The 144,179-nt window shown below is 47.3% G+C and overlaps 1 protein-coding gene across 1 annotated transcript; it reads right to left on the bottom strand.

Annotated features, from left to right (window-relative positions):
- Positions 1-25,542: 25,542 nt before the first annotated feature.
- LOC138299836 (hatching enzyme 1.2-like) lies at positions 25,543-68,115 on the bottom strand. The gene is made up of 9 exons (XM_069238434.1): positions 67,963-68,115; positions 60,026-60,089; positions 59,823-59,909; positions 50,616-50,768; positions 45,898-46,015; positions 44,713-44,891; positions 29,459-29,540; positions 28,220-28,341; positions 25,543-25,718 (listed from the first exon to the last, which is right to left on the bottom strand). Exons 1-9 carry the CDS (start codon positions 68,044-68,046, stop codon positions 25,687-25,689), a joined length of 921 nt encoding a protein of 306 aa, XP_069094535.1. The 5' UTR covers positions 68,047-68,115; the 3' UTR covers positions 25,543-25,686.
- Between the last annotated feature and the right edge of the window lie 76,064 nt (positions 68,116-144,179).

The following is a 144,179-nucleotide window of genomic DNA, read 5'->3' as shown; positions in this document are numbered from 1 at the left end:
TCTGCTACCTTTTTTTAGAAAGATTGGGGGTATTTTGATTCCATTTAATAACTGCTAGTATGTGTATGATCACAAAATGGACTGAATATTACCTGGGAGGGGAGAAGTGCCCAGTCACATGGTATATTCCCCTAAATGTATAGCTAGCGCAACTGAAATTGTGCAATTAGACGACCATGGTGGTTTTCGCATAATTATGGATTTTTCGCATGTGCCACATAATCCATAATCTGCTACATAATCTACAGATTTCAACCAAAAAGAATGTTTCTAGCACAAATATTCCAAAAGTTACTTAAAATGCAGCAATACAAGTTGCCATGCAGTAAAATGTCCTTTTGAAAGGTTCACTGGTCACCAATTGGTTGCTTATTGCTATATGTGGTTGTTAAATTGTTACTTATGGGGGCAACATATGCACAGTCAGTGTCAACAAGTGTACAAAACAGAAAATAATGAAGTAATACTATCGCAAAATATGCCACACTATGCTGCATAATTTGCCTTTTCTTACCGCATAATTTAGTTAACCGTGATGTAAAATTTGGCTGTCCCCTACTGCACAATTGCAGTGCCCTGTGTATAGCCTTTCTACCAAGTACACGTGCACTGCAATCTTGGTTCTTCTAATTTAATCAACTGTTTGGTCCTGGGCAAATAATAATCTCACTGTGCCTCCTTCACTAATTTTACGAAAAGACCGGAGGCTCCTATTATGCTATTCTTTTCTTGTTTATTTAAATAGCAGCTGCAGTCAAGACAAAACTACAACTCCCATCAGGCAAACGAAAGTGGTCAATGGGAAACAAGTAGTCTGGTATAATGCACCAATCACCATCGGGCTGCCCATATGATACTTATCTTGACTGAGAACAGCTCTCTTTTCTTGCTGCTCACAGTCAAGATAAGTATTTTTATCAATTTCATATATTGGTAACATGCACAATTTATTGTATTAATGCTTTAATTAACATTGTTTGCTCGTGCGCATGCTTATCGCGCTGCTGTTTCTCTGCTCAGTTGGCTTGTAGCTGCACGTCTTCCCCACGGCGCGTGCTCCTACCTTGCTTGTCCGTTTTTCCCTTCATAGCGTGACCACCATTTTCAACCAACGGCTGCAGGGAACAAACGGCAAGTGGTTTATCGCGCTCCACAACTTCAGTCCTCTTTTTTTTTCTTAACTAACATTTCGGCGGACCTTCTGACAGTTTTTCCCCCGAGGCATACCTCAGCCTAAGACCGCTCCCTTTGCTTTTTCCCGCCCATAGGTGGAGCCCACTCAGATTGCATCAGCTCTTGTGAGGAAATTAACCCTTTCCTCACTGTTTTTGCCTGTCATTCCCCAGAGCTTGTACTTTTTCATCAAAATGGACAGATCCACCGTTTCTCATGCTGCTATTGAGGAGGAGGAGGTTATTAAAGAGAATTTTAATGATTTTATACAAAAAATACAGTCACTGCTTCACTGGAAAAATTGTCCAAAAATCTTGAAACTTCTGTGGTAAAATTAGTTTCCAAGACGATTTTGGCACAGTCTGCAGGGGATAGCAGAAAGCGTCCTTGTGCTGCAAAAAATACCAAAGCGACGCTACTGATTGGTGAGGGTTCCTCACGCAGGACAGAGGACGTGGTTCCTCAAAGGCTTCCCTTAAGGGAGGGGATAGCCTCTAACAAATCATCTAAAAAATGTGTATCTAAATCCAAACATATTTCTTCTCCTACTATAAGATTGAAAATTCTGGACACTGATGATAAATTGCATGACCATAACCCTGATTCGGATACTTCCAACATTGATAATGGAGATTCTTTCTCCCCTCCTCCTCCCAAAAAAGCCAAACTGGAGCCCCAGGAGCTTTCCAAGTCCTGCAAAGTCACAGATGCCGATGGGGAACCTATGTTCAACCCTAATGACATTCAGCATCCGCTTTCCACTTGTACAGGTCCGCCATATCTTCTTCACACACTTACATCAATGGTAAACCAGTGGGAGAACATCTGTTAGTTTACCATCTTTTAAAGGGAGTAACATTTTCTAATCTTCCTACACCTAAATGCAGTTCTTTGTGGGATGTAAATTCAATTTTTCATCTTTTTATTTCCTGGCCAGACAATACATTGCTTACTTTGAAAAAATTATCTGCCAATCTTACCATACTTTTATTCCTTGTTTCTTTTAAACGGCTCTCTGATGTTAAAGCTTTGAATGTTACCGCTCATGTTTACTCCAACAGGTGTTCTTTTTAATGTTCATGGACGCACAGTTTTGTCAGTTTTTTATCTCTATTTCCCTAACCTAAGTTATCTGTGGGCCAATGTTTGAAAGTTTATGAACAACAGACAGCCAATTTGAGAGTTTCCTCAGCATCCCAACTCCTCATTTCTTTCAGAAAACCTTTCAAACCTGTTTCCTCCCCTACTTTAGCTCGTTGGGTCAAATAGATTATTTCCTTAGCGGGCATCGATACTTCTGCCTTTGGGCCCATTCAGCCAGAGGAGCTATGGCTTCTAAGGCTTTTTGGGCCGGTTCCCGACTGGAGGACATTCCAAGATTGGCTGACTGGTCTAATGATAATGTATTTGTTAGACCTGACAGCCTTAGGGTGGTCACCCCAACTTTTTGCCTGCCTCCCTCCACTTTTTGGACACTGTTTTTGCTGGCTTTTAGACTCTGCGCACTTTACCACTGCTAACCACTGCTAAAGTGCATATGCTCTCTCCCTTTAAACATGGTAATCTTGGATCATACCTGATTGGACTATTTAATTTACCTATAAGTCCCTAGTAATGTGCACTATATGTGCCTAGGGCCGGTAGATTAAATGCTACTAGTGGGCCTGCAGCACTGGTTGTGCCACCCACTTAAGTAGCCCCTTTTCCTTGTCTCAGGCCTGCCATTGCATGGCCTGTGTGTGCAGTTTCACTGACACCTCGACTTGGCATTTAAAAGTACTTGCCAAGCCTAAACCTCCCCTTTCTCCACATATAAGTCACCTCTAATGTGTGCCTTAGGTAACCCCTTGAGCAGGGTGCTGTGTGGGGTAAAGGCAGGACATGTACCTGTGTAGTTTACATGCCCTGGTAGTGTAAAACTCCTAAATTCATTTTGCACTACTGTGAGGCCTGCTCCCTTCATAGGCTAACATTGGGGCTGCCCTCATACAGTATTGAAGTGGTAGCTGCTGATCTGAAAGGAGTAGGAAGGTCATATTTAGTGTGGCCAGAATGGTAATACCAAATCCTGCTGACTGGTGAAGTTGGATTTAATATTACTATTCTAGAAATGCCACTTTTAGAAAGTGAGCATTTCTTTGCACTTAAATCTTTCTGTGCCTTACAGTCCACGTCTGGCTGGGCTTGGTTGACAGCTCCTTGTGCATTCACTCAGACACACCCCAAACACAGGGTACTCAGCCTCACTTGCATACATCTGCATTTTGAATGGGTCTTCCTGGGCTGTGAGGGTGGAGGGCCTGCTCTCACACAAAGGACTGCCACACCCCCTACTGGTACCCTGGCAGACAGGATTGAACTGAAAGGGGACCTGGTGCACTTCTTAGCCACTCTTTGAAGTCTCCCCCACTTCAAAGGCACATTTGGGTATAAAACAGGGCCTCTGCCCTACCTCATCAGACACTTGCTGGAGAAGAAACCTGAACCAGAACCTGCATCCTGCCAAGAAGAACTTCCTGGCTGCCTAAAGGACTCACCTGACTGCTTTCTACAAAGGACTGCTGCCTTGCTGTTGCCCTGCTTCCTTGCTGTACTCTTGTCTGGCTGTGAAAGTGCTCTCCAAGGGCTTGGATAGAGCTTGCCTCCTGTTCCCTGAAGTGTCAGGACCAAAAAGACTTCTCTTTTTCATTTGGACTCTACGTGCGCCAAACTTTTTGACGCACAGCTTGTTCCGCGGCAAGAAAAACGCCGCACACCGACGCTGATCGACGCGACGCCTTCGGGGCGACCGGAACTGCGACGCACGGCCTCGCAAGGACAACACCACCCGACTTCAGAGGAGAAATCAACGCGACGTCTGCCGTGAGAGCAAAACTTCGACGCACAGCCCCGCGGAACAACGCGCAGCCCGAAAACAAGCAGGAGAATCCACACACAGACCCGGGACATCTGGTAATCCCCACGACCCATAGAAAGAGACTGTCCGCGTGCCGGAAAACGACGCACGACTTCCCCGCATGAAAAATAACGACGCATGTCCATGTGTGCTGGGGAGAAATTGACGCACACACCATTTTTCCATGTATCTCTTTTTCTGCGGCCCTTTGCGGAGATTTTCCACTCCAAACCAGGTACTTTGTGCTTGAAAGAGACTTTGATTGATTTTTAAAGACTTAAGACACTTGATATAACTTTCCAGTGATATCCCTACAATTTCACATTGCATCTTTATTCGTTTTGACCTACAATTATCCTGATAAATATTATATATTTTTCTAATCACTGTGTGGTGTATTTTTGTGGGGCTATATTGTGTTATTGTATCATTTATTGCACAAATACTTTACACATTGCCTTCTAAGTTAAGCCTGACTGCTCGTGCCAAGCTACCAGAGGGTGGGCACAGGATAATCTTGGATTGTGTGTGACTTACCCTGACTAGAGTGAGGGTTCTTGCTTGGACAGAGGGTAACCTGACTGCCAACCAAAAACCCAATTTCTAACATTGGTGATCAGCGGTGAGGATAGGACTTGTATTTGTGCAGTGACATACAGTAGCTAAGTATTTCACTACCTACCCATAGTTGAAGGTCAACTTGATTTTTATCTCTTTTTGCAAATTCGTTTTCCTGACAATTTTCAAAAACTAAGGGGCATATTTATACTCCGTTTGCGCCGAATTTGCGTCGTTTTTTTTTATGTAAATTCGGCGCAAAACTAACGCCATATTTATACTTTGGCGTTAGACGCGTCTAGCGCCAAAGTATGAGGAATGAGCGTCATTTTTTTGCGTGAACGCCTTCCTTGCGTTAATGAGATGCAAGGTAGGCGTTCCCGTCTAAAAAAATGACTGCGATGCAAATGCGTCGTATTTATACTCCCGGGCAAAAATCACGCCCGGGAGTGGGCGGGGCAAAAAACCCTGCATTTGCGCCTCTTTTTAACGCCTGGGTCAGATCAGGCGTTAAGGGACCTGTGGGCTCAAAATGAGCCCACAGCTGCCCTCCCATGCCCCCAGGGACCCCCCCAGCCACCCGTGCCCACCCCAGGAGGACACCCAAGGATGGAGGGACCCATCCCAGGGACATTCAGGTAAGTTCAGGTAAGTATAATTTTGTTTTTTTTAAATAATTGTTTTTGGCATAGGGGGGCCTGATTTGTGCCCCCCCACATGCCACAATGCCCAATGACCATGCCCAGGGGACATACGTCCCCTGGGCATGGCCATTGGGCAAGGGGGCATGACTCCTGTCTTTACTAAGACAGGAGTCATGTAAATGGTGTCTGGGCGTCGTTAAAAATGGCGCAAATCGGGTGGAGGCGATTTTTTTGCCTCAACCTGACTTGCCCCATTTTAAGACGCCCTAACGCCATTTTCCCCAACGCCGGCGCTGCCTGGTGTACGTGTTTTTTTTCCACGCACACCAGGTAGCGCCGGTCTGCTAGCGCCGGCTAACGCCATTCAATAAATACGGCGCTCGCATGGCGCTTCAGAATGGCGTTAGCCGGCGCTACACTTTTTGACGCTAAACTGCGTTAGCGCAGTTTAGCGTCAAAAAGTATAAATACGGGCCTAAATCCTCACTCAACATGTCTCTGACTGGGTCTCAAATGGGAGACTTTGACCTAGTCCTGTTGGATACATATACGGTCAAACAGCTAAAGGGGTTCTGCAGGGCAATGAGGGTACCCACCGAAGGGGCCTCCAAAAAGGAGGACTTTCAAGTGGCGCTGAGGGCCTGGGCAGAAGCCCATTTGGAAGAGGATGATGAGGAAGAGGAGCCAGAAAATGGCCCCTCAGAGGATTTGTTGCTATCTGTGAATGATGGTACCACTGCGATTGTGCCCCCTTCCAGACCAGGGAGCAGTGTATCTGTGCAAAGCCTGACCGCAGAGGAAAGGAGAGAGGAAAGGGAGTTCCAATTACAAATGGCAAAACTGACAATTGAGGCTCAACAGGAGGAAAGAAGGGCAGAGAGAGAAACCAAGCAAGCTGAGGCTGAAAGAGCAGCCAAACAGATTGAAGCTGAAAGAGCAGCCAAACAGATTGAAGCTGAAGCTGAAAGGGCAGCCAAACAAGCTGAAGCTGAAAGAGCAGCAAAATAGGTGGAAGCTGAAAGAGCTTTGGCTGTAAAGAAACTATTGTTGGCTCATGAACTGAGTCTCAAGGAGCTGGAGATCAAGGCGAGACAGTCTGAATCCAGCGATAATGGTGGCAGCATACTGACAGGACCTGCTGGAGAAAAGAAGGTTCGTATACCCAAAAATGTGGTGCTCAGTTTTGTGGTGGGAGATGCCATAGATAAATGGTTAGCTGCTTATGAAGTTGCACTAAGGGCTCATGAGGTTCCTGAAGGGCAATGGGGGGTAGCTATGTGGGGTTATGTGCCGCCATTGGGGAGAGACACACTTCTCACATTGGATCAACCTGATCAAAACACATACCCACTTCAGAAAGCCACTTTACTTGCCAAGTTTGGGCTGACCCCTGAGGGATACCGTCAAAGGTTCAGGGACAGCACCAAACAAACCACACAAACATGGGTAGATTTATTTGACTTTTCCAGTAAGGCACTGAATGGATGGGTGCGGGGCAACAAAGTAGATAATTATAAAGGGCTATATGACTTGATTCTGAGAGAGCATATACTCAATGTTACCTATACAGAGTTGTACCAGCACTTGGTAGATAGTAAGTTGACTGATCCCAGGACGCTTGCTGAGGAGGCGGACCTCTGGGTTAGCACCAGAGTGTCCAAAAAGGTACCTGGGGGGGACACCCACAAAGGTGGTCAGGGTTCCCAACAGAAGAAAGAGGGGGGAGATAAACTTACAGATAAGGAACTCTCAAAAGGCCCCCAAAAGAATTCCCAGGGAGGGGGTGGCAACCATTCCTTTTCCAGATTTGGGAAAAAGCCAGGGACATATGATAGGTCAGGGAAATCCAACCCCAAATGCATGGAGTGTTACCAGTATGGTCAATATAAAGGTGACCCCCAGTGCTCCAAGAGGGCACCGTCCACTACCGGACAGACACCTGGGTTGACAAGTGTAGCGTTTGGAGGGGAGATGGACCCAGATAGCTTTGGGGAGCAGGTAGAGATTTCCCTAGTGTCCCTGGGAGAAGGAGAAATGGTGCCCAAAGCCCACCTGCTCCAAAATACTTCCAAGTACAGGGAGTGGGTCACCATTGATGGGCAGAAGGTGGAGGCTCTGAGTGACACAGGAGCCAGTATGACTACTATCAAGAGTCAGCTGGTGTCAACAGAGCAGATAGTCCCTAATACATTCCACCAGGTCATAGTCGCTGACAATCGTCAGAGTCACCTACCAGTGGCTCTGGTTCACTTTGAGTGTGGGGGGGTCTCTGGTATTCTGAAAGTAGCTGTGAGTCCTGCCATGCCTGTAGATTGTCTGTTAGGCAATGATCTTGAGCATACTGCTTGGAAAGAAGTAGAGCTCAGATCTCACCTGGAGATGTTAGGGTTTCCTGAGTGGGTCTGCATGATCACACGGTCCATGGCTGACCGAGAGGGAAGTCAAGGGCGTCTGGAGCCTGGAAAAATGGCCCAGAGAACTGCCAAGAGGAGGGACACGAGGCGCGGGAAACCGGTCCCAGAAGTTCCCGCAGTGGTTGACGGGGCTCCTGAGGCGGAAGCTCCCGAGCCAACTGGGGAAGACATTGCCACCCTAGGTGACCTACCTGAGCTTGCTGGCTGGCAAGTTGAGGGTGGACCCACCAAGGAGGAATTCTGAAAGGCGCAGAAAGAATGTCCCACTCTAGTGGGTCTGAGGAAACAAGCCTCAGACTAGGCGGCAGGTGAAGCCTCTGGCGATCACCACATATAATGGGAGAATGATCTCCTCTACAGTGAGCCTAAGGTTCCGGCCATTGGGGCAGCGCGTGCGCTGGTGGTCCCCCAGTGTTACCGAACCTTCCTACTGGGTCTGGCTCACGACATTCCCCTGGCAGGACATTTGGGGCAAGGCAAGACCTTTGAGAGGCTTGTCACCCACTTTTATTGGCCCAGAATGAGGACAAACTCAGATAAGTTCTGTAGATCTTGTCCTACCTGCCAGGCCAGTGGTAAAGCAGGAAAAATGGTTAAAACCCCCCTGATTCCACTTCCTGTCATTGGCACCCCCTTTGAAAGGGTGGGCATCGACATTGTTGGTCCATTGGACCACAAAACTGCCCTAGGCAACAGGTTCATCCTGGTTTTGGTGGACCATGCCACCCGTTACCCAGAGGCAATCCCTCTGAGGACCGTAACTGCACCGGTGGTGACCAGAACTCTGATAGGGATATTTACCCTTGTGGAATTCCCAAAGGAGATAGTGTCTGACAGAGGCACTAACTTCATGTCTGCATACATGAAGTCTCTGTGGGATGCGTGTGGTGTAACCTACAAGTTCACCACACCCTATCACCCCCAATCTAATGGTCACGTGGAGAGATTCAACAAGACCTTGAAAGGCATGATTGGTGGCCTCCCTGAGGCCATGAGGCGTAAGTGGGACGTCCTCTTACCATGCCTTCTCTTTGCTTACAGAGAGGTCCCCCAGATGGGGGTGGGGTTCAGTCCCTTTGAGCTTCTCTATGGGTACCCTGTCAGGGGACCCTTAAGCTTTGTCAAGGAGGGGTTGGAGAAAGCTCCAAAGGTGCCCCCTCAGGATGTGGTCAGCTACATGTTGGCCCTCCGCAACCAGATGAACATCTTCTGGAAAGAGGCCCAAAGTAATCTTGAGGCCAGTCAAGAGGTAATGACACGCTGGTATGACCAGAAGGCCACCCTGGTAGAGTTTCAACCTGGAGACAAAGTGCGGGTAATGGAGCCAGTAGAGCCTAGAGCTCTCCAGGACCACTGGTCTGGCCCATTTGAAGTAAAGGAGCGGAAAGGGGAGGCCACTTACCTAGCGGACCTCCAAACCCCTAGGAACCCCCTAAGAGTGCTCTATGTCAACCGACTAAAGGCTCATTTTGAGAGGTCTGAGGTCAACATGCTTCTGGTCACAGATGAAGGAATGGAAGAGGAGAGTGAACCTCTCACCGACCTCCTATCTGCCCAAGAAGGTGATGGGTCAGTGAAAGGGGTCATTCTCTCTGACTCCCTGACTCTAAACCAGAAAGGAGACTGCTATGAGCTGTTGGAGCAGTTCTCCCCCCTGTTCTCCCTTACTCCTGGACTGACCCGCCTCTGTGTTCATGACATTGACACAGGTGACAGTCTCCCTGTGAAGAACAAAATGTACAGGTTATCTGATAAGGTGAAGGCCAGCATCAAGGAGGAGGTCTCCAAGATGTTAGCTTTAGGGGTTATTGAGAAATCCAGTAGTCCCTGGGCCAGCCCGGTGGTGTTGGTCTCTAATGCTACAGCCCTAGGTGCGAAGCCAGAACTCCGGTTCTGTGTAGACTACCAGGGTCTCAACTCAGTCACACGGACTGATGCTCACCCCATCCCCCGAGCTGATGAGCTCGTTGACAGACTGGGCGCTGCCAAGTTCCTGAGTACGTTTGATCTTACTTCAGGGTACTGGCAGATCGCCCTGACTGAGGGGGCTAAAGAGAGATCCGCATTTTCAACCCCTGATGGCTATTACCAGTTCCGGGTGATGCCATTTGGGTTGAAAAATGCCCCCGCTACCTTCCAACGGTTGGTTAACGGGGTCCTAGCTGGCAAGGATGCCTTCTGTGCAGCCTACCTGGATGACATAGCTGTCTACAGTTCCAGCTGGGAGGAACACCTGCTCCACCTCAAGGAGGTGCTTCAGGCCCTGCAACAGGCAGGCCTGACCATCAAGGCTAGTAAGTGCCAGATTGGGCAGGGTTCCGTGGTGTACTTGGGACACCTAGTGGGTGGTGGCAAGGTGCAGCCACTCCAGGCCAAGATTGAAACTATCAAGGCCTGGCAACCACCTAGAACACAGACTGAGTTGAGAGCCTTTTTAGGCCTCACAGGATACTACCGCAGATTTGTCAAGGGCTATGGCACCATTGTGTCACCCTTGACAGAACTCACTTCCAAGAAACAACCTAGGTTGGTGAATTGGACAAAGGCTTGTCAGAAAGCCTTTGACTCTCTGAAGGAAGCCATGTGCACGGCCCCGTGCTCAAGGTCCCTGACTACTCCCATGAATTTATTGTGAAGACAGATGCTTCAGAGCATGGCATAGGGGCGGTCCTAGCACAGCTAAATGAGGAGGGCCTAGACCAACCAGTAGTCTTTATTAGCAGAAGGCTATTACCACGGGAACAGAGGTGGAGTGCTATTAAGAGAGAGAAGCTTTTGCTGTGGTCTGGGCACTGAAGAAGCTAAGACCCTACCTGTTTGGGACTCACTTCCGGGTTCAGACAGACCACAGGCCCCTCAGTTGGCTCATGCAGATGAGGGGTGAGAATCCAAAACTCTTGAGGTGGTCCATTTCCCTACAGGGGATGGACTTTACGGTGGAGCATTGCCCAGGGGTTGACCACACCAGTGCTGATGGTCTCTCCAGATACTTCCGCCTTAGCGATGAGAGCTCCCAGGAGGTCGGGTAGCTCTCCCCACTTTCAGCTGGGGCGACACATGTTAGACCTGACAGCCTTAGGGTGGTCACCCCTAACTTTTTGCCTGCCTCCCTCCACTTTTTGGACTCTGTTTTTGCTGGCTTTTAGACTCTGCGCACTTTACCAGTGCTAAAGTGCATATGCTCTCTCACTTTAAACATGGTAATCTTGGATCATACCTGACTGGACTAATTAATTTACTTATAAGTCCCTAGTAATGTGCACTATATGTGCCTAGGGCCGGTAGATTAAATGCTACTAGTGGGCCTGCAGCACTGGTTGTGCCACCCACTTAAGTAGCCCCTTTTCCTTGTCTCAGGCCTGCCATTGCATGGCCTGTGTGTGCAGTTTCACTGACACCTCGACTTGGCATTTAAAAGTACTTGCCAAGCCTAAACCTCCCCTTTCTCCACATATAAGTCACCTCTAATGTGTGCCCTAGGTAACACCTGGAGCAGCGTGATGTGTGGGGGAAAGGCAGGACATGTACCTGTGTAGTTTACATGTCCTGGTAGTGTAAAACTCCTAAATTCATTTTGCACTACTGTGCGGCCTGCTCCCTTCGTAGGCTAACATTGGGGCTGCCCTCATACAGTATTGAAGTGGTAGCTGCTGATCTGAAAGGAGTAGGAAGGTCATAGTTAGTATGGCCAGAATGGTAATACCAAATCCTGCTGACTGGTGATGTTGGATTTAATATTAATATTCTAGAAATGCCACTTTTAGAAAGTGAGCATTTCTTTGCACTTAAATCTTTCTGTGCCTTACAATCCACGTCTGGCTGGGCTTGGTTGACAGCTCCTTGTGCATTCACTCAGACACACCCCAAACACAGGGTACTCAGCCTCACTTGCATACATCTGCATTTTGAATGGGTCTTCCTGGGCTGGGAGGGTGGAGGGCCTGCTCTCACACAAAGGACTGCAACACCCCCTACGGGGACCCTGGCAGACAGGATTGAACTGAAAGGGGACCTGGTGCACTTCTTAGCCACTCTTTGAAGTCTCTCCCACTTCAAAGGCACATTTGGGTATAAAACAGGGCCTCTGCCCTACCTCATCAGACACTTGCGGGAGAAGAAACCTGAACCAGAACCTGCATCCTGCCAAGAAGAACTGCCTGGCTGCCTAAAGGTCTGACCTGACTGCTTTCTACAAAGGACTGCTGCCTTGCTGTTGCCCTGCTGCCTTGCTGTACTCTTGTCTGGCTGTGAAAGTGCTCTCCAAGGGCTTGGATAGAGCTTCCCTCCTGTTCCCTGAAGTCTCAGGACCAAAAAGACTTCTCGTTTTCATATGGACTCTTCGCGCATCGAAATTTTCGACGCACAGCTTGTTCCGCGGCGAGAAAAACGCCGCACACCGATGCTGATCGACGCGATGCCTTCGGGGCGACCGGAACTTCGACGCACGGCCTCGCAAGGACAACGCTGCCCGACTTCAGAGGAGAAATCGACGCGACGCCTGCCGTGAGAGCGAAACTGCAAAGCACAGCCCCGAGGATCGACGCGCAGCCGGAAAACAAGCAGAAGAATCCACGCACAGACCCGGGACATCTGGTAATCCCCGCAACCCATAGAAAGAGACTGTCCACGTGCCGGAAAACGATGCACGACTTCCCCGCGTGAAAAATAACGACGCAAGTCCGTGTGTGCTGGGGAGAAATCGACACACACACCATTTTTCCACGTATCTCTTCTTCTGCGGCCCTTTGCGGAGATTTTCCACTCCAAACCAGGTCCTTTTGCTTGAAAGAGACTTTGATTGATTTTTAAAGACTTAAAACACTTGATATCACTTCCCAGTGATATCCCTACAATTTCACATTGCATCTTCATTCGTTTTGACCTACAATTATCCTGCTAAATATTATATATTTTTCTAATCACTGTGTGGTGTATTTTTGTGGGGCTATATTGTGTTATTGTATGATTTATTGCTCAAATACTTTACACATTGCCTTCTAAGTTAAGCCGGACTGCTCGTGCCAAGCTACCAGAGGGTGGGCACAGGATAATCTTGGATTGTGTGTGACTTACCCTGACTAGAGTGAGGGTTCTTGCTTGGACAGAGGGTAACCTGACTGCCAACCAAAAACCCCATTTTTAACAGTATTCAAAGTGTTTTATTGTAAATCAGTTCAACATGCTTCATTAAATGTGATTGATTTGCTTTAAACTAGCATAATTATAGCCTCCAGTCTTGTCATAAAATGTAGATTTTCCTAGTAGTTTCTGAAGGGAAGTCTTAATTTTATTAAAGACATGGAGGCGAGTATTATCCCACCTCTACATATTCTTATCTTTGTTTATTCCTTCTTTAACAGCATCTTCAACGACTCCACAGGCTTCCTTCTAAGAGCTGCTTCGCTCAACTACATCTTACAGGAGCCTCCTCATCAACTGCGTTTCAAATCAACCATCTTCAGTCAGACGTTTGGACCATTCCAAGTTCTGTTTCTTGACTGCTAATTGTTCTACAGGAACTTTTGTCCATTTTCATGGCAATATACATATGTTGTTCTATTATTCCATTATTTGTTACTTTTTAATCTCGCACAAGAAAAGAGGGCTGTTCTCAGTCAAGATAAGTATTATAGGGGCAGCCCGTTGGTGACTGGTGCATTATACTAGACTACTTGTGGTTTTCCATTGGTCACTTTCGTTTGCCTAATGGGAGTTGTAGTTTTGTCTTGACTGCAGCTGCTATCTAAATAAACAAGAAAAGAATAGCATAATACTCGCCTCTGTGTCTTTAATAAAATTAAGACTTTCCTTCATAAACTACTAGGAAAATCTACATTTAACATTGTTACAGCTCTTTGGAACAGCCGTACAGGGTAAACTCCCAGGACAGGTCCTGAGTATAGATTTTATTCACTCATTTAGTTAAGGCTGGTTGCATCCCAGTAGCTGAAAGGTGCTACTGAAGCTGCTTTGAGCAGGACCCCTTGTGTCCTGTAATGTCTCCCTTCTAGCTGCCCAAAAAACATCCCTTTCACAGCTCATCAGGGGCTTGAAAGAGAGTTGCTTGTTATTTTAAAGGGTTAAAAGTGCGGGACAGTGGGTGTTCTGCAGTGTTTTTGTGTCGGCAGCCCGAAACTGGACCCCGATTATAGGGCGTCTTTAACCAGGGAGAAGCCCTTTGTTCCCTGACCATGCACTTATGGTGTATAAGCTCCAAGGTCCAGGAGATGGAATGTCACTTCCCTGTGTCTCACAGACATGGCACAGTGAGGCGAGGCCCAGGGAAGTGGGCCCCTTCCCTTATGCTTCCAGAACTACACTACTTAGTCCTCGAAGCACTACACCACAGCTGCTGGGCCCAGAGTAGGGGGCCTCTCAGGTGCTGGCCCATTGTTGGTCAGCTGGGTGCGTGGCGCTTGGCAGCTCCCCCAAGCCCAATACCGGCCCTAGTTGGAGAATCAGAGTGATTAACAGACAGATAACTCTATTTGTGAGATATTGAATGCAATTCAATAATGTTGTGGTATTGAAAAACGAAAATCTTCAAATATGGAAAATATAGACAGATTAGGCCATTTGTGTATTTCTTTTGACTACTCTGATGTATTCAGGTTTACATTCCCCATCAAAAAACAAAGGGTGGAGCCGGGCACAGTGTCTGCAGCAGGAGCTTCATTGGACAGGGCCATACTACTGGGATGCGCCAACCAACCCTGATCCCTTCCTCTTCTCTCTCGCTCTCCGCTCTCTTTCTTGAAGTCCCTCTGCCCCTCCTGCCTGCCTGCTGTAGTTTTCTGGGGATGCTGGAAAGGCCAACAGCAGCCCCATGCCTTCATAAACATTGTCAAAGCCAAAAGGCCTTGCCTACGAGAAAAATGTATGCTCATCATGTTGTACAGTAGCCGCTTGACTGAAGGTAAAAAAATGCAGGTATAACACAGCCAGCCCTGGCCACATCATAGCGCTTTTATATTGCTGATGGGGTGAAAGGTAGATCAGGAGGGCACAACGGACAATGGAAGGGTGGGGAAAAATTTCTATGGTGTGGCAGCACTGGCTGTGTTTGTGATCAGAGCACACCTCAAATTTAGTTCCCCACAGAAATTGTTTGAATTTCTTTATAGCCCAAAAAATTGCCAAAGCCTCTTTTTCAATGATAGAATATTTATACTCTGCTCCACGTAAACTCCTTGACGCAAAAGCAATGGTTTTGTTCTATGGTTAAATTGCGCAAGTCCACACACAATATTATGTCTCCATTGGCCTTAGAGGCAACCACAATGGGTGCAATCCATTCCGCAGCCTCTACTTCTTCAATGATACTTTCTGATTCTAATCTCTGAAGTTCCTTTCTAACATTGTCCCTTACACTAAAGCGTATACTTCTAACTTTGCACATTACAGGTATTGCTCCTTTCTTAAGTACAATGCGATGCTTGTAGCCCTTAACACACCCAATTTTGTTGGAAAATACCTCAGGAAATTCATTCTTGAGATCTTCACCCTCCGTACATACCTTCTGCACTTGAACTTGAGGGTTAGCATTAGGATTCAATATAATATTAAGTAATTTTTGATGAGGCCATCCCAAAATCGTGTCACCCACAACAGGAATATATATTTTGTCCTTCAATTACGTTTCCCTTGAACGTGATCTTAGCCTCAAAGTACCCTCTTAAGTCAATAGGTTTCCCACCATAACTAAACGGCATAACATCCGGAGGGAGAAGAGTCACATTGTTGACAAAGTTTTTCAAATAATCTGACCCTCGAAATCAGGGTTAACTTTGCACCTGAATCCATCATCATGGAAACCTTGATCCTATTTACATCAACCTCATCAATGGGATAATCACAATTTACCCTGGCAATACAATTTACATCATTAACAACCTGTAACACAAACGACTTCTCTTCCTCTTCATCACTGCAAGCATACTCAATTTCAATCACTTTCACCACTTTCTTTTCACTAGACTTGCAACATCCAGCAAAATGCCCTCTTTTACCACATTTTTTACACAACATGTTAATTGCTGGACAATCCTTGCTATTGGCTAAGTGTGATGAAGAATTACACCTATAGCATAACAGTTTAGATTTGAGTGATCCAGTCGGTTTCTTTGTTGCCACCTTGGTTTCAACTAACTGGATATCCCTCAAGGCATTTTTTGAGTTTCTAAAGTTTTCCATGCAAAGTTCAGAATGTTCAATTTGTTTTGCCACCATTATAACTTCATCCAAATTTGGATCACCTTTGGACCACAAGGCTTCTCTAATCTTGTCGCTCTTACATTCCAACATAAATTGGTCCCTAATGCGCTCCTTCAAAGTGTCACCAAATTTACATTGGGCAGCCAATTTACGCAAAGCAGTCACAAACTCCTCGAATGTCTCAGTTTCACTTTGCTTACATTTACCAAAGTAGTACCTTTGTAAGATAATGGACACTTTAGGGAGATAATGTCTATCCAACCTGAGCAAAGTTAATTTAAACTCATTCAATTTTGTGTCGCCTTCCGCTCCATCTGGTGAATCAATTACTGGTAAATTCTCCAAAATCTCCTGACCTTCTGCACCCAGACAATGTTGGAGAATGGAAGTTTTCCGGTCTGAAGATAAATTGCTGCCACAAACTCGAATGTATGTAAGAAAAACCTTTTTCCATTTACTCCATGGTATAGGTGGATCACCAGGTAAAGACAAGAAAAAGGGGGGCGGTGTTATATTCTGCATTCTCTCAGATATACTCTTACTTAAATGCAACACTTTGAAATGTAAAACTGCCTTAAATGTTAATAATCATGTGTAACAAAGCAGAGCATATCAAAAGAATACATAGTTGAAAACAAACAGGAAAAAAAAAACAGAGTCTTACAGCACTTGCTAGTGAGGTTGCTAAAGCTTGTGCGTTGCCTAGCAACAGAACCTTAATGCTGAGATAGAAGCATTGGTCCAAAGCCAAGATAAATACCCAACCTTTCTTAAACACAATGAAGCAAGGTAATTATCAAGTTCAGCTGAACACTTCAAGACTCATGTTGGCAGGCATCCAAAGTAAATACCAAGCTCCAAATTGAAATGACAATCTCCTTAGATGCACAGCAGCTCTAATAACTGTGAAATGTAAACATTGGCTGGGAGCCAAAACAACATCACACCCCTTAAATCCTTTCTTCTGATAGTTTCAGTTGAACACTCTTTTGTTGGCAGGCAGCCAAAATCACTACTGATGAGCTAATTCTGCTTGTGTTGACACAGTGTTGACACAGTTTGAAGCAGGGATAGCACAAAGCACTTTAAGCTTCAAAGTAAATATTGGCAGGCGGCCAAGATGAAATGAAACTCATACAAATTCCTTCTCCTGCTCTAGGGCAAAGACCAGTCTGCCTAAAGTGAACACAGATCCTTCAGTTCCAACAGCCTTACAAGAGGAAATCCTTCAGCTTCAGCCGTTGCCTAGGAAACCAGCAATGTCAACTGCATGAATAGCTCTGGGTTTAAAAGCTCAAATGAGAGCAGGTCCTGGGGTCAAAAAGTCCCTCCGCCAAAATGAAGTAAATCCATAAGAAAAATACTAATTCAAAAAGTAAAATACTTGTTTATTTATTCAAGTCTGGAAGAATGAAAGACCCCAGCCGCTCCTGCTCAGCTCCTTCTTTAACTGCCTCCAATCCCCACATTCCAGGCAGTACCGTTCTAAGAGCAGGGAGAGCAGGAAGATACCATTTCACATAACATAAATAAAAGAAGGGTAAAGGGACAAGATATAATTACCTGAACCTTGAATTACAATTTGCATACATAAATTTTTCCCCAACAAACAGAATACCACAGGGTGTTTTAGGCTGGTAGCTGCCTGCTTTGTATTGCAGCATTCCATTCCTTCCACCTCTTCCCATGTCGCTGACATTTGTTTTGGCTTTGTTCCAGTGCTGTCCTTGTTTACCTCTGGCTCCTAAAATAAGCTTATTTTACAAAAGAAACAGCCGGTCGTTTTGCACCACCATGTAAAAGTTGGCAGAGACAGGGCACTGGGGGCCCCATGGGGCCCCTGCACTGCCCATGCACTTGGCAGTGCAGAGGCCCCCATGGACAGCTCAGCGTGACGGGTGCTGCTGCACTCGACGCACCACAACATTGCCACTGGCTCTATTATGAGCTGGCGTCAATGTTGTTGGATGTTTCCCGCTGGGCCGGCAGGTGGAAACTCTGTTTCCGCCCACCAACCCAGCGGGAAACTCATAATAGCCCTCATGGTCAGGTCACTCCACTGGCGGTTTTCTGACCGCACGGCTTCCGCAGACGGAAAAGTCATAATGAGGGCCTTACTTTTTCTTTTAATGTTGTTGGTGGTCTGCTGCACTCCCTGCATCCCGACAACAATATATAAATGTTTGGTGGTGCTCTGCCCCTTTTAGGGACATCTCCAACCTGAAAGAAATGTAAATAGGCCTTGCAGAGCATTATGGGATGCTCCCTTCTAAAACAAAAATATATTGTTGTGGTTGCCCCAGTGTTGTTGGGGAATTGGGGGAAGCCCCAGGCCCGAAGTCCCCAGCCAGCACCCTTTTTGTTGTGTCATATTGATCAGGTGAGAGCCCTGGTGCAAACCTGTAGTACCCACACTGCAGGGTTCATTCAGGGCCACAAGGGAAGGCATAGGGCCCCCATAACCAAAGCCAGCTCCCCTTGTGGGAGCTGGCTTTTTTAACGTTTTGGTGTGTGCCCCGGTGTCCACCAGTGCATTCACGCTGTAAAGGTTGTTGGGAGCTGTGAGAGGAGTCTCAAGGCCCCTGTGGCCCCAGCTAGTACCGTATTAGGTGTGGCGAGAACTGGAACCTTTCCTTTGCTCCCAGCTGGACAGGTGCATCATTTTTTACTGCTCTCACCAGGCGTAAGCAAAGTTGAGGTGCATGCCTGAGAAAGTGCAACCAGGGTATGCCTGCACTCTCCCGGTCAGGGAACCACAGTGTGGGTTCCCCCGGACACTGTACATAATCAGGCCCTGGAAGGATGGGATCCCTGGGGCTGATACCAGCTTGGGGAGGAGGGTGTGCAACCCCACTCCCCTTTAACTAAAAATGAGGCCCAAGGATTGGGGTCCCTGAACATACTGAGGCTCAGGGAGGGGGCTGTGGATACCCCTACCTTAATTTTTGTTATCAGCCCCTGGAGATGGAGTCCCCAGTGCTTCGAGTTCCCGGGGCCTACTGAGGCTCAGGGAGGGGGCTGTGTTCCCTTTCCCCTAGGTATTTAATTGTGCTACCCATGAGACCCTGAGGGTTCTTTATTTTTGTAGCACAGGAGCCTGCCCTTCTTTTTTTTTTAAGTTGTTGCAGATTTGTGGATCCTCCATGCATTTGTGGAAACATTAAAAAAATATATGTTTTTAGCCCAAGGGGGGGTCCCTCTGAGACCCCACCACCAGGTCTAGAGGAGCAGGGTTTCCCTACCCTGCCGTCTTATATCTTTTTTTTCCCCCTTTTTTCAGGACTCGTGTCCTAAGACAGCTGCCACTATATCATTGTGGATGTGGCAGCCAATCAGACATCCTCTGGAGATCTGTCGGCTCTGCGGAGCCTCCTCAGTGTGAAATATACAAAGTTTTTGAGACTTACCTGGTCAAAGACTACTGGACAGATTTACACCAAATCACAAAAAGCATGCTTTCTTGACGAAGATTTAGTTTTCTGACAAATTTGGTGTAAATCTGTTCAGCAGTTGTTGGGAAAACATGTCTTGGCAACCCCCATTTTCTCTGCTCTCACTTGACAGATCACCCCGAAGCTTTCCAGGAAGGTGCTGAGGTGAATGACACAAAATTTAGCAGAAAGATAGCCCTTGGTCCCGAATAGTGCTTGTTATTATTTGATGTAAATCCATTCAGTAGCTTTGGTGATATTAAAAGAAAAAGAAATATAGCTACCGAGAGGCATGAAGGATGTGCGAATAATAACAAGCTTGGGCAGGGAAATGCAGAGCTCTGATTGGCTGCCAACACTTCAGCAAGCAAGTGTAGGCAGCCATCTTGGGACTGGGCTTCAGTCGAGTCCCACAAAACAAAACAAAAGGGGCCACGGTATGGGCACCCTAATCCCTTAGCTCTGGTGCTATTTACAACTGCATTTCCCATTTACAACAATAATTTATTAAAATGTTCTTTATTTGTCTAATTTGCTTTGGGATTTTTATTGTGTTGTGTTTTCACTGTATTGCTGTTTGTGTACTGCATAAATACTTAACACATTGCCTCTAAATTCACCCTGACTGTTTTTTGTGCCAATCTGCCCAAGGTTAAGCGCAGATTAAATTAGTGACTTTTTGTGATTCACCCTGCAAGGGATTGTGGCTGTTGCTTGACCAGGGATCACACCCCAGTCAACCAACACCCTAATTTCCCACAAATGTTAATACCTCCAAGCAATGGCTCAGGTTGTTAATGAGATACAAGAGGATCTTTGCCTGACAAGGAAAAACCTTTTGTTAAGTAAAATAAGAAAATTGGGTGAAGTTAAAGAAGCTCTAGGAACTAGTGCTTCCAGTATAGCTTTGGTTTCAGAAAGTCCCATGCAATCCAGCGATACTTTTGCTACTCAACATAGGAACTGATATACCTAATATATGGACAGGAATGGCTCCTCTTGAGAAGCATGGCAGAGCCAACAACTGTTTCAAGTATGTATAGCTCAATGTCACCAACAACTCTTGAACAAGCCACAGTCAGCCCGATTTTATCCAGCATACGTGGCACACATTCTCTCAAATGTAACTGCAGAAATCTTTATGCAGGCCAAATCTTTGATTAATGGAAATAGTCTCACACTGTCCAATTTACAGAGCTTTTTCAATAAGATTTCGGATAAATGTCAGGCTACACTATCAGCTCATTTAGGCCTGCTCACAATAAGGTAAGGGAAAAGAGACATTCTTAATAATATCATTCATTTCCAACAGTCCCAAGCTGAAGATAACGGAATGAATGGGCATGCAATTACGTCATTTTATAATGGTCTGTTATAACAGTTAAAAGGTGCCTGGCACTGGTGGTGAATCACCCCACTGATTGAGAGCCAAACCAGCATGCCTCTCAATAAAGAGCAATACCCGGACTAAACTCTGCCGTCATAAGCAGCTAAATTTCACATCCAGATTTCCTATACTACACTGCAGGGACTTTAAGGACTACTGCACTGGTGGATTGCCGAGCATCCGTTTGTTTCCTTGATAAAGATTTCTGTAAAAAGCAAGAATTTCTGCTTATAAAAAAGGGCCTAGCCGAAACTATTCTTGTGGGAAACTTGACTCTTGCTTGCAATGGAAAATGGGTATTTAGAATCTTTAACTTTCTACTTTAGAGCCTCTCCAATGTTTCGATTAGTTCTTTGAACCACCTGGCTATGAATGTACCATCTTGACATCAACTGGAAAGAGGAATACATGATTATGGGAACTGAGTGCTGCAGACAGAGTTGTTGGCTAACACCAGAGGTACATTTCAAATAGCCACTGTTATGTTTTGACAATTCATGGTTATGGGAAATAACTTGCTTATAGGTACGTCCGAGACATATTTAGCAAGAAGAGAGTAAATCAATTCCCTCCCCATCTGATATATGAAATTGCTATTGATCTTCAGTCATGTTCTCAAATTCCGCATGGAAGAAGCTACCCATTCACCATTAGGTTTCTCTGGCAGATTGCTGCTGTATTTTTAATACCAAAACCAGATGGTGAATTTCAGTAAGGTATAGATTACAGAGTCAAATGGGATTATCATTCACAATCAACATCCTCTCCGCCTCATTTCAGTCCTTTTAGATCCAGTCAAAAAGGCCAAGGTCTTTTCCAAATTAGATCTCAATGGAGCCTACACCTTGGTCCATGGAAGAGAAGAGGATAAAAGGAAGACTGCTTTCAACAGTAGGTATGGGAATTATGAATATATGTGAATCCGCCACTGTTGTCCAGCATTTTGTAAACAATGTATTTCAAGACATTCTACAGAAATTTGTTGGTAATCTGTTTTGATTTATCTAGATATATTTTGGTATTTTTCACAAACTTAGCAAGACCTTAGAAGATATCTCAAGGAAGTTGTAAATACCAAAATAATTCCTTATATGCTAAGTTGGAAATTTGCATGTTTGAAACCAACAGTGTTCTGTTTCTGTGCTTTCTCATTTTGATAATGGAATTCAGATGAATCCAGACAAAGTACTGGCCAGCTCCGAAGAATCAAAGAACTAAACAGGTATAGAAATTTCCAGGATTTGCTAACTTAGATAACGCAGATGAAAAAAACTAAAATGATGGTACACAAGCGTATTTGTAGGCACAGTTTCACAAAAAATATCCACAATATGCCAGGAATTTACGTTATTATGTCAAAAGTACACCTCATCAAGCCAGAGATGGTTCAAGGTTAACTGTCACCTACCTCAATATTCCATAGGTCATTGATGGAGTGCTAAAGAGACTGGGATAAGGGGAATTATACGGATAAAGAGGATGACAGGGATGCGGGTGTGAGAGGGATGGGTAGGGAAGGGTGGCAGGGATGGGGCTGTGAGATAGACAGAGAGGGTGAAAGTGATTTGGAGTGCGACAGGCAAGGGGTGGGTGATAGGGACTGGAAATATGATAAGAGTGGGGAGGGTGATAAGAACTGGGAGTGAGACAGGCATGCCAGGGTATTACATATGGGAAGAGTCAAATGAATATAAAGGATGATAGAGATAGTTAAGCTGAAACTGCAATGTGATCATGGCATTTATTGGGAGCGTCAGGGAAGATGGGGTAACAGGGAAGAGGAAGGTGCAGGTGACAAGGACGGGAAGGGTGGCGGCGAGAGAGGAAATGACATGGTGAAAAGGAGGGTAAAGTGGCATGTTGGGAGTGTGGCACTGACTGGAATGGTGAAAGGGACTGTGAAGGTCAGAGGGATGGGAACAATTGCAGGGAATGGAAGAGTGATCAGACTGGAAATGAGACATTGATAAGGAGGGTGAGAGTGATAGTGAGGATATCAGCCTGTCACTACCCGGGGTTAAAGGGTGGCTGTGTTAGAGAGGGTGAGAAAGATGAGGAGAGTGACAGGAATGGGAAGGGTGGTAGGAAATAGGAGTGTGGCATTATCTGGACAGTGACACAGAGGGCAAGGGTGACTGGAAGGAACTGGAATTGTGCAGAGATGGGAGTGTGACACTCACTGGCAAGGTGACAGGGACTGGTAAAGTGATAGAGACTCAGATGACAACATGGACGGTATGGGTAACAGGGAATGTGACCGCGGGAGGGACTAAAAGTCTAACATGGATAAGGAAGGTGACAGAGACTAGGAGTGTGAGAGACACAAGAGTGGAGACAGGGATAAGCAGGGTGACAGGGATTGGGAGTGTGTGAGATGGGGAGGGTGTCAGTGATGTGATTGGGATAGGGTTGCTTGGGAGTGTGGTTGGAATTGGGATGACAAAATGTGTCGGTAAAGTTATAAAGTAAAATTAAAAGGGTTACAGGGATTGCAAGAGTGGCAGGGACTGGGGATGTTTCAGACAAATACAGAAGAGGGGGGATGACACAATTTGGGGTAAGGTGGGGCTGGGACTCTGAAAGACAGTGAAGGTGATAACGGTAGGGAGAGTGGTAGGAACTGTGTGTACAGATGGGGAAGAGTGGCAGGGATCGGTGTGAAAGTGATTGGGATTGCAAGGTGACTGGGAGGGTGACAGGGATGTCGAGAGTGACAGGGATGAGGAGGGTAAGAAGACCCTGTAAGGTGATAAGGAGGGTAAGAAGGAATGAGAGCATAGAAATGGGGATGGTGACAGGGATGTGACTGTGATAGGCTTTGGGAGTGTGACAGCTATTGTGATGGTGACAGGGGACTGGGAGTGAGATGGGTCTCAGGGAGATGAGAGGGACTGGGAGGATAACAGGGACTGGGTTAAGAAAGTGACAAGCGAGGCAACAGGGACTGCAAGAGGGGAAGGGACTGTGATTGTCACTAAGACAGGTAAATGGACAGAGAGGGTGACAGGGAGGGTAAAATGGGTTATGGTGAGACTCAGTGTGTGAGAGAGACAGAAAGGTTGATAATCATAGCTCAAGAGATAGGTTTTGAGATTAAATAGGGATGGGAGTGGCAGGGATGTGAAGTGTGGCAGGGTTGGTCAGTATGGCAGTGATCGGAATGGTGTCAGGGATTGAAAAGTGACTGGCACTGGAAGAGGGTAGATTACTGTTACTTTCTGTTGTTCAATGCCAGTTTTCTCCATTTGCTGAAAGTCGCAGCAGCTCTGAGAAGAAAATCTTGAGCGCTGCCTCCGGTGACAGAAAGCCACGCAGAAGCTGCCTGTAGCCCATGAATGCTAAATATGATCACTTTGTCTCTGGGCACTCACCCCACAACTCTTTGCCACCTCATCCACTGCTCACCTCCTATGCACCTCGCCCCGCCTGATGCAGCCAACACCTGCTCCCACTGTAGATTTATCAACCAGGCTAGCCACATGCCCGCTAAGGCCCTCCCCTACTTATTAGCCAAAGCTCATCTTCACCCACCTCCAATCACTACCCAGCTGCCCCCACCTCCGTCATTACCCTCCCCACACACCCCATCCCACCCAGGAGTGCCCTTCTGGCTAATGCACAACTATCCACACTCCAGAAACAACTCACTCTCTGCCCACACCTCATTCACTAACCACCAGATTCTACACCCAAGGCTTTACTTTAGTCACTCACCTACCTCACCCCATAACCCACTTGCTTCCACATCCACTACCAGCCTTACCGCTACACCCTACCTCACCTCAGTCGCAATCCACCGACTCACCTCAGTCACTACTCACCTGTACCAAAATATATTCCTAGCCCCCTCTTTCTAGGTGGCTGGCTGCCACAACTCTATCCCCATATCAGTCACTAGCCTGTTGTCCCCACACCCTTTGCGGCCACCTCAGTCACAACCCGCCTGCTTCAATATTCCTGCCCACACCTCAGACACTGCCCACTCCAAGCCTCTACCCTAAACTCCGACCTCAGCAGCATAACTACCCTACCCCACCTTACCCAGTACACTCCTGCCCCCACCAGGGATACAATATTGCTGCCCCCACAAAGATTACAAAATCAAAGAGAGAAAATCATCCCAGCCCTGCCAGCCCCAGAGACACTATCGTGCAGCACGGGCTATACTTGTCACTGACTGCTTCCCTGTGCCCCCAATATCCCCAGATGTCACCCCTTTTCCACTCTTCTGGAGCCCCTCTACCCTAGAGGCCCCCAGATCACTGAACATCCAGCACTGCCCCATGCACCCTGGCCAGCCTGCTGTAACGTACACCAAAGGATATTTGCCTGACCCGTTTCCTAGGCGTCTCTTTTTGACTGGCAGCAACACCCTAGCCCAGGAGACACTACACCTGCTGCTCTGTCGTCTGCTCCCTGACACTACTTCTCAGTCCGCTGGCAGATCATGACGCCGCGTGCACCCTGCACCTGCTGTGGAATCCCAAAAAGACGAAATAAGGAATTGCTCAGCGTTTCCTTTAATGTACCAGCACTTAGTTTGCAAAATTTAACTCACAAACATAAGAACTGGGTCTACTTTTGGAAGCAAATTGCTTTCCTTTTAATCCAACGTGTAATATATTTTGTTTGAATGTACTCTTCAATGCAAACTTCCCACCAGCCCATAGGCAGCGCGGACCGGGAGACACCAGAACAAAATATAAGCCAGGGATTTGGCGAGAGGGTGGGGTATCTATCATCGCAACAGACGTTATACTAAAAGCAGTACTCGCATTGATATGTAGAGTATGCCTAAAACACGGGGAAGAAGACACAGACAACCTTTCCACGAGCCTGAAGACAGCTGTCCACAGAATTGTTTTTATTTAGAAATGTTGAGTTTGTGCGGAACAACAAAGGCAGCGTGTCAGCAGAAGCACAGCTCACTTCTTCGAAGCGCTTCTCCGTCTTTGGACATCAGCAGGCTTTAGAGCAGAGGTCTCGAATGCGTGCCTCGCGCTGGAAGAGGGAAGAACAGGCGGGTGAAAACGTTTACCACTCGCATCCTTTTGGCTTTTGTATAGTGAAAATATTTTTCTAAGCTTCAAGTCACAGCATAGACAGCAGCAGGACAACGTTCCCTCACATGCATAGACAGTATGGCACAGCACCAGCACTGCAGAGTTCCCCCGCACATACATCAGGTGTACGACAGGTGCCTTCCTCCTGCGCTCTGCATAGTAACAGCACAAGAGCAGCAGGGCACCACCCCTTTACACAGGGGAGAGGCCTGCTACATCCAGGAGTGATGCACACGCGGACGGAGAGGACCTAAATGATGTGCAGTAGCCGTTCAAGCACCCATCACAGTCACAGAAGAGTCACAGTACAAGCAGCAGCTGCAGACAGAAAGAAGAGTGAGAGCGCACGCAACAGTGCTCGCTTCCCTTGTGCACAATAGAACAGTCACAGTAGAAGCAGCAGCTGTAGACAGACAGAAGAGTGAGAGCGCAGGCAACAGTGCTCGCTTCCCTTGCGCACAATAGAACAGTCACAGTAGAAGCAGCAGGTGTAGACAGACAGATGAGTGAGAGTATAGGCAACAGTGCTCACTCATTCTGCTCATACAGAACAGTCACAGTACAAGCAGCAGCTGTGCACGCTTCTGTTAGACAGAATGGTGAGAGCACAGGCTACAATGCTGCCTTCCCTTATGCTCACACAGAACAGTCACAGTACAAGCAGCAGCAGCTGTGCAAGCTTCTATTACACAGACAGAACATTGAGAACACAGGCAACAGTGCTAGCTTCTCATGGGCTCACACAAAACACTCACCGTACACAGTACAAGCAGCAGATGTGCAAGCGTCTGTTGGACAGAAGAGTGGGAGAACAGGCAACAGTGCTCACATCCCCTGCGCACACACAGAGCAGTCACAGCACAAGCAGCAGCTGTACAAGCGTCTGATAGACAGAACAGTGAGAGCACAGGCAACAGTGCTCGCTTCCCTTGCGCACACACAAAACTGATACTGGCGAGTCAGATTTATACGTCTTCATAAGATGCTGTGCGGTGTCTGGAGACAGATTATGGAGCTGACTCAGTAGGTGAGTGGGAGTTAGTTATAGTAGCTAAGCATAAATGTATTAACTTGAAAGGAGGTGAGAATTTGGATAATTTTGATGATATAGTGGTTGACTAAGCTGTGTTGAGTAGAAGGGAACTGTAGAACCAAACTGTAGATGTTTGAGAGTTCTTTAATTATTTAGAATTTGTATTTTTGCCTATTGCTACTAATGGGTAGGCGGTTGGTGTAGTAATCCTTGTGTGCAGTGTCAATGGCGTTCTTTTGTAGAAAAGAGATCTCCTTTTATGGTGTAATTTGAGATCAAGGGAACCGTGTGGATGCAAATTGAGTTCTTTCTGTCTGACCTAAGTTTCAGGTTATGTAGTGGCTGAGTAACCCGTGGTGAGCATTTGTCTTTACCTCTGTCATTGCAATGGTCCAATGGATATGATTGGACTAGCTGAAGTTTGTACAATAAAAGATAGGTGGAGCAGGGAAGGATATTACTAATCTTGTGCCAGCATCGATAGGAGATCCACTGTGTACAGTGTGAGGCACAGTTGGCAAGTTGTGAACAACCCCTGAAGGAATACTTGAAACTCAAACACCCCCAGGGAACCCCCAGGGAACCATGTCGGTAATGAGACAATCTGTGACCGCGTGTGGGACTCACAAGACTAAGGTGTTTCTTTTGAGAAGGATTCATAGCTTCTTCATTTTAGAACTGAACACCAGGGTGTGTATCATATAAATAGTTTTAGGTCTAGGCAAGGGGTGAGGCCGTGCAATGCTCCCTAGATGTGACTGTTTGAAGCATCACTGCCCATAGCATACTCCAGGAAGTCCTTGCCTCAGAAGAACGACAGTGGAAACAACTGTTTAGCTCTTGTGCTCGGGAATTAAGTTGCTTCAGTTTAAAACTAGCAGTTAGCATAAAAGAGGACCCACTGCTCTAACCATAAACGTACGTGCACTTCAACGCAAATACAAAACAAAAGAAATGCTCCTCAACACAGCAAGCATATGTGAAACCTTCCCTAGATTCCTGCCTTGCTGTAATCCCAAATCAATATTTTTACAAACTACCACTGCAGGAAGAGGCGATTACAAACAAAGATTTCCGTACTTTAACAAGATCATTTGGAATCATGTTCCAAATGCAGGGGGAAGCAGAGTATAAATTCAAGGAAGACACAGCATTAGGTTAGTTCAGAGCTGAAAGGTCATGCAAAATGTGAACATTGCTCTATAAATAAAACATAAGGCAACATAACGTATGTTATTAGCACCAGGTGACAATGCTGGAGCACTGATATTATAATACTGAGGTATGAAGAGGTCACACTCCCTGGCTGCCACCAGGTATTACAGTAGTCCCCACACCTTCCCATAAATTACAACGCAACATACACTACTTGTAGTGACTCACTCATGACGCACTTGTTTACTTACAGCAATATAACATGTTGATCTTTGTGATGTCGGTTTCGGTAAACTGGCGAGACTGCCCAATAGGAACATTAGGATCGGGCTTGGGCAGAATGGTGGGACTCCCATTGCGCGAGAAGGCATTCCTGTAATGAAACACAAGTGTGAGCAGATGCAGGGTAATCTTCTGCTATTGTGCATAGTTAGCACACAGACAATGTCCCTCTGTGAAACCTCAAAGTGAGAAGTCAGTGTCGTCCTGCACGAACAGTATTTGACAAAAGGCCGCACGTTGAGGGCAGCCTGTGAGCTACAGTCAAATGTTAGTTTCCATTAACCATTAAAAACAAAGTGTTAAATCTTAGGAGCTAAATACATCTCCATAGCCTAGAGCGAGATCTTCACACTGATTTCAAGACGGGGCACAACCTTCTACATCCAGTAGGAGGGTGTCCACACAACCTGATCGCAAATATGACTATCTTTAGACAAAACTTGGTTTCTCTTCAGCAAAGCATAATATTGGCCACTCTTTTTAGCAGGCTTTATATTGATTTCGTCTTTGATTTACCTGAGATTGTACTTCCCGTGACACTGTCTGTGTCGTTTTTTGTAACAATGCAATGGTTTGTGCCTGAATTGTCAAAAGTCAGAAATTTATGTCGCTATCTATCTGGTGACAACCTGAGGTCAAACAAAGTCAAGGTTTTAAGAAAATGAAAATGTGAAGACAGAATGTGTTTATATCCCTGAGAGAGAGACCGGTTTTCTCAGTGTCCTTAGTCCTCAGGGACTATAAGATTAATGTTTCCAGTGTTCTTTCTTGTCCTCAGGAGCTGTGGGCTACGCTGGGGATGTGGAATGATACATGACACTGGGCTCATTTATTCATTGTTTACTCGTATACAAGCTTAGTATATTGCAGGTGCACCAAAGCAAAAGTGACTTTTTACGGCATAAACCCCAAGCCCTCTTTTTTGTAAAACCCAGTTGTGACATTTAACAAGCCTGCGTTACACTTCATTACCACACTTTATCTGTGCGGCCTGGGAATGTCAGAATGGCAGTGAATAATAGGAGCATTGGTGTAGTTGTACTGGTCAAGCAAGGCGTATGCAAGTGATAACGAGAGTAGCCATCAGATGTCATATCTAACCCAACAGTCCCAAGATCTGATCAATCATTTAGGCAGTATTTCATGAAGCACGAACTGCTGTTCTCTGTTAAGCAAAGGCATCTCAAATTTTGTTTCACAAAACGTACCTTGAGTAGTGCATAATTGAAGCATAGTCATAACGTGTACCAAGGTTATTGGTGTTCACCTTCCGAAAATTATGTTCCATGCCTAGGAAAAATAATTATAAGCAATTATTGTCCATCTTCTTAAAATACAGGACAGGTTGATCAAGTCTCCGGTTCCGTTTCCCATAAAACCATGACAAATAATACATGAAGGTACTAATAAGAACTGATTCCACACTGCATGTACTGAGGAATGGGACAAGGAACGCCGGGTGAGGAGGTCTCTCGTTCTCAAGACAACTGAAGTCTCCTCTGAAACAACTGAAGGTCCTGTGCAAATAGAAGTCACCCGTGGTCCCCTTAATGTGGAAGAACGTGGGAGAAACAGACAGAACAAGGGCTCTCTTTGTATTGTGGGTACCATCTTTCTGTGAACACCTTAATAATCTTTCTGCCAGGTGCTGTTTTATATTTTGGCATCCTGACCAGTGCTTCGTTTCTGTTCATCAAGAAATTCTGGAGAACAATAGTGTGGTGTCTGAAGAGGGTCGCCCTAATCACCCTTCCAGCTTAAAAAGGAATGAACACTCCTGGATCTGGAAGAATTTCTGAAGGAAGGAAGTAAGGAAACTAAGGGGCATATTTCTAAGAAAGTGGTGCATCGCTAGGAAGTGGACCCGATCCGCCACTTTTCTTGCATAGCCCAATATAAAAGAAATTGTATATTTACATATTTACAATACGGCACACCATGGCAGTCGTTAGGACAATAGCATCAACATTTTTTACGCTACTGTAGAGCTTTGCTGCACTAGCATCAAAAGTTTTGATGCATGTGCAGCAAAGCACAGGGAGGCCCATTCGTTAAAATTGGTGTGTCATTTTAACGCCTGCTCTGAGCAGGCATTAAAAATTATGGAAAAAAGGGTGCAGGAAAATGTTGTAAATTTCACTGTGCCATTTTTTTGGGCCTCCCTGCGTGGGAATGCCCACCTTGCATACATTATGCCTGGGGCAAGAATAATATTGTGCAAGGGCTTACAAAGTGGGGCAATGTAAGCATTGCGCCACTTTGTAAATACGATACAAGAAAAAGGCCTCCTTAGCGTAAAAGAAAATTACGCTAGGGAGGCGCAAGGTGGCGCTAGGGGCTTGTAAATATGCCCCAAAGAGTATTCTGACTGAAGCCCAACTCAGCAAGAATAGTGACTGAGACCCTGGTCCTGAAAATGACAGTGTCTCTCCGTAGCAAGTAAAAACCAAAACAAGAAAAAGAAGTTTGCAATACAGATCAATGTTGATAGTCTATCAGCAAGCTTCATAGATTTGAATACAGAAAACCCTGATTTCTTGAGACATCCTACCAATCAGGAACTTTAGACTTCATTGCCCACAAGCCCCAGCTCAGGCGGAGGAGAGGCAGCTGGGCCACACAGCATCATGATGTATAAAGCGCTCTGTTTTCCCCGTGGTGTAGGATGCACCAAACAGGAGCTTTGGACTTCATTGCCCACAAGCCCCAGCCCAGGAGAAGGAGGGGTTGCTGGGCCACACAGCAGCAAGCTAAAAAGCGCTCTGGTTTCCCTTAGCGTGGAATGCAACCGGCCAAGAGTGGGCCCGTCGGCACCCATCTACGCCCGGCCAAGGCCTGGGCTGGTACCAACGCTCCCATCCCGGTGGCCTTAGGATTCCTGACTTACTTCCCCAATAAAAACATTTAAGAACCCCTTCCTTGCATATACAATCAGAGGTCCAGTGGGGTGCTTCTATTTCTTGTTTGACTGATTAGGGACTCATTTTGGTGTTTATTTCCTGCTCTCTTCATTTTTGTCACTCTGCCTAGAGATCTGTTTGACTACAGTAGGTATCATGGGGAAGCAGAATGTCCTCAGCTCAAAGGCGAGTATAGAACCACATGTCAACACTATGGATACTTTTTGGGCCGTGCAGTGGGTTTTTATCAGAAATGGACCTAGTTGAAAGGCGCCATTCCTTGGATAGAGGATACTTGACTCTTTCTCTGATTTCTGACATCTGTTGTATCAATTTCCCAAGACTGGCAGGTAGCTTGGGTGAGTGAGTCTAACGCCATCACCGAGGTAGTGACCACTGCGCCGGCACGATCTAGCTAAAAAAGGGTGCACATTAGCACTCTAGCTGCCAAGCATAAAAGGAAAACGAAGTATGTATCTTCTCATTGTGAGGTTATTCCCTGTAGTAGCAATGTACCTATTTTGGTGGCGCCAACATGATTCTTAGAAAATACAGGTAATCAAAATACAAAAAATTGGCATCCTTTACTTCAGAAACTCAACGCTATTTTCAATAAGTGTCTCAGCCCCTTAGTGGATAGAATTGTGTCTCTGGAATCAGAGATTTGTACGTTTTCCAAACCTGGTCCAACTATGGAGACTCTCAATTCACCTGATGGTTTGTCGTCAGCATCAAGGATTCCGAAAAATAGGCCAATTATGTGCCCTGGCTGTGCTTCAGATTCCCTTGCTTTGCCACCAAATGCCACCCCAATAGTTTCGTTATGGAACCATCCACCATTTTGTAACTCCATCGCAGCATTGTGTGCACCTAACCATCTTAATCATGTTTCCTCTGGCACTACCGGCCAAGACAACTCTGCTAATTTTTCCTGCGTGAACCTTCCCCCTGAAAGCTGTCCATTTGTTGTGGTTCTGACAAATGTTCCGAAATTAGCTGCCACAACAGTTTAATCCAATTTTCAGTTAAAATGCAAAGCATGCCACTGTCTTACCTGGCACACTAATTTTAATGTCCGGGATGATGACAATGTCTTACCTGTGCACAGAGCTGATTGGATTGGGTTATCTACAAAGTCATATTGTGGCAACTGAGTTATTATCAATTTCAGATACCCCAACTTAACTAGATCAGTACTCTCGTCAAATCTGTCTTGGGCTCCTGAGGAAGAGAACATAGCTATTATACCTCTTGGCTTTTTTATAAACATTTAATACCCAAGCAAGCTGCTACTAATCAGTGTCATAAACTACTTGTTCTACTCAAGGAGAGACCAGTATTTCTTGTAACCAATATAAAGCACTAACAGAGTGTAGGAACATGGATTGACATCCAAGGTCATCATGAACCGCATCTAAAGCTTTTTGTCCAGTTTGTCAATTGAGCATTCAAGCTAAAATCCTGCCTCTGAGCAGTGTTTCAACAGATACTCATGCCACCCTGTCTTTACCCCAATGTGAGCTCCAACCAGCCTTTAAAGCATCTGTTGCTCCTGCTCCATCTAGTTTGTCCATGGTTAGTTTTTGGCTTCCTTTAAAGCTGACCAGTTAGAAAATTGCAGGCTTTAAGGCTAAAATGGGATTGGCTTATCTACATGCACAAGTTCAATTTTATTATGCCTCAAGAAACCTGGCTAATGGACATATTTACTTCAGATTGCTTTCAAAGCTTCTTTGTTCCTGCAATTATATCGAAAAGGGCAGAGCTTGGGGTGGCTTATTAACCTTTGTCTGTAAATTTATGGACGATCTAATTATCCCAACTAACCATACTTTTTTTTAACACTTTTGTTTTATTGATATTTCAAAAGTTACTGCATAACATACAGTGTGACCAATCGAGGACATCATATGGGAATAGGCAGTCAGATTTTAAAGCTGGATTCATACTACATGCATTTTGTTACATCGTACTGGGTAGGGTCTCCCTGACCAACACATCGTACTTTTTGATTAACATCACGGAGTAGTCCCATTAACTGAAAAACGGGCACGCTAGGGCCGTCAACAGGGTTGGGGCGTTGGGGCCTCCCATTGCCATTCAATACTGTATACCAAAAGGAGAAATAAACAAGTGTGCTAAAGTTTCTTAACATCAACCATTAACCAGCTGAAAGCCCTGCCCAAATATATGCCTCCTGCGAGTGCAGGGAGGGCCTATGCCCACTGACTGGGCCACGGATCCCCCATAGTGGTGATCCCCTGCCCGGGGGGCGTTGTCAGGAGGGGAGAACTAGGGGGGGGGGGGGACAGAGCGTCATGCCTCTGCAACCGTGCGTGTCACACTTGGATTTACATGTGTCCCTCTAGTGTCACATTATGGAGATGTGGGATCATTCTGTGTATCCCCAATGGACGTTACGACTAGGTCAGCTGCGACCACGTCTAGTGTCTCCCATGTCTCAATCACTTCTGTTCATGGGGGTGCTATGGGTCTAGGTCTGATTCCTCTCAATTCTTCTCTCCGCAGTGCCCTCTCCTCGGCCCGTGTACAATTTGTGACATCTGCCACCCATGATTCCAGCAGAGGTCCGAGTTTGTGCTTCCAGGCCACTGCCACCCTTCCCCGTGCCAGAACCAGGGCTAAATCTATGAACCTGTTGCCCACTTTCTTAGGAGTCCGTCTGTCAAAGATGCCCAGCAGACATAGCGCTAGTGTATTCTCCAGTTGTCTGTTTAGGCTACCATTAATCCTGTAAACTGTCTTGTCACAACAGTGTTGCAGGTTGGGGCACCTCCATGTCATGTGGCAGAAGTTTGCGTCAAGCAACTGGCAGCGGAGGCAGGCCCCGACATCACCCCACCCCCATATATGAGGTTAATTCTATGTGTGGTGAGATAGGTCCTGTGGGTTTAATTGTATTGTATGTATTTCAGGCGGGTGTTGCGCAATATCTTATGTGTGTAGGCGAGGACCCTTGACCATTCAAGGTCTGACAGCCCCCTCTCTAGGTCTAGTTCCCAATTATGTCATAGGTTTCCCAGTGACCAGTCCATCATCTCATTCAGTGCCCGGTATATCCAAGGGACCAAGTGTGATCCCGCACCAACATGGTCTGGAGGACAACAGTCCTGTGGGGTTCCTACACGCCGATGTGTCAGAGTTCCCGTACGGTCCACACCACAGATACATACCTCAAATATTGCCCTGGTGGCAATCCCATCCGGCCCATCAGGTCATCAAATGGTGCCAATACACCTTCCTGGTAACAGTCACCCAGGGTCAGAAAGCCCGCATCTGTCCAGGGTTCCATTTTCCCAGCTGTAAAGCAGGAATAAGGATCCCCATGAGGTAGGCCAATTAACGGTATTGTCGGGGAATATGCTGTGGTTATGTGTGTTTTCTTAAGGGCCACGCGGTGTCACTCCCCATCCCACAGTAGCTCCCGCAGGAGCACATCCAATGCCTTGAACCAGAATCCCGGTAGGACCACTAGCAGATTAGTAGAATAATACAAAAGCTTAGGGAGAATTGCCGTCTTGTATAGGGATATTTGTGCTATAATGGGGATCTTTAGGGAGCACCAGAAAGCCACCGCCATCTTCAGCCAGTGCATGCCGCCCCCAGGTTGCCCGCTTGGAGTTCCTCCAGGCCATGGTATATTTGGATACCTAGGTAACAGAATGTGCGCAAAGCCCAAGACAGGTTGTCAGGACATGAAAGAAAACGGGAAATGCCTTCCACCTTCGGGAAGACACAGGTTTTTTGCTGGTTCACGCAGAGTCAGGAGTATCTCCCAAATTCCTCCAATAGTTGGAACACCGGGGGCAACATGGCCTCTCCGTCTCTCAGGTAGACAAGGAGGTCATCTCTATACAGGGAGATGACGTGTGGTGTCCCTCCTTTCAGCACCCCCCATGCTTGACCTTGTGCTTTGAACTTCGCCACCAGTGGTTCTATGGTTATGGTGAACAATAAGGGAGATAGTGGGTAACCCTGTCTACTTCCAGAGTAGATTTCATAGCTGTCCGAGACTGTTCGACCGGTTTTCACTCTAGTCATAGGGTGGGTGTACAGCAGATTGATCCATCTTACCCTCCGGTGACCGAGCCCCATCTGCAGCAATGTGGCCTTCAAATAATCCCAATGGACCGTGTAGAAGGGCTTTTGTAGGTCTACTGACACTGTGCATGTCATCGTATAGCAGGGAGTATAGTCTCTGCAAATTTTGAGATGTGCTGCGGGAGGGTATGAACCCATTCTGGTAGTCATGGATTAGCGTTTGCATGTGCAGCACCAATCTAGTGGCCAGGGTCTTACTGAGCCCTTTAAAGTCAGTGTTCAGCATAGAAAGCGGCCTGAAGTCAGAGACCATCGCATCGAGGCTCTTGCCCTCAAAAAGAGGCACCACCAGGGCCTCCCTGGTCGAAGGAGGCAACACTCCATTCTTAAATGCCTCAGAAATACATTTCTGTAAGCTTGGGTGACAATTCTCCCAGGAACCATTTATAAAATTCTAGTGGAAGTCCATCTGTTCCTGGTGTCTTCCCAGATGCCTGGGACTTGACAGCAGCCTTAACCTCCTGGACAGCTATCGGGTCACCTAGGGTCTCCTGTTCTGTTCCTGCCATTGTCGACCGTGGTAGAGCCTCCAGGAAATCGCCCAGTACTGTCCAGAAGCCCCTTCGGGGGAGGGCTGTACAGGGTCATGTAATAGGATTGAATCTCTTCATTAATTCATGTGGGTGAGAAGAGAGTTACTCCCTCTTGGGTTGTCAGATGGGTGATGGGTGTGCCCCTGCCTTCAGGGCAAATCAGCAGGCCAGGAGTTTACCTGCTCTGCGCTCTTCCTCATGTGCCCTGGATGTATATATCTTATAATAATGGCAGCTGAGGTTTTCCATTGCCTCGTTGTGGAGGTCACAGGTTTCTAACAGATGTTTTTGGGCATCCGTTTCTGTGCCAGGGCAATACCCCATTAATGTAGATCAGCTTCAAGGTGTGCAAGGCCTAACACTAGATCTCTTCTAATCCCTACCGTTTGTCCTAGGCAATGTCCCCTCACCACTACCTTGAGGGATTCCCACTCAATTCCCCTAATTGAGTCCGTTTCTTGGTTGGAGGCGAGATACTCCGTTACCCTAGATGCCAAGATGTCCAGGAAGACCTCGTCCTTCATCATCACAGAGTATAAATGCCATGTTGGGATGGGAGGGTGTTTTTCAGCTGTTTGCAGCATCACGTTTAGCGGGCTGTGGTCGGACACAGTACGTCCCAGATATTCTGAGTGTGTGAGCGAACTGCTGAGGGACACAGAGCATACAACACAATCTATTCTGGTATGCACTTGATAAAGGTGAGAGTAAAAGGAATAATCCGTACTAAGTGGGTGCTGGGTATGCCAGATGTCCTCCATATCCCACTGTGATAGCCATGTTGGTAGTCCTACCTCAACACTAACGGTTGCCGCACCCCACAGAGGTGGGAGCAAGTGGTCCATCTCTGGGTCAAGTACACCATTAAAGGCCCCATCTGGAAAGTGAGCCAGTTGCATTGATAGGGAATGGAGGAATGGGAGTTGTTCCTGGTTCGGGATATAAATGCTCTCCAGCACTACAGTCCTGCCGCTAAGCCACCCCTCCACCAACACATATCGTCCATCCTTGTCCACTTTCACCGCAGAGGCCTCGAAGGGCACTCCCGCTCTCTCCCATACCCGTGTGTAGGCAGAGTATGTTGTAGCATACACTTGTCCTCGCCAGCATCTGCAGACACTATCCTCTTCAGATTTTAAAAGGTGGGATTCCTGCAACATAGAGATTTTAACCCTTGTCTCTTAATGAATTGTAGGATTTTGTTGCGTTTAGATGGTGAGCCCAACCCTCGGACTTTCCAGGTCATCAACGTAAGGGCTCCATATGTGCCTGTCATGGATTCTCAGTGGAACCCCCATCCAGGCGCCCGCCACCACCCCACCCACCCCAGCAGCACAGAAGCATTGCATCATCGTACCAAATACAGACCTGGGCATCAGCAACAATAACACAAGTAATACAAGTAAGCCCCAGCTCCCCTTCCCCAGGACAGCACAGCAATGCCTGGCCACCCAAACCATCAAAAGGAATAGTTGTGAGTTCAGTACTAACACCTCTCCAGCCAGCCCGGTAGATGATTGGTGGGGTAGGTTCTCCGTGTATCTACTGTACACCAATCAGAGTCATCCAGACCGGCCTGGACATGTTGCCAATCAGCATCTTCAAGCACAAAATCAGACTAGTGGCGCAGGAGTGGTGGTAGTTATTTAAGATCACTCGCCATTTGGGGCGTCACATATGGTGCACCCTCCTGGGCGCTAACCACGAAATCTAGGTTGGACATGTTGTCAGATTCAGGGAAATCTGTGGTGTCGCCTTCCTCCTTGCTGGAATGGCTGGATTCTGGGAAGGACACCGCAGCCGGGAGAGCCGCCCTCTTTTCCTGGTTCACTTGTTGAGGTGTGGGTTTTGTCATTCCCTCTTCCCGGTCCCTCGAGCGTCTTCTTTTCCTGCAGCGTTGGGGCGCCTGAGGCCAGTTGAACCTTGGTCTATCAGTCCCGGATGTGTGTGATTCCAGCCAGGTCCAGGCTTCCTCAGGGGTCTGGCAGAAGTGCGTATGACCATCAAGCATGATTTTAAGTTTTGAAGGAAACAATATTGAGTATCGAATCCACTCTGCATGCAACGCCTTCTTCACCTCCATGTAAGATGCCCTCTTAGCCTGCACTGCCACCGTAAAATCAGGGAACATGTTGACCTTCCCGTTTTCCACCATGAAGGGGCCTGCCTCTCTCTCTCTGCAATAACGTGTCCCAGTTGAGGTGGTGCAGGAGCCTGGCCACCACTGGCCTAGGTTGCCTCCCGGGCGCCGGCCCGGGACCCTGTGCGCCCTCTCCAGGGCAAAGAATTGTGTGCAGAGAACACTCAACGCACTGTAAGGGTCCCGAGGGTGGGATGGAGCGCTACCCCACAGGGGTGTTAAAGTCCCAACAACAGTCCAATGTCCACTCTCTCTGATAGGGGGGAGAGGGGTCCCCCACAACTTGCAGGCACAGCACTGAGTAAGGCAGGTCCACAGAGTCAGCAGGCGCAGTGCGGCACGGGGGGACAAGCACAAGGACTTCCAGGCCTGCCCAGTCTCACCCGCACCGTGGCCATTCCTCATCTCATAGCGCAGTCCCTCGTACAGGAGCTCTCGGCCACCAAGCAGCCAGCCAGGGCCCACTCCGCTCCTCTGGCCACTCCGGCCACTGTTTCCACGTCGCGCCTCTTAACCTGCACTGCCATCGTAAAATCAGGGAACATGCTGACCTTTCCGTTTTCCACCACGAAGGGGCCTGCCTCTCACGCTCTCTGCAATACCGTGTAATAAGGTGGCCTCCCAGGTACCAGATTCCGGGCCGGGACCCTGTGCGCCCTCTCCAGGGCAAAGAATTGTGAGAGTCAGCGGGGTCACTCCACGCCGCTCCCAGGGCAGCACCACGCCCTCCGCAATACGAGCTCCCAGCACCTGGTTGTGTCGCTTTGCTCGTTTTGCCCAGGATAAGTGTGGGCCGGTCAGGAGCTGCAGTATCACTCTGCTGCCATTTTCGACGGCTAGCTACAGCCCTCCCCCAACTAACCATACTTAATTAATCATACTAATATTCAAATCTTATCGGTGTTTTGTTCTGCTAAGTTTAACTTTTTATTGTGAATTTCTATAATGCTGTTTCCACAATTGATAAAGGTCTGTAACATTGATAACTTGCTTTCTGTTTACAGTGTCTACAAGATAGGGAGTTTCCTCTGTTAGGGGGCCTAAATGGTATTCTTGGTGGTGACTTAAATGCTAAAATTAGGCCATAGCATAAGATTGCCTTCACCCTTTGATGTATCCCAGGTGGGACCCCTGATTTCCAAAGCTGATCATAGGGATCAGCAACTTATCTTTTCTGAATAAAGTTGACTTAGTCACTGCCATTGAACTCATTGGTGACAACCATAAACAGCTTCCCACCTTAACTGGATGGGGCAGAGGATCAATCATTGATTATTTCTTTGTCTCCCCCTCCATAGGTGAGTTTAAGCATTCTGTTACTGTCTCGCTAAGCTCGTATAGCGTATTGCCAGCCCCCTCCGTAGTACCAGTAAACCTGTTACTGTTGACAACCCGAGACACCTAACTGTGATCAGCAGAGGGCTATGGTTAAGATGGCACAAGGTGAACATTGCTGCACTACTGGTTACGTTTTTTTTTCTTTAATTACCTTCTATCATAACATCAGCCTAGCAAGATGGCAGTGGATGCCTTTGTGCCACTGAACACCACAATTTAAAACTTGTCTCTTGTGTCCAGCAAAAGTGTATACACAATCAAATCCTGGATAGTTCACAGATTATTCTATGGTGGCCCACAAGAGGCTTCAGGATGCACTAAATTGTACCCAAAGTGTTATTGCCTTAACAGCCATGCAAAAGTCAGAATTTAAATCTGTCATTTAATTAAGCAAGCTTGCATCTAAAAATTTGCTATGGCACCGTTTGATAGAGTCACCACAAATTAAAGACACCAAGGCTTTTCGAGACTCATCAATTAGCCATGCCCATTGGAGGAAGGGATCAGGGGTTTAGGAACCAACACCAGTGCTGATAAATGTGTTGCACACTTTAAAACAATTTATACAAATTCGAGTTCCCCCTCCTCCTGTTTCCCTGTATATCAACCTGTGTTCCCCCTGAAAATTAGGTTTAGTCTAGACGATGTTTTACAGGCAATTAATGTCAGCCCTACACAGAAACCCCCTGGAACCGATGGAGTCCATATGGACTCGTATAAGAGGGACCCTGATTTGTGGGCCCAAATTCTTACCAACATTTTAAATTGTTCTGTTGTTAGGAGCCTCCCGAGATCTTGGCATACTGCTGTAATTGTCCCTACTTTTAAAAAGGGGTCTAGGCACAACCCACGGTGTTACTTACCAATTTCCATCTTAGAGTCCACAGTCAAAATCATGGGACGGATTGTGTTGAGCACGAGCGAGGAATAGGTTGAGAAAGGAAGTGTTATTCCGCCCGTCCAATGGGGGGTTAGAGCAGGCACTGGCGCTGCTCAACATTGTCTCAACCTTTATTTAAATATCAACAAATATACGACCGCCAAATGCGAGGTTATATCTCTCATTCATGGATTTGATTAGCGTTCTGACAGAGTGAATCCTAGTGAATTGTGGAGCATTCTGGGAGAGCTGGGACTATATCAGGACCTTGTTGACTTCCAGAAGGCTCCGCACTGGGGGATTGGTGCCTCTGTAAGGTTTAGATCATGTGGGGAACGCACTTACTCTTTTGCTTTAGAACATGGTGTGACATAAGGTTGTGTCTTTGCACCCATTTCATTTTTGCTTTACATTAATGAATTAAATGCCTGTTTGCAAATTGAGGGAAAAGATCTGCCAAAGGTAAACGCTGTGACTGTCCCAGCTCTGCTTTATGCTGACAACGCTGTCTTGCTCTCTCGTACCCCAAATGACCTAAGAGCTTTACTTGATAGTTTTGTAAAATGTATGGATGACCTAGATCTTGAAACAAACATTACAAAAACAAAATCTATGGTGTGCGGGTCACAGACATTGAAAATAGGTACTGACCCCTGAAGTGGCGCTCTATTAAGAGGGTCAACAGTTTCCCTTATCTGGGTTGTTTTGATTCTCAGTCCACATGGTTGGCATGTGCTGCGCATCGACGTCAACGTTATATAAACAAGCAATGGGAGCACTTTTTGAAATTACCAAAAAAGTGGAAAACAAGCCAGTCATGCCCCTCTCAGAAGTTTATGACTGTAAATGGCTGCCTGTTCTAAGGTATGGGGACCGAGTCTGGGGTTGTACTAATATTTCTAATCAGCAAGTCGAAGAAAATTGATTCTGTAGGTAATTGTTAGGCCTCCCCTGACCGAACCCTCTTTTCTTTTTGCATGAGGAACTTGGTATGCTCTATGTGGAAGATATGGTTAAAGTGGCACCCCTACTACTGCGGGTCTCTGTATTGTCTAATAAACATACCCGTCTTAACAGGGCTATTATTTTAGTTTGCCTGGCATGTCATAAAGGTCATTGCGAAAGCAATAGGCAAACCTGATTTCTTTAGTCTCCCCACCTGTTGTCTGAGACAGGTATTGTTCGAGTTAAGAAACAGTTTTTATCATTTTGTACGGCCTCTAGAGAACAAGTGGAACTGATTAAACCGATGCTACAGGACAACGTTATTGTTAAACTTCTCAAAAATGTGAATAATTTTTAACATGGACTAAGAACTCTTGGGAAACTGTTGCTTAAATTTCGGCCGGAGACCGTCAGATCTTACCTATATTTCCCAGTTGGTCAATTTAATACTACTTCTATTTTAATTTGTCAGTGGGCTGAGTCCTCCGCACAAACGTTAGCACATTTAGGGCCAGATTTACAAGGCGTTTTGCACCTCTTTGAGCCACACTAATGTCATTTTTTTCATGCTAATGTGGTGTTAAGGAGGCCATTTCCCCGCGCCATATTTACAAAGTGGCGCAATGCGCCAGGTATAATGTATGCGAGGGGGGGCGTTATCATGTAGGGAGGCTACAAAAATGGTGCAGTGAAATCTACGAGATTTCACTGCAACATTTTTTCCGTCATTCTTAACACCTGCTCGGGGCAGGCATTAAAGTGATGGGCCCATAGTAACCTATGGGTCTTCCTAGTGCCATAATTTATGGCGCTAATCCAGCAAAGCACCACAATAGTGTCATAAATTATTACGCTATTGTGTAAACGAGCGCCATGGTGCATCGTATTGTAAATATGGCGCAATCATGGTGTTGTTAGGTGGGGCAGGGGCTACGTAAGAAAAGTGGTGCATGGGGACTGATGCGCCACTTTCTTGTAGATCTGGCCCTTAGTCTTTTTCTGCTCTTATTACAAGCAACTGACAAGAACATTTGTCTAGCCTGTTCTTAAATTATATGACTTTTGCCAGTATAAAGCAGCCCTGTACTTCCTGCCCAAATCAATTTGTGTGCTTTAATGTAGGATGTTTTTTTAAAGATGGCCATCCGAAAGTGTAATGTGATGACTGTCTGACTTAATTCTCTTCTTAACATTCAATGTTTTGTTCTGTGTTGTAATTTTTAAATCTAATACTCTTTTTAATTATTTATTCTTGTGATGCTTTTAGGAATATTTGTAAATAATATAATAAAGCTTATAGTATTATTTGTATTCTTGTTATTAATATTATTGTTGTTATTATTAAGTGTTTGATTAAATATTGTTTTTGTGAAGGGAGACAAAGTAAACATTCCATTGTTATCAGGTGTGGTATGTAATATGAAAGCAGACACTGGGCCAGTAACGAGCTATGTGATTGGACTGTTATGTTTGCTGTTCCCCAGTAGGAGTAGTGGGATGCGTCATGTTAAACTCTTTTCTCCTTGCAGTAGTGGAAAGTATTATATTAAAACTCTTCCCTAGTAGCAGCAGTGGGACAAGTACTATTATTTTCTCCCTGCCACATGCTTGTGTCATTTTAGGAGCTGGTGGTGTGATATCAAACTCTTCCTTGGCAGCACCACTGCGATAATAAACCTCTCCTTCAAGTGCAAGAGTAAGTGTTTCCTTGTGATATTACAATGACCCCAATGTTGCTGTAGAGAATAAGATCTGCACTGGTATAGGCATCCTTATGCTCAACAATAAACGTTCCCATGGCAGCTGCACTGAGATATTTGATATTAAAACCATTCTTGATATCAGCAGTATGGCACGTGATAATAAAACTCTTCCTTGGTAGCAGCAGAGAGGTGTGTGACGGCAAATCCCTTCCAGGATAACAGCAGTGCAATATGTGATATTAAGGCCCATATTTATACTTTTTTTGCTCCACATTTCCGTCATTTTTTGATGCAAAAGCAACGCAAACTTACAAAATATAGCTGTTTTTTGTAAGTTTGCGCCACTTTTGCGCCAAAAAGTGACACACATGCGGCGCAAAAAATATATAAATATGGGCCTAAATGTTTCCTTTGAGGCAGCATTTTTAAAGCGCAATAAAAAAGGTTTTTATGGAAACAGCCCTGGGAGTTGTCATATAACATGACAGTTTTTGAATGTGTTATATTCTAGCACGCAGGTGGGGGGGGATTTAATAATAATAAAAAAAACTTACCTGTGCTGCCACTGCCGTCACCACCATGTCGCTCCCCTCTCAGCAGACAGGCTGTAGGCATAGGCTCCCAGCCTGCCCTGCGGCCAATCCTGATGCTGCTCAGAGCAGCATCAGGATTGGCTGGGAGCACCCAGCCAGGTTGCTCCCAGGCAGACTGGGAGCCTGTGCCTGCTTTCTCTAGCCCGGAAACACAGTACCGGGCTGGAGAGAGCCTACGAGACAGCCGGCCAAACATGCATGCGCTGTGAGGGGGAGTGCAGTGCACATCACAGCCTGTGGCCCCGCCCATTTTTACCAAAAAACAATAATAAACATTGTTTATTATTGTTTTTAGGTAAAAGGTTTGCAGTTGCCGCTGCTGGCAGGGGAGGGGGAGACACTCCCCGCCGTGACGGAGGAGCCGCACCTGGTACAATTATTTACAAGCGCAACAAAATCACAGAGAGTGGCAAAGCTCCCCATCACATCACAAAATAGTCATTTCTCAGACTCAAATTCACAAGAGTGGGACAGTTGTTCTGGTGCATCACTGCACTTACAGTGATATGGTAGAACATGGAGGACTTTATGATGTGAGCAGCAGCAGCTACAAAACTTTTATAATAAAACTATAATAAACTATGTTTATTATAGTTTTATCATAAAATGGGTGGGGCCACGGGCGTGAAGGGACAGAGTGCATGTATGGTGTTTGGCGGGTGTCTTAGGCCAGCCAAACATACATGCGCACATGGCTCTCTCCAACCCGGCACTGCGTTGCCGGGCTGGAGAGAGCAGGCAAAGGCTCCCACTCTGCCACGGACTGCCCTGGGTGGGCTCTCCATCCAATCCTACTACTGTTTTCATGCTGCCAGCAGTATGAAAGCAGCGGTAGGATTGGATGCAGGGCAGGCTGGGAGCCTGTGCCTGAAGTGGGGACAGCAAAGCGGCGCGGCGCGGCACGGCGAAACAGGTAATTTTTTTTTTATTATTTATTTTATTTTGTCACAACCCCAACCCCCTCCCCCTGCCACGTGTCGGCCGCCCCGCCCCTTTCCCTCCCACGAGCCACCACTGGTGTATCCTATAACCATTTTTGCACACTGTAACAGTCACTTTCACAGTGAAGGGCTTTGCACTTCCTCCAGCTAATTGCTTTGTGATAAGACTATGCAACCTCTTGCCTTCCCCCATTACTCACCTCATTCTCAAAAAGCTGAATTGCAGAATACAGCGATTCACCAAAACCCAGTTAAATAAAATCGGTATCTATTCTATGACATCAATAGGGCACATTGGAATAGATCAAGTTTTAACCCAACTTAGTTACCTCAGAAAATGTGTTTTTCTCCACACCTTATAGCTTACCTGGCATCACATTTTGGAGGAGGATGGTGACAAAGTCATCGCGGTCACTGCGGTTCTGTTCATGGTGGAAGCCCAGGGCATGGAGGAGCTCGTGCTGCACCGTGCCGGTAAAGACACATCCGTTCCTCTGTAAGGACACAACCTGACGACCCCCGGTCCGTCCAATGAAGGACCAGCATCTGCCAAGGGTAACAGTGGACAGTGATGACCCCTCTTACACTGTGTTACAAAGACTGCTCATCTACCCTAGACCAGTGTTTAATTTGTGCTTATTGTTTCCGGTACTGAACACCGGCACTTATTTTTGAGGGCCGGGGCTTATTCTTCTGCCTAAAGCATTTGCTGCGAGCAAAAGACACACATGGGAAAGACGGAGGAAGAGAAAAACGAAAAAGCATCACAAAGGTAGAAAGCAGAAAGCTGCAAGAGTGAGATGAAGGGGCAGGGCGTGGCTGTAAATGGATTGAAGAGGCCCGAGATGGCTTCAGGATTATGCTGCCTCAGTATCCAATGCTCACACATTTAAATGCAGAAGCCCCGTGTTTAAGAGGAAGGCTTTGAGCACTGGCACCTTTTAATTTACAAATTAAGCACTGCCCTAGACCCTCACCGTGGCTACCTGTAGGTGTCTCACTGTCCTTCAACTTCAAATAAGTGGATCTAGAGACAGAAGGTGAAATATGTCCAAGAGCTTCCTATTGGCAAACCCCCATTCACTCAATATTAAAAGCGCAAAGTCAGACCCTCACTTATTGGTCCCGGTATAGGTGAGAGTTCTATCCCATTAGTCTCTCAAGCCCACAGGTTCCAACATTCGATTATCATTTATCATTTTACCAAATCCACACCACTCTTATGCAGCACTTACAACCTTGTATATTGTCTTTATCTTTGAAGGGCTTCCAATGATTGCTATACAGTCACTACATGTTCTTCATTTCTCCAAAGGAGACGTTCGAATCAGATGTGCTGATGTGAAACAGCATCTCTCACATATAACCACTCACTCCACCGTGGATCAGCCACCAGACACTGCCGTCAATGGCAATCAGACAACCTGCCATGAAATTCTCATCTGACCCGTGCCACAAACTGCCTATCAAACACTTTGATGGGTTTTACTCGACAGCCCTTGTGATGGCAAACAGTGCCCTTGAAAATACCCCATGAAGCATACATACTGACCCATTCTGTGGTTCGATGAAGAGATAGTCGCGTTCGTTTGTTCGAGGTCTGAAGGAAACACAGGTACGTGTGGCGAATGATTGTATGGCATTCGTTATCACTGCCCGTTCATTCGGGGCTGAGGGGGGACAAATAATCAGAGAAAAAGGTAAAATGGCTAAATGTGATTTCACAAGATCACTGCAAGAAGAGCCACACCTAAAGAGGCAGTCTACATTATTTATGACTAACCCAATGAAATTATTGGCGTAAGAGCTCCACTGGAAGTTAACCATATATGACTTCAGGCCCATGAGCAGGCTACGAGTCCAAGCTACAGCTGCAATAGCCACACCTTGGTGTGGAATCGGGAATGGATCTCTGATGTGCTAATTCATGCCTATATGATCTCAGAAATGTCCACATCATTGGCATTTCTATGTCACAGTCTCAGTCAGGCTGAGAAGTTACCCACCACTTTATTTCGGAGGGTCTGCATGCAAGTGATGAGACCGAGTGTTTTTCTGATCTGAAAATGTTAATTAATTTTTAGTTACATGACAGTAAACAAAAAGTAAAACATGTAAAACAGGAGTCATATGGTAGCTTGATACATCACGGCAATCGAGCAGGTAACCACATAAGAAGACTTGGTTATGCAAAAGAGACATGTCCCGTTAGGAAAATCAGTACATGGTGAAAATTTGCATAATCAGTGATCATCCTTCATTATCGATGACCTTGTCATTTTAAACATACATACTTGACATTAATGAGGGTAAGTATAACGTAAAGACAACATTATATACAGACAAAAGAGATTATTCAAGAAGCTTTATCTGAGATCTGTGTTGTTAGATTGTGGTGCAGCGGGTGTCGTGCCAGTTGTCTTGGGGTTGGATTTAGGTTATTTTACTATTACTGATTGCGTGGTTCTGGGTGGAAAGTGTGGTTTGTGTATGCCCTGTGCAGGGTCATTTCTGTGCAGGGATCAAAGGTAACAAAGTGGGAAGGGATGGGGTTGACAGGAAAAAGAGTCATGCAATAGATAATGAGGTGGTTGCTGTAATTTCTTATGATGCAATGATTTAGGTGGTCATTCTTACTTCGGCGGTCTTTTCCTTAGACCGCCGAAGCTGCGGGCGCCAGGAGACGGCCAGTGCTGCTGGTCTTCCGATCGCCATATTATGAGTACTGAAGGATTTTTTGCCACTATTTAGGCACCAATCCTCCAGTAGTCGTGCTGGCAGTCGGAGGCACAGAGGCGGTTCCACCGCTGGCCCCGCCGCACCAAATGGACTCCGCCAGCCGTATTACAAGCTGTAATATGACTTGGTGGTGTCCTGATGCTGGGCGCTGCCGGCGGTGGGAGAGCCAGGTCCCATCTCCTCAGGGAGGAGCACCTCGTCGGACCAGAGAAGTGTCCTCCGCAAGGGGAGGGGGACGGGGTGTGTGAATGGATGTGTGTGAATGTATGCATGCATGTCATGAATGAGGGGAGTGTGGGGGAATGTTTGTGCGTGTGTGTCTGTATGTAAATGTGGTGATGGTGATCCATGTGTGGGTGAATGTGAATGCTGGGTCGGGGTGCATGTGTGCATGCATGTAGACAGGGGTGGAGGTTGTGTATGTATGTTGAGGAAAGGAGGGGGTGGGGGATGGAGTGTGTGTATGCATGTCAATGGGGGTGAATGTACTGAGTGCGTGTGTGAGTGAGGTGTTGTGCTCTGTGCGTGTATGTGTGTATGGATTTGTGGGGAGTGTTGTGTGTGTGTGCATGTAAGTGTAAGGGTGTTGTGAGTGTCAGGGTGTGCGTGTCTGTGAGTGCGTGCTTGCGCGTATGTGGGGGTGGGAAATAAGTACATGTATGCGGTGGTGGGGGGATACTGGGGGTTAGGGGAGGTGGGGGGTGGGAATGTTGCAAGGGACAGGGTGGGGGTGTCTTGGGTAACTGGGGGGTGGGGAAGTCGTCTACCGGCGACAGGAATACAAATTCCTGTCACCGGTAGCCTTTCCTCCAGGGATTTCATGGTGGTGCTACCGCCACAAAATCCCTGGTGGAAAAGGGACTCGTGATACCGCTGGCGGTATTGGGTGGACCGCCGGGTCAGAGATGCTTATCTCCAGGCCCGCCGGTCCGACCGCCCTGGCGGTAAGCACAGGAAAGTTGCGGTTTGGCACAGGCCAAACCGCCACACTCGTAATGTGGCGATCTTCACCGCTTGACTGTCAGCTGTGAGACCGCCACCGCGGCCCTGGTGGTCTTCGGACCACTAGGGTCGGAATGACCACCTAAGTCTTGTGGGGGGAATGTTAAGGAGCAGAGGGTTCCCTATTGCATGAGGTAATTATGGCTGTAGAGGTCTAACATGTTCCATACCTGTTGTGAGGCTATGGGATGGCCTTTAATGTGGGATTGTTTTACATGTTTGCTTCTAAGGTAAGTAGCCCAGGCCCACCAGGTATTGAAGGAGATGTTATTGTTCGATTTCCAGTCAATCAGGATCACTTTGATTGGAATGGTGAGCCGGAGGTCAAATAGTGAGAGGTCTAAGGTAGATTGGTTGATAGGAGGATTTGCAATGTATGGTCCCAGGGTGATGATCAGATAATTTAGTGGGATCGGGCTCTTAAAGATTTTGTGTAGTGTACTGGATAAATCAGACCAATAAGCAGCGAGGTTTGGGCAGGAGAAGAACACGTATTCTTCATTTCCAGGTGATAGGTTGCATGACCAGCAGGCACCTGAGTCTTTAAGTGTTTAATCTGAACAGTTTAGCAGGGGTCCAGTACAGGAAGTGAGCAGCGACAAATCTGGTTTGGGTTAATGAGGGGATTAATTTGTCCTGTGTTAGGTGTTAGCCTGTTTTTGACCATGACTCCTCACTACGAGGGGTTAGTTCGTTATATGAGAAAAAGGAGGACCATTTGTGAGGCAATGGGGGCAGCGTGGGGTCATGTTGGAATAAAGGAGTTGTGTATTCTAGAGGCCGCATGTCCTTTTGTGGTAACCATTTGTAAGTTCTGAGTTAGTGACAAGTCATTTAAGGTGCCTAGTTTGGAGATTCTTGCTTGAGTTGAAGGAATTCATAGAAATCAGTATTTGAGAGGTTGTGTTTGCTTTTTAGCTGTGAGAATGAGAGTGGTTCTGAGTTTGCAGAAAAGTCCCCTTCTGTTTTGTATCCCTTTTGAGGCCCATGTCGCGGCAATGGTTGCTGAGTTAGGTATTTGCAGTTTTTTATTGTACCATAGAAATGCAGAGGGGTATTTGTGGATAGCAGTAAACAAGATTGAGTCTATTTTTGTCAGGGCTGCACTAGTGTCTTTAAAATCTTCTCAGAATGATTCTTAAGGGTGGGATGACTTCGTTAGAGATGATAATACTCAAAAAGGGTGGCAGAGGGAGGATTCAATATCAAGCCAGGTAGGTTTTTTTGTGGATCAGGTTCAAACCATCCTGCATCCTGGGCTACTAAGTATAAAGTTTGGTAAATGTGCCAGTTTAGGAAGTTACAGCCTCCCAATTTAGTAGGTGTACTGAGTTTTTTTTTAGTTTCCATAGGAATTTGGAAGAAGAAGTCTTGGGAGAGATGCATGGGGAGCATTCTTTGAGTCAAAGTTTATCAGAGGGGACACCACAAATTTGGTGGTTTCAAGTCTGCCCCAGCATGATATATGTTTGACCGATCATGTTGCCAATAGATCTTTCAGTTTGTCAATGGTTTTGCTTTTGTTTATGGTAATAGATTCAGGCACATCATTGCAGAACCAAATTCCCAGATACTTAATAGAAGATTTCCATTTGAATTTGGAGGAGCCCGCCATGGAGGTGTTGCAATGGACGTTTACGTGAAGTGTTTTGTTTTTCTCTCTGTTCAAGGAGTATCCTGAGAAGTGGGAGAAATGGTCGATGATGTATATGGCTTCGGTTGGATAAGTTGTGACTATCAAAATATCATCCACATATGCGGCTGTTTTGTATGGGGTACCTACAATGTGATGCCATGAATGGCTGTTGAGTTATTGATTATTGTGAGTAGAGGGTCAATGGGTAGTAAAAAAAATGTAAGGGTGAAAGGGGGCAGCCTTGGCGAGTTCCCTATCTCAAGTGGAATGGTTGGGATAGAGAGCCGTTGATCCTTATTCTATCTGAGGGCTTCAAGTAAAGGGTCATGGGCATTGAGATGAATTTCTCTGCTAGATTTTGTCTTTGAAGGATGGTTTCAAGATATGGCCAGGAAACCTTATTAAAGGCCTTCTCAACATCTAAGGCTATGGCGGCCACTGCGGGTAAAGTGGGTTAGTGGCTTATTCAATGACATGTGAAAAGAGACAGATATTGTCACTAGCTAAGTGTCCTTTATTAAAGCCAGATTGGGTGGGGTGGACTAGTTTAGAGATCAGAGGTGCAAGATGGTTGGCAAGGATTTTAGCATAGATCTTCGCTTCCATATTTATGAGGGAATTAGTTCTGAAATTTTTGGGGTTGGAGTGGTCTTTACCCTCTTTTGGTATAACCACAATAGTGGCTTCAGATGCTGAGCCTGACACTGAGCCAGATGTTGAAAAATAGGATAGTGTTGAGTGTAGGGTGTTCATAATAGTGTGCAAGAAGGTTTTGTAAAACTCAGTAGGAATGCCATTCATGAGAAAGAGTTGTTCATGATAACACCCAAACTGTAGGGAAAAACTTAAAATCCATAAAAGTTTGTCAAAAAAAACAATGGGTTATTACTTACAGTAGTTGGGAGAGATCTCAAAGGGCACCATCACCTGCCCGTTGGCAGCGCTGGGCCACCGGCACCTGTCAGAGGCACAGCGGTCTGCATTTCCCAAGGGGTCCACTGCGATGTCACCAAATTCAAGTGGTGGCCAACCAAATGGAGATTTACCTGAGAACAATGGATATGGGAAAAGAGCAAATGAGGTGATATTCTGAATATTTCAGCCAGTGACTGCAAACCTGGCAGGCTTCATACCTGTTGTCAATTCCTTCGCAATTAATATTTGCTCTCTCATCACTACAGCTACAAAGTAAAATAAGGTGTAAGGAGACCTCTTTTTCAGACCCTTCTGTCTATGGTTATCTGTTTATGAACCCTACAGGATCCTCTGTGCCTTGAGAACAGGAATCTATCTGCATGTTACCACACACTTTAAAATACAAAGATTTTGAAAGCAACTCACACTAAAGGTCTTAAACTAAGTGTTTGCTATAAATCTCTAGGTAAAACATCATTACTTTAATTTCCATAAAATAAGGCTATGGGTGTCTGCATTATGACGAATAAAATACACCCTATGATAGGTAAGTAATATATGTATTCTGCCAGAGGTCTTGCAGTTCTGCTGCCCAAAATACATCCAGCCTTGGTCTTCCATAGGGTGACTAAAACCCTGCAGGACTGCAAGGCTGAGCAGAGTTTTCACCCATATGTATGTGCAGCTTGTTGAGACAAACATTAGAATGTCCAAGGAAATGCATGGCATTACATGGTATTGCATGGTCCGTATTACATGTAGCTTCCCTGCAGGATCAATTCCGGACTTTGACTCCGTATATACTTTGTGTTATTTCTTGTTTAAAATAAATTAATATAGCACCTCCCAAAGAGACATCAGAGTTAAAGGTTACAGTCTCATGTTTTCTTTTATTACAATGATGATGGTTGTCTGAGAGAATATTGAGAAAACAAATATTGTATGAACAGAATATCGTGTCAATAATATCTAGAACCACAATATTGAGAAGGTAAGTGCAACGAGGTAAGTAAAGATGTACTATATGCGTATCAACTCGGTACATATATGTGGAGTTAAGTATTGTTAAAGTTTGCTTTCCCATAGAAACGTACCTTCACAAAATGTTTGTCCTCGATATTCTTGATACGATATTTTTTCCACACATTATTTTTTCTACAGTAATTTGTGCAATCACCATCAAAAATTGGTGGGGTAAGGGGTGTTAGGGTGGCATCTTATGAAACCAGTCTGGCACCCTCTACAACCCCAACCATACTAAGCTAGTTCTATTTGCTCAATGTTGGTTGCATCTAAATTTTGGAATCTTCAAAACAGTGCGAAGACATTTTGCAGAATATGGCTCCCTGCACTACAGTGGTACTAGAGAGGTAAGGGAGGGTCACATATTGCTTCCAATAAATAATGTATGCCCCTAAAAATACATTGAGACGGACATGTAAATCTTAGACTTTTCTTTTACGTTTTTTCCTGATTATGACCCAAGGTTTATGTAACACATTTCAGGCATTATGGCCTTTGGTCTATTAGAAGAAACACATTAATATAAAGAGAAAAACGTCTAGGAGGCCAATTAGATATAATCGTAGACATTCATAATTCATGCTGGTGAGAAAGGAAGGGAATACAAAAATGGCTCCGTGTACAGAATAGGGTGCTGTGATAGATCCGAGGGTGAATTGCGCGGCCAGTGCCTACCTCTAGCGATGGAGTGCTCCTGGTTTGTATAGATGAGAATCGCGAAAAAGGCATTACAATAAATGATCATTGCCGGTAAGCCGTTCTGGTGGAGGGAGGTTGGTAAAGAGAAAACAAAGGCGGGAACAATGGTGCAGGGAGCATTTTTTTAATTATTCCCTACTGTGACAAATTTGTTTTTCCCATAACCGATGAAGGTGGAGCGTTTGGTTTGGCCCCATCCTGCTTCGCCCATTCTCCGCCGCCTATTCACATTACTTGATGGGACCTATTCTCAGGTTCCTCCTGCAGCCTCTAGATTTTTGCCTTCCACAATGACTCTGATGTTCTCAGCTCATCGTAGGATGTACTGCCTGAGATAGATCTACGCTTCTAGTTTCAGCCTGTGCCTGTTCTATGGAACAGGAGATCTTTACATGATGTGCCTCACTGTTGTCAAAATCTCAAGATTGATTAACAGTTTTGCATGGCTGCCCCCATCTTCTTGAGGCCCTTCTTTCTCTTCAGAAGAATGGATTTCTCTTTCCCTCAAAGTGTGGATGTGGGAAAAGTGTACCCATTTACCAATCCCTGCATTCTGTTATTCTCTCTGTATTTTGTACTCCATACAACTCAGTGCCTAATTTGAGCCAGTGGTTTCAGGTGCGGGACATCAGCACTAATTTTTGAATGCCGACATTTATTTTACTGCGTGCAAAAGACATATATGGCAAAGACGCAGAAGAGAAAGACGGAAAAGCGTCACAAAGGGAGATAGCAGAAAGCTACAAGAGTGAGCTGAAGGGGCAGGGAGTGGCTGTAAATGGATTAAAGAGGCCCGAGATGGCTTTAGGATTAGACTACCTCGGAAATCAGCGCTCGCACATTTAATTACAGCAGCCGCGTGTTTCTGAGGAGTGCTTTGGGCACTGGCAGGTTTTCATTCACAAATTAAGCACTGCTACAATTACTGCAGCTCGAGGCGCTTTTGATCACAGACTGGACCGGTCTCCGGGCAGCCTTAGTAGTCTCAGAATCAGGGTCCAAGGAAGTTAAAGACCCGCTGGCTGCTATGGCAGCTTAAAATGGAAAAACTCGAAAAGCCTTTGGATGTTTTTGTTTGGTATGAATCGGTGATTTTAGTTTCACCAGGCTGTGATTAAAGGCAGAGTTTTAGGGGCATATTAATGAGCCCCTAGTGCCACTTTCTGTGATGCTCCGGTGGTGCTATGCCCTGCGCCATATTTACAAGGTGGTGTTAAGCCACTTTTCGTGGCTTAATGCCACTTTGTAAATACGACCCCTTCCTATGCAGCACTTTGCTTGGAAGGGGTGTGCAATGGGTATTGCTGTGGTTGTGCCACAGCACCACCCATTGCATTTTGATGCTGCCTAAGATTTATGACTTTTCGTAAACCTGAGACAGTGCCAAAATCTAACGCCACCCCAGGGGTGGCATTAGCAAGGCACAACCAGGAGGAATACTTTTATTTCTCCTCGTTTTTTATTTTTCTGTGTGTGTTGCATTCTGCAGCACACATAAAAAGAGCAAACTGATAGAAATTATTGTTTATGTGTGGGAAGGTGGGAAGGTGCCCCTTCCTGCACATAAACAATAATTAAAAAATTACTTCTGTCATTTTGCAGCACACACAGAAGTGCTAAATCACCATTAGTGATTGTTTATGTGCAGGAAGGGACACCGCACATAAACAATCACACCCCTAAACTTAGACATCCTTGCATGGTGGTGCAAGACGCCTGCATTGGTGCTGGCAGCTAAATTAAGCGCCAGCACAGGGGACAACATAGGGGTGCGCCATATTCAATTAAATACTGTGCATCCTTGCTTTGTGAAAATGACGGAGCACAGCACTACCAATTTTGGTGCAGAGTCGTGATCCACCATTTTCCTATAAATATGGGCCTTAGTTGTGAGTGTTAGTCTGTGGTCCAAGAGGAGATTTCATCACCTTAGGCATTGAAGTATCCTTGCAGGATGCAGGTGAGGCCTTGTCCTGTTCCTTTGCTCTGCTCCCTCTACTTACTGACATCATTTCCAAGACAGGTGATTCTGCAAGCTTTCCTTTAAGTCCACAAAATTGAGGGTAAAACACAGGGCAGTTGAGTTAAAATAGTGTTTATGTGTTAAATTAACATGTCTGACATTATTGTCCCACTCAGTACCTCCCTCTTATTTTCTAAATTTTCTCAGCTAGAATCTGCTATGCGAATGACCCATCCTAGCCACTAAAACTCATGCTGGAGTACTGAGCAACACCTAATGATCTTTTCACCCTTGGCTCGCTTGCTTCACATTTCTCATAAGCTATTCTACAAATGGATCAACCTTTTTCCCCTTCTCTCTCGTGCTTAAAGATTTAACCCTTGCTTCAGTGTGGTTCTTAGCCTCTTTCCTCCTTCAGGCCTGTCCCTTTATCAAACAAGAACTGCAGTGCACCACAGCCATTTCAGTGAACTTAGTGTTACGAGTTGTTTTTGTGATTGTGAAACCAGGTTCAGGTTTCACCATGGTAATGAGAGGTTACTGAGCTCCATGACAACTGGAGTACAGTAACCTCCTTGACTGCTGCTGGCCTTAGGCCATCATACTGTTGGAGCTCAAACTCAATTTCCAAGCACTTCTCTTTAGCAGCTGACTGTCAGGCGAATGAGACCGAGCAGTCCAAGGCTTACTCAAGGATGCGTGTGTACCACAACGAGCAGTCCAAGGCTTACTCAAGGATGTGGTGTGTACCAAAACCTGAGAACACAATAAAGCACAGTTCCCATTGTAACTGAATGTTTGGCGAGTGCTTACTTTTACATTAAAATGTTTATATACACAAAAGGAGTTACTATACGTGAGATGGAGGTAAACAAAGAAAAGCAGAGCTATCTACCCCTTTCCAAGCCAGAGATCTTATTCCAGATAATATAGAAGCTCCCCTGCTCTAGGTGCAAGCCTTCCTGTTTGCATCCCTTTCCAGCCAATGGGACACATATTCTAATGGTGCTCAAGAATAGTTGATCTGTAGTCCTGGAACACAGTTTATGTCCCGAAAAGTCAAAAGCCCAAAGCATCAGCTCAGTTTCTCATGCAAAATAGTTATCACTTCCGCAGGTCGTCACTGTATCAGTGTGATTGAGTTGACTGGGAAATCGTGCACCTCTTCGATGACTTCTAGTTTTTACAGGTTCCTTAAGCAAATCGATGTACAGCACTTCAAATGAGGGCTTGTCTGACCCTCAGTCTAGCCCAGTGGTTCCCAAACTGTGCGCCGCGGCTCCTTGGTGCGCCGTCAAAATTAGCCAGGGGCGCCGCACACAGTCTGGAAACCACTCGGAGGTGCTTTTAATCGGTAGCTTTTCACCGTGGTATTAGAAACAAAAACCCCTGCATTAATTATTGTGACCAGCAGAGGGCGCCAAAGTACCATTAATAATATCCCTATGACAAAAGAACAAAAATAGTTTCCAATAAATGGTTTTCAGGAACCTGAACGAGAGAATAAAGAAGTCAAACTGTAAATAGTGTAGGTACAGGTACAGGCTGGGATTACGTTCTCCCACCCGCCAAAAAAAAGTAACATAATGGGGAGCCGTGGCCAACACGGCCAATAGGTCAAAGGAGCCGGGGATCGAAAAAGTTTGGGAACCACTGGTCTAGCCTCATTCTCCCCTGCTTCTATCCCAGATGTATGCCTTTGATTCACTGAGTCTTGGATAAGGGGCTCAATGTCTATGTGACTGTCGTGAGCTGTAATCTCTGATGCTGGAGTTTGTAGATCCCCATGCCACGTCAACCCACCGTATAGGCACAGCTGTGGGATGAGTCCCATTAACCAGTCCTTTTTTTTTTCGCTTTTACACCCCAACAAGCACTTTTCCGCAAAACATTTTGAGGCACTTGAGCTTATACTAGCATGTCCAAAAGGGACAGCAAGAAAGATTTAATGGTCTGGTTCCCTGACTCACTGGTGCATGGCAATTGGAACTAATTTCTGCTCTGTATATTTCAGCATCTCTGTATGTGCATTCACATCAACAGTTGCAGGTACCACTGCATCCCTACTCCATCGGGTACGTGGTCCATGCTCAGAGTCAACAGCTGAGCGGGCAGGGTCCCAGCTGACAGGCATCCAGGGTACGCAGCACACACTGACTGTTGGTGAGGTGGATTTGTGTTGGTGTCAGCAGCCACTGGGCAACCACAGGAAGAGGCACCACTGAGTAGGCTGGAGACTGAAAGGAGGCAGCCTGGATGAAAATAACAGTGTGTGCACATGTGTTCCTCTGTTTGCACATGAGCCATCCCATCCCACTTCAGCTGTATGGCCAACCCAAAACAGAGGAGTGAAGTGATGGGCTATGCTACCCATATGCCACAGCACGTGGCCAACAAGTTTGTATGTATAGATGGTCTCTGTGGGAATAAGCGACATTACTGACATCACCATCAAGCACTATCACTAGTACAGCATGTGACATCAAAGCCTTGGAGGCCTGTCCTCACAAGGACCAGGCAGGCAGCTGTGGACTTGATTTTTGTTTCTTGGAATGTGGAGCATGTGGGCATCCTCCAGCAGGTCCACCACGGTATCTCTCTTACACTGTCTGTGGATGTGTATGCTTAATGTTGGACCTGGCCCTTTTTGCAGGGTTATCCTCAAACATTTTGCTTTCTTACTCCTGTTGTTTCTGACCTGTTTTTGTTGGCTTTATGACTCTGGGCACTTTACCACTGCTATCCAGTGCTAAAGTGCATATGCTCGCTGTCTAAAATGTATTGGTGATTGGTTGCTCCATGATTAGCCTATTTGATTTACTAGTAGGTCCCTAGTGTAGTGCACCTGGTGTGCCCAGACTCTGTAAATCAAATGCTACTAGTGGGCCTGCAGCACTGATTTGCCACCCACGAGTAGCCCTGAAAACATGTCTCAGGCCTCCTATTGCAGTGTCTGTGTGTGCAGTTTTAAACTGCCATTTAGACCTGACAAGTGCACCCACTTGCCAGGCCCAAACCATCCCTTTTACTACATGTAAGCCACCCCTAAAGTAGGCCCAAAGCAGCCCCCTGGGCAGGGTGAAGTGTATGTAAAAGGTAGGACAAGTACTGGTGTGTCTTAGATGTCCTGATAGTGAAATACTGCTAAATTCAGTTTTCACTATTGCATGGCCAGTTTCTCCCATAGGGTAACATGGGGATTGCCTTGAAATATCTTTTAAGTGAATGTCCCATTGGGAGCACATCTAGATATGGAGTTTGGGGTCTCTGAACTCACAATTTAAAAATACATCTTTTGGTGAATGTGCCTAAAAAGGCTTTGCTGAAAAGTGCTTATTCTGTTGTAAAAGCAAAAAATGACTGGTCCATCTTTTGGTTTTTGAATTGTAAGTTTGAAAATACCAGTATTAGAAAATGGGCATTTTCTTGCATAACCATTCTGTGTCTCTGCCTGTCTGCTGAATACATGTGTTGGTCAGGATAACAGTTGGGCTGTTTGTGCATTCACTCTAGACAGTCACACAAACGGAGCTGAGGTGTGTCGTGCATATCCTGATGGCCAATCACAAGGCTGATGGATCTTCTTGCGCTAAAGTGGTGGGAGGAGCTGACGCTTGTATCTGAATAGGGCTGTGCCTGTCCACACACAAAGCAGTCTCCAACCCCCTGGAGTGTGTCTGGGGCCAGGGCAGGGAAAGGCACTGCACTACAAAGACTTCTCTTTGAACTTTGCTTACTTCAAAGACAGAAATGGGTATAAGTACTGGGCCTCTCACACCACAAAGTTAGAACATTTCTGGACTAAGAACATTCTGCCAGAAGGAAGAGCTGGATGCTGTAGGGGGGACTGCCACTCTGCCTGTTGCTTTGTTGTGCTGGCCTGCTGCTTGCTGCTTCTGTCCTGGGGGTGAAAGGACTGAACTTTGCTGTCTACATCCTGCTTTCCAAAGTTCTCCAAGGGCTTTAACTGAGCTTGCCTCCTGTTAAGAAGTCTCAGGGACATCAAAGACTTCACCTACCAGTGCCTGGGCTCTCTTGCTGGGCCCATGGGAGTGAGTTCTAGTACAACAAGGAAGAAAGTAGTACATTGACTTACAGAATGGAACTGGCACCACTCTACAACCTCGCATCGCTACCTGCACTGGTGCTGTAGTCCAAGCTGAGTGCAACAACTGCAACCTACTACGCAGGCTTCGGTGCTGCTGCAGTACCTCTGAAGTCCCGCCACAGCATGAGTCCAGAGTGCCATGCCACCGACGTCCATGGCACCTGACCTCGACTCTGCTGCAGCACGTGGTCCTGTTGTGTGATCATGAAACTGTGAAGTTGATGCCTCGCGTCGAGACCTTCTGGATTATCGACCCGGCCTTGTCATAAGGAACCAATGCCACACCGCCAACACCGCACCACCTCCTCTGTAACCGTAAGGAGCCAACACCTCACCTCCCCTGCCTAGCAGTAAGGAACTTATGCCTCACCTCCCCGGTGCAGTAAGGAACCGATGCCGCACCAGCTACAGCGACACCTCACCTCTCCCATGCTGTTCAAGTCTTTGTTTTTTCATTGTTTTCCAAGGTACTGTAACCGGGGTCTATGCAACTCCATAGCCAGCCCATGCTCCCTCACAGGTGATGCTGAACTCTTGGAAGCGACTCCGTGAAGCCATTGTGATAGCCCCAGTTGGAGCTATTGTAATTCAAAGTGCTATATTACATTTAATATTTGAAAATGTGTATCTTTGCTTGTGTATGCTGGATTTTTGTCATTGTGGTCTTGTTTTATTCAAATAAATAAAGGCTATTTTTTCTAAACTGGTCTGAGACCTTTTGTGGTGTTTTCTCTGTGTTACTGTGTGTGTGTATATGTGTACAGCTACTTTACACATTGCCTCTGAGATAAGCTAAATTGCTTGTGCCAAGCTACCAATGGGTTTCAGAGGGGTTATCTTAGCTGTGCGACTCCCTTACCCTGACTAGAGTGAGGGTTCCTACTTGGACAGGGTGCAAACCACTGCCAACTAGAGACCCCATTTCTAACACTTAAATTATCCTCTTTGCATCCAAGTTTGTGTGAAAAGGGTTATCATTTGGACTCTCCCCTTGCCATGATATGGTGTGGCGAGGACAGTTGGTATAGCTGATGACGATATGTAATAAGCATTGTGTGTGCTCCTGTTCCAGGCGAGGCTTTATTTAACTTGTACTTTTCCATCTACTACTAGAAGTGTGATCTAATTTTCTCATAAAGAGCCCACCACCAACCTGCTGTCTTCACTGTGTTACCATACTGTGCAGTATCATATTTGGATTACAACAACCATCCTGAACTAGTCCGTGTGACTGGGTCAGGACCAGTAAGTGTTGGTCACGACCACTGGCAAATACCAGTTCAAATCATATACTACACTTAGCAGTAATGGCACCTTGGATATATTCTGTAACATCTAGCCATTGCTCACAGCTGTTACATTCACTCCTAGTCATCCATTAGCAGGACTCACCAGCAGCTTCATTAACTTTCAGGATCTGAGTTGAAGGTTCAGGGTCTTCCTCCCCAGATCCGGATTCCTTCTGCATATTGTACCATCCTACAACAACAAAAAATGATATTTTAAATTGAGACATTGGATCATGTGATTTTGACGAGAAAATAAAATGACAGTAATCTATCCCTCAGGCATTTATTTGGCATTGAAATAATTACCCAGGTGGTGTTTCTTCTCCCACGAACCGCCGTGCCATCCTTTGCCAAGACGCCAACTCTTTGCCTGGTAAATATAACCATATCTGTGAAATACCATAACTCACTATCCTCAACATTAAAACCATTAATCAGTTGATAAGGGAGACATCAGCATCAAATGACAAAGCTCTGGAAATCAATGTGTTCTTACATGCTAGCAAGGAACAAATATACACCAACTGGGTTTCAGATCACAAGCCAGCTAAAGACTTGACAGTGAGAAAATGGACACCAAACCACAGATCAAAGCCCAGAGAGGAGCTTGAAAAAGAACTTCTTGGAAGAGGAAGATGTTGTGTTTGCCAGGTACATGGAAATGCTTACAGTGCTGTTACCTGAACCATAAAGGTTACGCTGTTTCGTTTGTTCAAATGGTCTGCAAATATTCAGCCACCACTGAGGAATTTTGCACACTTACATTAAATCCATTGGGAATGTTTGTTGGAAAATTTGGCATTTATTCAGGTAATCAATGAGTAATGTGGTATGAATGCACTGCTTCTGATAATAAGAGATATTGAGGAACACCTGCATGACATTTGTAAATAATTCAGCAAAGGATTTGAAAGTGTGAATTAGATATGAGTCACTTGCTTCCACATCTGAACCCTAGCAGTCAGATGCTTTTGTGGAGAACTAACATTACATTTTCCCTATACTTTATCATAGTGAGGTCTCTGCCATGGTAGCCCATATCTCTTCATGGAAGAATTTAGGGGAAAGTAGAAAACATTATCTAACTTGAAAAAATAGTTCAAATATTTTTTGTTAAACATTAATGTAAATTAATGTAAATATTTTATTTTAAATGTAGAACAAAATTTAAAATCCTACAGCACTATTAATTTACCTTCGAATTTAATATTTAATTGATTTAAATATATTAAATAGAAAGATGTTTTCTTAAGTTTAAATTTTAAAATTCTCCACCTATAGTAAAAAATATATTTTTGTATTTTGTATTCATTATTGGTAAATATGATGTACAGAATGAATTAAAAGAATTAAAACTAAACAATAATAATATGTTCATGTTTAAATTAAGAAACAGTTATGAATATATATATATTTTTTAATAATATGTTTTACTTTAGGACATTTTAGAATTTTAAATGACATTTGTATATATTTTTAAATAGTTAAAATAATGTAATTTCATTCAACATTGTTTCCAAAGAGCCATTCTTTAAGTCTTTGTCTTTTTTTATGGAATTTGTATTGAGTTTTTACACTGCAACAGTAGTAAGTTTCATACTTTATAAGTCTGTAGCTTTGATCCGAGTATACGCAATCTAATAAACACAGGAGCATAAAGAACAGGGGAAATATCTCATCTTGCCTTACAGACCTGGAAAAGGATACAAATTCCAAGATGATTAATCAACTAATGGTAAACCATGAGAACATAGGAAAATAACCCTTCCAAGTACAGTAGCATTGCAACCTCCCCCAATATGGTAAACTGCCCAATCCATTTATAAGCATATCTGTATACTATTTCTTCGACCCCCCTTTGTCATACAAGCTTAGCAACAAAAGTGTTTTTCAGTGGTAGCACCAAATCCAATATGTTCCCATCCACACAACACTGGCATTTACCTTCATTGATTTCTACTGGAGGGGGTTGAGGTACCAGTGACTGGCCATGTGAGGTATGGTCTTACTCCAGCTCTGAACTAGAGTACATTTACTACTATTTTAGGTCCTTTTGTCGGTAATAACTTTAGAAGATCAGTTTTAAAAAACTAATGTGTTATCTCTTTTTTACATAGGTGCTCATCCCTCCCAAATCCCTCCTCACCCCTCCCTTAACTTGTTCTTACTCATCCCTAAATCCCACTTATTTTGTAATAAAGCCACCCCATTTATCAACCACTTTCCTTGTCCCTCCCACATTTACTACTTAGTAGTAGACTGACATGCCTGTGGACCTCTCCATAAAAAAGAAAGGAGAGTTTGAGGTGGAGATTTACACTTGTGGGATTGTGAACAGTATTTTGCAGTACTTTAGTAGTACTACTAAACGTGCAACAAGAATGAGTCTGTGAACAAGCCCCAAAATGTACCTACTCCCAATGCCTAAAATGTATCTACTCCCAATGCCTGAAACCCAATGCCATCAACAAGGCCACTGTTTCGGCTCCCAGACACAGGGGATTCAGTAAACATTGTTGCCCTTGCCATCTTTGCCACACTCCAGACACCCACAGCTCACCACTTACAACACAAACACATACACATGTAGCAGTCCATCTCTGCTTACTGGTCAATATCTACTTTGTAGCCACAGTGGCCATTGTAATCTTAAGGATTTTTGGGGCCCCTGGTAAGACATATGTTGGGGCCCCGGTTCGAGAACAACATTGAACATTGAACATTGAAATTTATTACACTTTTCCGCTAATTTAAACCAGCGTAATCACAAACTGTGCTGAATTATAGTAACTGGGTCACACGAAAATTATTGAAATACATGTTGCCCTAGACGACAAAAATCCTAAAATGACACTGGGTAGACAGAGACAAACTAAGAGTTGCAGCCAGCAAGAGGGAGAATGGTTGACACAGTGAAATAGACTTAGTAGACAGAGGTGAAATGGACAGCGAGGCCCTTGGGAGGTGGGGGCCAGGGCAATTGCCTGCTTTACCCACTTTACCCATGGTTTTACATTATTACATCTTGCCAAACCTTGATCTGAATGCAGGGTATTTTAAGCTCCAGCTACATCTACACTCTCACCACACCACAATGCTTACTACTCACATTGGCCTGCATCTATAGATGTGCCTCAACTTCAGAGCCTTATCTGCACCTGAGGATTTGAAGAATGAAGTTTTGAGAGTATTGGTGGCCTATCAACTATCATGAAGGTAGTGATAACCCCCAGGATTCCTGGGCAATTCCAATGACAGTATAGACTCATTCTGACACTTCAGAGCCTGTGGCTCAACCTGTCTAAAGGCAAACGCCAGTTCGGGTATGTCTCATCAGCAGCAAGGCCTAATCCAGTCACCAAAATTCACAGCATCCTTAACCTTGCACACATTTGTGCCAGACTGCTGGCTGAATAATCAGACTCAGTCATTAGTCTTTAGCTCCTACATAACAAGCACAGTATTGTCCATCCCCCCGCCACCCCGTATGGCTTAACATTAATTATCTCCAATCACCTCTTTCTACAATTGGTAATATCAAGGGGGGTCTCTTTATGTTCACAGATCAGGCCTGGCTGTTTACCTCCCAGCAGTGACCCACTCCTACCCCCTCGCCTTAATTATCCATGTTGTACTTCAGCTCCTTTCCGTCTGTGTGAAAATGGAGGTAAGTGGCAAGGAGAGAGAGTTTAAAGACTGAAGAAGATAAGGGAACCAGGAAGAGGACCAAGAAAAAAGCAAGAGCCTATGCAAGCCCATGCAAGAGCTATTGGCTTTGCCAATGAGTTTTAGCCATGTTGTACACCAGTGGGGCTGCTGTTCAGCATGGCTAAAAGTTAGAGGCATAGAGGAGAGTTGCGTGGAGTGTTGTAGAATGGAATGGTGAAGAGTGGAATAGAGTGTTGTTGAGTGGAGTGGCTGAGAGTGTTGCTTATTGGAGAGGCACAGAGTAGAGTTGGGGAGAGTGGCATACACTGGAGTGGCATATAGTAGTGTGTACTGGTGTAGAGTGCAGTGGCATAGAGTGTTGCAGAGTATAGTGGTGTAGAGTGCTGTGGTATTGAATTCAGCAGCATACAATGCAGTCATAGAATGCAGTGGTGGAGATTAGAGTGGTGTAAAGCTGAGTGCAGTGGTGCAGACTGGAGTGGCATAGATCAGAGTGCCGCAAAGTAGAGTGGCACAGAGTATAGTGGTGCAGAGTGCAGTGGCATAGAGTGCAGTAGCATAGAGTGGTGCAGAGTAGAGTGGCGTAGATTTGAATGATGCAGAGGATGGTGGCACAGAGCAGAGTCAAATAGCATAGAGTACAGTGATGTAAAATGCAGAGTAGAGTCAAGTGGCATAGGATGCAGAGGTGTACAGTGGTGCAGAATAGAGCAGCATGGAGTGGTGCAGAGTAGAGTATGGTGCCATAGAGTGCAGTGGCATGGAGTAGAGTGGAGTAGTGCAGAGTAAAGTGGCATAGAGTTCATTGGCAGAGAGTACAATGTTGCAGAGTAGAGTGTCAGAGTACAGTGGTGTATAGGTGCTTAGAGAGCAGTGGTGTAGAGTACAGTGATGCAGAGGGGAGTGCACTGGCATAGAGTGCAGTGACAGAGTGCAGTTGTGTAAAGTGCATTGGCATAGAGTGCAGTGGTTAAGAGTGGAGTGGTGTAAAGTGCAGTGGCATAAAGTGGAGTGGCACAGGATGCAGTAGAGTGGCATAGAGTGCAGTTGCATAGAGTAGATTGTTTCAGGGTAGAGTGAAGTGACATGGAGTGGAGAGGTGCAGGGTAGAGTGCAGTTGCGTAGAGATGCATAGAGTGTAATCACATTAAGTGGTGTAGAGTTCAGTGGCATAGAGTGCAGTGATGCAAAGTAGATTAGGATTTCGTACAGTGGATTGGTGTAGAGTGCAGAGGCATAGAGTTGAATATTACAGAGTGAAGTGCATTGGCATAGAGTGCAGTGGCATAGAGTGCAGTGTTGCAGAGTGGCATTGGCATAGAGTGCAGTGGCGTGAAGTGGAGTGGTGCAGAGCAGATTGGTGTGGTCTAGACTGGAGTGGTGTAGAATGGAGTGTCGAAGAGTGCAGTGATGTAGGTGAGAGTGGCGAAGAGTGCATTGGCACAGAGTAGAGTGGTACAAGGTAGAGAGTCATGGGGTGAAGCGGCATAGAGTGCAGTGGCGTACAGTGAAGTGGCGCAGAGTGCAGTTGCGTGGTGTAAAGTGGAGTGGTGCACAGTAGAGTGCAGTGGTGTGGAGTGGTGGAGAGTAGAGTGGAGTGTCGTGGAGTGGAGTATGAATGGTATGGTAGCACACTGCCATTACAGAAAACATACTTTCAATTGAAATGACCATTACATTTGCACAGACATACAGTTTTACTTATAAAACTATACAGTGCAAAAACGAAAATGTTTGGAAATTGCATCACCTAATGTAATGATTTGTTTTGATCATATTAAAGTATTTGTTTCCAACACACTTCAGAAATAACAAAAAGTGTGCTTTATTTGTGTTCCTAAGTCTGATATATTCTGAAATACTTACACAGTTCATTTAAATGTTATGTGCTAGAAAAAAACTATTTTCTACCTCCAGTATCCAGCAAGATTATCACATATATCATCTCACTTTGAAGTCAGAGAAAGAAAAGTAACCAATCAGCCCTCAGAAGGCAGAGCCTGACATTTGTCCTCGGTCTTTGAATACAGCAAATGTGACAAGATGAGAACAAGAGTTAAAGGCCTGTTTACAGAAAGTGAGTTCATGGAAGAATACAGTAAACGTGGTTTACACCACAGGAGGGACGAACTGAACCCGGAGAGCCTAAAGAGAGTAAAGCCAGGAAATAGAAAGCCAGAAATGTGAATTACAAACCACAAAGCCAATGATAATCAGTTTGTGGAATACATTCCTAAGTCAACTTTCTGAAAGTCCTCAAGATGACTTTAGCTAACCAGACAGCTGTGCTGTTGTGGTAGGCTGCAACTTGAAAAAGAACAAGGACTTAAAGACTTTGAATTTAAAAAAAACAATTAAGAAAAATCTGTTTCTGGGGTAAGCTCCACGAGCATCCCTCTAAATCTAGGCACCCCTAGCCCAGCTCAGCCATGCTTAAGGCCATATAAGGGCCTAAGCACGTGTCAGGTGCATGGGTGTCAATCTCTTTTGAAGATGTATCACACAACATCGTTTCCTGGCTTGATATTCAGATTGTGGATGGCCTCCACAATCCTACAATAGAGGAGTGATCTAGCAGCCAAAGTTGTGCAAGCCAACAAATTAACAGTGAGTCGAAACAGACCCAAGCCTAGAATGTGGCTTGACTCTAAAAGCTGGTGCACGAGCTGAACAATTAAAGCATTTGGCATGTAGATCGTCATGGAACAAACAGAGAGATAGGCAAGCCAATAGATGAATATGGAGAGTCAGAGCCAAGCAAAGGGTTGCTGGCTCTAAGAGCTAGCGCACAAGCCAGTCTTGAAAATATTTGTCATGCAAATAAACCTCGAAACAAACATCGAGCTAAAACATTGTATTGTGTCTTCAACATTCGAAAAAGTGTATTTCTTTCACACATGGAAGCCTTTCACCTTATCACAGCAAATTAGGTCTCTGCAAGAAGACATTATTTGTTAAAAGTGAAAGTTTTTAAACATGAACTGAGAAGCAGTCCTGTCATGCGTATCCTATATGTGGCACAGAGTCTTATTTTATAAGAAGCTACATCATAGGCAATTAAATCAAACACAACAGATTCTTGTACAGACCACGAGGTGCTCTCATATGTGCTGATGAACAAAAAGGAAGCTCAGTGAAACAAAGCATCTGCCTAGGATCACACAATTTGGTCAAAGAGGGAAGCTGGAGTTGACCCCAAATTTCTGTTTCACACTGTGCAATTCAGTCACTAGATCGGTAGTTCTCTTTCTAACATTAAAGGCTAATGTTTTGTCATTAAAGCTTGGAGGATGAGATTGGAGCTCGGGTGACAGACAGAAAACACATTTTATTTTTGGCAGTTCTTCATAGCGGGAACCTTGCAGAAGGTCATAAGCGCATCACAACAGACACAGGTTATCTTACTCATTTTTATTTTTATTTTAGCACATTGTATACTTGCTAGGCTTTAGAGGATGCTGACCACAGCCATGATTCGAACCTGGGTTCCCGTATAACAAGTCTGGCAGCTGCAGACACATTTCCTGTAGTAAAACCTTAGTTTGTTTTGGGCTCGAGGTTTGAAGTGGATTTCGAAGTGAACCACAGCCAGGCATCTGGCTCAAGCTTTTAGTGGTGCACCCCCTCTAAATATTATGTAAGAATATGATAAAGAAATACACTCTTTTGAATTTTTATGAATCTTAACATGCAGAAGCGTTTCACCCTAGCACATCAGATTTTATCACTACGTTGAGACTTTTTTTAAAGTGATAATTTTTAAACCTGAACTGAGCAACATTTCAACCCACCTCCCTTGCCCACAGGACAAAGGCAATGCTGAACTAAGAGGAAAGTCATTTGTCATATGTACTCTACTTTTGGCATAGGTTTTAATTAAAGATAGGGTGAACTTTATAATCTGCTAAAGCAAACACAAGAGGCCTTTGGTGCAGCACTCATCCTGAACTTACTTCAACTTGCTTAAAAATAAGGTTGGGTGAAATAAAATATTTGCTTAGGATCACACAATTTGGTTAAGCAGGGAGCCTATATTAATTCTCAGATTGTCTGGTAACACAGTTTGCAATACAGCCACTAGATATGTCTTTCCCTCTCCTGTTTCGCATCAGAGGTTAATGCTTTGGCTTTAATTCTTAGGGTGTGAGGTGAGAAGCCACATGAAAGCAGGTTGTAGAAGCCACTTGAAGGCCCGTTTCAGGTTCGAGGATCTAAGGGGACCTAGAGCTGAGCCACAGCCAGTCCCCTGGCTCGAGCTTTCAGTGGTTCGTCCACCTCTGCTAGCAGACACTGCCTGACATACACCATCCGCCCACTGCCCTCTTTTTGTACGTGTGATGTGACTATGGAATTCTGACATTGATTTTGTATTTACTTTTGAAGCGATCTGAAGCTATAAAAAGGAGAAATTCAGGCATACTTACATGAGACCCCTAAAATCATACGAGTGCGGCAGATCGGTTCGTGTCAACGTAAGTTAATTAGAGCGCTTAGAAACGGCGAAAGTATAACATGAAGCGCTACATATACTTAAACACAAACTATTAGCATCCATTCAAGTAATACCCACTCACCATTCTGGCGCGAGATGGCACCGGGCCGGCTGACGGCGTAACCGGAAGCACCGCGAGGACAGCGCACAGGAGCAGAAGTTTCATGGTTCCTTGAGGTTTAGCCGGACTTCTGGAGCGCTCTCCTGGACCCCTGCTTTATATCGCTGTACAAGTCTTTGGCAATCATCTGTGGGTTAACGGATTGGCACATCTGTGGGTCCCAACCGACGGTTACCCAGTTGGTCAGAGTCGTCCCAAATGAAGCGCTAAACTCTAAGAAGGATGCGGAGAGAAAAAGTCGACGCGTGAATCAGAGCTATTAGCCAGAGACCATATTTATACTTTTTTAGCACCGCATTTGTGTCATTTTTTGACGCAAAAGCGGCGCAAACTTGCAAAATACAATTGTATTTTGTAAGTTTGTGCCGTTTGTGCGTCAAAACGCGGCGCAAATGCGGCGCTAAAAAAGTATAAATATGGGCCTTGATCTCCAAAAAATAACGCATGCCCTTGCTCCATCATGCCGCTCACAAGTTATATTTAGAAACAATTTGCAAATGTGACGTGTGCTGTATACAATCCAGAGAAATAGATCGATCAGCAATACTTCATACTTCATAGGAGTTGACATTGTTTTGCTGATGAATTTGTGTAGCGCTTCATAACCCCTAAAGAGATCCTAAGCGCTTTCGGTTGAGGTACAATCCCGACGCTGCATGAGTTGGACCAGGAGTGAAGTCACTGGGCCTAATATGGACTCAAGCAAATAGAGTATGTGATGCAGCGACTTCACTTCAGGTGAAGGAGGACTTATGCGGCACGGAGCCGGATGAGCCCTAAAAACATAACAGAGGAATAAAAGGCCACGCTAATTTCCCTTTCCAGCTATCAGAACTATAAACACACTAACTAAGGTTAGGGTTAGTGTATGGCTAAGAATGGGCTAATCTACGATCAACAAAAAGTCATGTATGAGAGTTCGAGATAGTGGTCAAATGTATATGATGTATATAATACTTAGCCTCAAGATCCGATGGTGTATTAGTGATGTTACAGTTGTTGATTAATGTAGTAACATACAACTCTAAAAAGACGTGTCAGTTTTGGTAATCATTGTGGTACCCTTTCTACATATTTCATGTTAAATATTTGCACAGCCCTGAATCCTGCCACCTATATTTATAGAGAGGCCTAGGCAGAGGCTGTCCTGAACTAATGTCGCACCTAATGACTTTATTCGTGCATAAGTCCCTGCCCATGCCGAGCATCTGCTGAAGCGTGGAAGTGTAGGAGCGGCTACTGAGGCAATACTGGATCTTTAGTCAAACTGATATAGTGTAAGTGCATTGTGTCTCTGTTGAGGATGTCAACTCAAGGCTTAGTATGTTAGGTACGAAGCGGAGCGATTACATTCAGCCCTACATTATCAGGGCAGCAGCCCTGCAATCTATGATCCACCTGGCCAACTCAAAAAGTCCATTGACAGATCATTCCAGGGCTGAGCTTTGTTTAGCTTTGCCAAGGAAAGAGCAAGGGTCCAACCTCTCCTTCTTCAGCTGAGCTTCTGAGAGAGTGAATGAGAGCTCAGGCCAGTAATGGATTTTCCCTTAAAGGCCCAAAGCAGGCGGACGATCCATTTCAAGGCTTGGTTATGACATGCGTAGGGTCAGCCAGCCCTGAACAATAGAGAGGAGACTGGTTTAGGGACCCCCATGTTTGTGATGTGCTGGTCCATGCACACTAGGGCCGTTCAGAATGAGCCTGGCAGGAGCCCCAGCAACACTCCTAGTAGAATTAACCCAGACAAAGGATCTCGTTGGTGCCAAGTGACCCTCATGGCACTCATATTGGTGGTCATTTGGACATTGGCGGTGAGTGTTAAAGTGGCAATAATACCGCCAACAGGCTGGCGGTAATTCCCGTCAAATTGACCATGGCAGTGATACCTCCCATAGACAGCCAATGTACCACACCATCCGCCAGGGCGTTAACACCACTCACCACGGCGGTAGCCATCAACTGCCAGGCGGAAGACAAGGTACCACCCTCCATATTATGACACACCAAACCACCACAATTTCCGGGGCAGTACCAACGCCATCAAAAGGCTGGCGGAAACAGAACACAGAAGACCAAAGACTCACCAACAGAGACACAGAGAAGATCAACACCGGCATGGAATTGGAACTTCAAGTCTTCCCGATGCTCTTCTACGCCATGCTCCACCTAGAACACCAACACCGATGAAGACGACAACGGTGAGTACAGCCGCCTAGCACACAAGGGAGGGAGAGAGGAAAAGTAGTGACACACACGCACAGCACACACCATTCACACACACACCATACACACAACCAGCTGCAGACGAAAAACAATGTCACAGGACACACATCATAATAATGCAAGGACAACAGTAATGCAGAATTGGTATTGTATGCCAACAGCCACCATATGTCACAAAGTGATAATAAATATATATGAACAATTGTCCAGAAAGGGCCAATAGCCAGTCCAAAGTATAAAAACCCCACAGGGCACAGTCCAAGCCCCAACTTGATCCTGACAATGTCCGCTCTAAACTGTGCAGGGTCAACATGTTGGAAGTGGACAGGCACCTCAGGGGGGAGATGGGGCTGGGGGTGGCACCTCGGCTAAAGTGGGGAACTTGCCCACTGGTTCTGGAGGGGGCTCCATGCCCATTTCTCTTTGCTGGGGAGTGCAAGGTCACAGTCTCTGAGGTGGGGAATTTGCCCACTGCTTCTGAAGGGGGCTCCATGCCCATTTCTTTTTGCTGGGGAGTGCAAGGTCACAGTTTCTGAGGTGGGGAACTTGGCCACTGGTTCTGGAGGGGGCTCCATGCACATTTCTCTTTGCTGGGCAGTGCAAGGTCACAGTCTCTAAGGTGGGGAACTTGCCCACTGCTTCTGAAGGGGGCTCCATGCCTATTTCTCTTTGCTGGGGAGTGCAACGTCACAGTCTCTGAGGTGGGGAACGTGTCCACTGGTTCTGGAGGGGGCTCCATGCCCATTTCTCTTTGCTGGAGAGTGCAACGTCACAGTCTCAGAGGTGGGGAACTTGGCCACTGGATCTGGAGGGGGCTCCATGCCCATTTCTCTTTGCTGGGGAGTGCAAGGTCACAGTCTCTAAGGTGGGGAACTTGCCCACTGGGTCTGGAGGGGGTCCTTGTACAACAGTCCCTGGAGGGTGGCATACATGCCCTCTGCTGGAGGTGAGGGCTGCTTTGTCTCTGCTGGGGGAGGTGTCTCCTGGGCAGACTCTGCTGGAGGTGTGGTCTGCTGTGTCTCTGCTGGGGGAGGCATCTCCTGGGCAGACTCTGCTGGAGGTGAGGGCTGCTGTGCCTCTGCTGAGGAAGGTGTCTCCAAGGCAGCCTATGCTGGAGGTGAGCGTTGCTTTGTACCTGCTGGGGGAGGTGTCTCCTGGCAGCCTCTGCTGGAGGTGAGGGCTGCTGTGTCTCAGCTGGAGGTGAGGGCTTCCTGCCTTTCATTGAGTGGGAACCTCTCCTTTCATTGGTGGTTGAGTGGGAACCTTTCAATTCATTGGTGGTTGAGTGTGAACTTTTCCATTCGTTGGTGGTTGAGTGGGAACATCTCCTTTCATTAGTGGTTGAGTGAAGACCTTCCCTTTCCTGGCTGGTAGAGTGGGAACCTTCCCTTTCCTGGCTGGTGGAGTGGGAACCTTCCTTTTCCTGGCTGGTGGAGTGGGATCCTTCTCCTTCTTGGCTGGTGGAGTGGGATCCTTTCCCTTCTTGGCTGGCGGAGTGGAATCCTTCCCCTTATTGGCTGGTGGAGTGGGATCCATCCACTTCTTTGCTTGTTGAGTGGGATCCTTCCCCTTCTTGGCTGGTGGAGTGGGATACTTTACTTTCTTGCCTCCACAACTAGGAGGTGCCTCCACTGTCCCTGTGGACTGTTTGGCTGAAGTGCTTGGCTGGGTCGTTGTGACCCTGCTCTTACGGACAGGACGGGTGGGTGGAGGGGAAGGGAAGAGGTCAAGTTGAGCAAAGAAAAGCTTCTTAGGGAGGAGGGAGGGGAGTTGAGGTTGAGGGAGTGGTTGTTGGAGAATTATGTCTGCTGGACTTGGGTGTAGGTGCATGGGCAGTGTGCTGATGTGAGGTGGATGGCTGTTGGGTGTCTGAGTGCATGCCCTTAGGCGTGGGGGCAGACAGGGTGGGAGAGGACACAGGGGACACGTGGATGGATGTTTTGGAGGTGTCGGCTAGTGAGGTGTGTGTGCTGCTTGGTGTTGTGATGGTGGCGGTGGCTGTTGTAGCAGTGCATGCAGGTGTGAGTGCGGATGTGACTGTGAGGGAGGAGGAGGAGGGAGAGACAGTGGAGGCAGTGGATGTTGTTGTGTGTGCATCTGGCTGTTTTTTGTGTGAGTGCTTGTGGCCTGAAGTGTGCTGCCCGTGTTTGTCTGTGCTACTCTTGTGTGATGTTTTGCATGCATGCTCGTCTGTATGTGTGCATGGGATGGGTTGGGGTTGAGGAGACTGGGACTGGTAAGTGGTAGTTGGAGGGGGGACGGTAGGAACAGGGACAATGGCTGCCATCAGAGAGGAAGCCAGAGCCTGAAACGATCTCTGTTGGGCCGCCAATCCACCGTGGATGCCCGTTAGGAATGCATTACATTGCTGCATCTGGGATGCCAACCCCTGGATGGCATTCACAATGGTTGACTGCCCTACAGAGATGGATCTCAGGAGGTCAATAGCCTCCTCATTCAGGGCAGCAGGGCTCACTGGGGCAGGGCCTGAGGTGCCCGGAGCAAAAGAGATGCCCACCCTCGTGGGTGAGCGGGCACGGGCAACTCGATGAGGGGCTATTGGGAGCGCGGTGCTGGTACGGGGTGACGGCTGTACCTGGAGCTGGGGTGGTCCCAGAGGTGTTCGCTATCACCAGGGAGCTTCCATCTGAGGAGGAATCTGGGTCAGTGTTGTCACCTCCTGTCTCTGCCGTGCTGCTCCCCTCGCCCTCCGTCCCACTGGTTCCCTCGGCGTTGGTGGATTCTGTCTCCTGGGTCCTGTGGAATGCAGCTCTCTGTGTCGCCGGTGCCCCTGCTCCTCCGTCAGGGGATGCTAATGCACACATGGACAGGATGGCAGAAGAAATAAAGGGGGGGATAGAGAAAGGGAGCACTGGGTCAATTACAGCACCAACACCACAGTTGGCATACATATTACCATCACACACAGGGATCAGGATTGAGCACTGTGCACCACACTGACATTAAATTGGCTAGGTGCCACAGCAAGATGAGGGCCAATCACCGCCAGCTGAACCCCTTCTGGGACCCACTAAGCCCTGTCTGACATGGAATGCAACGTAGCTAGGTTACTTGATTTTGCTATACACCCATTACCCTTGAGCTGGATCACGCTGCAATGTCTGACCTCGCATTAAGGGGCACCCACTAGCTCACACCAACCACCCAGATCCTATGGCATCTACCAATTATTGTTGTAACACCCACTGTACTCACCACCTTGTGGCTGCTGTGATGCCCTCAAGCGCCCATCCAGGTCTGGGTAGGCCACCGCCAGTATGCAGGCCAACAGGGGGGGTCAGGTTCCGACGTTGGGAGGCCATCCCCAGCTAGGCCACCTCGGTCTTCCCTGCCCAGCGTCTCAGGTCCTCCCACCTTTTCCTACAGTGGGTGCTCCGCGTGCTGTCCACACGTCCTTGGCGATGGCACGCCCTTCTTCTGATGGGCGGTGACCTGCAGAGGTAATACAGACAGGAGGACACCATTACACATACAATCCAGCCTTTCGCACATATGGCCCACAAATCCTGTATCCATCTCCATTGGCACACACATCGCTTGGCGCCTACCATGTAAACTACCACCAGACATACCCCCCCCCCCAAATGACATGATTCTTGCACACACATCTCCATGCAACCTTGCCACATGCATCGTGCCCAAGATGTACTCACTTGTTGATCTGGAGGCCCATACAGCTGTCCATACTGGGGTAGGACCCCATCTGCCAAGCTGAAGTGAAGGCAGGTGCCCTTTCCCTGGTCACACGGGCCATGGTAGGTTCCAGACACAGGTCAAAACAGCACATGCAGTGTAGGTGTTGTCCTGTGGAAAGTCAGGAATCAAGTGAGGATTTAGATAGAAAATGGCGGTCATGTCCGCGGCGGTGTACACCGTCACCGCCGCCGCTGATACCCATTGGCCACTGTACTCCATAGAGCCCCATATTAGCCAATGAGGAATTGCACGGGGTGCAAGACCGCCTTCCGACCATGACGCCCAACGTCGGCAGAGTTACCTCACTTCCACCTGTCCCAAGATACAGGACAGGTGGTCGCCATTTAATGGTGGTTGACAACATTCAGATAATCCATAACTGCATCATTGCTGAAAATTGCACATACATTGCCATTCCCACTGTCCCATCACATTAATGCTCTATGTACACTGAGGTGGTGGTTCCATTGTTGTGACAGCCTACCCTCTCTTGTGTCTCTTAGATACCTACCACTTTGGATGAATAGGAGGAGAGGCAAGCCCCCGTGTACAGACCCCTTGTGGACTTGGCTACGCTGGAGGACAGGCACATAATACTCACCTATAGACTAGACAGGGCCACAATCACAGAGCTGTGTGCCCAATTGGAGCCTGATCTGATATCAGCTATCTGTCATCCCACTGGGGTCCCCCCTCTTTTGCAGGTTCTAGCAGTGCTCCATTTCCTGACAACTGGTTCTATGAAAGTGACAGTGGGCTTGACAGCAGGAATGTCACAGCCAATGTTCTCAATCGTGCTGGCAAGGGCTTGTCTGCCTTGGTCAAACACATGTGCAGCTACATTGCTTTCCACCTGGTGGAATATTTGGCTACTGTGAAGTCAGGATTCTATGTAATGGGACATATACCCAATATTATTGGGGCGATTGAAGGTACACATATTGCGTTTGTCCCCCGCCAGAATGAACAGGTGTTCAGGAATCAGAAGAGTTTCCACTCACTCAATGTGTAAATGGTGTGCCTGGCGGACCAGTACATCTCCCACGTCACTGCCAAGTATCCTGGGTCAGTGCATGATGTCTTTGTTTTGAGGAATAGCAGCATCCCAAATTTTATGGCACAACTACAGAGGCACAGGGTGAGGCTAACAGGTGAGCCTGAGTCCCCACCTAATGTATGTCCTTGTATCCCTTCTGGCGTTAACCATACCATTGTGTAAGACTAATGTTTGTCCCTCAATACTTGCAGGTGACTCTGGCTACCCAAACCTATTGTGGCTCCTGACCCCGGTGAGGAAAGCCAGGACATGGGCTGAGAATCGTTATAATGATGCACATGGGCAAATCAGGAGAGTTATTAAAAGGACCTTTTCCCTCCTGAAGGCCAGGTTCAGATGCCGCCACCTGACAGGTCCCTGTGCTACTCACCCAAGAAGGTCTGCCAGATAGTAGTGGCATGCTGCATGTTGCACAACCTGGCCCTCAGATGACATGTGCCTTATCTGCAGGAGGAGGAGACTGGAAATGCCTCTGTGGCAGCAGTGGACCCTGAGGACAGTCAGGATGAGGAGGCAGAGGATGAGGATGTGGACAACAGAACATCAGTTATATGTCAATACTTCCAATGACACACAAGTGAGACAGAGTAAGTGACCATTCCTCTGACTATTGCTTTTATCTGTGTGTCTGTAGCAGGATGGCATTCACTTCCTTTGCATCTCAACTTACTGTCACCTATGGCTTCTCATTTTGAAGATGTTGGTGATATAACAACAGTGTACTAAGCTACACTACAGGTCATTAATTGTATGCTATCACAGTGTTCAGATTATTTGCACAAGATGTGACTTTTCCATAAATGCACATTTTCATCACATAAAACACTATCAGTCAAGTTGTGTTCAAGGGTGTTTATTGTAGTGCAAATAGTTGACTGAAATGTGCAATGGAATGGGGTGATGGTAGAGGAAAGTCCAGGGTATAGTTCCAGTCTGTTTATAGCACAGGTCCATTGTCCAAGGGGCCATAGGAAGAGGAATAAAAGCAATTCAAAGTGGACAAGGTGACAGGGTGGGACACAAGGGAGACAATCAGGAGAGTCTCATTTCCTGGTGGTGGTCTTGGTCATGGCAAGTGTCTCTGGCTTCTGTCTGGATTGCAGGGAACATTTACGGGGTGGTTTACGTTCTGCAGGGGGAGCGGTGCTGGTGGCCTGTGGGCCCTGTGGCAAGGCCTCCTGCCCACTAGCTGCAGTGGAAGTGGTGGGCTGGTCAGTAGACTGGCTAGTGGTAGGGGCCCTCTGGTGTGCTGTCCATTCCCTCATGATGTTGGGCATATCTGCCAGCACCTCTGCTATGGAGATCATGGTGGTGTTGAGGGCCTGCAAATCCTCCCTGATCTCCTGATGGTGTTCCTCCTGCAGCCGCTTGTTCTCCTGCATGTTGGTTAGGATCTGTCCCATCTTGTTCTGGGATTGTTGATGAGCCCCCGGGACATTGATGAGTGCCTCCTGGAGAGTCGGTCCCCTGGGCCTGTCCTCCCCCTGGCGCACAGCTGTCCTCCCAGTGTCCCTGCTCCCCTGTCTCTCTGTCCCCTGAAAGGTGTGCCCACTGCCACTGACCCCAGGTCCCTGATTGTCTTGGTGGTGAGGTGTGGACTGGGGTCCTTGTAGAGGTGGGCACACTGCTGATTTAAGTGTCCTGGGGACAGAGGGGACTGACCAGTGGTTCCTGATGGGCCAGGTAGTTGATCCAGATCCTGAAGTCCAGAGTTACTTTCATCACTGGGGTCATCTTCTGTTGCGGGACTGGATAGTCGTGGCACCTCTTCGCCCCTGACATTGGCTGGGGCACCTGTGGGGATGTAAGTGATGTATTATGCTTCATGTCTGTGACATATTGTACATCCCTAGCTTCCCCTCTATCGTTGATGTTGCCCTGCCACCTTTGTTTGTGTATAGTGATATATTGTGGGTTTGTTAGTTCTCCATGCTGTGCATGCTTTGGTGATGGGTGTACATGCAGTCCGGGTGGGCTGTCCATGCATTGGTATAGCATGCAGGGCTTGGCATTGGGGTTGGTCAGATGTGTAGGTGCAGTGTGTGGGATGGAGTAGTGATGGGAGTCAGGGTGAGGGGGTGCGATGGCATGGAGGTATGGAGGGTGATAAGTAGTAAATATTGACTCACCAGTGTCCAGTTCTCCGGCAACTCCAGTGAGCCCTCAGGATGCGGGATTGCCAAGACTTGCTCCTCCCATGGTGTGAGCTGTGGGGGAGGAGGTGGAGGTCCACCGCCAGTCCTCTAGATGGCGAGCTGGTGCCTTGCTGCCACGGAACGCACCTTCCCCTGTAGGTCGTTCCACCTCTTCCTGATGTCGTCCCTTGTTCTTGGATGCTGTCCCACGGCATCCACCATGTCCACGATCCTCCGCAATAGCTCCATCTTCCTGTCAATGGCTATTTGCTGTACCTGTGCTCCAAACAGCTGTGGCTCCACCCGACTATTTCCTCAAATATGACTCGCAACTTCTCATCAGTGAAACGGGGGTGTCTTAGTGGGGACATGGGTATTGTGTGGTGTGTGTTGTGCAGAGGGTGTTGAGTAATGTGGTGGGGTGTGGGATGTAGGGTGCGTGACGGATGTATTAGTGGTTGTGGTGTGTATGTATGTGTAGTTCTCTCTGTGATGTCGATGGCTAGCTCTTGCAGTCTTTTTGTGTTGGCAAAGGGTTGTAGATAATGTATGTGTGTGTTTTATGGTGCTGTGGGTGGGTGGGTGTGGTGTGTGTATCAGTGTCAGGTGTGTGATTTTCATTTTGGCCAATGTAGTTGTTTTGTATTTGGGTAGCCATTCTGAGTGCGCTGGTATGTACTGCCAATGGTTGAGCGTCATTGAATCTCCGCCCTGGTGATTCTAGGGTCATAATGTGGTGGGCGTTGTATTGTTGGCGTAACGGTATGGGTGTTGGTACCGACACTTTAACACTGACCTTTGGGCTGGCGGATTTGTGTACGTGGCAATATTCTGTCGGATTGGTGTGTGTGTGTCATAATATGGCAAATGGATATTCGCCACTGTGGAGGTATGTTGGCAGCTGTCACCACGGCAGTAAGCGGGATTTACCGCCAGTGTCATTATGAGGGCCATTGTGTGGTGTTTTACAATAAAAAACACATGCATACATACTTCAAATATATTGAATAGAGGTAAACCTGCTTTCCTGAAGTCAAATGATGGCATACGGGAGGCTGGTATGCAGGTCAAAATATGGGGCTACAGTCGCAGTTTTTGACGAAATTGTTAATAGTCATATGTTTAATTTTTGTCATGATAGTAACATTTTGGATTATATTTTTGTCACCTTCAAACCGTGAGGTTATTCCTTTTGTCCAAAATAAAGGCTGTAGATTGGTTAAGCCTGCAATGGAACATTGGAGGTTTGGCACAGTTTCCTAACAAAACAGAACCACGTAGATCATAAGTTTGTGCAAAAGTGAGCTGGTGTGTTTAGGCTTGTGAGGTCTCATCAGTAGGGTACAGCTTAACTTCTTATGGCACAGCATAGAAGGGACAAATGTGTGGGCATACCCATACCTCTTAAGGTGACTCGCTTTGACAGCAAAAAGCTGATGGATGGCAATGTATGAATGTATCTTGAACCTTTGTTAATTATTCTGTGTCAATTCTATACAATCGACTTTTAGCTTGCATGTACCATTACAGAAGGTGACAACCGGCCATGATTCTGCTCCATTACATTAGGAAAGGGGAAGCCAAGGTGCAAGGCCACATCCCCAATGAACTAGAACACAAGGAACCCCAACTGGTTTTAGCTTTGTTGAGTCTCAAGAATGTGTTGCACCTTGACTGCATATAGCACAGGAAGCAAAGGATCCATTTCAGGACAAACCCACAACACGAATGGCAATTCAAAGAGAACAAAATCACTGAATCCCTAGTAATTACAATGGGTGCATTCCATAACATTTTATATCATCTGAACCATTACAGAATTTCACCAACCATATGTAAATCAGATTTGGTCCATTGCTGATGTGAACACTTCGCCTCTATTAGGCCCTGCCCGCTGAATGGGAACAGAACAACTCTACACTGGTTTCAGCCTTGTCGGGTCTCATCAGATCAGCTTATGACCTTATAGCACAGTGAGCCATAGGGGTTGCTTTCCTCATTTGAAGCACTACAGGTAAAAGGAGAAGGAGAGAGTCAGAGAGTCAGAGTGGCCAGGAGAAACGGATGAGAAAGTGGACATTATGTTGTTTTGTGCTGGTTGCTTGATTGGCCATTGTGATGCCTCTAAAGTGTTGAGGGATAATCTAACAATTAGGGGGTCATTCTGACCTCGGCGGTAAAAGCCGCTTACCGCCGGTCAGAAGGCCGCCACAATACCGCCGCGGCCGCGGCCGCGGTCAGCCGCCACGGACATTCTGACCCACAACTGCAAAACCTCCGAAAATCCGCCCTCCACTGCAGTCCGCCACATCAGCGGCCAGCGGTAAACTGGAGAAGACCAAACCTCCACCGCCACGCCAACAGAAATACGCCCATCCCATTATGACCCGCAAATCGACGCAGCGGTCATTCAACCGCGGTATTCCATTGGCGGTAGACCCCGCCGCGGTCAAAATACACACACCTTTACAAACCCCTACCACATTGGACAATTTGAAAGGCACACACCTGAAACACATACACACACCACTCCCACACATCCAATACCATATAAAACACACACCCACATCACCCACAAACCCCTACCAACAAAAACCAGAGACGAAGGAGAGAGAGAGAGAGAGAGAGAGAGAGACACATCAGAGAATAGATAGCCAGACACACAGAGGCACACCGCAACATCACACACACCACATAGAAGCACAAAGCACCACACACCAACACACACATCATCACATACACCACCCCACACCTCATACAAACCACACCATGGCACCACAAAGGCACCCACGCTTTTCGGACCAAGAACTCCGGGTCATGGTGGAGGAGATCATAAGAGTGGAACCCCAGCTCTTCGGCTCACAGGTCCAGCACACCACCATAGCAAGGAAGGCGGAGCTCTAGCAGTGGATCGTGGACAGGGTCAACGCGGTGGGACAGCATCCCAGAAATAGAGAGGACATCCGCAAATGATGGAACGACCTACGGGGGAAGGTGCGCTCGATGGTCTCGCGACACAACATCGCAGTGCAGAAGACTGGCGGGGGACCCCCACCCACTCCACCCGAATTCACAACATGGGAGCAAGAGGTACTCAACATCCTGCATCCTGATGGCCTCGCTGGAATACACGGAGGAATGGACTCTGGTAAGTACAAGGCCAACCACTTCACCCCCCCCAGCATGCTAACCCCCACCCTCACCCCCAACCCCTCAGCACACATCCTCCCTGAGAATGTCTCCCCAGCACAACCCACCCAACACCAACCCCTGCATGCCACCCCCAAACTATGGACACCCATCACCTAAGCATGACCACTGCACATACTCATCACCCCCCCCACAAAACACCCTCACAACACCTCCCCAAGGGAATGCCAGCACTGGGGGATAAGGGCACCTATAAAACGCAAGCTAATGCACACACAGAAACAATAACCATACCCTCTTACCCCATGCAGGACCCGAACGACAACACACCGGTCAGGAGGGACCAGAATTGTCCATCCCACCCCCGGAACAGGCCACTAGTGATGACAGCAGCTCTGTCGACCTGGAACCTGACGAACAGCCCGGACCATCGGGGACCTCTGGGCAGTCGGTTCCCCTCACCCAGACACAGGCCACTGCAGACCCAACCCCCTCTGGGAACAACCGCACAGCTCCCACCCAGCGGGCCCATGCCTCTGTCTCTAGGACAGGTCAAGCAGCGGTGTGTCTACCACTACAGGGCCCCCAGGGTAACCCACCAACCCAACAACAACAGGGACCTGGGGGCAGAGGGAGTGGGCACACCGTCCAGGGGACAGAGGCCCAGGGAAACAGGGCAACTCGGAGGGCTGCTGTGCGACAGGGGGGGGAGGAGAGGCCCAGGGAACCCACTCTCCAAGAGGCCCTCACCACCATCATGGCTGCCTACCACCACTCACAAGAGACGATGGCGATTGTACTGGCCAGGTTCCAGGAGATCCAGGCACAGCAGGAGCAACGCTACATGGGGTTCAGCGACCAACTCAGCAACATCTCAACCGCTATGGGGAGCATAGTCCAGGCCCTGAACCGCATAGAGGACACGTTTCGGGACCATGTGGCATCACACAGGGCCCCTGTCACTAGCCAGGAACAGGAACAGCCTACCACCTCCGCCGGCGCTAGTGGACAGGAGGCCCCACCACAACGACAGCCCACCAGAACCCCACCTCCTGCTGAAGAACAACCGCCCCGCAAAAGGAGCCTGAGATCAAAAAAACCGACAGAGTAGGATGTCAAGTCCCCCGCCAGCATCACATACCCCCTGAAGTCCTCCCACTGTCCCACATTGCCACCCTGTCAAACCTTGAACTGCCCCTGCTCCATCCTGCCACAGGCATATGGACAATGCACCTGTGAGACTGAGAACTGGACTCCGCCATGGACATTACTCCACCCCCACCCATCACTGTTTCACTATCATGTACCAATATCTATGCACTAATAATAAATCACACATTGCACTGAAATCAATCAGGACTCAGCCTGTCTTATTTACAAATGTATGACACATTACATATCAATTACGTATTGTGAACATTGTGAATTACACATACCGAGGTAACTTAGCATTAGTCCATGGGCCAACCAAGCCGAGGTCACGCAGTGGCTCATACAGCACAGAAAAGGGAAGGGAAAATCAAACATCATGTTCATAGGTCTGGGGGGAAACCGACAAAGTTGAGATGCAGGAGGCTTTCAGGAAATGTAAAATGGCATGGGTGATTATTACCTGTGTGCTACTGGAAATACTGTGCTATTACTCTGTCCCTGTTGTCTGTGTCGTCCTCTGAGTCTTCCTCCTCTTCACTCTCCGCAGGCTCCACAGCTACTTCAACACCACCATCTGCACCATCCTCCTGCAGGAAAGGAACCTGACGTCGCAATGCCAGATTGTGAAGCATACAGCAGGCCACGATGATGTGGCACACCTTCTTTGGTGAGTACATCAGGGATCCCCCAGTCATATGCAGGCACCTAAACCTGGCCTTCAGGAGGCCAAAGGTCCTTTCGATGATCCTCCTAGTTCGCCCATGGGCCTCATTGTACCATTCCTCTGCCCTGGTCCGGGGATTCCTTACTGGGGTCAGTAGCCAAGGCAGGTTGGGGTAACCAGAGTCACCTATTAGCCGCACACGTTGTCTCTGTAGCTGCTCCATCACATAGGGGATGCTGCTATTTCGCATCACATACGCATCATGCACTGACCCTGGGAACTTGGCATTTACATGGGAGATGTACTGGTCAGCCAAACGGACCACCTGGACATTCATCGAATGATAACTTTTCCTGTTTCGGTACACCTGCTCATCGTCTTTTGGGGGTACCAAAGCCACATGGGTCCCATCAATGGCACCGATGATGTTGGGGATATGTCCAAGGGCATAGAAATCACCCTTCACTGTAGGCAAGTCACCCTCCTCTGGGAAAATGATGTAGCTCCACATGAGTTTCATCAGGGCAGACAACACTCTACTCAAAATCTTTGAAAACATAGGCTGAGACATTCCAGATGACATGGCCACTGTGGTCTGGAATGACCCACTTGCCAAAAAATGGAGGACTGACAAAACCTGCACCAGAGGGGGAATCCCTGTGGTTTGGCGGATGGGGGACATCAGGGCTGGCTCCAGCTGGGCACACAGTTCATGGATAGTGGCACGGTCAAGTCTGTATCGAAGTATTATATGGCGTTCTTCCATTGTCGACAGGTCCACCAGCAGTCGGTACACGCGAGGATTCCTCCTTCTCATCCCAAGTCCCAGCGGACGGTGCCTAGGAAGGACAACATGGAGCACAGAGTCAGCCAAACCACAGGTACGTACAGACAGCTTGCACAGTTAAAGAATGGCAATGGGTTGAAAGGCGTGTATGTGTGGCAATGCAAGGCCTAGGCCTGTGTGTCGCAGTCAAAATTAAGCCATGTAGGCCCTTGAAATGGCGGCTGCCTGACCTGTGAAGTGGGACAATGGGATGTGAGGTCAATGCGCTGGCGGGGCACACCGTGGCGGTAGGCGGTCGAAGACCGTGGCGCAAAGCCGCATTGGTTAACATTGAAGCCTATGGGTTTCAGGAGCCAATGACGAAGTGCGCCGGCGGTCGCGGTACGCACCGCCGCGGGCGTGACCGCCATTTTCTATCTGCTTAATCACTCGAGACCTGATCATCCACAGGAGAGGACCTATACTGCAAGTGCTGCTGTGACCTCGGTCTGGAAGATACAATGGCTGCTGCGACTGGGGAAAGGGCCCCTGCCTTCACGTCTGAAGAGTTGGAGAAGCTCGTGGATGCGCTACTCTACGGTCCTCCAGACCAAGAAGTGAGTACACCGGGTGCACATGGAATGGGCTATGCCTGTGTGGATTGGGGTGGATGTAAGTTGGTGGGGTGGGGGCGAATGAGGAGTGCAAAGCCCGACAGATGAGAGCATGTGCCAGTAGTGTACCCCGAATGCGCGGCTTAGTGCATTAGGCTCCTGTGTCTGTCCTCTCCGCCAACGGTGTTGACATTGCATGCACTCAACCTGGTCTTCTTTTTTCTCCCCCCACCCTTTCACTTCATCTTCTTGTGCATGTGTGCATTAGCATCATCAGGCGGAGGAGATTTGGCATCGGAGCACGAGGGAGCTGCAGGACACAAGGCCCCGGTGGGCCCAGGAACAGACACCGAGGGCACCAGTGATCCGGAGGGCGAGGGGAGCACCACGACGGGGACCGCTGGTGAGAGCAGCGAAAGCGACACGTCCTCGGATGGGAGCTCCCTAGCGGTGGCGGCAACATCCGTGCCCCCCGCCTCTACAGGTACAGCCGCCACCCAGCGCACCAGCCCCGCCCTCCCAGCAGCCCCTCAGTCTTTGCTCCGTGCCGGTTCGCCCAGGAAGGCGCGCGTCTCCTTCGCCCCAGGCACCTCAGCCCCTGCCCCTGTTGCCCCTGCTGCCCTCAGTGAGGAGCTCATTGACCTGGTAAGGACGCTCATTGTTGGGCACACGACCCTTTTAAATGCCATCCAGGGTGTGCAAAGGGAGGTGCAACAGAGCAATGCGTACCTGGAGGGCATTCATTCGGGTCAGGCTGCCCATCAACGAGCGTTCACTGCTCTGGCCTCAGCACTGACGGCAGCCATTGTCCCTGTTTCCAGCCTCCCTCTTCTTACTGCCTCCAGCCTTTCTCTGTCTCCTGTTCCTCAGCCTATCCCATCCACACCATCAGACCAGCCTGCACACACCTCAACACCCAAGAGCAGCTCATCCAAACACAAGCACCACAGATCCCACAAACACTCAACCAAGCAACACCCAGATGCAGACATGCCAACAGCCACTGCCACCCCTGTGTCCCCCTCCTCCTCGTCTCCCTCCTCCCTCCCTGTGACGTCTACACTCACACCTGCATGCACCCCAACATCAGCCAGTGCTTCCATCACCAACTCACCCTCCAGTACAGTCCACACTCGTGCAGTCACCACCCCCACTGCCATTTACACGTCCCCTGTGTCCTCTCCCACTGTGTCTGTCACCCCCTCTTCCAAGACACACAAACGCAGGCAGCCACCCACCCCACAGCCATCCACCTCACGACAGCCTACAGCACCTTCACCCAATGACAGCACACCTGACTCTCCTACAACCACCTCCTCTACCTCCACTTCCATCTCCACTTCTCCTACCCTTTACCTTGGCCCTAAAAAACTTCTCCTGGCTAACCTTGACCTCTTTCCCCCCGATGAGCTCCCCCATCCATCTTCAAAGAGTCCCAAGAGCACCGCAGCCACCACCAGCCCAGCTTCGGGTGTCACTGTTGTGCATGGGTTCTGGAGCCCACCCTTTGCCAGCAGTGACACATCGATCAGCAGCAAGGACACGTCCAGCCCCCCCCCCCCGGCAAGAGGACCCGCAAAAACAAGGGCCGCCGTGCGAGGACCGACAGGGCTGCCCCCAAGGAGCAATGTGCGGCCACTTCACCACCCACACCATATAGGGGAGGCAAGGGCCCGAGAGCCCCATCAAAGGAGCGGAAGGGCAGCAGGAGCGCGGAGAAGGTGGACCCCACATGCCACATCCCAGCTGGGAAGGAGGACACTAAGGAGGCCAGGAGTCCGTCCCCGAAGGGTCCAGAAACGTCACGGTCCGAGGGCGACTGAGCCGGGAGTCCAGGCCAGGTCTGGCTCCCTTGACCTGCTGGATGAGCACCGCTGAACAGGGCCCGCGGGGCAGAAGAGCACCGCTGAACAGGGCCCGCGGTGGAGAAGAGCACCGCTGAACAGGGCCCGCGGTGCAGAAGAGCACCGCTGAACAGGGCCCGCCGTGGAGAAGAGCACCGCTGAACAGGGCCCCGCCGTGAAGATAGGCACCGCTGAACAGGGCCCGCGGTGCAGAAGAGCACCGCTGAACAGGGCCCGCCGTGGAGAAGAGCACCGCTGAACAGGGCCCGCCGTGGAGAAGAGCACCGCTGAACAGGGCCCCGCCGTGAAGATAGGCACCGCTGAACAGGGCCCGCAGTGCAGAAGAGCACCGCTGAACAGGGCCCCGCCGTGAAGATAGGCACCGCTGAACAGGGCCCGCGGTGCAGAAGAGCACCGCTGAACAGGGACCGCCGTGGAGAAGAGCACTGCTGAACAGGGCCCCGCCGTGAAGATAGGCACCGCTGAACAGTGCCCGCGGTGCAGAAGAGCACCTCTGAACAGGGCCCGCCGTGGAGAAGAGCACCGCTGAACAGGGCCCCGCCGTGAAGATAGGCACCGCTGAACAGGGCCCGCGGTGCAGAAGAGCACCGCTGAACAGGGCCCGCCGTGGAGAAGAGCACCGCTGAACAGGGCCCCGCCGTGAAGATAGGCACCGCTGAACAGGGCCCGCGGTGCAGAAGAGCACCGCTGAACAGTGCCCCGCCGTGAAGATAGGCACCGCTGAACAGGGCCCGCGGTGCAGAAGAGCACCGCTGAACAGGGCCCGCCGTGGAGAAGAGCAACGCTGAACAGGGCCCGCGGTGCAGAAGAGCACCGCTGAACAGGGCCCGCCGTGGAGAAGAGCACCGCTGAACAGGGCCCGCGGTGCAGAAGAGCACCGCTGAACAGGGCCCACCGTGGAGAAGAGCACCGCTGAACAGGGCCCCGCCGTGAAGATAGGCACCGCTGAACAGGGCCCGCGGTGCAGAAGAGCACCGCTGAACAGGGACCGCCGTCTCAAGCACCGCTCCGCTGGGCCCTTCCTGTCAAGCACCGCTCCGCTGGGCCCTTCATCTCAAACACCGCTCCGCTGGGCCCTTCCTGTCAAGCACCGCTCCGCTGGGCCCTTCATCTCAAGCACCGCTCCGCTGGGCCCTTCCTGTCAAGCACCGCTCCGCTGGGCCCTTCATCTCAAACACCGCTCCGCTGGGCCCTTCATCTCAAGCACCGCTCCGCTGGGCACCGCCGCCTCTGAACTGCTTCGCTGGGCCCTTCATCTCAAGCACCGCTCCGCTGGGCCCTTCCTGTCAAGCACCGCTCCGCTGGGCCCTTCATCTCAAGCACCGCTCCGCTGGGCCCTTCATCTCAAGCACCGCTCCGCTGGGCCCTTCATCTCAAGCACCGCTCCGCTGGGCACCGCTGTCTCTCCACCTCTCCGCTGGGCCCTTCTTCTCAAGCACCGCTTCGCTGGGCCCTTCCTGTCAAGCACCGCTCCGCTGGGCACCGCCGTCTCAAGCACCGCTCCGCTGGGCCCTTCATCTCATGCACCGCTCCGCTGGGCACCGCTGTCTCTCCACCTCTCCGCTGGGCCCTTCTTCTCAAGCACCGCTCCGCTGGGCCCTTCATCTCAAGCACCGCTCCGCTGGGCACTGCTGTCTCTCCACCTCTCCGCTGGGCCCTTCTTCTCAAGCACCGCTCCGCTGGGCCCTTCTTCTCAAGCACCGCTCCTCTGGGCACCGCTGTCTCTCCACCTCTCCGATGGGCCCTTCTTCTCAAGCACCGCTCCGCTGGGCCCTTCATCTCAAGCACCGCTCCGCTGGGCACCGCCGTCTCAAGCACCGCTCCGCTGGGCCCTTCATCTCAAGCACCGCTCCGCTGGGCACCGCTGTCTCTCCACCTCTCCGCTGGGCCCTTCTTCTCAAGCACCGCTCCGCTGGGCCCTTCTTCTCAAGCACCGCTCCGCTGGGCACCGCTGTCTCTCCACCTCTCCGCTGGGCCCTTCTTCTCAAGCACCGCTCCGCTGGGCCCTTCATCTCAAGCACCGCTCCGCTGGGCACCGCCGTCTCAAGCACCGCTCCGCTGGGCCCTTCATCTCAAGCACCGCTCCGCTGGGCACCGCTGTCTCTCCACCTCTCCGCTGGGCCCTTCTTCTCAAGCACCGCTCCGCTGGGCCCTTCTTCTCAAGCACCGCTCCGCTGGGCACCGCTGTCTCTCCACCTCTCCGCTGGGCCCTTCTTCTCAAGCACCGCTCCGCTGGGCCCTTCATCTCAAGCACCGCTCCGCTGGGCACCGCCGTCTCAATCACTGTTTATGGTTCACTGTGCCCACCATGCCTCCTCCTTGACCAGTGGAGACTGTCATCCACCTGATGGACTGTGGCTTTGCACTCCCCAGGATGGTACAGTGGGCAGCCCACCCACTGTAGAGACATTGAGAGACTATGGCTTTGCACTCCCCAGGATGGTACGGTGGGCAGCCCAACCACTGTAGAGACATTGAGAGACTGTGGCTTTGCACTCCCCAGGATGGTACGGTGGGCAGCCCACCCACTGTAGAGACATTGAGAGACTGTGGCTTTGCACTCCCCAGGATGGTACGGTGGGCAGCCCACCCACTGTAGAGACATTGAGAGACTGTGGCTTTGCACTCCCCAGGATGGTACAGTGGGCATGGTGGCTCCTCGTGGATCTGGCGTCGTGGACTCATGTGGCTGTGGTGCCCCCCCTTCCCTTCCCCCTGAGGTGCCTGTAGTTTTTACATCTGATGCCCCTGCAGTGTTCTCTCCAAAGGACTCAGGTCTCCTGTGTGGGCTTTGCCCTTGTTTCTCAAAACTTTGGCCCACGGACATGATGAATTCGTAGGATGTGCAGGACTTGTTACTTCAGTTATACACTGATGTGTATGTCATTAGTTTTGTTGTGAATATCTTTCATGGTTGTACGATAATTTTCAGAAGCTTTTTGGTACATAAATATTTATTCCAAATTTGATTATGTCCTAGCATTTTTCAGGGGTGTTTGGGTGGTGTCACTGTGACTTGTTGCTCTGCATTGGTGTGTACATAGTTGGGGGGGGCGCATATGTGTGTGCCCGTAACCTTTCGTCCTCCCCCCTCCCGTGTGTCGTAGGTGCAGTACTCACCGTTGTCGTCTGCGCCGGACTTCGTACTCGTGGTAGATGAGAAGGTAGACGAGAGCAGGTAGGATGTTTAATTCGGGTTCCATGCTGTCCTCCTTCCTCCTGGAGTGCGTAGTGGTGAGCGTTTTCCCGTCCGTAGTCTGTTTCTGCCGTGTTTTTATCGGCGGTGCTCCCGCCCCGGAAAAGGTGGCGGATTGGTGAGTTGTGATAGTGTGGGCGGTACATTGGCTGCCGCCTGGCTGTTGGCGGTGACCGCCGCGCTGTTTGTTTGTACCGCCGTGGCGGGCGGAGTGTTAAAGTGGCTGTCTGTGTTGGCGGTTCCCGCCAGGGTCAGAATCCCATATTTTTTACCGCCAGCCTGTTGGCGGGTTGGCCGCCGCTTTAACACCGACCGCCAGGGTTAGAATCACCCCCTTAGTATGGAACGCTCCACTGACTGACCCATGTTTTAGAAAGATGAACAGACTGCAAGAACCACCTCAGACAAGAATACCATTACAGAATTGTAAAAAAATGCACTTATCCCCAATAGCGCATATACTCATGACATGGCATCCAATGCTGGTATTTCCCATGATAGATGAGAAATACACACGTCAAACGTAACCAAAGGAAAAAATCTTTCTGTTTGGCTCGGGAGTGTCATTCAAGTTTAGGGGCAACCATTTATTTTTTTTAAAGTGCCGGTCATCTTGATTTTTACATAATTTGGGGTCAATACCTAGATCTGTGAAACTTCTATGCTTATCTGGTTAACCATAATCGCCCTATCTTCTGCCTCCTCAGGTCAGGACTGACCACACGGAAATAAAAAAAGCCCTGGTGGGCTGAGAGAGGAAAGATCTGCTTTCCGGGCTTGACAGGTTGAGGGATATGCACCTTTGAATAAGAGGTGTTTTATATATTTATCTCATGTCAACCTCCTCTCTTAATTTCTCCAGTTTCCCCATGACCGTAGAACATATCTGGCTCTCACACTTGACATTTACAGATGTTCCTGGCTCCCACATTTGCTGACTCAACCTAGTACGCTGTCAGTCTCCTATACAAACTCTCTTCTTGACTTTGGCCTATGCCGCTGACCAATTGATCCAGTCAGTATGACGTCCAATCACCCTCCTTAGATTATTACAATGTACCTATTTCACTGCATATACGCAGAGCCAATGGAATTACTTATTTCCTGCATAATTATGAATTTACTGCAATTATCACATATTCTGTCTGGTGCTGTATAATTTGCAGATTTCAACAAGAAACGTCTTTACTCCCAACAGATGAAAGTTACTTAAAAAATATCGCTTGTGGTTCAGCACAGCGGCAGACTCTTTGTAAGTGCTTACACCTGTTAGATGCAGATTGAGGGGTCAAATTGGTATTAATAAGGTGAAACTATTTCTCAGGCAGTTTTTTGTTAAATTACAAAATAGTGAAATAATTCTGCCACAGAAAGCGCCACAACATTCTACATGATTGGCCTTGTCTGGCTGCGCCATTTAGTCAACCCTGCTGCTTAATTTGGTCCTCCATTGCCACGTAATTCCAGTGGCAGTGCATATGTCACACAAACCAACACCATCCACTCAAACATGTACGCCCCTGCATGCATCCAAAGAACAAGGTAATAGTGCCTTGTGACCAAAGTAGTCACCAGTGTACTACTTTTATGACAATAACAATTTCCTGCTGCAGACAAATAATGTTTGTGGACACTGTGTCGGACTCTGAAGTACTGAAATATTCCATGAATTATTTTTTTTAAACCGCGTGTACTGCCTTAAACTTTGCACCCAACGTATTTGTGGATATTGTTGCAGAAAAACTAATAACTAATAGTGATTTCTAAAAGTAAAAATGCTATGCCACGTGAAGAAGTTGGCTGTACTTGCTTTGTACTATATAAACTGATCATAAACTGTTCTCAATGGAAGGCTGAGGCTCCTCGCTGAACCCTGAATATATTCCGGCCATCACTACAAGCCCCCAAATAAGGAGCAACCATTCTCCTTGCTGTAAACATCCAGCGCGCGCTACTCTCTCATGGAAAAAGCCTACTAACGGCTTCTGATTTCAAACCGTAGGAAACGCGTGGAGGTTGAGAAATGCACAATGGAAGAAGCTTCTGAAGCCAGCGTCCACCACCGGACAGTTTGCAAAATCGCCAGTCACGTCGAGGGAAGTGGATTACTGCCCGCAACGCACGACAGTTGGACAAAACATTTCTCAACACAAACTTCTCAGAAGACCATCTGTAACCTGTTTATCGTTGTGAGAAGGTTACATTTCCTAGAGGCTCATGGTCTGCAGGGGATCAAACGTGCAAACACCTCGAAAAACGCGACCACCACCAACACATTTGTGCAAGTGGATAAAGATTTACGCAGTGCTTAATTTGTCAATAAAAAGGTGCCGGTGCCCATAGCCCTCCTCTTAAACACGTGGCTGCTGCAATTAAATGTGTGAACACGAAATACTGAGGCGGCGTAATCCTGAAGCCATCTCGGGCCTCTTCAATCCATATAAAGCCACTCCCTGCCCCTTCAGCTCACTCTTGCAGCTTTCTACCTTCTCCCTTAGTGACGTTTTTTCGTTTTTTCCTTCCTCCGTCTTTCCCATTTGTGTCTTTTGCTCGCTGCAAACGCGTGAGGCAGAAGAATAAGCCCCGGCCCTCAAAAATAAATGCTGGTGCTCATCACCGGAAACAGCAAGCACAAATTAAGCACTGCCTGGACAGAATTTTTTGGGACCAGGACTTATTTTTGTCATCAGACTTTGACACATAGCAAGAAAAAGAGAGGAGCAAGACAGAAAAAGGCAGCAAGAAAGGAGGAGGAAGAGAAAGAAAGGAACACAACCAGAAAGGGAAAAAGCAAGGGTGCAAATAAGTACTGGCAAAGCTAACAAATGTTAATAAAAGAATAGGTCACAAAATAAAAATAAAAAAATGCAGCCACTCGATGCACGTAATAATTTTTATTAAACTAAACATTCAGTCACTTACTAGTGACGTTTACAAATAACAGTCATTTCAGTTGTGCCATGCATGTGAAAGTGACAACAATAAATCACTATCAAATAAACTCCCAGATTGCAGGCACAATGTTTTCTTGCCACTTAAACTTTACAAAGGCGATAGAAAATAAACCCCCCTCTGCCTGGGCACCAAAAGTGCAGACAATCGAAATAGTCAGTTGTTAACGCTAAAATAAAAAAATAAAAATAAAGTAAAGCACACTTTGAACCAACTTTGTCACTGAAGAGAAAGGAACTATTTTTAGGCAGACGGGAACAATATGCACCGGCTTTGTGCAGTCACTCAAAGTGAAGAGAGCCAAGGGATAAGGTGTGCTAACACATTGCCCCATGCAGTATGCTGCAAGAAGGCGGAAGCAAAATGTGAAAGACAGTTAAATAACAGTTTAACAGACCAAAGGATGAAGCTCCTCTCCCTATGTATATTACACATGTCATCCACGTTATTTATTTTAATTTTATTTATTCATTTATTTTAGAAATTAAACACTGGCAGCTTTTCAAAAACCGACCTGGGCATCATGAGTGTAGTGTGCAAAGGCCCTCTCCTGCTGCTGGGGCACATGTAACACTGGCTCCATGGTCTGGAATGCTTTTTTGCTCCTTCTGACATATCCTATCACATGCTTTTCCTCCAGTGAATTCAACATTCTGCGAGTCCACTGAAGGGGCTTCATATTGTTACCTTGGCAGTTTCAGATACTGGCTGTCTTCCCTATTTTATGCTTACTAGACGGAAGAGGTACTCTGCTTCTAAATGTTTGTATATTCTACATGCACCTGTTCTTTAAGTTTTATGCCGGAGGCACGTCCAGTTTAAATTAATTCAAACCCACATCCAGGGAGACTTAAATTGCTGAATAAGGGGTCTGACAACCAGGTTGGGTTGGGACCCAAAATAGGCCCGGGCCACCCAAAAAAGTGGGCCACATTTGCAAATTGCAACTTGTATGAAGCAACTTTTTTTAGTATGAGGGGGATCATTTTAAGAGACGTTTATGGTAAACAAAGCCTTGCATTGCTTGTTTGGTCAGTAACATTGATTAAAAGTAACATAATCTCTGTATATCCTGATGAAGGTAACAAATAATGAGCCAAAACGTTGTATACAAAGTTGATAATTGTTAAAAATGTGTCTGGAAAGGAAAGAGGGCTACTGGATGACATTCATTTTGCTCGGTGCTTTTGACTCCCCTTGACAGGACCTACTCAGTACATATGCGTGAATGAGAACGGATGCCTGGAATAATATTTTACTTTTTTAAACAAATGGTATTGTGATAGAAAAAGATGATGAAAATGTAAATATCCAGAGACTGTCTTAAATGTGTATGACTTTACTTTGTATATAGAGCAATAGGATAGGATGATATGAGTGATTCTCTTCCTTTTAATAATCAAGTAGATGATAGATATTTATATAGTTGAATTGTGGAGATATAATCATCACTTAAGAGGTAATGAAGAAAGCAGAATCTATTTTGAAATTAGATTTGAAGAAGAGTGACTAGATACTCTCTAGACTCAAAGGCTTACCCAATTTGAATTAAAAAAGGCACAGACTATTAACTTGGCGCAAAAATATAGAGAAGACAAACTCTGCTCATTGACTCTGAAATGCAAGAGAGACACACATTGTGTGTGCTGTGTGGAAGAGACAGATCCCCAGCATGGACAAATGGCTGTAAGTGATAGGCCCTCAACATTGGCTCTGTAGCAGAAGAGGCAAACCACTAACATGATCAAAATTTGTTGATATACACATACATATATACATATACATGTATATTACCTACTGGCAATAGTCAGTAGGTAATTATAGTTAGATCTGACTTTTGCCATAGACAAAGAGGTTTTTCTTACAATGACGTTTGCGTCATTTGACAAATCTTCACAAAATGTTCAAAACTAGTATGCAAGTTAGCTCAGCTTCTGTCTGCAGAGTTTCAGGGTGATTCGTCAAGTGGGGGCAGCGAAAAAGAGGGGTCCCAAAATGCTTTTTCCCAATGCAATGCCTATGGGGATTTTACAGTTTTTAGACACAGCTACAGCCCAATTCGCTGAATGGATGTACACCAAATTTGGCCAAATGCTAGATCTTGGTCTAGAAAGAGCCCTTTTCATAATTTGATGTACATCTGCTCAGTAGTTTCAAAGTCATTAAAGAAAAAAATATAGAAATCTAGGGATGTGGATCCACAGAGGCAGGTGAACATCAAGGTCCTGATTGGCCGGCTGCAACCTGACAGGAAGGTTTCAGCCACCAGTTTGTTTGTCGCTTGGGCTGGAGGAGAGAAAAAAAAGTGTAAAAAAGCATAACTAGTCAGGATACAGATAGTTAGGACCTACTTTGTATAGAAATAGTGTTTTTTGACTTGCCTATATCTTTGACACCGTTTGACGAATCTTCACAAAATGTTTTTTTAAAAGTAACAAGTTGAGTCTTGTTCTGCACGGAATGTTTTGGGTTGATCCATCAAATGGGGGCTGAGAAAAAGGGGGATGGGGGTTAAAAAAGTGTTTTTCCTATGTTAATTCCCATGGGGATTTTAGATACGACTGCAGTCCGAACCACTGAAAGGAATTACACCAAATTTGGCAGAAAGGTAGCTCTTGGACCAGAGAGCACACTTTTTTTAATTTGGTGTAAATTCGTTCAGTAGTTTCGAAGATATTAAAGGAAAACTGAAATTGTATTTTTAGAGGCAAGAAGTGTTTGCGAATCCTACCCATCTCCCGCAGAGATCTGATTGGCTGTCAACACTTCAACCAGGAAGTGTTAGCAGCCATTTGGGGACTCGGCTTCAGCTGAGTTCCAAAAACAAATGAAGAAAAAAAGAAAAGGGGGCAAGGGGGCAAGGTACGTTGGTACACAGGTTTCCCTGGGGCCCTGCCAGGGCAAAAAATCATTTTTCTTTATATTCACGGCAAAATTTGTGAATATTCACAAATTTCAAAATTTCACTGTGAATGGAAAAAAAAACAAGCGCTGTCTCCCGTGCTTGCTTTTCATTTTGCCACCGGGTGGGCCAGGTCCCGGGGGCATGCTTATTTAGTAAATTGAGGAAAGGGGCTTGTGGGCCCCCCACTTAGGGCTTATTAAAGGCCTGAGGACCATCACCTCCCTGGGGCTCAACAACAAAATGTCAGGGGGGTCACGTGGACCCCCCCCCTCGAGGGACAACCAGCTCCCCGGGGCTTCACTTATTAAATTAGGTGGGAGGCACACAGACCTCCCAGGGACCACCACCTCCTCTGGGCTATATTTAAAAAAAGAAAAAAACGGGGGGTGGGAGGGGTGCATGGACCAACCCCCTGGGGGCCACCACCTCCAACTCCCAGAGGCCATAAACATTCTTTAAAATATGAAGGGGGCCGTGCGGCCCCCCCTTTTGGAGCCTTTTATGGCCCTGGAGACCATCACCCCCAGGGCCAACTCCTGCTACCTCCCGAGGTGCCCACCATGAAGATGTAGCTGTTTGCTTTTGTTTGGCAGGATCTATGACAACTCCTGCCATACAAAAGCAAACATCTCTGCTCCCAGCAAGCGGGAGCATTAAAACTGCTCCTGCTTGCTGAGAGCGGAATGATGGAGATGCTTAAGGAACTATGACATTGGCAAAGTTACAGACACACAATGTCAGTGGAGACATTTAGGCAGCTGCAGTAGAGGAGATGCACTATACATTTACTCAATGAGGTAGCACTAACTAATTAGCCAAAAGACAGTACTTCAGTTGGGTAGACATTCTGCACAAAATGCTGGCCTCTTTTTGGATAAGTATGTAGGGCAGGATTTATTCTGGCACAATGCTCATTTCACAGAAATGAAACCTCAAAGGGAAGCATTTACAGATAAAAACAGAGCAAGTGCTCCACATCTGGAGAGTACTAATCATCCAAATTCCTTGTGCATGGTCAAGGCAATTCAAGTATTTTTTTCTCTGCATTTTCACCTTGAAAGGTTATCCGTAAACCTTGATAGAGAAGTTGAGTGGTTATAGGGGGTTGGTCGCAGGGCCTGGCTTGGGGCCAGGCCCAGGAGCCAACCCTCTACAGTGCATGGCCAAGGCGGTGTGTGGCGCTGGGTGGGTGGTTCTAGGGGGTTGGCCTCAACGGGAAGGCATTTGGACAAATTTTAGGTGTGTGGGCTATCACGCCATAACGGGCACCAGCGGCAGTCAGGAATGCCCAATCACAGCTGATTTGAAGGAATATATATATATATATACATATAGTCAATAAAAAAAAAAAAAAGGTTAAAGCTTAGTTATAGTTACGAGAAAACATATTTTCCCTATACAATCCAGGCTTACGCTACACAAACTTTACAAATTTGGATGCTATAATTATACCTTTCATTTACAATTCATCCAGCACCTTCAATTTTTTTTAAGTATCTGAACTCGTTACACACTCATTTCAGCTCCCTAAACAGACAATTTCAATGTTTTAAAAAAAAATATGCTTCAAATTGTAGAGTCCAATGTCACAAGTCGAGAGTTGTTATGTGGAGGTTCATACTGTACAATGGAGGAAAGTATTGTAAAGTCTATTATCATAGAGTAGAGTAGAGTTTAAAAGTGAATCATACAGTGTAGTAAAGTGTTATATAGTGTTGTGGCATAGTATTTCATATAGTGGAATCAAGTATCGTAGACTGGAGCAGTGAGTTGTATTGTGGAATGGCTTGTTGAACAGTAGAGTAGAATGTCATAGATTGTCATAGAGTGGAGTAGAATGTTTTAGAGTGGAGAAGGGTGAAGTAGAGTGTCATAGCGTGGAGTATTGTCAGGTGGAGTGCTGTAGAGTACAGTGGAAGAGAGTGCTGGAGAGCGGAGTGCCATATCATATAGTGGAGTGGTGAATCATAGATAAAAGTTGAGTGGTGTGTCATGGAGTGTCATACAGTGTAGTACCGTGGCATATAGTGGATGGGCATAGAGTGCAGTACCGTTTTGTAGAATGCAGTTGCATACAGTGGAGTAGAGTGTTGGACAGTGGAGGGGCGTAGAGCGGAGTATATTTCAGTGGCGTAGAGTGGGATAAAGTGTAGTAGTGTGGAGTAAAGTGTCATAGAGTGAAGTGTCGTAGACTATAGTGGTGTGGATTGCAGTAGAGTGGAGTGGTGTAGCATTCAGTAAAGTGTCATAAACGTGAGTAGCATGTTGTATAGTAGAGCGTAGTGAGGTGTCGTTCAGTATTGGAAAGTGATGTAGACTACAGTGTAGTATAATGGAATATAGTATAGCTGATTTTTGTAGAGTGGAGTGCTATACAGTACAGTACAGCATTGTAGAGTGTGTGGCATACAGTGTTACAGAGTACAATGCCATAGATTGTCATAGAGTGGAGTGGCGTACAGTGGAGTAGTGGAGTGGAGTACTGTGTCAGAGTAGAGTGGAGTCAAGTGGGGCGCAGTGGCATACAAAGAGTTGCATGTAGGCCCTCATTATGACATTGTCGGTAAATGCCACTTACTGCCACGGTGACGGCCGCCAACATACCACGCAGTGGTGATTATCCGTTCGCCATATTATGACACACACACACACCAATCCGACAGAATACTGCCACATACACAAATCCACCAGCCCAAAAGTCAGTGCTAAAGTGTCGGTACCAACACCTGTACCGTTACGCCAACAAAACAACGCCCACTACATCATGACCCACGAATCACCACGGCGGACATTCAATGGCGGTAAACCATTGGCAGTACACACTGGCGCGCTCAGAATGGACACCCGAATACTAAACTGCACAACATTGGCCAATACCAAAAACACACACCTGACACATACACACCCACCCACCCACAACACTATAAAACACAAACCCATTTCACTCACAACCCATTCCGAATACAAATTATTGCCACCAGACTGACACCAAGACCACTGCGAGAACTAGACACACAAACCACATATACCCATACATCCCTCACGCAGCCCACTACGCACACCCAACCACAGCACCCAACACCCACACACTTACACACACCATACGACACCCATGTCCCGACAAAGGCACTCCCGTTTCACAGATGAGGAGTTGAGGGTCATGGTGGAGGAAATTGTCAGGGTAGAGCCACAGCTGTTTGGAGCACAGGTACAGTAAATATCCATTGCCAGGAAGATGGAGCTATGGAGGAGGATCGTGGACATGGTGAACTCCGTGGGACAGCATCCAAGAACAAGGGACGACATCAGGAAGAGGTGGAATGACCTACGGGGGAAGGTACGTTCCATAGCAGCAAGGCACCAGCTCGCCATCCAAAGGACTGACTATGGACCCCACCTCCTCCCTCATAGCTCACAGTATGGGAGAAGCAAGTCTTGGCAATCCTGCATCCTGAGGGACTCACTAGAGTTGCTGGAGGACTGGACACTGGTGAGTAAACATTTATTACTTATCAACCCCCATACCTGCACGCCATCTCACACCCTCACCCTCACTCCCATCATTTCACTCCATTCCACACACTGCACCTACACATATGACTACACCCAATGCCCAGTTCTTCATGCAATACCAATGCATGGACAGCCCTCCCAGCCCTGCATGGATACCCATCACTAAAGCATGCACAGCATAGGGTAGCTAACAATCCCACAATACATCAACATACACAAACCAAGGTGGCAGGGCAACAGCACGGATAGAGGGTAAGCTAGGGATGTACAATATGTAACAGGCATGAAGCATAATACATCACTTACATCCCTGCAGGTGCCCCAGCCAATGTCAGGGGAGAGGAGGTACCACGAAAAACCAGTCCTCCAACAGAAGATGTCCCCAGTGATGACAGTAACTCTGGACTTCAGGATCTGGATCAACAACCTTGCCCATCAGGGAGCACTGGACAGTCAGTCACCCCAGCCCACTCACAGTCCACCACAGAGCCTCCCTCTAAAGTATCCAACACCACAGTACCCACCCAGCGTCTCCACACCTCTGTCCCCAGGACACGTCAATCAGCAGTGTGCCCACCTGTACAGGGACCCCAGTCCACACCTCACACCAAAGACAATCAGGGTCCTGGGGTCAGTGGCAGTGGGCACGCCGTTCAGGGGACAGAGGCACAAGAGAACAGGGACACTGGGAGGACCGCTGTGTGCCAGGGGGAAGACAGGCCCAGGAACCGACTCTCCAGGAGGCACTCACCAAGATCCTGGGTGCCTACCAACAATCCCAGGACACGATGGGCTAGATCCTTGACAACATGCAGGAGAACAAGTGGCTGCAGGAGGAACACCATCTGGATATCAGGGAGGACTTGCAGGCTCTCAGCACCACCATGATCTCCATAGCAGGGGTGCTGGCAGACATGGCCAACATCATGAGGTAATCAACAGCACACCAGCGGGCCCCTACCACTAGCCAGTCTATTGACCACCCCACCACCACCGCTGCAGTTAGTGGGCAGGAGGCCCCGACACAGGACCCATAGGCACCAGCACCCCTCCCGCTGCAGAAGGTGATCCACCCCGTAAATGTTCCCTGCGACCAAGGCAGAAGCCAGAGACACTTGCCAAGACCAAGACCACCGCCAGGAAATGAGACTGTCCTGTTTGTCCCCCTTGTGTCATCTTGTCCACTTTGAACTGCCTTTGCTCCCCTTTCTATGGCCCCTTGAACACTGCACCTGTGCTACAAACAGACTGGAACAATACCCTGGACTTTCCTCTACCATCACCCCATTACATTGCACTTTACCTTCAATTTGATAGCACTACAATAAACACCCTGGAACACAAGTTGACTGATAGTATTTTATGTGTTGAGAATGGGAATTCAGGGGAACAGTCACATCTGGTGCAAATGATATGAACACTGTGATAGCATACAATTAATGGCCTGTAACTGTCTGTAGTAATCACATCAGGACACTGTTGTCATATTACCAACATCTGTAAAATGACTAGCCATAGGTGACAGTCACAGTTGAGATGCAAAGGAAGCAAATGCCATCATGCCACAGTCACACAGATAAAATCAATAGTCAGAGCAATGATCAGTTCCACTGCCTCACCCGTGTGTCATTGGAAGTATTGACGTATAACTGATGTTCTGTTGTCCATATCCTCATCCTCTGCCTCCTCATCCTCACTGTCCTCAGGGTCCACTGCTGCCACAGGGGCATCTCCAGTCTCCTCCTCCTGCAGAAAAGGCATGTGTAGTCTGAGGGCCAGGTTGTGCAACATGCAGCATGCCACTACTATCTGGCAGACCTTCTCGGGTGAGTAGCACAGGGATCCACCTGTCAGATGGAGGCAACTGAGTGTGGCCTTCAGGAAGCGGAAGGTCCTTTCGATTTTTCTTCTGGTTTGCCGATGTGCCTTATTATCACGGTTCTCAGGCCCTGTCCTGAATTCCTCACTGGGGTCAGGAGCCACAATAGGTTTGGGTAGCCAGAGTCACCTGCAAGTATTGAGGGACAAACGTTAGCCTAACACAATGTTATGGGGATAACACCTGCAGGCATACATTGACATACAGAGGGTGGGGAATCTGGCTCACCTATTAGCCACACCTTGTGCCTCTGTAGTTGGGCTATCACATTTGGGATGTTGCTATTCCTTGGGACAATGGTGTCATGCACCGACCCATGATACTTGGCAGTGACGTGGGAGATGTACTGGTCCACAAGGCACACCATTTGCACATTCATTGAGTGGAAACTCTTCAGATTCCTGAACACCTGTTCATTCTGGTGGGGGGGGGATGAACGCAATATGTGTACAGTCAATCACCCCAATAATATTGGGGATATTCCCCATTGCATAGAATCCTGCCTTAACAGTGGCCAAATCTTCCACCTGGGGGAAAACAATGTAGCTGCATACGTGCTTCACCAGGGCAGATAGAACCCTTGCCAGCACGATTGAGAACATTGGCTGAGACATTCCTGCTGCCAAGCCCACTGTCACTTGGAAAGAACCAGTTGCCAGGAAATGGAGCACTGATAGCACTTGCACAAGAGGGGCGATCCCAGTGGGATGACGGATGGCTGATATCAGGTCAGGCTCCAATTGGGCACACAGCTCTGTGATTGTGGCTCTGTCAAGTCTATAGGTGAGTATGATGTGCCTGTCCTCCAGCGTAGCCAAGTTCACAAGGGATCTGTACACAGGGGTTTGTCTCCTCCTCCTATTCATCCGCAGGGGTAGGTATCCAAGGGACACAAGAGTGAGTAGGCTGTCACAATGTGAACAATGGAACCACCACCTTAGTGTACATACAGCATCAATGTGATGGGACAGTGGGAATGGCAATGTATGTGCAATTTTAGGCAATGACACAGTTATGGGTTATCTGATCGTTGTCCACCACCTTGAAATGGCGACCGCCTGTCCTATATCTTGGGACAGGTGGAAGTGAGGTAACTCCACCGACGTTGGGCGTCGTAGCGGAAGGCGGTCTTGCACCGCCGTGCAATTCCTCATTGGCTAATATGGGGCTCTATGGAGTACAGTGGTCAATGGGGATCAGCGCCGGCGGTGACAGTGTACACCGCCACGGACATGACTTCCATTTTCTATCTAAATCCTCACTTGTTTCCTGACTTTCCACAGGACGACACCTACACTGCGTGTGCTGCTGTGACCTGTGTCTGGAACCTACCATGGCCCGTGTGACCGGAGAAAGGGCCCCTGCCTTCACTTCGGAGGAGTTGGAGTGACTGATGGATGGGGTCCTTCCCCAATATGGACTTCTGTATGGGCCTCCAGACCAACAGGTGAGTACACTCTGGGCACCATGGATGTGGGAAGTATGCATGGAGATGTGTGTGCAGGGATCATGTCATCGGGGGAATGTCTGGTGGTAGTGTACATGGTGGGTGCCGGACGATGTGTGTGCCATTGGTGATGGAAACTGGATTTGTGGGCCATATGTGTGACAGGCTGGATTGTATATGTAAAGGTGTCCTCCTGTCTGCATTCCCTCTGCAGGTCAGCACCCATCAAAAGAAGGGATTGTGGCGTGCCATCGCCAAGGACGTGCGGACCCTGGGGGTCTACAGCAGGCGGAGTACCCACTGCAGAAAACGGTGGGAGGACCTGAGATGCTGGGCATGGAAGACCGCTGAGGCCCAGCTGGGGATGGCCTCCCAACGAGGGAGGGGTGCCCATCGGAACCTGACCCCCCTGATGGCCCGCCTACTGGAGGTGGCCTACCCAGAGCTGGATGGGCGCTTGAGGGCATCACAGCAGCCACAAGGGGGTGAATCTAGTGGGCATTACTACAATAATTGGTAGGTGGCATGGGATCCGGGTGGTGGGTGTGAGTTAGTGGGTGCCCATTAATGCCAGGACAGACATTGCAGCGTGATACAGCTCAAGGGTAATGGGTGTATGGCAAATTCAGGTAACGTAGCTCATTTGCATTCCATGTCAGTCAGGGCTTTATGGGTCCCAGAGGGTGTGCAGTTGGTGGTGTTTGGCCCTCATCCTGCTGTGGCATCTAGCCAAATCAATACCAGTGCAATGCATTGTGCTCTATCCTGATCCCTGTGTGTGATGGTCTGTGAATGCTAACTGTGGTGTTGGTGCTGTAATTGAACCAGTGCTCCCTTTCTCTCCCTCCCTTTTTCTCCTTCTGTCATCCTGTCTATGTGTGCATTAGCATCATCTGGTGGAGGAGCAGGGGCACTGGCGACAGAGGGAGCTGCATCCCCTAGGACCCAGAAGGCAAAGTCCACCGACGCCGAGGGAACCAGTGGGACGGAGAGCGAGGGGAGCACCACGCAGAGACAGGAGGTGACAACACTGACTCAGATACCTCCTTCGATGGAAGCTCCCTGGTGGTAGCGGACACCTCTGTGACCACCCCAACTGCAAATAAAGCCGCCACCTCCGTACTAGCACCGACCTCCCAGTAGCCCCTCAGCGAGTTGCTCGTGGCCGCTCACCCAGGAGGGTGGGCTTCTCCTTCGCCCCAGGCACCTCAGGCCCTGCCCCAGCGAGCCCTGCTGCCCTGAGTGAGGAGACTATTGACCTCCTGGGATCCATCTCTGTAGGGCAGTCAACCAGTGTGAATGCCATCCAGAGGCTGGCATCTCAGATGCAGTAATGCAATGCATTCCTGGAGGGCATCCACAGTGGATTGGCAGCCCAACAGAGATCGATTCAGGCTCTGGCCTCCTCTCTGATGGCAGCCGTTGTCCCTGTTCTTACCGTTCCCCCTTCAACTACCACTTTCCAGTCCCAGTCTCCTCAACCCCAACCCATCCCATGCACACATACAGACGAGCATGCACACAAGACAACACTTAAGAGTGGCAAAGTCAAACACAGGCACCACACTTCAGCCTTCAAGCACTCACGCAAACACCAGACAGTTGCACACACAACCACACCCACTGCCTCCACTGTCTCCCCTCCTCCTCCACCTCCCTCCCACTCACGTCCACACTCACACCTGCATGCACTGCTTCAACAGGAACCACCACCATCACCACACCAAGCAGCACACACACCTCACTAGCCGACACCTCCACAACATCCATCCATGCGTCCCCTGTGTACTCTCCCACCCTGTCAGTCCCCCCCAAAGGACACAAACGTAGGCACTCAGACACCCAACTGCCATCCACTTCACATAAGCACACTACCCATGCACCTGCACCCAAGTCCAGCAGACTGCTCCTCCAAAAACCACCCCCTCAACCTCCACTCCCATCCCACCTCCCTCATCCTGCCCTACTGTCCCTAAGAAGCTTTTCCTTGCTCAAGTTGACCTCTTCCCTCCCCTTCCACTCCCCGTCTTGCCCGTAAGAGCAGGGTCCCAACAACCCAGCCCAGCACCTCAGCCAAACAGTCCATGGGGACAGTGGAGACATCTCCTAGTGGTGGAGGCAAGACAGTGAAGGATCCCACTCCACCAGCGAGGAAGGGGAAGGATCCCACTCCTCGAGCCAGGAAGGGGAAGGATCTCACTCCACCAGCCAGGAAGGGGAAAGATCCCACTCCAACAGCCAGGAAGGAGAAGGATCCCCATCCAACAGCCAGGAAGGGAAAGGAACCCTCACCTCCTGCCAGGAAAGGGAAGAAGCCCCCACCTCCAGCTGAGACACAGCAGCACTCGCCTCCAACGGAGACTGCCCAGGAGGCACCTTCCACAGCTGAGACACAGCAGCCCTCGCCTTCAGAGGAGGCTGCCCAGGAGGCACCTTCCACAGCTGAGACACAGCAGCCCTCACCTCCAATGGAAGTTACCCAGGAGACACCTTCGCCAGCTGAGACACAGCACCCCTCATCTCCAGCAGAGGCTGGCAGGGTACCAACACCACAACCACCACCACCAGTGGTCATGGAGCCCTCACCTCCGGCTGAAATGATGCAGCCTTCACCTTCACCAGCGGACATGTAGGCTGCCCTCCAGGGACTGCTGTACAAGGAGCCCCCTCCAAAAGCAGTGGGAAAGTCCCCCACCTCAGAGACTGTGACCTTGCACTCCCCAGCATTGGGAAATGGGCATGGAGCCTCCTGCAGAAGCAGTGAGCAAGTTACCGACTTCGGCTGAGGTGCCACTCACCCCCACTTCCCCCTGAGGCACCTCCCCACTTCAATAATGATGCCCCTGCACAGTTCTGAGAGGATGTTGTCAGGAAACAAGTTGGGCCTTGAACTGTGCCCTATGGCCATGTGAGCCCTTAGTACTTTGGACTGGGCATTGGCCCTTTGTGGACAATTGTACATATCTCTTTGTTTTCCAATTGGTTCATGTAGTGGCTTTTGCCTTGCTAATACATTTTAAGTACTTCCAAACTCTAGTCCTTGTATTATTATGCTGTGTGTCGTGTGCCATTGGTTTACGTCTGCAGCTGGTTGTGTGTATGGTGTGTGTGTGTCAGGTGTGTGTGTCACTCTCTTTTTCCTCCCTCCCTCCCTTGTGTGCTAGGTTGCTGTAGTCACCATCGTTGTCTTCATCGGCGTTGGTGTTCCAGGTGGAGCATGACGTAGAAGAGCATTGGGAAGACTTGCAGTTCTGGTTCCATGGCAGTGTTGGTCTTCTCTGTGTCTCTGATGGTGAGTCTTTTGTCTTCAGTGCAGTGTTTCCGCCAGGCTTTTGATGGCGTTGGTTCCACCCCAGAAATCATGGCGGATTGCAGTGTCATGATATGGTGGCCGGTACCTTGTTTTCCGCCTGCCTGTTGATGACTACCGCTGTGGTGAGTGTTGTTAACGCCCTGGCGAATGGTGTGGTACATTGGCTGTCTATGAGAGTTCTCACCGCCATGGTCTTAATTTGGTGGTAATTACTGCCAGCCTGTTGGCAGCATTTCTGCCCCTTTATCACTCACCGCCAATGTCATAATGCCCACCATAGTGTTGTATAATGGACTAGAGTATCGTACAGAGTACTGAGTACACTGGAGTGGCGTCCAATCGAATAGGATAGAATGAAGTGGAGTAGAGTGGAGTGTTATACACTGGAGTGGGGCAGAGAGGAGTAGTGTACAGTGGAGTGGCATACAGTGGAATATCGTTTTGTGGAGTGATGTAGAGTGGAGTTGCATACAGTGAAATAAAGTGGAGTGGAGTGGCATACAGTAGAATGGTTTAGAGTGGAAAATCATATAGTAGAGTAGTGTCCAATGGAGTGTTGTACAGTAGAGTGACGTAGAATGGAGTGGTGTAGAGTGGAGGTACATACAGTGTAAGAGCGTAGAGTGTAGTACTGTATAGTGGCATTGCATTACAGTGTAGTGCCATAGAGTGGAGTCTCATACAGTGGAGAGGCGAAGAGTAGAGTGGCATAGGGTGGAAAGGCATATACTGGAGTGGTTGCAGTGGTGTGGCAGACAGATGTATGTAAAATTTAGCAGCAATGTAGATTATGGTATGCATAATAGCACAAAACAGCAAGTTGCACTGGCTTATATTTCTCCAGATTTGCCAATCAACGTAGTGCCACGCATGGTGCCCTTGTTTTGCTTTGTAGATGCAAGGGTGCTGCAATCCAATAATATAGCTCAGCCTTACTTATATCTTCGGCTATAGTATACCATAATAACTTTGAAATATACCATGGTACATGGCGATGACAACTCAGTATGTAGTTGAGTAATGGCTGTTTTTAGAGAATGAAAAGGCAGCCATATGTTCTTTACTACACTTTGGCTGTGTTCAGTGTTAGGGCTTTAGATATAGGTAAGTATTAGCCTTTTTGTTAAAGTGGTAATAGGTAGGGAAATGTATTTATTTATTTTGATTTATTTTTAAATATGTTTAAGGCCATGTACAGTAGTAGTTTCACAAAATGTTGTGAAATTCTGCAAATGTACTGCAGTGAAAGATATCATTGAGTTTAAATGCCTTATAACTTAAAAATACTTACTGTACTTAACTACAGTAGCCAAAAAGCATAATCTCTGCACCATACTGTATAATCCTACCAAATTTCATGTAAATCCATTCAGCCCCTTTTTCGCTACGTCAAATACAATAATGGAGCATTATGTAGTATTGTGGAATGGCATGTCGAAACAGTAGAGTAGGATGCATTGGTGGAAAAACTTGTTTTGGGACCCACTTTTATCTTTGCATCCCTTAACTATTCATCACAAACATTTACATCATCTCAAAATGTAGAAAATGCTCTAGGGTTGGGAAGTTTTGTGGTGATTCGTCAAATGGGTGGAAAGTTATTAGGGAGCTAATATCTGAGGAATTCCTATCCTTGGGAATACTAACTATAAATGCAGAGGGGCAATCACAGGTGATGTGATTTCTTTCTTTTTATCTGTTCTATTTGTTATGTATTTGTTTATTGGTTTACATAATCACGTGACCATATATGAGACTTTTAGTTGTTCGTGTGGTAATTCTGAAACTTCACATATGCAGTCTAGTTTATTTTTTGGGCTTCCTTGCTACTTTTAGAAGGACTGTGCTACATATGAAGGCCAAAGTAAATGAAAAGCAATAGTTGTTATTAAAATTGCGCTTATTATTTTTTCCTCCTGGCCAATTATAATGTCCTCCATGTAGTTGTTATTTTTTATAACCAACTTTATTGTTTTATTTGTGCAATAACATGTCACAGTGCAGATTAAACAACTCGTAGTGTTACAATACTTCATGTGTCTTGTTGTGGTATAATTTATCATGCAAGTGTCAACAGTCAGTAGTGCCCCGGCCTCCCCAAAGCCTGTTACCATGATAAACATTTACATTTCCAGTTCTGATCATGCAGCCCCCAACTATATGGACCAAACCTTATAATGTTTTCTTGGGTAGCCCCTCGCCTGGTACATCGGCCACTCCATTGGGGCACACCAGTCCATCCCCTGCCTCCACTTTGACAGGGAAGGAGGCTCGCTCCTCACCCATTGTGCAGCAATATCTCTTTTGGCTATGAGCAGTGCTGGGCCCAATAACGTTCTTAGTGCCCGTGAACCACCAACTCCCTCCATCACTCCCCAAGAGGACCGTCAACCGAGAGGGCTCCAGGGAAAGTTCCAACACCGTGGAGAGCTCATTCAGGATTTGTGACCAATAGCTTGTGATGACGGGGCAAGACCAGACTACATGGAAAAAGTCAGCAGGTGAGTGGGAACACCTATTACATTGTAGGTTAGGTCGTAGCCCTGCCCGGTAGAGCCTGGTGGGGGGTAGATATGCATTGTGTAGGTAATATGTTTGTACCACGCGTAATTAGGCAGATATAGTATTAGCACAGGGTGCCATCAACGCATTACTCCAGTTCTCGTCATCTATCAGTCTGATCCAAGTTTCCCAACGGGAACGTAAGGGTTGGAGAGATGAAGAGGCATTCAGTACTAAGGAGCGATATATCTGAGATACCCCCCCAGTGCCCAGGACCCCCATCATCGTCTTGGCCTCCATGGGGCTGAATTCAGTAATAGGGGCATCTTTGGGAGCGTGTACCTTCAATGCATGTCTTAACTGTAGGAATGTGTGGAATTGGGTCTTGGCCAGCGCATATGTCTGCTGAAGTTTTTGAAAGGAAATCATATGAGTGCCCTCCCAGATGTCGCCCACCAATGTGAGGCCTATGGCATCCTATTGTGAGAATCCCTCTACGACCGCTACTTCATGCAGTTGTGTAGCCCGCCATAAGAGAGTGTGTTCGGTGATCTGGCTCCACCATCCCGTATGTTTTTGGCCTGAGCGCCACCAGCTAAGGACCTGACACGTTACCTCAGGAATGGCCCTGGGGATAGGACTACCATACAACATATCGATGATGGTGAGAAACCCATCGTTGAGAGCTCCAGGTGGTAGGCCGGGTAGTCCCAACCCCCGTAAGCCAATCATTGATGATCAATAATGCATAGGCAAATGGTAGAAGTACAGATTTGACATGCCTAAACCACCCTCATAGATACCTCGTTAGCATATATCCCAGGAAATGCATCATCTGCTGTTGTGCCAGACGAATGCATGAGCAACTCTGTCCATCTCTTGGAACCACTGACGTGGCAGTTGAAAGGGGAGATTCTGGAGGATGCAAAGGAAGTGAGTAGAATTAACATCTTGTTAAGTGCTATACAGCTCATAATATTCAGAGGTAGCGTTTGCCATCGCCCAAGGTCAGCCCTCACTTTCTTGGTAAGGGGGTGATATTGAGGGCCCAGGTCAGGGTCGGCTCCAGAGCCGCTCTGATGCCTAGGTAGGTGAAGTTAAGGTGCTGGATGGCAATGTTTGATTGCAAGTCTACAGTGTAGTGGGAGCCCGTGAGAGTGACCAGAAGAGATATTTTGTGGTTCACGCAGAGGCCTCTTTGAAGGCCTGGAGCAAGTAAAAGCATCTAGGACTGCTTACCACCGGGTAAGATAAGTAGAGTAACACATCATCAGCGTATAGAGATATGCGATCCCCCCTCACTCACTGCCACTCAGTAAGAAAAGAGTCTTGCCGGATTGTGTGCTAAATGTTCTATTGCAAGGGCAAAGAGGAATGGGGATAGAGGACAGCCCTGCCTTGTCCCCCTAACGATGGGAAAGACCTCCAAAAGTACGCAGTTGACAAGAACACGAGCTGTCGGCGCTTGGTATAGAAGCTATACCATACGACGAAATGCGCCCCAGACCCACTTTTTGAAGAACAAGGTCCAGGTACCCCCAGTCCACTATATTGAACACTTTTTTGAAGTCTATTAGTAGTAAGGCAAGTGGAGAGGGGAGTGTGTGCCAATGTGCCAGTGCAACATGGAGCCTTCGCAGACAATGCCGAGTTCTATGGGTGGGCATAAATCCGCACTGATCGGGATGGATCAGTGTAGGAAAGTTGTCTCTTTCTAGCTTGGTTACCCCCACTTTTGGCCTGTTTGTCAGTGTGTTTGACTGTGTCTACTGGGATACTGCTAACCAGGACCCCAGTAGTTATGCTCTCTCCTATAAATTTGGTTGCTAATAACTTTTTATTCCCACAATTGGCATACTGGTGCCCTCATGTAAGCCCCTAGTATATGGTACCCAGGTACCCAGTGCACTGGGGTTCCAGGGGATCCCTATGGGCTGCAGCAGTTATTCTGCCACCCAGGGGGAGCCCATGCAAAGGGTTCTGCAGGCCTGCCATTGCAGTCTGCATGAACCGGGTGCATGCACCGGTTTTCACTACAGGTCATTACACCAAGTCACTATAAGTCACCCCTATGGTAAGCCCTCTCGGCCCAGAGGGCAGGGTGCATGTACCTGTGTGTGAGGGCACCCTTGAACTAGCAGAGGTACCCCCACAAACTCCAGACCCATTTTCCTGGACATTGTGTGTGCGGGGATGCCATTTTACGCGTGTACTGGACATAGGTCACTACCTATGTCCAGCTACATAATGGTAACTCCGAACCTAGGCATGTTTGGTATCAAACATGTCAGAATCATACCCCAATACTTTTGCAAGTATCGAAAGTATGATTCCATGCACTCTGGGGGCTCCTTAGAGGACACCCAGCATTGCTCCTACAGCCTTCTGAGGTTTTCCAGGCAGCCCAAGCCGCTGCCACCTCATAGACAGGTTTCTGCCGTCCTGTTGCTTGAGAAGCTCAAGCTCAGGAAGGCAGAACAATAGATTTCCTCACCATCGACCAACTCCTGCTATCTTCATCTTGGTGGGTGGGGGCTCCTGCCCCCACTAGACTCTGCTGTGACTTCTGGACTTGGTCCCCTCTTTTCACAGATCATCCTCTTCAGTAATCCACCGTTGGTGTCTTACAGTCGCCTCTGGGTTTTGCATTTCACTTGTTTTCTTCTAAGTGGGTGTTTTGGGAACAGTCTAGTGATTTTCTCTTGCTTTCCTGGTGGGGGGATGTTGTGGTACTTACCTTTGTGCTTTTCTAGTACCCCCAGCTACCTTCTACACATTCCATTTACGTAGGTGGGGGTGCAACTCTTGCATTCCAATTTTTTTTTAGTATATGGTTTGTGCTCCCCCCAGGGGCACTCTTCTCTCTTGTGTTCTAGCTTACTTTACACTGTTTTCTAACTATTCTTATGCCTATTTCTGACAACTAGTGTATATAATTCGTGTATTACTTACCTCCTAAGGGATTATTGCCTCTATAGTAATTTTGGTGTTTTGCTACCAAAATAAAGTACCTTTATTTTCGTAACACTGAGTGTTTTCTTTCATGTGTATAAGTGCAGTGTGACTACAGTGGTACTGCATGAGCTTTGCATGTCTCCTAGATAATCCTTTGCTGTTCTTCCATCACTACCTCTACAGTGCCTGGCTTCTAGACACTGCCTACACTTCACTAATAGGGAAAACCTGGACCTGGTGTAAGGTATAAGTACCTTAGATACCCACCACACACCAGGCCAGCTTCCTACATTCAGATGATGCAAGACTGTCTTCAGGCCAGTAGCCAAGACAGTGGCATATATCTTTACTTCCCCTTGATTAGCAAAATAGGCCGGTAGGCTGCACAGGATACAGAGGGGGGCTGGGATTTTGGGAGTACTACGATTGTGGCCTGGTCCAGGTCATAGGGCAGAGCTCCCCTTTGCAAGGCTTCGTTATAAAGGCTGTGAAGTTGAGGTACCAATATGTCCCGAAACTTAGAGTAGTATTCAACAGGGTAACCATCTGGGCCGGAAGTCTCCCCGACTTCAGGGCTGCAATAACCTCACCAATCTCTTCTGGCATTATGGGTCCTACTAAAGTTCTACCTACAGAGGCTGGGAGGCAAGACATGGGTATCTCGTTCAAGAGCGGTGCATCCCGTTCAGTGGTCGGTCTAGGCACAGCTGTGTACAGGGTGGCATAATATTGAGTGAAAGTAGAGGCTATGCCATGGGGGGTGGTATGAATTGTCCCGTCCGTATCCATCATCTCAGGGAGGCACACCAAATCTGTTTCCCTTCTTCAAGGGAGAGAGTCCTGATTTCCTCTCTCACCAGCTCCAGGGCACGTTTCTGGCCTTCCCACTCCCCTCGTCCAGGTTGCTCTCCAGTAGCAGTGCTTGAGCCTCGAGCTGTGTTGTGCGTGTCTGCCTCTCCTTTTCCTGCTGGCGCAGGAGAGCCTTGGCATGGCCATGGATAGTGGCCTTGCCTGCCGCCCAAACATTAAATTGGACTGGACCGTGCCTGTGTTTTCCTGAAAATAATGCTCAATTTCTCTGAAGAGGCCGGTGGAGTAGGAAGCATCTTGTAAAGCCCACGCATTGAGGCACCACATAGGTCTCCAAGTGGGGTTAGAGGAGCCAATGGTCAGGAGTATTGGGGCGTGGTCAGAAACGCCTTGGGCGAGTATCTAAAGAGCCTGTCAATATGAGCATGTGTGTGATGAGCCGCAGAGGTGTGAGCGTACTGTCGGGAGCGAGGTGCCAAATCCGCCACACGTCACAAAGGCCAAGACTCAATATCCATTTATCAAGAAGGGTGGATCCGCTGCAGCGGGTCAGCAAAGGGGGGACTGCATTCACATTGCCCCCTTTAATAGTAGGACCCAAGGGCATATGAGTTATTGTGTCCGTAGTGTGGTGAAGGGCAATTCAAACACTGTGAGGGGGAGGGGGCATATACATTGAGTAAGTTGATAGGGTTGCCTTCTACCACGCCCGTCAGGGCAATATCTCCCATGAGGGTTGGACCATGTCTGGTGCACCACCATGGGATAACTGCGGTGCAGGAGTATTGCGACTCCCCTGGCTCCACGCGCAAAACCTGTGTGGTATACACGGTCAAATCCATATTGGGCAAGGAACGGACAGGAAGCACCCATTAGGTGTGTTTCTTGTAGGAATAGGATAGAGGGTCAAAGTCACTGCACATGACGCAGCACAGCCGCCATTTTGATTTTATTGAGGAGCCTGTTGACATTCCAGGATATTATGTTGCAGAGGGCCATGAAGTGTGGACGGGAGAAATTTTGTCTGGGGAGGACCACATGCCAGAAAGCATCTGAGGCCTCCTGAAGGGACCTGCAGTGTGGATTTGAGCATGTGTGTGAATCTCATCTATACATGACTTTTTAGTTGTGCATGACATCAACATGTAAAACAGACAATAGTACCAAAACATTAATGAACTATGATTAACATCCCCCAACAACCCCTCTCCCCATACTTCCTGTCCCAACTGAAGAAGCACCTGTGGTCTTTTGATAATTTCCCAACAATAACCAAAAAGGAAAGAAAATTAGACGGTATGGAGTGGTGGACCACTCCAAGAAGCAGGATCTCATGGCTGCCATGTTGAATAGCCTGACCTGCCACCACATCACTCCATTGTGATCAGTTAGAATGCTGGTGTTTGACTCAGTCTCTCCCCCCAGGTGGGGCGTCCAAACACAGTAGACCGGACTGCAAGGGGCATCAGCATGCTGAGAAGTTGGTGGGCCAGGAGACCCAGAGCTAAGCGATCATGAAGCATGTGGGGTCTTTCGCCTCCCGCGGTGATATCGGGGGCGGGAGCGCTTAGGTCAGGCACCCCCTCCCCAGACACCCCGAGTATGTGGGCCGAGGCCTGGTCAGAGGGAGCATGAGCATTGGGGCACGTCCAGAGCCGCCTCTCCTCTGTTGCCCATTCCCATGCAGACTTGGGGGTGTAGAAGAAATGGGCCGTGCCGGCATGCAGGACCTTAAGGCGGGCTGGAAAAAGGAGCATATATTGCAGGTGTAGTGCTCTCAGCTTCTGTTTAATTTGTTCATAGGAGCGTTGCCTGGCCTGAACTTCATGAGAGTAATCTTGGAAGATTAGGATCTTTGAGTTTTGGAAATGCACTCCATCTTGTCGGCGGGCCTCTGTCAGAATACAGTTGCGGTCTCTAAAGTTGAGGAATCAGGCGATCAGCACCCTAGTTGGTACACTAGGAATGGGGTTTGGCAGAGAGCGCTCCGTGGGCTCATTCCACAGTAAACCACAAAGACAGTTTATCAGAAGGTACCCATGACTTGAGCCACGTCTAGACCGATTCTCTGCATCTTCTGCAAGCTGTTGTAGTTCATGAGTGTGAGTGAGTAGACAATTCACCTTGGTCTTTAAGTCTCGCACCTCGTCTTCCACTGAGGAGATGCGTTCCTCTGCTTCGGTGATATGCGTCGTGACATTTTGGAGGTCCTGTCGTATTTTAGCCATGTCTACTCTTACCTCCCCGATCTTATGTTCAGCTTCCACCTGTGTACACTCAATGGCCAAGTAAAATGTTATCAATGTCCCCTGTAGAAGGAATTGAGTTCTCCCTGGTGTCTCCACCCTGGGCCCCGGCCCGGTGAATTTGTCAATGCGGGAGGACGAGGGCCTCACCCGTCTCTCCTTTCGCATCGCTGGAATCTCCCAGATGGTGGGGGCAATTTTCCGTTGAGGGCTTGCCGCTGAATGCGCAGACTTAAGGGGCAGTTAAGGATATGTTTGTGAGTCACCCCGGGAGTATTTGCGGCAATGTTGCAGCAAACGTACTTGGGGTTGTGGAGACCATGCCTCACCGGTCTGACATCTCTGGTCTCACCCCCCTCATGCGCAGGTGTCGTATCCCTCCCACCATGCAGAGAGTGAGGCAGAACGCAGGTGGGGCCCCCGGGGCCCGGTATGGGCCAAGAACAAGTTTTCATGAGCTCCAGCTGGCTGGCCCAAAAAGTCAACAGTCAAACGGGTTCCAAACACGTGAAAGTGCTGTCTGGCAGCGTTGGAGGAAGAGAGGAGGGCCCCCCACCTCAATAACTCTGGCAGTGATTTGCCTTTGGCCCCACGTGTGGCTGAGAGGAAAAGGGGGATGGGCTGCTATTGCTACCACCCCTTGATGGCACTCACTTAACGGTCTCACAGCGCGCCCGTCCCCAAACATGCGGTCTGTTGGTGAAGCATTTTTGTACGCTGAGCCGACGGGGCCGCAGCCAGCCCGGAACAACTTTGCCACAGCTCAGGTCCTCCAGGCCACAGGGGGGCCACACAGGCACCCCGCAGCAGTCTCGGAAGGCCCTCGTCACAGGCCGATGGGGCTGTAGCTTCTCACATGGCCAAATCCAAGAAGCAGCATTAGAGGGTGAGCACTCTTTGCCACACCCCCATTCCGGCCCAAAAGGGGGGGTGGAACACCCACCACCATGTCGCAGTGACTGCCCGGGGAGGCGTGCCCGACCAGGCGGCACACCACTTGGGCCCAAGAGCAGGCAGGCAGCGGGCGGGCCGCACCGCACGCAGGTCCCGTGGCTACAGCCTCTCTTCTGCTGGGGCGCTAGCACCGCCCCCGGAGGCTCCAGGCTAGCCGGCGAAGCGCCCCCGCACCCAGAGGATGATTCAGCACTGGCAGGGGGCAGGGAGCGCAGCGCAGCTCTCCACCGGTAGGCCTCAGAGGCCGCCTCCGCTCAACCACGCCACTTCCTCATCTCAAGTAAACGCCAGCCTCGCAGTGTACACAAGCGGCGCAGGGTCTCATACAGGTCCGCCACATCAGATGGGTGAATCTACATCATTGGTGGAAATCTGGCAGGCAGTCTTGCGGCATGAATGGCGGTGGATGACGGAGGGGTTTGGAGCACTCTTAGGGGGTCATTCTGACCCTGGCGGCCGGTGACCGCCAGGGTCACCGACCACGGGAGCACCGCCAACAGGCTGGCGGTGCTCCCAAGGGCATTCTGACCGTGGCGGTTCAGCCGCGGTCAGAAATGGTAAACCGGCGGTCTCCCGCCGGTTTACCGCTGCCCGATTGAATCCTCCATGGCGGCGGAGCGCGCTCCGCCGCCATGGGGATTCAGACACCCCCTACCGCCATCCTGTTCATGGCGGGAAACCCGCCATGAACAGGATGGCGGTAGGGGGTGCCGCGGGGCCCCTGGTGGCTGCTGGTGGCTTGCGGGGGGCCCCGTAAGAGGGCCCGCAAAGTATTTCAGTGTCTGCTTTGCAGACACTGAAATACGCGACGGGTGCAACTGCACCCGTCGCACCCCTGCAACTACGCCGGCTCAATTCTGAGCCGGCGTCCACGTTGCAGGGGCATTTCCGCTGGGCCGGCGGGCGCTCTTTTGGAGAGCGCCCGCCGGCCCAGCGGAAATGTTTGAATGGCCGCCGCGGTCTTTTGACCGCGGTGCGGTCATTTGTCGGCGGGACCTTGGAGGACGGCCTCCGCCGTCCGCCAAGGTCTGAATCAGGCCCTTAGTGTTGAGACCGGGCCACTCACCTGAAAAGCAGGATGTCTGCAGGGGCGATGGTATGCCCGAACCTCCTGGAACACCTCTCAGCACTTCCTGGTGGACACAGAAACCCCAGCAGGTGTCCCAGAAGGAAAGGGGGAGTGGAAGAGAAAGAGACAAAACACTGCCACGTCTTGCCGGTCCAGCCAGGCACCCTGTATCTTTGGGGGGCAGGTTGTTGTTGACAGAGTGATAGTAGAGTTAGTGTATTCAACTTCCTTGAAATTTAATCTCTCTTTCTGATATGGGCACGGGAGGTGTAGAAGAACACCAGCACTTTTCTTGGATAATAATAACTGTTGGCACAATTACTAACACTACATTACCAAAAACCCAAACTGAGTACCATAACAATAAGTACTGCGACACGAGGGCTGGCTTCACAGAGATTCACTGTTGCACGCTACAATTAGAACTGTGGTTGCACATATAATGCACAAGAAAGACAAACAAGGGCAGTAATTATATCACATATAACTTTCATGCATGCATAGGGTTAAACTAAAAGGAACAAAACAATCCAAGAAATACAAATGTCCACTCTGGGTTTAAACAGTTAGGGTGGCACAGTTTGGTTTGGTTTCTCTGTGTGTGTGAAAAACCCTTCAAAAGCAAATTCCACAAACCTGAAACACAGGCATGAATGACACAATTTAAATCCAAGAGTTATGCTAGTAGAGAAACAAAAGTCACGTAAATGCTCTTTTAAAATTGCACTGTCACTTTTTGTAGTACTTGAGCTCAATCGCACTGTCACTTTTTGTAGTACTGGAGCTCAAGTTCCTGAAGCACATTTAGGCAAGTAATTACAATAATAACGAAGAATGTTCAGAAATGCATTTGTCTCTTCAAGATAAGCAAAATAATAGGTCTGAAATACACCAGCTGTTCTACGAAAGAACAAAGAACAAAGAACAAACTCCCTGGAGAATACTAGTCACTTAGCTGCAGTCTTTTCTGGAGTGCTGGAGGAACACCTGGTGTCAGCTGGTAGAGGAACGAAGAAAATAATTGCCTCAAAAGTCCTGAATACAAGGATGACAGCAGAGGCTGGACTGCCAAATCAGAGGCTGAGATCAGGAAGCAAAACTAACCCAAGCAGGGACGTATGCTTCACTCTGCTATTTATAGCCAATCAGGAAAGCAGTTGAGTTTCCACATGTGGATGAGTCACCACACACAATTAGAAGCACATGTTTACGCCACACCCAATTAGAAGCACGTGTCTACACCTGCTCACATTAGCAAAGAAGCATTGGTAAAACAAGCATTGATAAAACCAATTGTGTAACACAGCACACTATGGCCCTCATTACAACCCTGGCGGTCGGTGTTAAAGCGGCGGTAATACCGCCAACAGGCTGGCAGTAAAAAAAAATGGATTTGGACCCTCGTGGTTACCGCCATCCAACACTGCCACTTTAACACACCGACCGCCAGGGTGGTAACGGCCGCTGGGCTGGAGACTTTGGTCACCAACCCAGCGGCCATCACAATCCCATCCTCTGGATTATGACCCTGCCTACCGCCATGGTTTTTGTTCCAAACTTACTGCCACGAAAACCATGGCGGTAGGCACTATCAGTGCAAGGGAATCCCTTCCCTGGCACTGATAGGGGTCTCTGCCGCCCCCTCCCCAGTGTCCTCCCCCTCCCGCTTCTGCCCCCGCACATATACACACCCACATGCACACCCATATACACACATGAACACACGCATACCCACCACCACCCACGCATGCACACATTAATACCCACACACCACTACACACACCAACATAGCTTGTCACAAACATGCATCCAAAACACACAACACTCACAATCACTCATTCATGCTTACATCCAACGCGACTCACACCCGCATGCACGCATCCCAAAACATACACCCACACCCGCACATACACACAACACCCCCCACCCACTCTCCGGCCGGAGAACCCGACTTACCTGCTTGCAGGGAAACCTCCGGCTGGAGATGGTCCGCGGCGCTGCTCATGATATGGTTGCGGTGTTTTGCTGGTGTGGCGGTGCTGCAGTCAGCAGCGTTGCCTTGCTGCTGTCCACCACCATGACCGTCGGCAGTGTTCCGCCAGATTACTGGCAGAATACCATCAGCTGTCATAATACGCGTTGCCAGCTGGTAGCCATGGCGGCGGTATGTTGGCGGCCGTCGCCGTGGCGTTAGGCGGTCAATACCGCCAATGTTGTAATGAGGACCTATGTTCACTTAGAAACATTAAGGTTTAACCAAGAACAGAGATATGATTTAACCCTAATCCCTGGGGATGCTGACAGATAACGCAGGAGGCACCTTGGGGATTCCTAACACTTAGAGTGTGACCGCCATCCTGATGTCCCAAACCACGTCCCCCTCCATATAGTTGTTTACGTTGTTCACTGCTAGATCAATTCTCCATTTTATTTTAAAGGGATGCATTAGAAAGATGGTTTTTGTTCGGCTTGTTTGGCCAGTTTTATTTTGAGAGCCAGAAGGCATGCAAAGAAAGCTTATGTAGATTAAGATGTATTAAATTCACTATGTATTTGTTTATAGATTTGCATTAGCATGTGACCATAAAAGGGTCTTCGGTTGTTCATGTAGTAAATCTAAAAGCTTACGTATGCAGGCTAGTTTATTTTTTTAGGTTCCATGCTACTTGTAGTAGTATTGTGCTTCAAGATATCACTAAGTTGTTGGCCCTTATAACTTCATAACCATTTCATAACATCACTGGTAATAGCAAAAAAAATCATATACATCGTCAAATGTTTGTTTCTGTGCAATTTCATTACGATCCATTCAGCCAGTTTGTCGCCATGGGAAATACAAATGTTTATGGAAAATGCACAGGATTTCAAGCGTGTTTTGGAACCCCCCTTTTTTCTTTGGACCCTCTTGACCAAACACTGTGAAACGTTCAATGCTACAACAATGTAATGGGTGCAACAAGTCTGCGAAGTTTTGCAGCGATTCATCAGACGGGTGCAAAGTTAATAAGGGACACAAATCTAAGCAATCTCTAGCTCAGGTAACCCTAACTATAACTACCGCCACTCTTTAATGTGATGTAATTCCCTTCAACAGGAAAGTGCAGTGTGCCATAAGAATGGACGATGCGTTTCAATGATTTTACCTTCGACTGGACCATAGGGTCCACCTCTCTAAACACCCCATTTAAGTGACATGTGCAAATAGTCCTTGTACGATTTCCAAAGCAGAGTGTTAAAAATTAGGTTGAACAACCCATGTTGCCCACCGTTTTCATGTTTTGACATTTTTGCCTTTTTCATCTTTTCTATCTTTTTCGAGGGAGACTTTCTTCTGCATAGATCTTTTCTCTTTCTTTGTTCTTTTTCTTCTTTCAACATTCCACAGTATTCCCCTTTTCACACTTAACTGAGAAACCCAATACAAACAATTTCCACACCTTCAATGGTTATACATTATTCAAATTTCCGGTTGTCTTCAAAGTCCACATGTGTGGCATATTGAACCAATCTCACTTAAAAGGTTTCTCATTTATAATATTGATCATCATGAGAAACAGTTACTGTAAAGTACATCAATGAGATTTTTTTCAATCTGAAAACAATAGTTGCTTCTCTAGTGTCCCACATTTCCATCTACGCATTATAATTTGAGTTCCACAATGTAGAGGAAATCAATTTATTCAAAAGCAAGCATGACACTATGGGGGTCATTACAACCTCGGCGGTCTTTTTTGAAGACCGCCGAGGTACCGCCGTGTGGAAGACCGCCAGTGGTGGCGGTTTTCCGCTCGGCCTATTCTGACCGTTGGCAGCTCTCCGTCCTTTTACCGACTATGAGCCGCCAACAGCCATACTGGCGGGAGGCGGGGAAGTGGAGGTTGCTCCACCTCCACGCCACGCCAACAGAACATCGCCCAGCGAATCACGTCCTGTGATTCACCGTGGCGGTGTTCTGTTGGCGGTGTGGTGTCGGCGGAGCTGCCCCCATGGCTCCCGTCCCCTCACGGAGGATCGACGGAACAGGTAAGCCGATCGTCCGTTAGGGGAGGGGGGTGGGGGAGGGGTGTTGTGTGGGTGCATGGGGGTGTGCGTGTGTGTATGTAGAGGGGGTGTGTGAGTGCGTATATGCTTGCGGGGGTGTTGTGTGTATGGGAATGAGTGCATGCATGGCTGTGGGTATGTCTGTATGGATGTGTGCGTGTATGTCTGAATGTGGGTGTGCATGTCTGTGTGTGTGGATGTTGGCATGTATATCGGTGTGTGTGCGTGTAAGGGTGTAGGTGGTGCCTGCGTGCGTGTCGTGTGGGTATGGGTGATGTGATGTTGGGGGTCGGGGTGGGGAGGGGGGCCCTGCCACCTTTGGGCGGTGGCAGGGGTGGTCGGTGGTGTAGGGGAGGGAGTTGGGCGGGGGTGGGGGTGGGGGAGACCCCTATCAGTGCCAGGGAAGGAATTCCCTGGCACTGATAGTGCTTACCGCCGTGGATTTCATGGCAGTTCAAACCACTGGAAATCCACGGTGGTAAGCCGGGTCGAAATACCGCCGGCGGTATAGTGACGGCCGCCGGGCTGGAGACCCAGGTCTCCAGCCCAGCGGTCGTCTCCGCCCTGGCGGACGGAACGGAAAACCGGCAGATGACCATGGCGGTAACCGCCATGGTCATAATTCCCCAAAGTAAGACCGCCAGCCTGTTGGCGGTCTTACCGCCGGTTTAACACCGACAGCCAGGGTTGTAATGACCCCCTTTATCTTATGATGCCATAACATGGGCAAAGATAGAGACATGGCTATAAATTGACATAAAGCAAATTCCTCTTCCTTCAATCCCATTGAAAATAAATTAATCAAAACGTTCTCTTAATGTGGCTAATACTAATCGTAGAGTAATGAATCCACTTGCAAAAGGTTAATTAAATCATGGCTACCCTCCATACAGAAAAGGAGGGACATATATCAATTGGTGGGTCTTTAATGAACACTATACTATAAAGCACAGACCAATAAAAACGTTCCACTGTGTAAAACTGTATACCAAGTGAAATTTCTCCCAAATATTTTAACTAAGTACAATTGCAGGTGACCTAATCATCACCTATAAAAGTGCCAATGCTAAAGTGCAATTGCCAAAGTCTCATAGAGATAATAGGCAACCTAATCATTGCCGATTAGAGTACCAGTAATAAGGTGATTGTACTGACATTACTTATATGTAGACTCCCTACTTTCACAGCACACTCTCCAGAGTATTTCAGCCATGTCCTAAAGTACCTAATCGTAAGGTGCATTACCTTGAAGTGCTGATTTTTAAGCTATCTCATCTTAACGTGACTAATCCTAAAATACTTAACCACAATCCTGAACTATCTAAGCTTAAAGTTCTTGTTCTTAAAGTGCTTTATCTTAAAATACAAACCCTACAAACCTAAAGTACATGTTCCTAAAGTGCTTCAATATTACCTTTCCACATTCCACTCAAGTACTTTGAATTAAATAAATAAATATATAAAAACCTATAACAATTAAGTACCTCCATCTATCAAATAATCTTCTATAAATATAACCTTTGATGATCTATGCTTCAAAATTGCTACATAAACCAAAGAGTTATGCATGTGACAAAAATGCTAAAGTCCAGCAATCTTCCCAATGGAAATTTCCTTCCTTGAGTCCCCACTAACTGGGGGCATACATAGCCAAGCCCCTACAGGTGGACATTCAGGTGGGCATCCAAATTATGTACTAGAGGGCTCTCTGTTCCTGTTACTATAATCAGTTTAGATTCAGCTGTCCTCAATTTAAGTTCACAGTTGCCTTCCATTTGTTTTTTTAATATACTGAACTCCATAATATTTCAATTCGTTTATGTTCCCCTTTATGCTTCTCCCAAAAATGTTCAACTATAGGATGTAGAAATTCCTTGTTTTTGATTGCAAGCAAATGTTGAAGAATCATAAGCATAACTTTGATGGTTGTGCTCCTAAGACAGATTGTCTCGCAAGTACACTGTAGTACATAAACTATATGATATTTTTTTCAAATGGGATGCACTACTTGATTTTCCATTTTTGATTACAGTATAAAAAGATTTGCTCATCCTACATGCACAAGCTTGACATTTCAAGCATTTCCAAAAACCATTTCTTTGTTAAGCCATACTGATTTTATCACTTTAAGGGGAGACATGTGACTGTTTGTCAATACATTTCCAATGGAGGAAGCATTTCTGTATGTGATTTGGAAAATAATAACTCCTTGCAGGTGCTCATCTGTTTACAAAAATTATCCAGTTATTTCTAGTTATTCTTTTGATTTTGGCATGTGAGGTAATAAAATCCATGATGAACTGAATCTCATTTTATCATCCTTCAATGCCTTATCCCTATTTAACAACAACTCTCCCCTTGTCTTGGCACAAGCTGTACACAGGGCATTCTTAGGACACTTGAGGGATAGCCTCTTCGTTCAAAGCGGATAATCACCTCTGTTGCTTATACCTCAAAATAATCCATCTCTTAACAATGTTGCCTAGCACACAAAATGTTTCCAAATGGTACACTTCACTTTAAAGCTTTGGGATGTCCGCTATTTGCTTGCAATATACTATTAGAGGCTGTGGCTTTCCAATTAATCTTACTGCAGATTATTTTATTCTTGATAAAGATTTAAATATACTGGTAATTAATCTTATCTGCACTGATGTTGTGAGTGAATTTCAAATTACATTAAAGGCAAAAGCAATGCCAAGCTTTCTCTACTACCCTCCCAAATGATGAACAAGTCATCAATAAAGCAAATCCATTATTTTACATGCCCCAACATAGTTTGATTCTCCTCTGTCCACACTACCTTTACCTCCCCCATCCCATCATCAGGTTGGCATATGTGGGTGCAAATGATATGCCCATGCCTATACCTTGCTGTTGTCAATAATAGATGCCATTAAAGATAAATATATTGTGGTGCATACCAAATGCTCAACAGTTTTAGAAGCATTTCTAAGTGTTGCTTAAAACTCACAGATCTTGATCTGAGAAAGTGCTTGCATGGACCAATTCCTTGTTGATGTTTAATTGGCATGTAAAGAGATACCACATTAATGGTTGTGATCAAAACATTATCCTTCTAAGGTATATCATCAATTTTACTAAGCAAATCAGTAACGTCCCTCAAGTAGGAAAGAAGTGACATAACATATTAGAAAAGAAAAATGTCAATAAATCTAGAGGTATTTTCCAGGAGCGAACTAATTGAGCTCATGATCGGATGACTGGTGGGATTCTTTATGCTTTTATGTTCTTTTGGCAAGAAACAGATTATGGTATAATCACATAATCTGTTTTCAGGTATGTATATTCCTCCTCAACTGTTTAGCCGTTTTCCATTCAATTGAACAAATTGTGATAGTATTCCATAGCAATTTATTTAATCAGATTATTATCCAATCTTGCATAGTGTGCTTTAACATGCACTTGTCTCTCGGTTTCCTGTACATATGCTGTACAGCCCTGGATAACTATATAACCTCCTTTATCAGAGGCTTCATTAGTGATATTCTGATTTGTAAATCCTTTACTGCTTACCACTCTTTCAGTGACATATTCTCTCTCTTAGGAATTGACTCTCTCCGGGCCAACCGGTTGACACCTTCAGCTATTATCTTTTGAAATAGATCTATCTTGTGTCCTGTAGGTAACTGAGGGCAAATAGATGAGCATGGCTTACATCGACTCTGGCTGGCTTTGTCTATGGCAGGACCCAATGTCTCACAAATCTGCTCCTCTGACATTGTCTGTAAAATTCCATCATTTGAATTCCCCATTGAGGCTTCTTCCAAAGATTATACCGCTCTTAGGTATGACAAATCTTTAGATGTGAAAACAAATGTTGATGTTATATCCTTGATTATTGTACTTTTTGCATTGGTAGCAAAGTATTTCTATAGTTTGAATTTCATTCTAAATGTGTTCAAATCAATCCTAATATTGGGCAAATCTAAATCTCCTGATGGGCAGAAGGATAAACCCTTATTGAGCATTTTATAATGCTCAATTCTTCAGTAAGTATTGTTGACGACAGATTGATGACTAAGTTTCCCATTTTACCATCACTCATCCTTATTGAGTTTCTTATTTTTTCGTTCCTATCCCTTGCTTTGTTTTTCCGACTTCTCTTACTCTTCGTAAATGTGTTGCTTCTCTCCCTCTTTTGGGCAGACCTCCCTATGCCAGGAATGATACACATGAGGGCTTCAATTGTCTGAAAAAATGTAGAGTCCTCGTTTACACATCTGCGGCAGTGCCAGCCTGAGTTCAGGAGGCGGAAGTATGCCCCCCTCCTTCTCCGCCCCCTCTGAGACATCAAATGCAACATTCAACCAGGCCCTAGACCCAAGACTCACTTACTATTTGCCGTTCTCCATTCAAGTTCTTACTCAGGCAGAGGCCCTGGCTTTTACTTCCCTCTTTGGGTTATTTTAAGCTACAAAAATAGCTGTTTGTCCTCACTTCTGGGGGCACCCCAATTGCGGCGCAGTTGCTGCATGCAGTATTCTCCATTTCACTGGCGTAATCCTCCATCTCAAGACACAAGGAAGAGGTGGCACAATGAATTGATTGATCCACAGGTCAGTTGTGCAAGAAGAATGGCCGACGTGTTTCGGCAACATTACCTTCGAGTCAGCCATAGAGTCCACCTCTCTAAACATCCCATTTAAAGTGACATATAGAAACAGTCCATCTACCATTTCCAAATCAAACTAGAATGTTAGAAATTAAGTTAAATAATTTCTTGTGCCGTCATCTTAACATTATCAAATTGTTCCTTTTTCATCTTTCCTATCTTTTTGAAGAGAGACCTTCTTCTGCATAGATGTTTTCTATTTCTTTTTTCTTGATCACATGAGTCCCCAGTATTCCCACCTTCACAATTAATTGAAGAATTCAACCCAATACAAACAACTGCCAACCCTTCAATGGTTTTACATTATTCACATCTTTAGTCATCCTCAAAGTCCACATGGGTAGTATATTGTCCGAACCGCAATAAAAAAAGTTACAATTTATAATATTGATCACAGATCCTCACATGGAAGAAGACTTAAGTGATAGGCCCTCAACATTGGCTCTACTGTGGAAGAGGCAAGTCATTAATACAAAGAAAAAAAGCGGGGGCTCAGATTTTCTTTAAGGAGCTCCTTATCAGAGTTGCTGAATTTCACCTTGTCCCACTTTCTTCCACCATCCTACTCTTCCTGTCTCTTTATTTCATTTTTTCGGGTTCATTTTCCTCTCAGCTTTCTCCCTGTCGTTGATTTCCAATGACTCTGTTCTCCCTTCCTTTCTGCCTTTCTCTCTCTTGATGTGGTCTAATTCTCATGATAAAAAATAGCCTTGGTGTATAGAAATTAGTGCTGGTGCCAACCACAACCAAAAAAACGTAAAACTTAAGCATTGTGTGTTGCTGTTGTAATAAAAGTACAGGGATGTGTTTTGTGAGGGCCAATGAAGTGAGCTGCAGACATTGGAACAACAGAGTAAAAGGGCAGAGCACTGGTGAAAGAGGCAGAAAAAGAAAGGCATACAATTTGAGTTGTTACACAGTGTATTCCACTGAGTTGCCTGCGATTTTGTAGCACCGCTCCTGCCAAGTGTTTTTAATACTTTGATCCCTTTTTCTATCTCAGAAAAGGGAATAGTTGTTCGGTATTGTCCAGAATGAAGACTGCTTATATCCAGGGCCAGTGGCATTATGCAGCGGCTGCAGCGTTTTTTACATGTGGATTTGCTGCATTTGCCACATAATCATCATCTGCTGCATAACCCACAGATTTGAGCAAAAACACGTTTCTAGCTTAAATGGTTCCAAGGTTACCTAAAACACAGCAACACGTTGCCAGGCAGTAGAAGGCCCTTTGCAATGCTTGAGAGGTCATCTTTTAATTGCTTATTACTATATTTTAGTGTTAAACTAGCACTAGTGGGGTGCAATCAATGCCCAGGCAGTGTTCACTAGTTTAAAAGGACAAAATAATGAAGTAATACTCTCATAAAATCTGCTGCATTATGCCACATAATTTGCCTTTTCTTGCTGCATATTTTCTTAACTCTGCTGCATAATTTGGCCCCACCCTGCAGCATAAGTCCACAGGCGCTGGTTATATTAATACACTCCAGCCAGCAGCACATTAAACACTGTGCAACCTTGATGATAAAACTACAGCCCTAAACATTTTAAGTTTCTTTGGTTTTGTTTGAAAGGGCTTTATTATTTTTTCAAGAAAGAAGTACATTATCAAACATTTGATCCCTCTGAAAAATAGTAACACTTTCTGTGGAGTCCTCTTTTGACTAAGGTAACTTAAAGGCTGTACTGCAGTGGCACTAAGACCCAGGAAACACGCTGTCGAAGTAATCTGTTGACAAAGCCCTCCATTAGGTAACAAACCTGCAAGAGACAGGTAAAGCAGAGGTTTGCTTTCCGGGTAAACTCTGGGTTTTGGATCCGAGATTGGTAGAGTAGCAAGGATTAATGGGAGTGTAAGGGTGGCCATCCACTGTGGGGACAAAAGCAAAACTTGTTCATTGCCCCCACAACTCCTCCTTTCAAGGGGAGTGAAAACTCTGGCACTCAGAAGCAGCATCTCCCATGGTGAGGCCTCACTGTCATACCCAAAGATCACGGGCGAGCACACACCACATGCTGTGCCTGCTGGGGCCTCTCCTTGGTCATGCTATGTAAGAAAATGAGCCATGTTAATCTGTGTTGTACAGGAGAGGGGTTGCTGCAGCCTCTCAATTTCAGAGCAGGCCCGAACATTGATGGAAAGAAATAGCTCACCCTGGGCCTCGGACAATGCACCACCTTGGGCACCGGATGAATGCGCGCCTTCCCAAGCTGACCCTAACTTCCAATTGAAATTGAGGGCCTAGGGTGGTGTTCAGGAAGGTGTGAGGCTCTTCATTAACAATGAACATTCATTTTTTCAACTTTTCTGTTTTTTAAGCCATATCGTTTTCAGTTTTGCATTTTGTTTACCCAGAGTACCCAGAGAAAAAGAAAAGAAATGTTGGTACAGATCATTTGACATTACAAATCTACATTACATTAAACGTCATGTATGTATATGCCTGGGGCACAACTAAGTACGGAAGGTTGTGGTGGCTAACACATCAAACAAAGGGGCATGGCTAACATGTCAATCAATAGGGGTGGGACTAACATGGAAGACAATGAATATCGAATAATGCTCGAACCAAGCTGAGAAAAAGAAGTGACAAACTCTGCATTTCAAACCGGACAGCAATTAGAGCACCCATGTTTGTTAAGTTGATCCATTTATATTCTACTGTTCTATGAAAAAGGGACAGAAAATACTGAAAATTGAATTAAATGGCCACTTCCATATATTTCCTACGAAGCACTTTAGAAACGCAATAGAACCCATTTTCACAATGCTGTTTCAAGGCAGCGACCCCTTTTCACCAGTTCATAAACAATTGCTTTTATAGGACGACAATGTGGTCATAAAATGTTTATCATAGCAAGTCTAGAGAGTCGTTCTGGCCCATTGTTGACCAAAGAAAGATTTTCAGTCTGCAAAGACAACTGAAGAACCGTTCTGGGGTTGTAGTTGTCACTGGCATGGTGGCAAATATTTTTAGCAGTCAGTATATGTTGGGATAGAAGTCACTGTGAGCATGACCTAAGATATCCATTATTCCCTGCCTTTCTTCAATAGGTACCTTCACCCATCTATATATACCCATATGTCATACTCATTTTTGAGATCCTCACGTGTTCCAGATACATCATCTGGCCTGGCCTGGCAGTTCGGCTGGACTGTTCCCATGGGGAACAGGGTGAAGACTGATTTTCATATGGTTGGGTCCAAACTAGGGTGGCATGGTGATGGATTAAACCCAAATCTGTGACTGGGGGTGAGTGTTTGAAAAGTTTCAGCACCCGTCTATCATCCTTTTGTGTTGCTAAAGTCACCCTAAATGGCCAGGGTATGCCCAGACGTGGGTCCCTTCCTCACTGTGACACTGAATTCAAGCTAGCCTGACTGATGAAGGGTGATACCCCGAAACCGGTCACAGGATGCTTGTTTTCAGTCCAGGGAGGACTTGGCCTTGAAGTTCGGAGTAGACTATTCCCATGGGAAACACGGTCAAGACTGATTTGCATATGGCTGGGTCCAAACTGGGGTGGAATGGTGAGCAAAAGAATAATGAATTAAACCCAGATCTGTGACTCGGGGTGAGTGTTTGAAAAGTTTCAGCACTCCATCCATCAACCTTTTGTGTTGCCAGATACATCGTCCTCATATAAGTCGAGACTATCCTTCAAGTAGACTCCTGGTTCACATACCTTGGTACAAGATACTGCATTGCACATGCCTTTTTAACAGGTTGGCTGAATCTCTTTGACAATTCATTCAATTAATTGTCTATAAGTGGTAAAAATATTGAAATCCTGTAGTAAGTCTCAGGAACGCTGGTCTTGTAATTGGCCCTTTGTGTCTGCCTGCCAGTAAGGCGTTGCATAGTCAGAGTTCCCCTGCTGTGGTTTAAGCTTTCACAAAAATTTAATGAAATGCTTCTTGAGCTTTGTCTGTACTTTCTTAAATCACCTGTTTGACTTTTTCAATCTGTCCTATACACACCAACATATCTGAATTAGGATTTTGGAGTGTAGCTGAAACGGAAAGCAGAAGCTAAGAAAATCATGCCAGGATGTGTAAAGCAACAATGAAATTATGGAACTGAACAGCTGCAAGAAACTGCTTAGCCTTTGAAGAGGCATTGTGATCTTGTCAGTCTGAGATCTCAAGCAAGCAGTCAACCACAGCTGGGTACATATCAACAAAACGAACAACAGATGCATTCCTATCAACCTACTGAGTTGTACATAAACTACTTAGCAGTTTATTTTTTATATTCAACACTTCTTTAAGTGTTGAAAGAATAAAACAGATTTCGCGTGTATCATGTGAATGTCCAATCACAAGGTTTAATGAATGACTTCCATGTATAGAAAATGCCTTTGACACATGCTCTGAAAACTAGTGTCTGAGCACCTTTAACAGCACTTTTCATTGCAGCACATTGTATTTTTGCCTACACATACAATCAACATTCAGGTCATATGTTGCGAAAGAAGCAAGAATTTTCTTTTCAATTTCAAACCCTGTTCCATCCTGAAGCTATTTGAAGCCAAGGAGTTCTTCATAGGCAGATATACCTTCAATAAAACAAATTACTAGAACACGTTGCTCTATAATGGCTCTGTCAGTTGTTCCATCTCTTAAAATGGCAAAATATCTGGCATTGTTTGTGCATTGCACCACTCTATGGGGGTTATTCTAACTTTGGAGGAGTGTTAATCCGTCCCAAAAGTGACGGTAAAGTGACGGATATACCACCAGCCGTATTACGAGTTCCATAGGATATAATGGACTCGTAATACGGCTGGTGGTAAATCCGTCACTTTTCCGTCACTTTTGGGACGGATTAACACCTCCTCCAAAGTTAGAATAACCCCCTATTTCTCATAAGAATGTTGCAAGCAGAGATAATCTCATTCTGAATTTCCTAACGTTTGTAGGTTGCATTGGAAGAACATGTTGGCAATGCCATGCCAGAATTTCATCACCAGCATGAAGCCATAGGTGCAGAGCAGCATAGACAGTGCCATCATTCTCTTCAGGTTCTTTTGATACAATAGGTTGTCCACTGTCTCTGTTTCCTGAAAGAGATATACCTGTTTGGTACAATGCAGCATTGATTCCACTGTTGGCACAAGTCATATTCTTTTTTCCAAAATAGTTTTCTTCCAGTTGCTCTTGGTCACAGTTGTAACAGTACACAAACTTTCCTCAAAAAGAGATGAGAAATTAGCTGCTGCTGCCATACTCTGCAACACGTGGAGGAACCATGGGAACAAAAATCACTTAGGGCCATATTTATACTTTTTGACGGAAAACTACACCAACACAGTTTTGCATCAAAAAGTTTAACGCTGGCTAACGCCATTTCTTTGCGCCACCCAGTCGTCAAATTTATACTTTGACGCTCAGTGGCGCAAACCACAGGTTGGAGTCTTTTTTTTCTTACTCTAACCATTGCGCTACGTCGCAAAGCAAAACGACGTTAATGTCGAGAAAATGACTTTAATCCAGTTTACGACATCTCAAACTGGATACGCGCCATTTATCCCCGCAATATCGTGAAAAAGCGGCGCAAACACAACAAAATGTGCAAAGGAGTCCCAAAATGGATCCCAGAAGCCAGGAGAGACCCCAGGATGACCCCAGTCGACCAGGAAACAGTCAGGAGGACCCAGGCAAGACCCAGGAGAGGGAGAAGAAGAAAGGGAAGTGTCATTTCTGTGCAGAGGAGTAGGAAATACTGGTGAAAGAGATGACGGAACACCAGCATCAACTTTTTGTCACCTCAAAATTGCCAATTGGGAGGAGAGAGGTAATTTGGCAACAAATTGTCGACAAGATCAAATGTGTGGCAGAAGTACAGAGAACAGTCACTGAGTGCAAGAAACACTGGCATGACTGCAAGCGCAGGACCAAGGAAAAAATGACAAGGAACAGGAAGGCAGCACTGCAGACTGGAGGTGGAGTCCAGCACCGCAGGAGGCCCTGGTCCAGATGGTGGCAGCCGTCATCCCAGAGGAGATCGTCACAGGGATTCAAGGACAGGACAGCACAGACTACCAGGAAACAACACAGATGCAGGGTAAGTTGCATGGGGGCCAAAAATGCCTAAATGTTAACTGCAAGAAGGGGGGGGGGATACCTACTAAACAATGCATGTCAGTCCTGAAAATCAGGCAGTGGAAAGGGCAGAGGGGCACGGCACGGGTGCATGGGCTGTGCAGGTGAAACCAGGGGCACAGCACACCACTACACCAACAACCTTTGCATGGGGGTACTCCGCCATGCCAAGGATGTTGGAAAGGCAAAGCCAGTCCAGGAGGGTAGGGTACAACGTAAAACTGGCCTGGTGTCACACGACACCTGGTATTGTCACAACATGAACTAGGGCCAAATTTTCAGTCTCAGGCCATATCCGCAAGTGCTCATTGACGCAAGGCGGTTTCACAGATCCAGAAAATGGTGCCCACTGAGATGTTTTGACGTTAGACGGGTTCTAGCGTCAAAGTATAAATATGGTGTTAAGTTTGCGCCAAATTGGGGGCGTGGCCTGACCGCCGGGCAAGATGTCCGCCACTTAGTGAGGCTCTGCCTGGCCTGGGGCCGTTTATCCGATTATTTCCACATCCGACGGTGCTGGTGGGAGTGAGCCTGGCGCGCCCTGTTCAGAGAACCCCTGGGCTGCCTTCGGCGGCTCAGGAGCAGCAGAGAGGTCAGAGCAGCGGTAAAAGGACACGGGCGGGCCTGCTGACGGCCGCGCTCACGTGGACAGACCGCGGTGCGGGTGAACGAGAGTGGAAGCCTCGGCGGCTTCTGGGGAGTGTGACCGTGCATGGAGCTGCGCAGGGCGCAGAGCGGGCGGGCGGACTTGAGGCCCGCGGCTGCTCCCGGAGGTAGGAGATCGGGCGCGGGACCGCGCCAGGGAGCCATTCGGCGACGTTGTAGCATCGCGGCCCCACAACGAGCTTGGCCCTGGTGACGCTGGTGCAGGGGAGGCTCCGACGGGCCCCGAGGCAGTCTCTGGGCCCGGCGGCTTAGACGGGCGAGGAGGAGGCCCGTAAGGAGACTAGCCGTCGAGGTAATACCTCGAAGGGGCCCCCTGGGCTCGTAACTGCACTTGCTTGGTTCTGGAAAGTTGTCTGAACATTCAGGTGGGCCCCTCGGGCCGCCAATTCAGCGATGTGAAGTGAGGCTTGGCGGAGAGCGGTGAAGGCTGTGACCGCGGGGGCCCGAGGAGGGTGTACGAGTGGCGACTACCCGGATGGACAGTGCGGGCTGACTGGGCCTGTGAGGATAGGCTGATGCTCTGGGACCCCGTTGCTTGACGATCCCCGCTGCTGGAGCGGGAGCCCACGGTGAGCTCCACGCTAACTTGAGAGGTCTCTGAGGTCCGGATCTTCCTTCGCTTGGCTTTACTCACCTGGACCTGGTCGGAGGTGTTGGAGTAGGGTGGAACTATGGGCAAGGCAGATCAACGTCAGGCCAAACTTACCTTTGAAGGGGGGAAAAAAAGAACGCTGCTGCCAGCTCCCAGCCCTGTGAGGAGCTGAATGGAGGGGATAGCCCTGAGGCATCGGTGAAGTTCATGTTTTTAGAAATTAAGGCCAGCCTGGCGGGCATTGACACCAAACTGGATCATGTCACCAAACAACTTGATCGCATTAGGGCGCGCGTAGACGATCACAACACCAGGCTTGAGGCCTTGGAGTCACGTACGTCTGAGATAGAGGATGCACGCCAGGGTGACAGGGATCGGATCGCACGTATGGATCGAATCCTTGAGGTCATACGTATCAAGAATGAGGACTTGGAATCAAGATCACGCCGCAATAATATTCGAATTGTGGGACTGCCGGAGGCGACCGATATGGGGCGAGTGGAAGACTTTATTGAGCAGATGCTATCTGAGCTCTTCGCCGGTGAGCTCTCTCGGATGCTGGTGGTTGAGAGAGCTCACAGATCTTTGGGACCCCGACCCCCCCCGGGGACTCCCCCACGTCCAATTATTGCACGTCTGTTAAATTACTGTGACCGTGACGCTGTACTCCGCCTGGCAAGGGAGAGACGTCCGTTGCTCTATAAGAACTCCGAAATAAATTTCTTTCCAGACTATACACTCGGTGTGCAGTCCAAGAGACGTGCTTTTCTGCCGGTTAAGCGACTGCTATCTCAGGCGGGAGTGAGCTTTGCCCTGTTGTATCCTGCCAGGCTGAGGGTGCGCCATGAGGGTAAGATGCACTACTTCACGGACTTAAAACAAGCGACCAAGTTTGCTCGACAACTGCCGAGGGAGCGGGAACCTGCAGAGCTCCGCGGCCGTGGCAATGACGGTGCTGCCTTAAGTGACAATGACTAACATGCTCCGATCGACCTGACACCCATTGTTGGAATCGCGGGGGTGTGCCGGCTGCTCCTTACCTGGCCCCGTTTGGCTTAGTGACTGGCGACTTGCCCACGGGCCCTCTCTCCCAATGCCACCTGGGTGGAGCGACAATAGGCCGGTCATAGCCCCTGGGATGCGTCCTGTTATTCACTGTTCTTGCTTTCGAAGTGGGTTTTGGGGTCAAGTTGGGTGGGTAATTGGGTGGGTCCGATTGGGGGGCCTGAGTGGGCGGGGGGTGGGGGGCTTCTCACATGTTAGTGGGGTACTGTTTCTTCATTTATGTATGAATGTTCTATTTGTTTCCTTGCGAACTTTATGGCAGGTGGGGATTGGCCTTTGCGTGCAATACTGGCTGACTGTGGATGGGGCCGAGAGGTGAGGAGGTATCTGGGATCAGATGTTTGACTTGGAATGTGCGGGGGCTTAACGACAGTAGGAAAGCTCGAATTGTGGCTGCATATGTTAAGAGACATGCAATTGATGTATGTGTGCTTCAGGAGACACACCTAGTGAAGTCCACAACACACAGGCTAAAATCCGGGTGGGTAGGTGAGATGCATTGCTCAACATACTCAGGTTACTCCCGCGGAGTCGCAGTCCTTGTACGCAAGGGTCTGCAGTGGCGAACGAAAAAAGTACTGGTGGATCCAAATGGCAGATACGTACTGATGAGTGGTGTGTTACTGGACAAGGCGTGTCGCCTAGTCGCTGTGTATGGGCCGAATGTTGATGATCCAGGTTTTTTCCTGGAGTTGTGGCGCCTGGTTGAGTCGTTGGGGCCGGGTGCGATACTTTGGGGGGGAGATTTTAATGTCGTACTTGATGCCAAGTTGGATAGGGAGAGTAAGGCCAGGATGCAACATGTTGCGGCGGCTAAGGCCTTGGAGCCCGTGATGCGTGATGGTGCACTGGTTGACTTATGGCGGCAGGGCATGGAGTGGCGAGAGAGGGTACATGTCTGAATTATGTGCATGGTAGCCGGTCTCGTATAGACCGCTGGTTGGGCTCCAGGGATATGTTGGCCTGGACTAGAGCGGTTGAACATCTTCCTCGTACGCTGTCAGATCACTCGCCGGTGTGTCTGGAATTGGAGATACCGACTGAACTTGGTAGATCTATTATGTGGCGGCTGCCTAGGGGGGCGCTTCGCGATCCGGCCTTCCGTGAGGAACTGCGGGAGGCGATTAAAATGTACTTTGCAGAGAATCAGGGATCAGTGGAGTCCCCAGGAACCCTTTGGGAGGCATTTCAAGTTGTTATCAGAGGGGTTTGTATCTCGAAACAACACGGTATAGTTAAAACCCTGAGACGAGAGATGGCTGAAATTGAGTCACGGCTTGCTGAGCTGGAAAGACGATTAGAATCTAACTGGTCTAATGAAGTTGATGCGGAGATTCGGCAAGCGATATCGCTGTATGAGGAGGTTTCTCTCAGGGAAATTTGCTTCCTCTGGAGGGAGGCTCGCGCACGTCAGTACGGGGAGGGCGAAAGGGCTGGACGTACATTGGCAGCTTTACTTCGTAAACCTTGGGCCAATGACTACGTCTCTGAGGTCATGGATGGAGGGGGTGAGAGTGTATCGGGATCGGGAGGAATTATGCAGGTGTTTACTGAATTCTACGCTGGGCTCTATACGGCTCCGACGGAAATTGGTGTGACTGACGCACAGATGCCCTTTGAGGATATTGCGTTAATATGGTTTGACGAGGTGCACAGGAAATACTTAGATGAACCATTTTCAGTGGAGGAGGTGACTGCGGCCATTCGCGGCCTACCTGGAGAGAAGTCTCCTGGACTGGATGGCCTAACCTCTGCGTTCTATAAAGAGTATGTGGATATATTAGCTCCTCGACTATTGGAGGTCTATGCAGAAGCCCTGGAGACGGGGTCGCTCCCGACCTCGCTCCGGGAGGCACTGATAGTGACAATCCTGAAGCCTGGAAAGGATCCGACTCGGTGCGACTCGTATCGCCCACTTTCCATGATAAATATTGACAACAAAATCCTAGCGAAGATGATTGCGGCGAGGCTACAGCCTCTTCTCCCTAGTTTGGTGCTCCCAGATCAGTCGGGTTTTGTCCCGGGAAGGTCTACGGGCCACAATTTGCGCACCTTCTTCGCGGTGGCGGGAACACTAGAAAAAGATGACAATGCGGCGGCTGTTTTTCTGGACGCAGCTAAAGCGTTTGACTCCTTAACATGGGACTATGGGGGTCATTCTGACCCTGGCGGTCTGAGACCGCCAGGGCCAGGGTCGGCGGGAGCACCGCCGACAGACCGGCGGTGCCCCGCAGGGCATTCTGACCGCGGCGGTTCGGCCGCGGTCAGATGCGGGAAACCGGCGGTCTCCCGCCGGTTTCCCGCCGCCCTGCAGAATCCCCCATGGCGGCGGAGCGCGCTCCTCTGCCATGGGGATTCTGACACCCCCTACCGCCATCCTGTTCCTGGCGGGTCTCCCGCCAGGAACAGGATGGCGGTAGGGGGTGCCGTGGGGCCCCTGGGGGCCCCTGCAGTGCCCATTCCCATGGCATGGGCACTGCAGGGGCCCCCATAAGAGGGCCCCACAAAGTATTTCAGTGTCTGCCATGCAGACACTGAAATACGCGACGGGTGCCACTGCACCCGTCGCACCCCTGCAACTCCGCCGGCTCCATTCGGAGCCGGCATCCTTGTTGCAGGGGCATTTCCGCTGGGCCGGCGGGCGCTCTTTTGGAGAGCGCCCGCTGGCCCAGCGGAAATGTAAGAATGGCCGCCGCGGTCTTTTGACCGCGGTGCGGTCATTTGTCGGCGGGAGGCCGCCCGCCATAGTCAGAATCAGGGCCTATATGTTTGCCCTGTTGGGTCGGGTGGGAATTAGTGCGCGCTTCCTCCGCTGGATTAAATTGCTGTATACATTGCCCACTGCTAGATTGCGCCTCAATGGGAATGTATCTGCTCCGTTCCCAGTTGCGCGCGGCACTCGCCAGGGTTGCCCGCTGTCTCCTCTTCTTTTTGCTGCGGCAATGGAGCCCCTGGCGGCCCGGCTCCGACAGAATTATAACGACAGAGGATTGCAATTCCGGCAGCGACCAATTTTGATATCTCTGTATGCAGATGATATTGCATTATATATACGGAATCCCGACCAGAATCTGGATATACTACTTGACGAGATCGTGCATTTTGGTACCTTTTCAGGTATTAATATTAATTGGTCTAAGTCAGTGGTGCTGCCTTTGACCCCCAGGGTGCCGCGATATGACTCCCGATATCCTCTGATGTGGGCGGATGGGCCGGTGAGGTACTTGGGTATACAGCTGTGCTGTGACGTGGAGGAGCTGTGGCTGGCTAACTACGGCGCCGCTCTGACGTGGCTGGAGGGGAAGGTAGAGATCTGGCGTACCCTCCCGCTGTCATTGATAGGACGTATTGCTATTGCAAAGATGGTAGTCCTTCCGAAATTTTTGTACTTATTTGTGAATCTCCCTCTCCGGCTTCCGAGAAGTTATCTGAGGCGTATGCGCTCAGCACTGATCTGTCTGTGTGGGCGGGCCGACGCGCGCGTATTTCATGGGAGAGGCTAGGGGGGCTCGCTGCGCCGGATATGGAGCTGTATTATCTATGTGCTCAGGCGCACTTTGCGTATTACTGGCTGAATCCTATTCGTTATCTGCCGCACCTGGAGCCTGAGAGTGACTCTGTGTGGCCGGACGACCTGGCGAGAGCATTTGGTGGACGTGTTCCGTCCCGGGTGCGGGGGATTGACACGGTGGCATGTACGATGCGGGCGTGGGGTGTGCTGATGCGGCGATCCGGGGTTTCGGCCCCGTTCGCTCCTTCCCTACCGGTAATGGCGATAGCTGACGAGCAGCTGTGCCGTGATGGTGGAGTACGTGGATTTCTCCGAGATGCTGGCCTAACCGAGTTGAGAGATTGGATGATGGATGATCGCTTGCTTGATGTATCTGAGATACTGGCCGGTCGCGAGTGCACGGCGCTTCAGCGTATGTATGTGATCCAAGTTCGCTCTTTCTCGCGGAACCGCTTATGGAGTTTGGATGAGGCCCTGGTGGAGTTCCGCGCGCTGGAGATTCTCTGCTGTGCGCGGTCGCCTAATAGGCTGGTCACAAAATTATATAACTGCATGCAGGAACAGAGGAATAATCTCCGAGAGCCGTCCAGACTAGCGTGGGAGGCGGATCTGGGAGAACCCATCTCGGAGGCTCTGTGGCGCACCTGCTGTGCGCATATGAGAGCGTTGACGCCAAATTACAGGTTCAGATTACTGCATTTTAAATTTTTGCACAGACTATATTATACCCCAGTGTGGATGTACTCCTTGGGGCTGCGCCAAGATGCGAGATGCGCGCGCTGCCGGGCGCCGGAGGCTAGTTTTTTACACTTGGCGTGGGAATGTGCAGATGTTTACGCTTTCTGGGTGGCAGTTTTCAATGCAATCTCTGAAATGGTCGAAATAGAAATTCCGGCCACTCCTAGAATCGAGCTGCTTGGGTGTGTGGAGGACATCAGGGCAACACACAGACGTTTAGTGGGCATACTATTGCTGTTAGCCAAGCGCAGAGTGGCCATGTGCTGGGGCGGGACGAGAGTGCGGCGCCATTCTGAATGGCTAAGAGATGCTGCTTTCTGTCTTGATCAGCTTATAGTCTTCTGGAGCCTGATGCCTGAAGGGTCTAGACCCAAAGATATTTGGACCCCGCTGAAAAATTTCTTAGCGGCCCAAGGCGAGTGAGTGATATAACCAAAGAAGCACGGACAAAACACTGACCCCTCTGTACGCTGGCATCTACGTCAGAAAAGGTGAATGGCTGTTGTGGACTGGTTGTATTCCCCACCTGCTCCTTTTTGTTTATATTTGTTGATGTCCCTTATTCAACTGCATGTTATATCTACTGCATCTCTGGCCGAAAACTGCCCGTGGTAATTCCGTACAGATCATGTCTTCAATTAATAGATGGGAAATTTAGCAGAACAAACTGAACTGTAATAATCAATGCGTACCTGTCTGATTTCTCCTGTACGGAATATATGTTAATATCGCAGTGGGGAGCTTTTGCTCTTTAGAATATGGTGCTCTGTAGGGACTGTTGTTTTATTTTTATATGTTTGATGTGATAAAATCAATAAAATAAAAAAAAAATACGTTTGCGCCAAATTAGTGTTAAAAAAATGACGCTAATCCGGCGCAAAGGGAGTATAAATATGGGCCTTAGTGTTTCAATCATTAACGAAATGGAAGGATGCACAAATTTCTCACAGCTTGATGAGAACCTCTTTGAACTTTTTCACGGGAAAAGAGTCTTAACATCTTGCATAAGGCACCTTCAAGTATAGCCCTGTAGGCAAGCCATGGATGACAGATTTTCAACCATTCACGTTGAAAGCAACGTTTTTGATTTCCCTGCTGAATGCAAGAAACTTGTATGATATCTCTGGTGTCCAGGAAGAGTGCAAAAATTGGTAGCATAACTCATCTGATTTTGACGATGAAACTGTGCTGAGTCTTGGGACATCCATGTGTTCTCTTATAACTAAGATGTATGAAATCGAATCTACCATAACACATGCTGTCAAAGGGTCTCATGTGGCTAACCGATGAGTGAAAAAGTCCTCTATCTTTCGCTGTTTAACGTTTTGTGGTCCAAAGCCTCTGCTGTCCGCCGTCCTGCCGTGTGTGAATAGCGATTCCTAGTGAAATATACAAAAATATAAAGATCCTCAGGTAAATTAATTTATCATTACAAAAAATTGGGGCAAAAATAGAATACTGTAATTTTCTCCAATAAAGCAAAAAAAAAGCCAAGAAATGCAAGTTAAAAAATCCAGTACCTCCATAAATTATCCCAAACTCTTTAAAGAAGTAGGCTAGACATAGCCTGATTTTCTGTTCTATTAACATGCAACACACTTCCAGAATGTCTAAACTTCAAATAAATGGCAGGATTTTCTTTTACTATGAAAATGTCCAATGCAAATCTGTCCCAAACATTTGTGCAAAACCACATAGATATATCATTAATAAGAATACAATTTTCAAAGTTCGACACAAAGGCTACTTCTCTCTTGGCATTCAATAGATGTATATCTATGAGCACATGAGCGAGCAGGCCTCAACAATACTTATGCCCAGATTCACTAAACTTTCATGCACTGCAGCATAGGAAGGGAAAATGCTGTTCTGTGTTGCTTGAAAGGGCGAGAGCAGAAATGTGCCATTTTTACAAAAATATAACACATTTCTGCTGTCTCTCAGAACTGGCATACTATGTGCTGCCTAGCACCAATGCAGACACCATAGTGCAAGGGTGCCTGTGTTACAAATAAGATTCCTTTTGTGAAGGAAGGAATGCCTTACTTCTCATAAACAATCTGTAAAGGCATATTCCTATTTCTATGTGTGATGAAGAATGCAGCACACATGGAAAGAGTAAGTAATGAGGTGAAAGAAAGATATTTCTCCTCAGTATGCCTGGGTCTGGGAGGCGCACCATTTGGACACAATACCAGGTTTATTGACCTTATAAATCTAGTACCGCATCAAAATCCATGGGTATATGCATTGGAATGCCCTAGCTCCATCCAATGAACACCTTCCCAAAGCAAGGTAATGCAAGGCAGCACTATGCGCTGCCTTATGTTACTTTGGATTTACTGAACCATGCAAAACCACACCAGGTGGTTCTGTGTGGCTTAGTAAATACCAGTTAAGATTTGTATTGCCTTGTGCTGAATTGCATCACACAGGACAATGCAAGCCCTTAGTAAATCTGGCACTCATTGGTTTAACACACCTGATGTTGGGCTGCAGGAATGGCAAGTCACAGGTTTGAATGCTGATGCAGCTCTTTCTTCCTCCCAAGATAAAATGAGGACCAAATAGTTGGGCAAAATTACCACCAATCTTTAACTTTGTAAATAATAAAATATTAGTTGTTTCATCCAACATCGAGCAGTCCCTGTAAAAATGGCAATTGAACCAGGCCGATGAGGGAGGGCATCAAGCTATTACTAAGAAGCTGACACAAAAACAGTATGGACTTTGAAATGACTGTGTGTCCTACCATTATAATATACTTTCAAATATTATTTGATACACTACAATGCGTTGAATGTTGAGTATGTGGGATGATGTGCAATGTTCTGCAAAGAAGTCACTCTTACACAGTCCATCTCTATAGCAGGCTTTAAAACCACACTGTCTAGGCTTTCTCTTCTGCTCTAAAACCCACAGCATATCGAGTGTCAAATCCACTATAAAATGTAAGGACTGTTGTTGAATTTTACCTGGCTAACATGCTTTATAAGATACATAATTTGTTACTTATTTCCATTAAATTTTTTGGGGAATATACAAATGGATCTATATCACTCCTGCATTCTTCAACATCTAGGAATATCTAAGCAAATTGACGTATCCAGACAACATTTATGCTGTTAGCCCTCAAGAAATTATATACTACATACTAAATGAAAGACCGAGAATGATTGACAGTAAAAATGAGTGTTTGTGAGTGTGCAAGTCCGTGTAAGCAAGTTACTGCAAGGAAATTACAGAATGAGTAACAATCAGTGGGAAGAGTGAATGAGAATGAGTGTTAGTGAGTGGATGTAAGTGAGCATGAGGGATTGAAATGTGTTGTGCTCAAGAGTCTGCCATTTTGCCAGGAATACAGAAGGAAATTCTTAGTATAACACATTATCAAAGTACTTGGCTTTAGCATATTATATCCAATGCTTGGCACTGGCTTACTAGAGGTGTAAATCCTGGCATATGGGACACCCATGGCAAAATACTGACACAGGAATAGTAGATATAATCTGTGGCATAGCGTGGCATAACTGGTACAATACTGAAACCCAGGGCAAAATATTAACACTGGCAAACCAGAGGTAATTCTTGGCGTGTGTTTCACCTGTGGAAAAATAAAGGTGCTGACCTACTGGAGGCAAATCTTGTTATAAAGAGCACATGTGGGAAAATGCGTGTTATGGCACATTGGAGGTAGCTCTTGGCATATGGGAGGATGGGATATACATATCAGACAGAGGCAAACATCACAAAATTATCATCCTGATATACTAGAGGTATACTGTTATTCTGTTATTCTGTTTTGTGCGCTGACAGTTCTGTAGTTTGCTGTAAGTTAGTAAAGTGTCTGTAAACTGCAATGAAATCAAGCTACCAGTTGGCAGATAAGTGGTGTCAGGAGTTCTGTTTCTGTCTACCTCAAGCTAATTATTCATTTTGCCCAGAGTTATATAACCACTGACTGGAGCCACTGCCTCAGCTCGAGGTCTTCCTCTTGGGACCTAGAGCCCAAGTGAGGCAAACTTTCACATGAGGAGATGTGGCCTAGTTGCTAGAGCTACTAACCCCTCACATCATGGAAACCAGTTTCAAAACCCAGCCCTGGCCCCACACCCTTTGAATCCATGGCAAATCACTTAGGCCCTAAATTTGACAATGGCGGTAAATGCTGCCTACTGCCGCTGCAATGGCCGCCAAAAGACCGGTGCGGCGGCTAACATCCGTCCGCCATAATATGACCACAGCTGGATTTCCACCACAAGAAGGGTGAAAATCCAGCAGTGGCCATGGTGGCGGATGGTGTTAAGATGGCACTTCTACCACGAGCAGCGCCACGCCAGTAGACTGCCGCCAGCCGTATTATGTCAAATAATACAGCCTGGCGAAGTTCTGCTGGCAGGCACTGCTGGCGGTAGCATCGCCCGTTCGTTCCCTGCCGGAAGACCCCCTGGATGCAGGTAAGTCGGGTTTCTGACAGTGGTGGGAGTGGGGGGTGTTGTGTGTGTGTGTGTTGGGGTGTGTGCATGAATGTGTGAGTGTGTGCGTGGATGTGAATGAGTCTGTAGTGTTGTTTGCGTGTGCATGTGTGAGAATGCATGTATGAATGGAAATGTGAATGCGTGTGAGTTTGAATGTTTGTATGGATGTGTGCATGAATGAATAGATATATGCCTGTGTGAGTGAGTGTGTGAATGTGTGGTGTGTGCCTGCGAATGTGCGTGTATGGGGGGGAGGATTGGAAGGAGGAGCGTGGATGGCGGGGGTGGAGGTTGTCTGGGGAGTGTTAGGGGGGTGGGTGGGCCTTCTACCAGTGACAGGGAAGGAGTTCCCTGTCACTGGTAGGGCCTACTGCCATGGTTTTCATGGCATTACGCACGCCACAAAAACCGTGGCGGTAGGCAGGGTCATAATGCCACCGGCGATACAGTAGCGGCCGCCGGGTTGGAGATTGTTATCTCGGGCTGCTATTGCCATGGTGGTCTGTGTGGTACATTGGCGGGTTGGCTTCAGCCAACCCGCCAATGTCATAATGTGGCGGTATGTACCACCAGCCTGTTGGCCGGTACTACAGCCACATTTACACCGATTGCCAGGGTCATAATGACCCCCTCAATGTCCTCTGAAAAACAAATGTACAACTACTCTGAGTTTGTTGTGAGGTGGTCTTATCACCTTGGGTCAAGTTTGTGCTATGGAAAACTGCAAAAAACTGTGGCGCTATAAGGTCATGCACAGAAATTTAAAAACAAAGCATTCATGTTTAATATGAGAAAGAGATACCCATCTACTGGCTGAATTGCACAGGATGGAACTAGAAAACTTTAGATCAACCACAGCTTCTCTTCTTCACCAAATTGTGTGAACCTAGGTAAGTAATTCATTTCAGCAAGCCTAGTTCTACTTTATTACAGAGGGGAGCACTTTCAAATATGTGAATTCAGGATGTGCCCTGTACAAAACCCTCTTTTGAGTTTGATTTCACAGACTTTACAATTTTGCTTTATCTATAAGAAGAAACTAGGCCACATAAAGTGTACACATGACAACTGACGTGCGCAGATTATTTCATTGAAAAATGCTTGAACTAGTCCACTGCAGGAATATGACACACTGGTGAATTATGGGCATGGTTGGGTTAATTTCCTTCACTTGACCTAAGGCAGTGGTGTGGAACAAATTTCAGAGTGGGGAACTGCCATCAGTGTTATGTCACTGAAGTCATAGCAACTGTGAAAACCTTAAACTGTATGTTAAGAGAACAAGTGTAGCAAATGAGCTGGTTTCATTCATTCAGCAGAAGAGCAGTAAGGATGTGTTTTGTAGCTGTGGTACATTTTGCAGCACACTGCTGCACATATATTACTAAAGCATGCTGTGGTTGCACACTTTCATGTACCAACAGTTAATTTTCTATTGAAATAACCACTAAATTAGAAGAGTCATGCAGTTTTACTGATTGAACTATACATTACTCAAACAATAATGTTGGAAATAGGGTTTCACAATATTTATCATTTGCGCACCACCAAGTGCTTTGATTGGTTTGATCGATTTAAAATCTTTCTTTCCATCATATTTCATAATTAGAAAAAATGCACTTTATTTGTGCTTTTCTGACAGCTAAAATATATGAAATATTACGTACAGTTCGTTGACACTTCTTTCAGTGTAGCTGAGAGTTCTACATTCTACAGACCACTTTCACGTTACCTGTATCCCTGCAAGATTGTGACACAGTTCACTTTGAAAAATCCTCCTACTTTGTTTACAGCCAGAGAAAGAAAAGTAAACACCAATCTCCATGTTAGAAGAACACGCACCAGTTTGACAGAAGACATAGCCTGACATTTGATCTCTGTCTTTGAACGCACAACAAATGGTACATGATGTAACCATAGTGTAAAGGCATCTTTAATTCTCTTTCACTTTCTGGATTTTAGCATGGTTATTTTGGGGCTGCTGCAACACCCCAAGCGCCTACTTCCAACGCCTATGCATTGTCTTTACTGAAAAAAAATAATGGTTGTTAGTGGTAGAGTCTAAAGCAACACTGCAAAAGGGCACATTGCAAAATATGAAATTCCTTCTCTGTCTGTAAGAGCGGACAAGTCCATGACATGAGTCGTGTCCCCTCTTTTTGTGTGAACAATACTTGGTTTTTGAGAGGCTAGCATTGGCTAATTTTTGACAGTGAGCATTAAATTGGACATTAAATTGGTCAAAAGGGATTTTTTAACCATTTTTAAAATACCATGGACATACATGCTTTGTTCATCTTGAAATTAAGTGTCACTCAAATGCATTATAATATTACACCACGTTATGACCCTCTATTTTCCAAAGTTTAGATTTCAACACTAATTTAACACTTTATCCAAAAAACTTCAAGGCTCGTAATTGAACTGGACAAGCCGTCAGTGGTAATCACTGTGACAGATATTTCAAAAGAGGCCCCCAGAAATCCTTGTATACATTAGTAAAAGCATTTTAGAGGCGTTCAATGGCGAGAATACTCCAAATTTTTCATGAAACAAGGTGCCAGTAGGGGAGAGAAGTTCTTTTTTCTATTACACTTTTTATTGCTTTTATATTGGATCAACATAAACATTACAATAAAAACCTCGAGCTCAAGCCACGGGACCGCCTCATGGGCATAAAAAAACAGAAGAAATCTGCATGGTGGCATATATAACATTGGTAGGAGGCAGTCAGTATTGTTCCACACATTCAAATAGTCATGGCCACTACATGCTTGTACATTCATCATGAATCTGATTTTTCCAACCACACTTCCCAGATTTTGTGAAATTTTGGTGGGACCCCCCCCCCTCGCCTTATAGACCAGTTTCTCCAACGCTGCGCATAGGTCTATTCCATGTATCCATTCTCGCCGGGTGAGGACCTTCCTTCTTACTCCAGTGGCTAGCAAGATCTCTCTTTGCCACAATGTATCCTGTTGCTAGGGGTGTGCGAGTTGCCCCTGAGTCCCCCACTTAATTTATTATTCCCAGTAGCATAATTTTAAGGTCAAGGTCTAATGGGATACCCATCCCCCAATCCCACATGACTGTTGATCAAGGCTCAATATGTCTGCACCCTGGACCCATCATATTACATATAAAAAGGTGCCCGGAGAGAAGCCACAGCGCAGGCACCTCGGTCTCCGGTCCTACCCATACGCCAAAGCTGTTCCAGGAAATAGAAGATCCTATGGAAATATTTGAATTGTATCAGGC

This window comes from Pleurodeles waltl, chromosome 6 (assembly GCF_031143425.1).
Source record: "Pleurodeles waltl isolate 20211129_DDA chromosome 6, aPleWal1.hap1.20221129, whole genome shotgun sequence".
Lineage (NCBI taxonomy): Eukaryota > Metazoa > Chordata > Amphibia > Caudata > Salamandridae > Pleurodeles > Pleurodeles waltl.
The sequence above is the reverse complement of the archived record's forward strand: the minus strand, read 5'-3'. Positions and strand labels throughout refer to the sequence as shown.

Excerpts from the sequence above, each read along its gene's own strand:
- LOC138299836 (XM_069238434.1), bottom strand. The coding sequence starts at position 68,046 with ATGAAACTTCTGCTCCTGTGCGCTGTCCTCGCGGTGCTTCCGGTTACG. Across the intron at positions 60,090-67,962 it reads TGCCATCTCGCGCCAGAATG|GCAAAGAGTTGGCGTCTTGG; the intron begins GTGAGTGGGTAT and ends TATATTTACCAG. Across the intron at positions 46,016-50,615 it reads TGAGATCTCTCCCAACTACT|CCCCGAATGAACGGGCAGTG; the intron begins GTAAGTAATAAC and ends GTCCCCCCTCAG.